Source organism: Natrix helvetica, assembly GCF_964273705.1.
Source record: "Natrix helvetica genome assembly, chromosome: 8".
Lineage (NCBI taxonomy): Eukaryota > Metazoa > Chordata > Lepidosauria > Squamata > Natricidae > Natrix > Natrix helvetica.
This window is the reverse complement of record NC_138559.1, coordinates 5,367,388-5,501,996: the sequence shown is the minus strand read 5'-3', so window position 1 is coordinate 5,501,996 and position 134,609 is coordinate 5,367,388. Positions and strand designations below refer to the sequence as shown.

The 134,609-nt window shown below is 43.2% G+C and overlaps 3 protein-coding genes and 1 long non-coding RNA gene across 4 annotated transcripts; 2 read left to right on the top strand and 2 right to left on the bottom strand.

Annotated features, from left to right (window-relative positions):
* Positions 1-15,384: 15,384 nt before the first annotated feature.
* LOC309396089 lies at positions 15,385-32,541 on the bottom strand. Its single transcript, XR_014176043.1, has 3 exons — positions 32,432-32,541; positions 18,626-18,709; positions 15,385-15,560 (listed from the first exon to the last, which is right to left on the bottom strand). It is a non-coding gene; the product is annotated as an uncharacterized lncRNA (long non-coding RNA).
* A 2,082-nt stretch (positions 32,542-34,623) lies between these two features.
* MAT2A (methionine adenosyltransferase 2A) lies at positions 34,624-47,510 on the top strand. Its single transcript, XM_081960724.1, has 10 exons — positions 34,624-34,848; positions 38,762-38,839; positions 38,954-39,076; positions 39,227-39,339; positions 40,149-40,292; positions 40,400-40,618; positions 42,430-42,612; positions 44,274-44,407; positions 45,988-46,043; positions 46,921-47,510. Exons 1-10 carry the CDS (start codon positions 34,770-34,772, stop codon positions 46,965-46,967), a joined length of 1,176 nt encoding a protein of 391 aa, XP_081816850.1. The 5' UTR covers positions 34,624-34,769; the 3' UTR covers positions 46,968-47,510.
* Positions 47,511-53,317: 5,807 nt separating this feature from the next.
* On the top strand, positions 53,318-69,586 carry VDAC3 (voltage dependent anion channel 3). The gene is made up of 10 exons (XM_081960819.1): positions 53,318-53,463; positions 59,794-59,909; positions 60,761-60,832; positions 61,420-61,469; positions 63,126-63,278; positions 64,242-64,294; positions 65,247-65,474; positions 66,264-66,414; positions 68,526-68,583; positions 69,032-69,586. Exons 2-10 carry the CDS (start codon positions 59,882-59,884, stop codon positions 69,121-69,123), a joined length of 885 nt encoding a protein of 294 aa, XP_081816945.1. The 5' UTR covers positions 53,318-53,463; positions 59,794-59,881; the 3' UTR covers positions 69,124-69,586.
* A 594-nt stretch (positions 69,587-70,180) lies between these two features.
* IKBKB (inhibitor of nuclear factor kappa B kinase subunit beta) lies at positions 70,181-116,297 on the bottom strand. The gene is made up of 21 exons (XM_081960758.1): positions 116,041-116,297; positions 103,628-103,722; positions 102,375-102,492; positions 98,473-98,542; positions 97,270-97,358; positions 95,775-95,864; positions 94,589-94,713; positions 92,514-92,621; positions 92,280-92,409; positions 90,045-90,239; positions 86,555-86,669; positions 83,402-83,525; positions 82,718-82,869; positions 82,082-82,143; positions 79,495-79,604; positions 77,929-77,978; positions 77,042-77,141; positions 76,039-76,186; positions 74,648-74,775; positions 71,576-71,666; positions 70,181-71,140 (listed from the first exon to the last, which is right to left on the bottom strand). The coding sequence occupies exons 1-21, from the start codon at positions 116,179-116,181 to the stop codon at positions 71,072-71,074; spliced, it is 2,310 nt and encodes a 769-aa protein (XP_081816884.1). The 5' UTR covers positions 116,182-116,297; the 3' UTR covers positions 70,181-71,071.
* Between the last annotated feature and the right edge of the window lie 18,312 nt (positions 116,298-134,609).

Here is a 134,609-nt window from a genome sequence, read left to right as displayed (position 1 = left end):
AGCTTGTGAAAGGACTAACTCTGTTTTAGAGCAGTACCTCCGGTGTTTCATCAATTATCAGCAGGATAATTGGACTGAACTGTTACCACATGCTGAAGTAACGTACAACAACTCTGTGCACAGCAGCACCGGTTTCACCCCTTTTAGACTTGTGTTTGGGCAGGACTTTGTGCCAATCCCAGAATTGCCCTGTGAAAAGCCATAAGTCTTGTCCCTCTCCGAGTGGAGTGACCAGCTCCAACAAGTCTGGCCCATAGCCCAAAAGACATTGGAAGCTGCTCATCGAGCACACAAGAAACAAGCTGACAAAAAGAGGGTGAAAGAAAGGGAGTACAAGATTGGAGATCAGGTTTTTCTGTCTACCAAATTTCTCCAAACTACCCAAAAGTCGAAGAAATTAGGGCCTAAGTATGTTGGTCCGTTTCCAATTGTGAAGATCATTAATCCTGTTTCTGTATGGTTGGAATTGCCAAAGTATCTCAACCGCATTTACCCCGTGTTTCTTGTTAACCTTTTGAAACCAGTGCACACTTCCTTTGTTCAGACACCGGTACCGCCGCCTCCTGCCCCTGTTCTCATTGAAGGAGAGCAGCATTTTGAGATCAAAGAGATTTTGGATTCCAGGAGACGTAGGAATCAGGTTCAATATCTGGTCTCCTGGAAACATTTTCCCCCATCCCAAGCTGAATGGGTTGATAAGTCCCATGTTAGAGCTTCTAGGCTTTTGTGGAAATTCTACTCTACCTATCCCGATAAACCCTGACTCATGTTGCCATATATATGTCTAGCCTGTCTTGTTCCTCTTTTTTTTTCTCTCTACGTTTTTTTTCCAGGGGTGATGTCCTTTCCTGACGGAGGGCCGGATGTCAGCCTCTGCTTTGTTGCTTGCTTTCGGCTGCCACTGAAACGGGGAGGGGGGGGGATAACATGGTATTTGGGAGGGGAAGTTTTCAGCACAGGAGTGAATGAAGAAGGGAGTGGTTTCCTCACCATCTACTGCGCATGCTGCAGATAATGGAATTGCCGCCAAGGCCAACCATCCGGCATACCAACCTGATGATGGGTTTTGAAGCTGCAGCCCACATGACACTTGTGGGGTGTGCGGATTGGACTGGGTGATGGGGTTACCAGGGGGAGGGAGTTGGGTCACATATTGATATCTATGATTATGCTCTTGATTACAATTAATGATCTTAACCTCAGCACCTATCTTTTTCGGGAGGGGGCACTTCCCAAAGAATGAATACCCAATACAACAAATCAAAATAAAGGTAAGCACACTTACTAAAACAAGAGATTAGAGACAGACTTAGACTTCTCAGGATACAGGAAGTGTTTATTTGGCAGCCAGATTCAGAAAGCTAGCCTATGGCTAGCATTGCAAATTCTGAACAAGCTTCATTATCGAAGCACGCATTCTTATACATTCTCAAAAGCAGCGCAACATGGAAACACTTAACTCATTTCTTATTGGCTACCTTGAGGAAAAAGCCTTATAAGGAGATGGGGGTCTTACTTCTCCTTTTGTCTTGGGCCATAGGCACTGACTATGTGTCTTTATGCAAACTTTAATTGAACCTTGTGGTTTTGGACTTTTGACATAGGGACGTTTGCTGGAACATGTTGTGGTTGAAGACTGATGACATTTCCCTGTCCCTTTAAGCAACCTTCTAACTCTCCCTTTTATGCCACATTTTCATTCTTATATTTTAATCCATATTTTATTCTACTTTATCTATGTAATAAACTGAAAGTAATAAGAAGAGAAAATGTGGAACAACTGAACAATGGTAGATTGAAATACGACCTAATATAAATGCGTAACATTATTAGAAATATATAAGTTGATTGAATGTAATAATTATGATTAACTTTATTAGTTTTATTTGTATTAGAATGTATGACACCCAGGTACCACACTCTCATGCATTGATTTGATACATTTATAAAAAAAAAAGAAATAAAACACTTGGGGGGGGGAAGAAAAATTTAAAAGTTGTTGGTTGTTTTTTTTGGTTGAAGTAGTAGTTCATTGTCTTAAAAGGAATATCAAAGCCGACATTAAGGAAACTTTTGGCTAGCACCATAAAAAAACAGAGAGAAAAGAGAGCAGTGAAGAAAGGCAGCCAACGGTCAGCCTGACATTTTTTTCTGCTTCCTGCCAATTCAAATAAAATACCAAGTTACAGCTTGGGTGAACAGATGCGCTCAGCCCAAATCATCCTCTTGGTAGCTGCAAGAGAGAGAGAGAAAAAGGAGATGGGACAAGACCTAGAAAAAGAAGAGCAGATGCCAGGGGTGAAATCCAGCAGGTTCTGACAGGTTCTGGAGAACAGCTAGCGGAAAGTTTGAGTAGTTTGGAGAATTGGCAAATGCCACATCTGGCTGGCCCCAGAATCGGGATTTTGCAGTATTCTTGCCCTGCCCTGCCACGCCCACGCGGTGTGCGCATGCACACTGCAATAAAAACTGCTCTCCACATGCGCAGAAGCAAATAACAAGATGGCGCCGCCCAGAGAACCAGTTTGGGGGCGTGGCAGGCCTGGGTTGCTGCCGGTTCCAGCAACCCAGACCGCCAAACCACTACCGGTTTGGCTGAACCAGTCCACACCACTGATAGAATAGAAGAGAAGAGAAGCTGGAAGGGACGTTGGAGGTCTTTTAGTCCAGCCCCCTGCTGAAGCAGATCCTATTCCACTTCAGATAAGCTACTGTCTAGCTCAGGGATGTCAAACCCAAGGCCCGGGGGCTGGATCCGGCCCATAGGGTACTTAGATTTTGTCTGTGGGGTTGCCCTAGAAACAGCGAAGGACCGCCCCGTGGTGCTTTTTCCAGCGAAAAGTTGCAGGAGCCGTGGCTAGCAGCTGAAAACGGAGCTCGGGAGCCCATTTTCGTTGGCAGAGTGCTCAGACCACCACAGGCATCCCTGACACAAGTGACATTGAGGTGGCCATGCCCCAGGTCACCCCCCCCTCCGTGGTCAAACACAAGCCTGATACAGCCCTCAATGAAATAGAGTTTGATAGCCTTGCTCCAGTCTCTTCTTAAAAAAAACCCACCACTACTGGAGGCAAGCTGTTTCACTGGTTAATTAGTTTCCAACCATTGTTCTCCTCCTCTGAACTCTTCTTCACTAGCTCCAGAAGAGTTGCAACAGTATAATGCACTTCCATTCTCAGAGGTTCTTGATCTTAGATGAGGTTAATCCATTGTAGCTTTGTTTTCATTGTTCACCTACCTTTCTCCTTCTTTTCAGGTGTGATTGTAATTTACTTTTGGCTGCAGATCAGACATAATAGTTATCACAATATAGAGTTCCTCAACCTTAGCCACTTTTAAGATATGTGGACTGAGAATCCCCCCCAGGCCAATGCTGTCAGGCCTGTAGTTCTGTTTCTTTTAGGATCTTTGGCCTGCCACACTTTCTATTATTTTCCTATGCTGTTTCTTTAGTGCAGTAGTTGGGAGGGGGGAATAGAAAGGAGTAGAATTGTGGAATGTGTTGTTGTCATTCTTTCTAGAAGCGCAAGGTCATCTTTTGTCTCCGTACCTCGACACCTGACCGGAAGCAGAGGGGTGTAGATGCCAGCATGGAAGAAAAGGATTGGACCAGGTGATGGATTATGTGTGTGGGGATAAGATCATGAACTTTCAACTGGGTGGAATCCCAGGAAGCAAATCAGATTTGGGATTTCATAGCACAATGCCAACATGTCTGTCTTATTAAATTGGAGTTTTAAGGATAACTTTGCCTTGGATTTTGATTTTTGAAAATCTTTTTTCCAATGTTGCGCAATCAACAACCTAGCTGCTGTGACCATATACAAGGCCAATTTTGTTTCCCCTTTGGTAAAATCCTTAGCTATACCCAATAAAAACATTTGCGGAGTGAATTGTATTCTTTTCTTAAATACATTGTAAAAAACATTTATCGCCTGTACAAATTGCCCAAGAGGATCATTTCAGACTGCGGGGTCCAGTTCACAGCCAAGTTCTGGAGAGAGGTCCTGAGATCCATTGAGTCCACACAAGAACTGAGCTCAGAGGTTCATCCCAGCATGAACTGCGCAGCAGAGAGAGCCAATGCGGTGGTGGAACAATACATTCGATGTTTTATGGACTATCAGCAAGACAACTGGTCGGACTTGCTACCCTTTGCCGAAGTGGCATACAACAATGCGGTCCACAGCAGCACAGGATTAACGGGGTTCCAGATTACCAGTGGCATGGAATTTGTTGCCATGCCTGAGTTGCCTACAGAACCTCCTTCCTCCATGTCTTTGAATGAATGGATGGGAGAATACGAAGAAGGCTCTAGCAGTTGAGGCAGAAACCTACAAGAAGCAAGCTGATAAACATCGCTCGCTCCAAAACCCCTTCCGTGTGGGGGACAAAGTTTTAGTATCTACCAAATACATGAGATTAAGAATGCCTAGCAAGGAATTTGGTCCAAAATTTCTAGGTCCATTCCCAATAGTGAAGATAGTAAACCCAGTTACAGTTCGACTCAATCTACCAAGAAGTCTAGGGAAAATTGACCCAGAATTTCATTGTAGCTTGTTGAAACCAGTAATTGGGACTAACATAAGAGCATCCACCCAAGCTTCCTCTCCTCCTGTAGTGATAGAAGGGGAAACACAATCTGAGGTGGAAAAAATCGTAGACTCCAGGCTGAATAGGGGTTGCTTACAGTACTTAGTGCACTGGAAGGGTTACCCTTGTCTGAAGCTACTTGGGTGAACAGTGGGAACCTAAAAGTGAAGAAGTTAGTAAAACAATTCCATGAGAAGTTTCCTGATAAGTCAAAGGGTCCCCCTGTGGGGAGAAGAGATGATTGATTGTGTTATGTTAACTTTTGTTATTCTCTTTACAGGAAACGTTTTTCTTCTGAGGAGAGGCTGCCTGTCAGGCCTGTAGTTATGTTTCTTTTAGGATCTTTGGCCTGCCACACTTTCTATTATTTTCCCATGCTGTTTCTTTAGTGCAGTAGTTGGGAGGGGGGAATAGAAAGGAGTAGAATTGTGGAATGTGTTGTTGTCATTCTTTCTAGAAGCTCAAGGTCATCTTTTGTTTCCGTACCTCGACACCTGACCGGAAGCAGAGGGGTGTAGATGCCAGCGTGGAAGAAAAGGATTGGACCATGTGATGGATTATGTGTGTGGGGATAAGATCATGAACTTTCAACTGGGTGGAATCCCAGGAAGCAAATCAGATTTGGGATTTCATAGCACAATGTCAACATGTCTGTCTTATTAAATTGGAGTTTTAAGGATAACTTTGCCTTGGACTTTGATTTAATTCTGCATGATATTTGGAACGCTGACAAATGCGAGGTAGGAAAACGGTGATAATTGTGGAATAACATCATCTAAGAACAAAAAAATATTTGACTGTGCCACTGAGCAGAATACATGTTCAGCATAGTGATACAACTCACTTGGAACTAATGAACAGGCGTTCAGGGAGGAATAACAGAATAACAAAGTTGGAAGGGACCTTGGAGGTCTTCTAGTCCAACCCCCTATTCAAACAGGAGACCTTACACCATTTCAGACGTGGCTGTCCAGTCTCTTTTTAAAAGCCTCCCAGTGATGGAGCACCCACAACTTCTGAAGGCAAGCCATTCCACTGGTTGATTGTCCTCACTGTGTATCCTTAGTTCTAGGTTGCTTCTCTCCTTGTTTAGTTTCCGCCCATTGCTTCTTGTTCTACCCTCAGCTGCGTTGGAGAATAGCTTGACTCCCTCTTCTTTGGGGCAGCCCCTGAGATATTGGAACACTGCTATCATGTTGCCCCATGTCCTTCTTTTCACTAGACTAAACAAACCCAGTTCCTGCAACTGTTCTTCGTATGTTTTAGCCCCCCTAATCATCTGTGTTTGAAGAACATCTGGGAGTTAAAGTCCACATATTTCATTATTTTGTGGGTCCACGTTTTAAAGTTGCTGAGCTTGAGAAACACCGACCCAGCACAAGAAAGATCAGCCATGAGGGTAACCATTTCATGCTTCTGAAGTGGGGGAATGCAATTTCTTGGAGCTGCAGCTGGCCTCCCTGCAGTTCAACATATGGCACTAAGGTGTACAACCACATAATGTAAAGGGGGGGAAACACCATCATTTTGTGGGGCAAAAAAGAAGAATACTTTAAAAAAAGAAAAGAAGCTTATTAGAAGGCAAATAAAGGATGGGGTGCAGGTGCAGTTTAATTCCATGCAGAGGAATCCCTGATGGAATAAGGAGAAAATGACATTCATCCCTTCCTTCCTCTAGCTTTTCTCCTTCCTTCCTTCTCCCTTCCTTTCCTCTCTCGCTTTTCTCCCTTCCTTCTCCCTGCCTTGCTCTCACTTTCCTCCTTCCTTCTCCTTTCGCTTTTCTCCTTCCTCCCTTCTATCTTCCTTCCCTCTCGCTTTCCTTTCTCTTCCTTCTTTTCTCCCTCCCTCTCTTCCTTTACTCCCTCCCTCCCATCCATCCATCCTTCCTTCCTTCAATTTTTAAAGCAAATCACCTGCTTTAATTAATATCTGATGGTTTTTTCTCCCCCCCTCTCCATTTCTTTCCCAAATAGAACTGCTTTCCTTTGGAGTAATCACAGCTTACGTATGTTGCTGATGAAAACACTGATATTCATGCTACAGCTTATACTGCTTAGCACATTAACCTACATTCTCAGCTGCTAGAAAATATCCTGCCCTGTAACATCACCCAAAGTTCTGGATCTTTGCAACAGATGAAGCGAAAGGGGGAAGACATGACATTTAAACGAAAAGAAATGTAATGGATTGTGCAAATGCTATGGCCACCTGCTTTGCATGTTGTGCACACCCAGTAAATCTCCAAGCCCAGTATCTAATTTTACAAAACCAATAAAAGCAAAGCTGGCTGAGGAATTCTGGGAGTTGAAGTCCACAAGTCTTAAAGTTGCCAAGGTTGGAGACCCCTGCTTTAACAGACCTCCTATGCAGGTGGCAGTACTTTCTCCTACACCCTGAGGCTGTGTGTGTCTAGAACATAGAATTGTGTGTGTGTAGAAGATAGGGATGCGGTAGCTCAGTGGCTAACACCCTGAGCTTCTCAATCAGAAAGGTCAGCAGATCAACAGTTTGAATCTCTAGCACCACATAACGGATTGAGCTCCTGTTACTTGTCCAGCTTATGCCAACCTAGCAGTTCAAAAGCACATAAAATGCAAGTAGAAAAACAGGAACCACCTTTGGTAGGAAGCTAACAGAGTTCCATGTGCCTTTTGGCATTTAGTCATGCCGTCCATATGAGACGTCTTCGGACCACACTGGCTCTTTGGCTTTGAAACGGAGATGAGTACCGCCCCCTAGAGTCAGGAACGACTAGCACATATATGTGAGGGGAACCTTTACCTTAACCTTAAAACACAGGATTGAAAGGGACTTTGGAGGTCTTCAAGTCCAACCTTCTGCTCGAGCAGGAGACTTGAAAAAATAAACCTGCTAAGCTCTAGTAGGCTTCTTCAAAGTAAATGAACTTGGAAAGGGGTGGAAATGGTTCTTCTACTTTTATATATTCCAACCTGCAACCAGATTGTTTGCAAGTCCTATAGACTAATGGCCCAACAGAGGCTTTTCTTAACTTCTGCACCAATTGTCACCAGAGGTCTGCAAAAGGAGAAAAGTCTTCCTTATTCAGATGACCTTAACAGGGAAGTTGTGTCCGCAGGCCAGGTTCTTCCTTGAAATAAGATGACCACGATTTACCCTCCAGCCCTCTTCCCTCAATAAAACCTCCATCTTTGCTTGGAAAATATGGTAGGTCAGAGTAGATGGAAGGGGCCAGAGAGGAGGGAAATTGTACAAATTATGACTCAGTACTAAAGGGCAGATTTCACTGTTAATCACAGGTTATGCTTCCAACCAGTGACGTGCGGTGAGGTTTATGGCTGGTGAGGCTGGTGACGTCATCAGGAAGGCAGGGAATGGGACGTGTGCTGGAGGCTGAGGCTGCTTCAGCTTCCAGCACACGTGATCCCATTCCCCACCTTCCTGAGCGCGCTCCGCTGGCTCGCACTCGGTGATCTCCAACAGCAGCTGCTTTTCAGTGCTTTTCTGTGCGTCTGGCGTACAGCTGCTGTTGGGAATCCTGCCTCCACCGGTTGCCCAGCTGGCACCGCCCCGTGCGCGCTCCTCCTCCTCCCTCCTCCTCCTCCTCTTATATATATGTGAAACTCCCTCGTGGACCCTCATGGATATTATTATTTTATATATATATATATATATTTTTTAAAAACAAAATTTTATTGGTTTTAAAAAAAAATAAACAAGGAAAGGGGTAGTGGAATAAGTTACAAATTTTGGCAGTTGCAATATGCAGGAGGTGGTCCCTCCCCCCGTACTCATACATTTCATTTATTAATACATTAGATTATTACAAATCGATGATATTTTGTCAGCATATAAACTTTTATCTTCAAATAATTTCAATCACTTTACATCAAACAGATTTTCTCGTTCATTTTTGTGATCTGAGTTTTCTCGATGTTGCCCCTTCTCCCCCCGCCAGCAGAGCTCCGGCCCCTCCCGTGTCTTGTGTATATGGTGTAATATCATCAGGCTTATCTAGGAGGGCTCTATTTTTTTCCATAAAGGCCTGAGCCTCTATGGTTGTATTAATTCTGACTCTTGTGTCCTGCCAGAAAATTAGCATACCTTCAGGCATCAGCCATCTGAACCACACCCCTTTCTGGTATAATTTCTTCGCTAATAGCGAATAGTTTTTTCTTCTCTCTCTCACTTTCTTAGGGATCTGTTTCAGAATGGCTATTTCTCTATCCTGGTATTTTAGTGCTTGCCCCTTTTGTGCACTCAGAATCTCATCTCTTGTAGTCTTTCTAAGGAATTTAATGTGTACCTCCCTTGAACATTATGTGTTCTAGCGTATGTTGAGATTACTCTATAAACCAGGTCCATGTCCTACCCCATCTGTTGTTTGTCTTTTTTAATGTATTCAGCCAAAAGGGTTGTCATAATGTCCCTTAAATCTTCATCATCTGCCTCAATCACATTTTGAAACCTAAGGAAAAAGGACATTCTTTCAAATTCCATTTTTATCTGGTGGTTCTCTAGCTCTTGGTTCCCTTTCTGCACCCCCCCACCTCCCCCCTCATCTCAGCCGTCTCCTCCTCCAAAAGATCCAGTCTCTGTGAATTATTAATTGCCCGGTCTTGGTTTTATATATTATTATTTCATGATGAGAGGTGAGGCTTTGCCTCCCCTGCCTCCCCTGACCGCACGTCCCTGCTTCCAACCCATTTCTCTTGCCTTTTTACTTTTGCAGTTCTGAGGTTAGATAGCTCCTTCTCCCCCACACCCGTGGCTAGTTCATTGGGGGGGGGTGAGTTAGAAGCCAGTTTGATGTCAGCAAAACATCCATCGGTCACTGGAAAGCTGTCCTTCCTTCTTCTTTTTTTTGAAAAAAAAAACCAATTTGTGGAAGGGTTTTTTTTTTGCATAAGGATAAACATGAAAGCATATGTAAAAGAAAGTTCAAAGTTAAAAAGAGAAAAGGGTAAAGGTGTGAGAAACAATAACACACACACCCAAGATGGCAGTCCAGTCTCTTCTTGAAACCCTCTAGTGATGAAGCTCCCATGATTTCTGAAGGCAAGTCGTTTCATTGAATATAGAATAAGAGTTGGAAGGGACCTTGGTGATCAGCTAGTCCAACCCCCAACCCTACACCATTCCTGACAGATGGCAGTCCAGTCTCTTCTTGAAAGCCTCCAGGGATGAAACTCCCACAACTTCCAAAGGAAATTTCTGTTCCATGGGTTGATTGTTCTCACTGTCAGAACATTATTCCTTATTTCCAGGTTGAATCTCTCCTTGATCAGTTTCCACCCATTATTCCTTGTCTGGACTTCTGTTGTTTTGGAAAATAGCTTGAGCCCCCTCCTTTCTGTGGCAGCCTCTCAAATATTGGAAGACTGCTATCCTGTCACCCCTGGTCCTTTTGTTCATTAGAGCCAGATTAACAGAGTTGGAAGGTTCCTTGTAGGTCATCTAGTCCAACCCCCCCCCACCCAAGCAGGAGACCCTACACCATTTCTGACAGATGGCAATCCAGTCTCTTCTTGAAAGCCTCCAGTGATGAAGCTCCCACAACTTCCGAAGGAAACTTCTGTTCCATGGGTTGATTGTTCTGTCTCCATATTTCTAAGTTGAATATCTTCTTGATCAGCTTCCATCCATTAATCCTTGTCTGGCCTTCAGGTACTTTGGAAAATAGTTTTCCTGTTATGGAAAACAATTTTATCAGTGGAATAGCTTTCCTCACAGAGTTGTGGGTGCTCCATTGCTGGAGCTTTCCAGAAAGAGATTGGAAAACCACTTGAATGGGCTCCTGCCTTGGACTTGGCTGAGAAGTCCCTTCAGGCCTGTGATTCTATGTTCTCTGGAGGCCTCACACACGCTTCCCCCCAAATTCTTCCTTTCTCGCTCTGGCTTCTATGCAATTCCAGATCATCCTTCACTTGCCATACCCCCGTCACCGCCTTCCTATTTTGAGATGGAGAGCTGAATGGGGAGTCCCATCCCACACACAGCACAGCTGCAAAGTTCAGCCGTGGGGCATGAGTGCCACAGCAAAGCACTCCCCTTTATGGTGGTTCTGAATTTGGAACGTTTCCCTATCACATTATGCTGAACAGGCAAATGAGGGGGTTTCAGCAGCCCCCGGTGTTAATGATGAACAGAAAGGCAGTTCTGGAATGAAAAAAGTCTCACTTGTTCTTCACAAGGGGTGAGAGCAAAGGTTTAAAACCATTCAACCGGTACTCTGCAGCTGATCTATTTAGCCCACTTTAAGTGGCACTTGTGATTCTGGTGGCAAGCTGTTCCACTGGTTAATTGTCCTCACTGTTAGGAAATTTCTCCTTAATTCTCTCCTGGATTAGTTTCCATCTGTTGTTTCTTGCCTTGCCTTCTAATGCTTTGGAAAATAAGTTGACCCCCTGTTCTTTATGGCAGCCCCTCAAATATTGGAACACTGCTATTGTGTCTCCTCTAGTCCTTCTTTTCTCTAACTAGCCATACCCAACCCCTTCAGCCGTTCTTCATATGTTTTTTAAGCTGCAGGCCTTTAATCATCTTAGTTGCTCTTCTTTGCACTTTTTCCAAAGTCCCAATATTTTTTTCCTAATGCGATGACCAAAACTGGATGTGGTATTCCAGGTGTGGTCCTAATTGTCCTCACTGTTAGGAAGTTTCTCCTTAATTTCAGGTTGCTTCTCTCATGGGTTAGTTTCCATCCATTGTTTTTTATCTTGTCTTCAGGTGCTCTGGAGAATAGCTTGACTCCCTCTTCTTTGTGGCAGCCACTCAAATACTGGAATACTGCTATCATATCCCCCCTAGTCATTCTTTCCTTTAGACTAGTCACTAGTCAAACCCAAAATCTGCAGCCATTCTTCATATGATTTAGTCTCCAGGCCTTTGATCATTTTAGTTGCTCTTCTCTGAACTTCTTCCAAAGTCTCAACATCTTTTTGGAAGTATGACCAAAATTGGTTGCAGTGTTCCAGTTGTGGTGGTCTTACTAGGGTTTTATAAAGGGGCGCTAAGACTTTAAGTGATCTTGATTCTGTGCCATCCCATATTGTATAGCTAAATGTCTGTAGAGATTCTCAGTCATCCAGGTCATTGGATGACTACAGGAACCATTTGCACCACTCAGGTGACCCTGAGGACACAGCAGTGGTGGGTTCCTGCCGGATCGCACCGGATCGCGCGCTCCCTTTCGGCGCTGAACCCGGAAGTACGTTCTTGCCCCGCCCCGGCGACGGGACGACACTTGCCTGCGCTCCACCAGCTCGGCTGGGACCGGAGATGTTTCCTCAGCGGAGCGGAGCGCCTGAAAGGGACGCAGGCTCAGCCTGCCAGGCTGCCACCGCTCCACTGAAGACATTGCTGAGCAGAGAAACGTCTGCGGTCCCAGCCGAGCTGGTGGAGCGCAGGCAAGCGTCGTCCCGTCGCCAGGGGCGGGGCAAGAACGTACTTCCGGGTTCAGCGCCGAAAGGGAGCGCGCAATCCGGTGCGATCCGGCAGGAACCCACCACTGGGACACAGGTAAACCTCCAAGTGCTTCAAGGACCCTCTAAAAGGATGCAAATGACCAGCTGTCTGCAAGGAGTATAAATCCTTCCATTCCCCACCATTCAGTCAGAGCTGAAAAAGCTTCTTGGATGGGAAGCGAAATGTCTTCAAAAGAAAAAAACAAGGAAGTCCAGTTGCCTCCTGAAAAAGCACCTTTGGGAGAACCATGATCTGGAGGACTGAGAATCTCCAGACTTGGCAACTTTAAGACTTCAACTCCCAGCATGGCTGGCTGGGGAATTCTGGGAGTTGATGTCCACAAGTCTTAAAGTTGCCAAGGTTGGAGATCCCTGCGTTAAAGTAAAGTAGAATAAAGTAGTAAAGTAGTCTTAAAAGTCTCCAAGGTGGGTCACCCCTGGATGTAAAAGAAGTCACATTTTAAAAAGCCCATGGTTGCTTCAGAATTTTGTCCTTCTTCTTCTACTTCTTTCCCTGTTGTTGCAGCAGTCACTGCCACGGGGAAAAAGTGAAAATCTCCCCCCCCCCCATGAAGAAGAGAAGCAGAAAAAAAAGACTCCAAGGCAAAGATTTCTTACACTGTGGGAGGCTTAGGTCTGTCTAGGTTACAAAGAAAATCCAACAGCAAGCGAGGCTTTTCCTCATCTTCCTAGTGTAATTTCTTTTGCAATTTCTAATAGGATTAAGTCCAGGCCATCTGCAGGAGATTTTTAAATGACCCAACTCTCCCTTCATAATGCAATCACAGAACAGGAAGGCAGGGAGGGCCAGGCCTCTTCTCTAAGCATCCTTCAAGAGGCTGGCTTAAATCACCCATCACCATGGCAACCTATTCAGCCTCGCTGGACTTTTGTGGTCTGAAGCCACTGCAACAGGTGGCCAAGAGGAAAGAGTCGGTTATCCAGGCAGGGACAAGAATTATTGATCTTAGCCATAAATCAAACTCAGGAAGAAGGAATCCGAGAAGCAGATGCCTTTTGAAAACATAACAGGAGTTGGGGGCAACCAGTTACAGGTAATCCTCGACTTAGAGCCGTTCATTTAGTGATCATTCCAAGTTACAGCACTGCTGAGAAAAGTGACTTTATGACCAATCCTTGCACGTAACAACTGTCACAGCATTATCATGGTCACAAAATCCGTTATTTATGACAGTTGTCACTTTCCGTGGTCATGAGATCTCCATTTGCAAACTTCCCATCTGGCTTCCTGTTCCTTTAACAATTGCAGTGATTCGCTTAACAACCACAGCAAAAAAAAAAAAAAAGTACGTACAATTGACTCATTTTATAACTGCTTTGCTTAGCAACCGCAATTCTGCTCCATTGTGGTTTGTTATGTGAAGAACTGCCTGTATTCTTACAAGTTCGGTTCTGGCTAATTTTTAAAAACGATCTGTACATCAATATCTAGCATACGCTCCAGAGGTTGTTATTATGGGACTATATTTATAAATACCATTTTGTGGAATGTGGAAATAAATACAGGTAGCCTCGACTTACAATTCATTTAGTGACCGTTTGAAGCGCATGCTCAGCGAACCGGTAGTAAACCGATTAGGAACTCACCACTGGCCTGAGATGATGACTGGTTGGAATTCTAAGCCAAGACAACTGGGATGGTGGATTCTGTCAAATAACTGACATAATATAGAAAGTGGTAAGGGCAGGGAGAGGAAGATGTACTTTTCTCCTGCAAAGCAGAAATTGCAGGCAGCTGTCTCACTTAGCAACAGACATTTTGAGATCAACTGTGGTCGCAAGTCAAGGATTTACCTGTACATATGTTCTAGATCCATTTTTGTGATTTTTTGCGTTTGTCCAGATTTGGGCCAATGGCAAATCTCACACAGCATCTCTAAGTATCAGGTCAATTACAAGTTATCATTCTGTCTCTATTTGCAGTTCCAGAGACAGCCTGTCTTACGCTCATTTGTTCTTCCATATCATTTGGGTCAAAGCTGTGCCTGAGCTAATTCTTCCTTCCACGTCTCTTATCTCTCTTTTTCCCTTGAACTCCTGGAGTAAAAACCGCCCTGTTGGCATAAAGGATGTACCGGATTTTTCGGAGTATAAGACGCACCAAGGTTTTGAAGAGGCAAATTTAAAAAAAAGTAGGCAGGTAGACAGAGGAATAGAGAGGGAGAGAAAGTAAAAGAAATACAGTAGGTAGGTAAATACAGAGTGTGTGTGTAGGTAGGCAGGGAGAGGGATAGAGAGAAATAGAAAGAGATAGAGAGAAATACAGTAGATAGGTAGGGAGAGAGAGAGTAGTAGGTAGGTAGATAGAGGGATAGAGAGAGAGAGAAATACAGTAGATAGGTAGGGGGAGAGAGTGTGTGTGTAGGTAGGTAGGTAGGTAGAGGGATAGAGAGAGAGAAATAGAAAGAGAGAGAAATACAGTAGATAGGTAGAGGGAGAGAGAGAGTGAGTAGGTAGGTAGGTAGGTAGGTAGGTAGAGGGATAGAGAAATACAGTAGGGAGGGAGGGAGGGAGAGAGTAGGTAAGTAGAAGTTTCCAGGTGTATTTATCCATGTGCTGGAGAAGGAAATTGCTGACAAACCTTAAGACTTTGTTTCTGCTGACACAGCATTGATCAAAGTAATTCTCATCAGTTAAAGAGCTTTCCAAAAGGAAAAAAAGTTTTTGAACTCTGCAAACCTCTGAAAAACGGTCCATTTTTCTTGAAAATGGGCCCATTTTTTTTCAAATAAAAGGCATGAATAGCCTTAGGGGGATTTGCAGAGTGCTCCTGGGGGAGTGGGGGGCCAAACAAAGAGCAAAAAACGGCCTGTTTCACAAAAACGGGCCTGTTTTTTGTCAAAAAACCTGCATGCATAGCCTTATGGAGGCTTATAGAGTGCTGCTGAGGGCTGGGGGCAAAAAACAGCCCATTTTTTGCTCATTTCTTCCCTCCCCAGCCCCCAGGAGCTCTCTGAAAGCCTCCTAAAAGCTATGCACAGCCATTTTGGTGAAGGGGTCAGGGCTTCGGGAGGCAAAAAATGCTGTATTTGGTGTATAAGACACACCCAGATTTTCAGCCTCTTTTTTGAGGAAAAAAGGTGTGTCTTATACTCCGAAAAATACGGGTAATTGGCCAGCGTTGTCAATTTAATTCTGATAAACTACTCTAACATAAAAATATCAGCAAAAACTTTTAATGGGACGGTTAGAAGTCAACCTCTGGCCTCAATCTACACATGTGTGAACCTCTTGGTGTTTTATGTGAAAAATGCCAGGTGGGTTGTGAAACATAAAACAATGAGGCAGTCATTATGAGAGAGGCTAATCGTCAGCTATAATTTAATACACTTAGTGGCAGCTATTCATTTAGAGATATTCTAAGTGGCGGCGACAACTAAATTAGCCCAGTCTTTTTCTTGTTGTGCAGTGCCAGGGATCATTTGCATCAGCTTCCTGGCCATTTCTGAAAAAGAGCATCTCCTCAAAGTGTTGCATCATGATGGCCTAGAGGAGGGAGAACTGAAAGGAGGAGGGGGAGAAGAGGGAGGGAGAGAGGGGTGAATGGGGCATGTTACTAAGACAACATGTAGGCATGGGGTGATAATTAGGACCGGCATTTCCACTGAAAGTCATTGTATTTGCAAGTGGAGCTGGACAACTTTACAACAATTTTTTTGCAATGGTCATTAAGCAATTCCCCCATAGTTGTTAAGTGAATCCAGCTTCCCTAATAGGTGTTTTTTTCTAGAAAAAAGGTAGCAAATGTGGTAACAGGACACCACAATATCATAAGCCAGCTGCCAAGCATCTGAAAGGTGATCATGGGAGTAGTGCTATGGTCGTAAGGGCGATACAAGTTGTTAAATTGAAGCCTACATTGCATCACTGGTCAAAAGGGCCCAGCAGAGATTATACTACCAGAGACGTCTCAGGAAAGAACACCTGAATGAAAATCGCTGACCACCTTCCAGCGCTGCACCATAGAGAGTATTTTAACTTACTGCACAGTGGTAGATAGGATAGCGCTCCAGAGGGTCGACGTCATTGCCCAGAGGATCATGGGTCTCCCCTCTTTGGAAGAGCTTTATAGCTCCTGCTGCCTTAAGAAAGTTCAAAACGTTCTTAAACATCCATCTTATCCTAGGCATCCTTTTTTTTTTAACTTTTACCATCTGGCAGCTGGTACAGGAGAATCAAAACAAGGACAAATAGGTGGAAAAACAGCTTCTATCCCTGGGCAGTAACCATATTGAATTCTACCGTATAGTGCAGCGATGGCGAACCTTTTTTGGCTCGCGTGCCATAGGTAAGTGGGGGGAGCGCAGGGGGGTAGTGTGCAGGTGTGCCGCACCCATAATGCAATGCGTGACTCCCCAGTGCGCATGCGCGCACTACAGGTGCAACCCATTTTTTGCATGCTTTTTTTGCCCTCCCCAGGCTCCAGAGGCTTTATAGGAGCCTGGGGAGGGCGAAAACAGCCTCCCCCACCCCCCCGGAAGTCCTCCGGAGGCTTCAGGGACCTTCAGGACGCTTCCCTGAAGCTTCCGGAGCAGTCAAAATGAACCTCCGAGCAAACCAGAAGTCTGTTCCTGAACTTCCGGTTTGCCCATAGGGCCGTTTTTTTGCACTCCGGAGGCTTCAGGGAAGCTCAGGAAGCCTCCGGAGGGCCTCCGGGGGGGGGGAAAGGCTCTTTTCGCCCTCCCCAAGCTCCTATAAAGCCTCTGGAGCCTGGGGAGGGCAGAAAATGGCTTTAAAAAAGGGTGAACTCAGCTGGCCAGCATGCACATGCGCGCTGGCCAGCTGACAGGGCAGCGCCTTGCGTGCCCTGACAGATGGCTCCGCGTGCCACCCGTGGCACGCGTGCCATAGGTTCGCCATCACTGGTATAGTGCAATATTGGGATTTCAATTTCAGTTATATAGAAAGTAAAGGACGTTTATACTTTTATTTTTATAGTTATAATATACACTGAAGACGGCATTTAATTTACCATGTGCTATGACAATAAAGTAAACTAACTAACTAACATTTATATGACGGAATAACCTTCCCTAAAGTAGCTTGTGGTCCATCTGGATTGAAAAGCAATCCTTGGTGTGTATACTTTGAAAGATAAAATCCTTGCCTGATGAACTTTGGTTATCTTGGACATGTGAATTTTGATTGTTACACAGTCAGGTCCAAGTCCAGAGATAACGCTATAATCTTCTAATCTACTGTACTAGACATCCTGGGGGATCCTAGAATGTGGCAACCTATATTTTTTTTAGGGGGGGGAAGCAATCACCAGGAGATGGCGCATTCCAATCCCATCTTAGGCTGGATGACTTTGGGCCAGTCCCACTCTCTCAGCCCAACTCACCTCACAGGGTTGTTGTTGTGGGGGAAAAGAGGAGAAAGGCGTGCTGGATATTTGCCAGCTGGAGCTATTTATAAAAATAATACAAGGTAGCACAAGGCCGCAGGAAAGATATTATCCAAATACCTCGACTTATGAACCACAATTGAGCCCAAAATTTCTGTTGCCTTGCGACATTTGCTAAATGAACTTTGCCATGTTTTACAACCTTTCTTGCCGAAGTTGTTAAGTGAATCTGTCCTCCCCGTTGACTTTGCTTGTCAAAAAGTCCCAAAAGGGGGATCACGACCCTAGGACCCTGCAACCATCATAAATATGAGTCAGTTGCCAAGCAGCTGAATTTTGATCACATGACCATGGGGATGATGCAACAAGAGCTAAGTGTAAAAAACGGTTATAAGTCACTTTTTTCAGTGCCGTTGTAACTTTGAATGGTCACTAAATAACCTGTTGTTAAGTCGAGGACTACCTGCGCCTGAATAGCTGCCACACAGAAGACAGAGGGCATAATTATTCAGACATGTTCCAGAAGATCAGACAAGGCACAAGGCAAGGAAAGAGATTGTGGCTGCACATGTTTAACAATGGAAGAAGTCATTTTAGTAGATGGCGAAGTTTCGTTTTCTGGAAGGGTTTAAAGAGGGGACTGGTTGGTCATCTGGTCAGCACAGCTTCTACCAGAGGAGAGGAGGTAGATTGGATGATCTTCAAGATCCCTTTCCTGGTTCTGTTAATAGGTTCACAGCAGGGGTGAAATCAATTTACCGCATTTTTCAGAGTATAAGATGCACCTTTCCCCCCCACTAAAAGGGCGTGGAAATGTTGGTGCGTCTTATACACCGAATACAGCCATTTTTGTCCTCCCGAAGCCCCACTCCAGTGTCCCATTTTTGTGAAAAACGGGCTGTTTTTCACAAAAACGGAGGCGTTTTTGCCTTCCTCCAGCTCCCAGAAGCGCTCTGCAAGTTACAGCGGGGCTGGGGGAAGGCAAAAATGCCTTTGATTTTGGAAAAAACAGCCCATGTTTTGCAAAAACTGGGGTGTTTTTGCCTTCCCCCAGCCCTGCAGAAGCCTGCAGAGTGCTTCTGGGGGCCGGGGAGGAAAAAAAATTTTTTTTCTTACTTACCTCTTCGAAATCTTGATGCGTCTTATACACCGGTACGTCTAATAGTCCAAAAAATACAGTACCATCGCTACCAGTTCACAAATGTGAGCGTGCACTTACATTTGCTCACAGGACCTTCTGCGCATAGCATCAAAAATGGGACGTGATGAACTCTGGGTGGGTGGAGCTTGCTACCAAGCACATCTGTAAAGGTAAGTAGAACAGTGAGGGGGGGGATCCGCTGTGCCACGCGATTTAGATTAGCTAGAAAGCAGGAAATCCAACGATTCTAGCTAATATAAATCGCACGTCACAGCTGGAACCGGTAGCATTTCATCCTTGGTTCACAGGACTTGGAAGGCCAGTCTTATGCCAACCATATCCTTAAAAGCGCAGAAATATGTTTGGCTGCTGCCTTTCATTTTTGCTGCTTTTCTAGACACCTTGGCTACGAAAGAGGGTAGCCTAGTTAAAATAAAATCTAACAGCCGAAGCTTTTCTTGTCACTTCAATTTCAGGCCAGAAAAATTGCTCTACTAATTATCTGCTACAAACACCCCCACCTCCACCCCAAAGAACAGATCCATTAAGGAAAGTTGGCAGTGCATTATCGCCAACCCTTTTCCACCATGCTATCCTGAATACCTTTGCCCTCTTGATTTCTGCTGTTGTTTTTATGCGCAGCCTTCATAAGGCAATAAATATTCCATCTTACATCAGCCCAACTTAAGTCGATAGTCCACTAATGTTCCCTGAAGGCGTGTGAGAGTTTAGCAAGCTTCTTTATGGCTGAGCAGGTCATTCTGCTTTTTTGAACTTCCTGCAAATGTACCAGGAAAACAACTCAATCAGAACCATCTAATTCGTCCGGTGACATATGGAACTGTGGAAGGATGCAACGATCTGAATATTTACAGAAAGTACAATTACTAAATCAGTTTTAAGAAAAATGTTGGGGGGCGGGGGGTGGAGGTTTGTGCCATAGTTTCAAACACTGCAGTAAGCCAACTTGTGAGAAAATATGGTGTATTGGCATGTTTTATATTTATAAGATAAGATAGATAATCTTTTAACGACCCCATAATCCCTTGCAGGGTGGAGTCTGGGCAACTGAATGGTGCTAGCAGTGTTTACTGGCTGGATGCCCTTCCTGTCTCCAATGCAGAGTTTTGTTTAGCAGATATTATTCTCATTGTGCCCAGAGAGATTTATAAGATAAGATAGATAACTTTTTTGTCATTTTTTTTACTACGAACCCACATTAAAAATGAAATTTTGTTGCCTGCTCTCAAGAGAAAGTTTATATCTACCCAAACACATATATAACACTCATATACACCTGTTATAAACATACATAAATATATAACTGCACCATACATATATATGCATATAGACATGCATTTATATTATAAATATAAAATTAGAAATTATAATCTTTATAAATCATGTTACAATTATAAATGATAAGGTGTAACCTAGTAGTTATACAAATCTAGAAATTAATTTATACAGTAAACCATAGTTAAACCAGAAGGCTGAGAGATCTTTATACAGCACTGTGCAGAACTACGTGCCAGGATTTGTGCATTTCTGTGTCTTAAATGCAGGCAATAGTATCCTGGCTTGTAAGATTTCTAGATGAGAAATCATAGTTTGTGCAGAATAACCACATGTATAGAGTAAACAAAACTTCAATTCAATACCAGGGAAATTGGGCTCAAATTTACCAACTGAAAAGAAAGATGTGTTGTAAGTGCAAGTGAGATTTTTAAGCCAGGGACAGGTACTTTCTGGATTAAAAAATGTCACTCATACTTAAAAATGTGCTGCCTATTACTAAAAACAGCAGGCAGGATTTTCCTTCCTTAAGCTGATGAGCTGAAGTCACACACAGCCGCGGACTTTTAATGCACAGCTTGTTTTCAGAGGTTCATGAGGACATTGTGCAGCTTTGGCAATTCAAACACTATCTGACATTTTTGATGATGAGAAATCCCTTCATCAACAAAAGTTCCAACTTACATACAAATTCAGTTAAAGAGTGGAACAGAACTCATTCTTATCACCTCAGCCAGTGGTGAAAATCAATTTTTTTTACTACTGGTTTTGTGGTGTGGCTTGGTGGGCGTGAGAGGGGAAGGATATTGCAAAATCTGCATTCCCTCCCCATTCCAAGGGAAGGATACGCAAAATCCCCATTCCCTCCCCACTCCAGGGGAAGGATACTGCAAAATCCCCATTCCCTCCCCACTCCAATCTGTAACGGATATTCTGAACGAATGCAATCCAGCTGCCTACTAGATGGGCAAAAGCAAGATTAGAGAGCAAGGCAATGTTACTTGTTTCTTTGGAAAACCCAAGGAGATCCACTTAAAAAAGGATTGTTTTGAACACGCAATTTAAATGTAGAATGAACACTCATCAAAAGTGTAAATATAAATAAAAAAAATAAGATGTATGGTGATTGGTCATGATAAAAGACTGAAACGAGAGCAAGTAGAAACATCTGGTGATGGGAGGGGGAGGAAATGAATGGAAGAATTTTAAGATGTGCAAATATTGGCACAAAGAGAGAGTAATGTGTGACCTATTGGGAAGAACGAATGTTTGTTGAAACAAACGTACGGGCTGGTCAAGCAGGTCTCTGTTTGGGCGTGGAGTAAGATTTGGGGACTGTTGCATCATGTAGGACTACATGACATGTCATTCAGGTTATAAAGGAACCCACAGTTCCTCTCCTGGTGTATTTCCTTCCCCATCACCTGCCATCTGCTTTATTAGTGCGCATGGAGTCATTTAAAAGAAGGTGACAGTTTAGGTTTGGGATCCCTTGCCAGAGGCAAATATCATGAAAGAGGAAGTAAATCTCATTATTCAGTTGTTAAATCAGTAAAGTGGTTGTTAAGTGAATCTTGCTTCCCCCTTGACTTTGCTTGTCAGAAGGTTGCAAAAGGGGATCATGTGGGCATTGCAACCGTCATAATTGTGAGTCAGTTGTCAAAGCATCTGAATGTGAGTCACGTGACCATGGGGATGCTGCCATGGTCATAAGTGTGAAAAATGGTTCATAAGTCACTTTTTTCAGTGCTGTTGTAGCTTCAAATGGTCACTAAGTGAACTGTTGTATGTCAAGGACTACCTGTATATATGCCAGGGAAGTGTACATATTTATTCATTGCTTTAGATATTTAGCCTTTGAAAATGTATTGTGTTTCCCCAAAAATAAGACAGGGTCTTATTTTCTTTTGACCCACAAAATATGGCTTGGGCCTTATTATCAGGGGAGGGCTTATTGTTTTGGGGTTGCCGGGTGGCTGCTCCCTTGCGAGCAGGCTTCCGAAGAGCCGGGCACAGCCTCAGGGATGAAGCAGCCATGAGGTGACCACGCTCATGAGCAGCTGCCCGGCAAACCCCCTCTCCAGCCGGGCAGAGCTCCATGCACTGACCTAGGGGGTATCCCGAATATACCAAGCCATGGGAGCTGTGGGGAGCTGTGGGGCGGGCAGAGCGCCACGTGGCTTGGCGCCTTATGAATACCCCCCAGGGGGCTCTGCCCGACTGGAGAGGGAGTTTGTCAGGTGGCTGCTTGTGAGCGTGGTCACCTCATGGCTGCTTCACCCCTGAGGCTCTGCCCAGCTCTTCGGAAGCCCGCTCGCAAGGGAGCAGTCACCCAGCAACTCCCAGAACGCCACTCCCCAACCTAGCGGTATCCCGAAGGCACCAAGCAACGTGAGCACCTTCCTGCTAGGTCGGTGAGCGGTGCTCTGCCTGGCTGGAGGGGGGGTTGTCCTGGAGAATTATTTTCAGGGAGGGGCTTATATTTTTGCCCACCCGAAAAATGTGGCAAGGCCTTAGTTTCAGGACAGGTCGTATTTTCGGGGAAACATGGTAGGTTTGTTTGTTTTGTTTGTTTGTTTGGATTGGATTTATATACAGCATTAAAAAATACATATTACAAAATTTAAAATAAAATTAGAAACAATCCAAGAAACAAACCGAATTAATATAACACTAACATTTTAAAAATTAGATAAAATTAACAGGCCAGACCGGCTTGCTGGAAAAGCCAACTTTTTAGGGCGCGTAGGAAGGTCCGGAGGTCGGGGATTATGCGAAGCTCCGGAGGCAGTCATTCCAGAGGGAAGGCGCTCCCACAGAGAAGGCTCTACCCCTGGGGGTCGCCAGGTGACACTGCCTGGCCGACGGCACCCTGAGGAGGCCAACCCTGTGGGATCGTACTGGACGGTGGGAGGCTACTGGTGGCAGGAGGTGGTCTCGCAGGTACCCTGGGCCTAAGCCATGGAGCGCTTTTAAGGTCATAATTAGTACCTTGAATCGCACCCGGAAAACAACCAGCAACCAGTGCAGGGTGCCTAAAAGTGGTGTAACTTGGGAGCACCTAGGTACCCCCATGATAACCCGCGCGGCCGCATTCTGGACCAGCTGAAGCCTCCGGGTGCTCTTCAAGGGCAGCCCCATGTAGAGAGCGTTACAGTAGTCCAAGCGAGAAAGGATGAAGGCATGAGTGATTGTGCATAGAGCATCCCGATCCAGGAAGGGGTGCAACTGACGTACCAGGCGAACCTGGTAAAAGGCCCCCCTGGTCACGGCCATCAGGTGTTCTTCTAAACTAAGCCGTGTGTCCAGAAGGACTCGCAGATTGTGGGCCCTCTCTGAGGGGGCTAAAATTTCTCCCCCTATCATCAAAGATGGAACAAAATGCACAAATCCGGATGACGGAAACCACAGCCACTCAGTCTTGGAGGGATTGAGCTTGAGCCTGTTCCTCCCCATCCAGATCCGCACAGCCTCCAGGCATCGGGACATCACGTCGAGGGCATCGTTTGGGTGGTTTGGGGTAGAGATGAAAAGTTGGGTATCATCAGCATATTGATGATACCGTACCCCAAAACCACGGATGATCTCGCCCAGCGGTTTCATATATATGTTGAACAGGAGGGGTGAGAGAACCGACCCCTGGGGCACCCCACAAGTGACGCGCCTCGGGGAGATCCCTGCCCTCCAGTCAACACGAACTGTGACCGATCCGACAGGTAGAACCACCATAAAACGGTGCCCCCCACTCCCAACCCTCCGAGTCGTCGCAGTAGGATACCATGGTCGATGGTATTGAAAGCCACCGAGAGGTCTAATAGGACCAGGACAGATGAGCAGCCCCTGTCCCGGGCCCTCCAGAGATCATCAACCAACACGACCAATGCCGTCTCCGTGCTGTACCCGGGCCTGAAATCTGGCTGAAACGGATCCAGGTAGACAGCTTCATCCAGGTACTGGGGAAGCTGACGTGCTACCACACTCTCAACAACCTTTGCTACAAAGCGAAGGTTGGAGACCGGGCGATAGTTAGCTAAAGAAGCTGGGTGCAGGGAAGGCTTCTTAAGGAGGGGCCTCACCACCGCCTCCTTCAAGGCGGTGGGAAAGAACCCCTCTCTCAATGAAGCGTTGGTAATCGCCTGGAGCCAGACTCGTGTCACCTCCTGGGAAGCCAAAACTAACCAAGAGGGACACGGGTCCAGCACACAAGTGGCAGCACTGAGTCTCCCCATAATCCTGTCCATGACCTCGGAGGTCACAGGGTCAAACTCATCCCAGATTGTCTTCACAAGATTCATTCCCGTCGACTCGCCCGAATCTACCCAGTCAGAGTCCAAGCCTGTCCGGATCTGAGCGATTTTATCCTGCAGATACTGAACAAATTCTTCAGCCCTACCCTGCAAGGGGTCTTTCCCAGTTCCTTGGTTAAGTAAGGAACGGGTCACCCTAAACAGGGCGGCTGGGCAGTTATCTGCGGACGTGATAAGAGCGGAAAAATGTTGCCGTTTTGCCGCTTTTATCGCCACTAAGTAGGATTTAATATGAATTCTTACTAGTGTTCGATCAGATTCGGACCGGCTGGCCCTCCAACCACTCTCTAGGCTTCTTTTCCGGCGTTTCATCTCCCGGAGCTCCTCGGTAAACCAGGGAGCCACCAGGGATCGACACTGAGTCAGAGGCCACAAAGGCACAACACGATCCAAGGCCCCAGTGGCCGCCCTATCCCAGGCTTCCACTAGGGCTTCGGTCGAGTTGTGAGCAAGGGATTCAGGAAAAGTCGCAAGTTCCATCAGGAACCTTTCAGGGTCCATCAGGTGCCTGGGGCGGAACCATCTAGTCGGTTCTGCCTCCCTGCGGCGAGGGGTAGTGGTATGGAAGTCAAGCCTGATGAGGAAATGATCAGACCATGACAAGGGTTGAATAGAAATATCCCCTAAATCTAGATCATTCATCCACTACCCAGAGACAAAAATCAGGTCGAGTATGTGTCCCCTATTATGGGTGGGGTCTTGAATTAACTGAGTTAGGTCCATAGCCGTCATGGAAGCCATGAACTCCCGAGCTGACTCGGATGTCTCGCCAATGGAAGGTGTTTCTTTGGGATAGTAAAGACAAAAAAAAAAAAGACCAACAGAAGGCCTCTATAGCAAAAAAAGTTTGTTTTTTACACAGTTATTTTTGCTTCTTGCCTAATCCCAATGAAATGATAAGTTTTATTCATGAGAGACATCATACATAAGCTTTTATCATTGGAGATGGATGCAGTGTTTGAAAAGTTTGTGCTAAACACACACCGTCTCTTTTGGCTCTTTTAATGATGTTTGGTTTTTGTTATTGTTCTTATTAACCTGCAATTTTACTGATTTAAATCTATTTGGAGTAAGATTTTGGGACTGTTGCATCATGTAGGACTATATGACACGTCCTTGAGGTCATAAAGAAACCCACAGTTCCTCTGGTATATTTCGTTCCCCATCACCTCCCAACTGCTTCATTAGTGGGCATGCAGTCATTTAAAAGAAGGTGGCAGTTTAGGTTTGGGATCCCTTGCCAGAGGCAAGTATCATGAAAGAGAGGAAAATTTTCATCATTCAGATATAATTTAAAAGCATTCCCTATTATCTTCTAAAGAACTCCTTGGCACCAGGCAGAGGCAAATAAGGCAAAACTGGCTGCAAACAAGAATCAAATTCTCCATACTTCGTTGGTAGAAAGGTGAGTTTTACCTGGTGCAATTCATATGTGTTTAACTGTATCATCAAAATTCTGAACTTCTGCAGGACTCAGATTAAATGCTAGGACGTTTATGTACATATATTTAATCTCATTTTTGCCTGATTAATATTTAAACAGAGGATAGGTTGTAACATAGTCATACTATTTAAGAAAAGTGAATCGTGTCCATGTAATTTCCTTTGCACTAAGATGGAAGCGTCTGTCACTGGCTTCTTCTGCTATTTTTTTTTTTTTTTGAATTCTCAATCTAGTCTCAGAAATTCCTAGAGATTTTCATCCAAGTAATAATCAACCCACTCCTGCTTAGCTTTTGAGGCCAAACAAGGTCAGTCATCCAATCTAATAGATTTAAATCAGCAAAATAGCAGCTCAATAAGAGCAATAACTAAACACCATTAAAAGAATCAAAAGAGAATGTGTATATTTCGTTGTTGCTAGTTACGAAGTCGTGTCTGACCCATCATGACGTCATGGACAACATTCCTCCAGGCCTTCCTGTCCTCTATCATCCTCTGGAGTCCATTTAAGTTCATGAAAACTTATTCAGTGACTCCATCCAGCCACCTCATTCTCTGTCGTCCCCTTCTTTTGCCCTCCATCTTTCCCAGCATGAAGCTCTTCCCCAGGGAGTCCTTCCTTCTCATTAGGTGGCCAAAGGATTTGAGTTTCACCTTCAGGATCTGGCCTTCTAAAGAGCAGTCAGGGTGGATCTCCTCTAGGACTGACCGGTTGGATCGCCATGCAGCCCAAGGGACTCGCAGGAGTCTTCTCCAGCACCAGTTCAAAGGCCTCCATTCTTTGGCGCTCAGCCTTCCTTATGGTCCAAATTTCACAGCCATACATTGCAACTGGGAAAACCATAGCCTTGACTAGACACACTTTTGTTGGTAGGGTGATGTTTCTGCTTTTTAATATGCTGTCTAGATTTGCCATAGCATGAAGGTTTTCAAACACTGCAGTATTGTTACCCATCCCCAATGATTAAAGTGTATGTATGACATCTCTCACAAATAAAATGTATTTCCCTGGGGTTAGAGCAAGGAGCAAAAATATCCGTATAAAAAACCAAACTTTCTTGATGCAGAGGCCATCTGTTTGTCTTTTCTTTTCCTTTACTATCCCAAAGAAACACCCACATTTCCAAAGGCTAAATACGGTATATCTAAAACAATGAATAAATATGTTAACTTCACTGTCATAAATACAGGTAGCCCTTGACTTACAACAATTCACTTAGCGACCATTTGAAGTTACAACGGCACTGAAAAAAAGTAACTTATGAACCGTTTATCACACTCCTGAGCATGGCAGCCATCCACATGTCACGTGATTTACATTCAGATGCTTGACAATGACTCACAGTTATGACGGTTGCAATGCCCACGTGATCCCCTTTTGCAACCTTCTGACAAGCAAAGTCAAGGGGGAAGCCAGATTCACTTAACAACCTTGTTACTAACTTAACGACTGCAGCGATTCACTTAACAAACGTGGCAAGAAAAGTCATGAAATGGGGCAAAACTCCGTTAAAAAATGTCTTACTTAGCAACATAAATTTTGGGCTCGATTGTGGCAGTAAGTTGAGGACTACCTGTACTTCCAAAGATATTCCTAAGAATGCCAATGTGCTTCTACATTCCAGACTAAAACTGCTAGGATAAAATCCACTGCAGGCGTAGTCATCTCTCAAGACTTGTTCCAGGAGTGACTCTCCACTCTTCATGGCTCACTCAGCCAAAGCAGGGGTTTGTGTAACAACATTGCTATTTTCGGCAAGCACAATCAACTTCTTCCCCAGGGATCACCAGTCCACAGTTTGAATGGTTCTTGCTTAGTGTATTATGTGAAACTGAATAGTTGTGGCTTATTTAGCAAACTTGCTTAGAAACTGAATTTGTCCAGCAAATAAACCACTTTGGGCACCTAATTTCTAACTGATAGCAGCTTTCAAGCAATTCTTTATTGGCTTTCCTTAAAAATATTGGAGACCAACTCAGGAAGACAAAACACACACTTTCCCCTTCATTTATGGCCTCTGCTGATGCTAAAAACTGAGCTGATGCTCAAACAGAACATGGAATTTTCACCACTGATTGCGACTCAGATAAGTATCACTTATCTGTAATATATGCATTTGAGACCACTTATTTCTACCAAAAATTAGATTTCTCATTCCCAAAATGCTCTCTTGTATCATTACAGCTTTTTATTGCTGCTTCCTGCCAGCTGCAACTGCTCTTGATTATAAAAGCTCTTCTTATCCTTGCTTCCCTTGATGTTATCTTGTTCTGAAGAATCTCAATCACTAATAATACATTAGAAGAGACTATTATATGGAAAGATTTCAGCCTGCCACACAATAAATATTTAGTCAAATGACTGTTGTATCCATTCTATTATTTAATGCTTTTTGATTAAGTAAAAAAGTATCCCACTGATCTCATCTGGCAAGACAAAGTTAATCAAGGCATGAGTCTGGATCAAACAATCTGTGGCCATTTTTTGTTGAACCTTGTTAATTGAATAATCAATAAACAAGGTTAATCAATGGTTCATACAGTACATAATAGACATAGGCTCCCTTCTTGCTAGTCGTTCCTGACTCTAGGGGGCAGTACTCAACTTGGTTTCAAAGCTGAAGAACCAGCGCTATCCGAAGGCGTCTCCGTGGTCATGTGGCCGGCATGACTAGATGCCAAAGGTGCACGGAACGCCGTTACCTTCCCACCAAAGGTGGTCCCTATTTTTCTACTTGCATTTTTATATGCTTTTGAACTGCTAGATTGGCAGAAGCTGGGACAAGTAACGGGAGCTCACTCCGTTACGCAGCGCTTAGGATTTGAACCACCAAGCTTTCTGATCGACAAGCTCAGCGTCTTAGCCAGAGCCACCTTTCATATACCATCGCATGATATAAAACATGAGTTACAAGCCACAAACCATACAACCTAGACTAGTAATCATAATTTACTCTCTGGGTGACCTAATAGGATAGGAGACCTTGCAGAGATTATGTGGAGTACTGAGGCTGTTTCTCCCCCCCCCCACTTCTCCCCAGTTTATCTTTTTATTTATTTATTGAGGAGTTAATAGGGAAATGTTTACCTTCCAGAAGTGTTCTGGTTTCATTCATATTTTTTTAAAAATAAGAGGGAGAAAATCATATTTGGAAAACGTGGCTCTTTTGTCACCAAGATTTGACAGTGTGTATGTAAAATACTGCAGCCACACATGGTTTGCAGCTTTCCAGAGTTCGCAACATTCTGCTAAGAGATGTATTGTGTTTGGTTTGGTTTTGGCTTAAGGTAAGGTGTTAAGCCAACCATGTGGAGCTAAATCCAAAATACGTAGGACCAAACAGAATCCTTTCCCACTTCACATTGCAGGGGGGAAATGTTACCGGTTTGGGCCAGTTCGACTGAACCGGTAGTAAAAAAATGCTTAACAAAAATTTAAAACGTTCCGATGATCAGCTGTGCTGCGTGATGGTAGGAACTTTCTTTTTACTTTTTTTTAGCATTTGGGGTCCGTTTTTGCTCCCAGGAGGCTTCCCTGAAGCCTGCTAGGCCAAAAACGGGGAATGGGGGGTGCTGCGAAAGAGAGAGAGAGAGAGAGAGAGAGAGAGAGAGAGAGAGGGAGGGGAAAAAGAAGAGGGAGGAAGAACCACAAACCTGGCAATAGATGCAGCTTCAGAGGATGCCTTGAAAAAGCACAGCAATCCAAGGCTGGAAGGGACCTCAGAGGTCATCTAGTCTAACCTCCTGCTCCAGCAGGAGATTGTTAAAGTGAGTTTCTGTCTTTTGACCCACTAGTCACATGACTACATAGTCACGCCCACCCAATCACATGACATATACCCCCCCACGAAGCCACGCCCACGGAAAAGCATTGGATTTCACCACTGGGCCAGTGTATGTATTGATTGTAATCTGTGTTTCTTGCAGTTCCATTTGTCATTTTTGTACTCATTTTCATACCTTTACTACCTCTCACTGATTTTATTTCCAACTCATATAAGATGTCAGAGAAGTTCCAAATTCATTCTTGCTTTCTGTTTAATAGGCTTGACATCCAAGGGAACATCTGGGACTACAGCAAGTTCTGTGAAGGTTTATCCAGTAATCAGATAACGCTGGTAGCTTGCACATCAATGGTCGTCACTGTGTTCAGTTCCAAAAATAGAAAAAAGGGCTAATATTGACATGTCCTCTCAATAGCTACCTTCCGGGTTCTCCCTCTAGTTTCCCCTAACCAAGAGACTCCATGCCAGTGGCATGTATGGAAAAGAGAAATCAAAATATATTGGTAGTGGGACTGCCGGTATATTGTTCTATCCAGTACTTTGATTTTCAACGCGTAGTGTCTTTCCAGGGGAAAGTCCTCCCAGCCATCAAACAACATATAGAGGGGTTATACCAGAGGTGGGGAATTCTGGGAATTGAAGTCCACAAGTCTTAAAGTTCCCAAGTTTGGACACCCCGGGGTTATACCATTCAATTAATCATAGTTAATCACCGCATACAGTATGTTCTATAAATCTAGTCAATTGGGTTAGTTAGTTAGGGGTGACGTGATAGCTGTGTTCCAATATCTAAGAGGCTGCCACAAAAAATATGGGGTCAACCTATTCTCCAAAGCACGTGAAGGCAGAACAAGAAGCAATGGATGAAAACTAATTAAAGAGGCCCAACCTAGAATTTTCCTGACAGAACAATTAATCAGTGGAACGGCTTGCCTTCAGAAATTGTAGGTGCTAAAATACTAGAGGCTTTCAAGAAGAGATTGGCAGTTGCGTGGATGATATCCTGACTAGAAGACCTACAAGTCCCCTTCCAAGTCTGTTATTTTTTGTGCTTTAGTTCAGAAAACTGAAATGAATAAACCATTATTAAGTGCATCATAAACACAGAATAATCTATATTGCTGGCGTTAATTGAGCTGAAATCAAAAGGCTAAAGTGCTCAAACAACTCATAAATATTTGTTGCATCATGCCAATTTATGTTATTGTGTCTATGGAAAACTCCAGAGTTAACTAAATTCACAACATACAAAGTCATAAGCTATGTTTAGAAGTTGTAAGGGGTGTACTGATACTTCACCAGAACCAAGTCATATCATGGCCAACAGTTGGCTCCTGCTTTCTACAAGTACAGGTTAATATTTATTTATTTATTTATTAAATCTGTATACTGCCCACATCACTATCCAAAGTGTTTTGGGGCAGTTTATTAATATAATACTGAAAGATGTGATGGTGTTTATATCTGCTATTCATTATCTTATTTATCATATGACAAGTTCACATCACATCTTATATCTGCTGACCAATGTTCCCTCTAATTTTTTTTCAGTGTGAACAGAAAAGTATAGAGTTTGAGCGGCACATTTTTATGCCTGAGCAGCACCTGAATTTTTTTCACAGGTGTCACCTAAGACAACAACAAAATCAGTATTATTTGAAACTCAAAGTTATGTTTATTCAAGGTACCCGCTTAATTAAAAGTGTTATATAGTATCACTTAACCACGGTCCTGCTTAGCAACCAAAATGTTGGGTCAGAAACTCTGGCATTTGAAGCATGCAAGTCTTAAAGCTGTCAAGTTGCAAGACCTTAGAAAAAAAATGCAGGGGTCTTCAAACCTGACAGCTTGAAGACTTGTGGACTTCAACTCCCAGAATTCCTCTTCGTCATGTTGGCTCAGGAACTCTGGCATTGAAGCATGCAAGTCTTAAAGCTGTCAAATTGCAAGACCCTTGCACCCCTAACCCTTTAGAAAAAAAAAACCCCAGGGTCTTCAAACCTGACAGCTTGAAGACTTGTGGACTTCAACTCCCAGAATTCCTCCTCCAGTCATGTTGCGGCGACGTCATCTGCGTGGATCTGCTCCATCTTCGGTTTTTTTCACAGGGGGCAGGGCTGCCGCTGAAGATGCCGACGACGAGCCCTTGCCGCCACCAGAATAACAGCTGCCACCTCCTCCTCCTCCAACAGCACCACCACATTTGGAGTGAAGCCGCCAAAGCTCCCGCTGGCGCCCCTGCCTGTGGCAGCGGCGCATCCCCCTCCACTCGGAGCACCTGAGCTGGGCACCGCGTTACCCCTGCTGCCCCCTCCCCCTCCGCCGTGCTTTTGAGAAGCCATGAGGCCCTTTTCCCCTGCTCCTGCCCCCCCCGCCACCTTCCTACTGGCTCCCGCGGCCTCATGGCTCCTCAAAAGCACAGCAGAGGAGGAGGGGGCAGGGGGAACTGAGCTGAGCTCAGGTGCTCCGAACAGAGGGGGAGGCGCCGCTGCCATGGGCAGGGGCACCGGCGGGAGCTTTGGCGGCTTCACCTCTGCCGCAGCGTCGGGCAGCAAATGTGGTGGTGCTGTTAGAGGAGGAGGAGGTGGCAGCAGATATTCCGGTAGCGGCAGGGGCTTTACTTTAGCTGCAGCGCCAGGCGCAAGCAGCTAGGATTGGCCGCCCACAAAGGACCTCCCGGGGCTTGCTTTCCTGAACTAGCGTCAGTCGCCCCGCGCTCACCAAAACAAGTCCGGGGAGGTCTTTTGCGGGCGGCCAGTTCTAGCCATCTGCAAAGGACCTCCCCAGCCTCCGGCGCCTGCGACAGTAGAAAACACTGCGCGGCAGTTGGAAACTGCTGCACGGTGTTTTCTTGCCACCTGCGCGGCCGCACAGCCGCGCACCTTAGAGGGAACAGTGCTGACCATCACGAAAAGAGCTAAAGGTGACTGTTCACACAGAGAAATACCATTTTAAGTTTTCATTCCCAAATGAATAGGATTCCCTACCTTTCTCACAATATTTGTTCTAGGAAACGTCCCTTTTTGATTTCGGGGAATTGTGTGTTTACTTACCTGACTCATTTCCAGCTTGTAGCCAGCTTACCCATTTCCTAGATGCCCAAGCTTTCCACAGGTCATTCTGATCCTGTACATATGATTGATAAATCCAGTGTCTTTATTATTGTTTACTAGAAACAAAAAAAAAGTCTTAGTCCATAAAATTAGCGTTCTCTGGGATGTAACTTTATATTCATTAACGTGAGTTTTACCTCTATGTTCATGTTTTTTGTTTATTTTGATTTCTGGCTTTATAAAACCTTAATAAGACTACACCTAGAATACTGCATCCAGTTTTGGTCACATTACAAAAACGATGTTGAGACCTTTTTGGAAAAAGTACAGAGAAGAGCAACTAAGACGATTAAAAGCCTGGAAGCTAAAACATATGAAGGAATTGGATATGGCTAGTCTAGAGAAAATGATCATAGAAGTGACATAATAGCAGCGTTTCAATGTTTGAGGTGCTGCAATAAAGAAGAGGGGGTCAACTTAGTTTCCAAAGCACCAGAAGGCAGGACAAGAAATAATGGATGGAAAGTAATCAAGGAGAGAAACAACCTAGAACTAAGGAGAAACTTCCTAACAATGAGAACAATTAACTAGTGGAACGATTTGCCTTCAGAAGTTGTGGCTGCTCCAAAATTGGAAACTTTAAAGAAGAGACTGGTATAGGTCTGAAATGGTATAGGTCGTCCTGCTACAGCAGGGGGCTGGGCTAGAAGACCTCCAAGGTCCCTTCCAACTCTATTTTGTAATAATCAGGTAATATCAGATGATGTTACCTAGTTTGGTAATAAAACATCTGACAGAAAAACCACCAAGCTCAGAAAGCAAAAAGGACCCCTCATTTCAGCTGAGGGGCTACCTTTGTATCTCTGGGCTGAAATGAAGGGGCCTTGGTAGTTAATTTGCAAGCTGTTCAGAGTTACCTTAATATGGATGATCATGTGATTTACATACAAATGCCTGACAACTGATTCATACTTATGACGGTTGCTGTGTCCCGGAATCATGTGTTCCTCTTTTGTGACCTTCTGACAAGCAAAGTCAATGGGGAAGCCAGATTTGCTTAACAACCATGTTACTAACACACACACACACACAAAGCCTTAACACTCAGAGCCTTCACTCACAGAGCCTTCACACATACACAGACACAGAGCCTTCACACAGAACCTTCACACGCACATAGACTCAAAGTCTTAACACACTCAGAGCCTTCACACACACACAGACACAAAAGCTTAACACACTCAGAGCCTTTACAGAGCTTTCACACACCCACACACAGCCTTCACAGAGACAAAGCCTTAACACACTCAGAGCTTTCACACACAGAGAGCCTTCACACACAGAGACACAAAGCCTTAACACACTCAGAGACTTCACACACAGAGCTTTCACACACACAGACACAAAACCTTAACACTCAGAGCCTTTACACAGAGCTTTCACACAGAGACACAAAGCTTTAACACACTCAGAGCCTTCACACACACAGACACAAAGCCCCCCCACACACAAAGCCTTAACACTCAGTCTTCACTCAGAGCCTTCACACATACAGACACAAAGCCTTAACACTCAGAACCTTCACACACAGCTTTTACACACACACACACACACACACAAAGCCTTCAAACACACTCAGAGCCTTCACACACACACATAGAACCTACACACACACACACTCACACACAGAGCCTTCACATTCACAGAGCCTTCACAGAGCTTTCTCACACAGACACACACACACAGCCTTCACACACAGATACACAAAGCCTTAATACACTCACAGAGCCTTCACACACAAAGCCTTGACACTCACAACAAACCCGGCGCGCCTAGACGCCGGCGCCCGCCAATAAGTCGCCTGGCTCGGGAAGAGGCGCGAGGCGGGAAAATTCCGCGCGTAGGCGGAGACCGGCCGGCCGGGCAGAGGCGGTGCCTCCCCCTCAGAGATGGGGGTCTGTGAGTCGGCTGAGGCGCCTAGCGGCGGAGGGGAACAATCGAATTACTCCCCTAGGACACCGGAAGCCGCGTGGGGAGCCGCCCCTCCTCACGCCTTTGCCGGGGGGGGGGGAGGAAAGCCGCTGCCCGCTCCTCCCGAAAAGGCGAGTGGGCGTGGTTTCGCCTGGGGGCGTGGCCTCCCGTATAAATATCGGCGGCGGGCGGCGGGCACCCTCATTCCTCGGGCGCTCCGCTCCTGCTTCTTTCCTGCCACTTGAGGGTGCTCGTCTATACGTTTTTTTTATTATTATTACTATTATCATTCCCGCTGACGGCTTTGACGTCTCCTCGCTTTGTCTTTTTTCCTTCTTCTTTCGGCCTCGCAGTGTTCGCCCACGCCATGAATGGTTACCGAGACAGCAGGATCGAGGAGGGCACCTTCCTCTTCACCTCAGAGTCGGTGGGGGAAGGGCATCCAGGTGAGACGGAGAGGGGGAGGGGAGCGCCCGAAGGACCCGGCTGTAGCAGGCGGGTGGGAGGGGGGGTGGGCGCGCAAGACTGAGGCAAAGATTAGAGGGAGGGCGGGCGCGCGCCGCCCGCTGCCTGATTGGCCAGCGTGCCGCGGCTGAATGACGCAACGGGGCGGCTGCGGAGAATGGGGGGTGCGTCTTGTGAGGGGAGGTTTGACACGACCCGCCACCCCTTTTTCCCGAATATTCGAGCCTCTCCGTCTTAAGGGGAGGGGGAGGAATCGCCTGCGGGACCCCTCTCCCTATTTCCTTGCCGTCTCGGAGCGGCCATGCGGGCCGACCGGCGAAGGAGACGCGGCGCGGGGGGGGGGAAGCGGGCCCCTCGCGCACGCGCACTCCCGATTTTTAAGCCTCGGCGGCGCGCCCCACGCCCCGCATTGCAGGCGACCACGTGGTGCCCGCATGGCGAGACCTTGGAAAGAGGATGGAAGATGGGGGGGGAGTGAGAAAGATGGAGGGGAATAAAAGAAAAAAAATCTGCGGGACCCCACCTCCCCATATTTCGCAGAATGCCTCTTGGAAAGACTGGGAGGAGAAGGGGGGTGGAAGATTTAAGGGTAAAACGGGATGGACTGGGAGGAGGAGTGGGGTTTTACAAGATTTAAGGTGTAAAACTGATGACAACCCTTTCTGATGAAGGAAACCAAATAAAAGAAGCATCGAAGGCTTAATTCAGTGGTTCCCAACCTTTTTTTTGTCCATGCCCCACCTAAGCATCTGTAAAACCCTGATGCCGCCCCCCCACATATAATTCTTATTTTACTCAAAAGTGAGCTGTACTCACACGGAGGAACCCTAAAAGGCCATTAACTTGGTTTAAACAAGGTTCACATTGCCCCCATTAACCCTCAAATTACCTCTCCCCCCCCCCCGTGGGGCGTGGACCCCACGATAGGAACCACTGGCTTAATAGGAAGGATAAAAATCCATTGACCCGAATGGAACACAAATTGCTCAAAAATAAACGGGCGAGTTTAAGAAAGGCACCTCCATCTTTTGAGCTCTTCTGCAACAAAGGAACTTTTAAGTAGAGGAGAGGAGAACACAGGTCGGGCTTAGAACCAGACTGGTGATCCTGGTTTGGATACCCAACAATCTTGAAAGCATCTTCCCGTTTCCATTGTCTTCCGCCATGATGTCTTGAGCTTTTTTGGGGTGGGGGATGGGGGTTGTACTTCAGCTTGAAAAGGACTCAGTTTTCAGCAGCAGGACAAAGCAAGCTTTGGTTGCCATGTTCGTCTAACGTTGGATGTGAAAGTGGGAGAGGTTAGTTAGTGCATCGCCCGAGCCTCTGCTACAAAAGAGCAGGAAGAACTGGTAGACCATCTTTTCCGCCATGGAGATGTAGCCACTGAGTGCCATGTGGTTCCTATTAAAAGGAGAACACTGTGTGATGTTTCCTGCAGGGTGGATCAGGTCTCTCTAGTCTCAATTTCTCTGCTTTTGGCAATAAAAAGGTTTGATAGTAGCGGACACATTTAATACATGTGCTTGATGAACGGAGACCTTGCCCCCTTCACTTAAGTGCTCATTACTGTTGTTCCTTTCATACCATAGTTAGGACTCGGACTTGTTTGGGGAGCCGTGCTGTAGAACAACACTTCAAAGGTCATCTAACTTACCTAATGCAGTTGCTAAAAGATACACAAGAGACAAGGCAATCTCCACTAAGTTTCTTTGGAGAAGGCTACAAGCTAGAAATTCCCTGAAATTTGTTCTGAATCCCCAGTTGTAATTTATTTTTTATTAAAATTATGTTTTACTATACAATATAACAGCAGTATGTACACAATCTTTCTGATATGACACCTACCAGAATATTGAATTGCATTCTAAAACAATGGGAGCGTATCTCTGCTGTTCACTCTTGAGGGGGATGTTTAAAATAGTGTGAGGTTTTTTTTTGAAAGCTATAGGAGCAAGGATTGTCTAGGTTTTAGTAGCATTGCTTGTGGTTGTTGCCTATTGCTTACTTTTACAGGCTTAGGTACTCCAAAGCCACATTAAAGCAATCTAGCATTTTATTCCATAGCAACCAGTCATTCCTACAAGAAACCCACAGACAGGGTATGAACCTCCAAGATTTCTAATCATCTTAGTGTTACACCATAGCTTAAGCCAAATCTTCCATGTTTCAGCTTTATTGATCAATAATTTTTATAATGTAGAATTCCAAACATGTTCTCTAAATGTTCATGTTTTTAAGGTTACCATTTCCGTGTAAAAGAATTATGACAAGCCTTGATTATTAGCTTGATCATACCACGTTTAACAATGCAGTATATTCATTTTTCTCTTGTCCTTAGTTTGCCTGTATCTGGGATTCTCCTCTAAAGATGCTTATTCTCCTTGTTGCCATCTTGTGTCCTCTAAAGAGCAGGGTAATAGGAGAGTGCAGATATAGTTTCTTATAATAGACCGTGTAAATCAGCCGGGGCTAAGCTCTAATTGACCGTAGGATATTCAAGTTTGGTGTTTTCAGAGGGGATGTAAAAGACCGGTATTTCCAGCTTTTCCATCCCATAAAGTGTTTAAATGCAGGTCTTAATAATTAATAATATACCTACCTAATAAACAGAGTGGGTTGAGTAAATTTAAACATCCATAATATTGGGAAGAGCCACTTTGGTATGTTTAATGGTGCCAGGCCAAGAGATTTGAATTGTAGTTCTATCTTAGACAGAAAAGCCAGCTGGGTGGCTTGGCCAGGCATTTTTTTCAGGCTTTAAGAAGAACGCTGTGGCAAACCATTTCCAAAAATATTGCCAAGAAAACTGCATGGACTTCTCCAAGCAGTCACCAGAAACAGGATTGACTCAGAAGTTCACACATTTCACATCCACACAATTGCAGCTTTGTTATTGCTTGAGTAACTCCTATGAAGCAGTAACTTAGCAGAAACCTAGTTTTATCATTGCCCCCAAGCCAAGCTATGAACTATATACGTAAATAATTATTGAATAAAATAACATTTGCAAATTTTTGCCAAGCTATTGTCCATGGTTTATTGGGCTTGTGCGTCATCAGCTTAAACCTAGCCCTTGTGGCCCTTTATCTAGGTTTTCCTAAGACAAACTATTTACAAGAATTAATGGCTGCTCCCAGTTCATGTGCTAACCATTGGGTTGGCCTGAAAGGTTACACCAGGACAGGGTCTTGTTTGCAATTGTAAACATGGTTTTGCCAGCAGGCCAGAGACCCCAGGGAACTATGGAGCCCACCAAGTGGTTGGTCTGATTGTTGTCGTCAGGGGTATCATTATGCTTTGTCAACCATGAAAGACAGGGAAGGGATTTGGACTATACAGGGAGTCCTCACTTAGTGACTTGTTCAGCAACCATTTGAAGTTACAACAGTGCTCAACAAGTCTTATGGCCAGTCCTTGAAGTTGTGGCTATCACTGTGTCCCCACCATCACAGGATCATGACTGGGACACTTAGCAACTGGCACACAGTTACAATGGCCACAGCTGCCCACAGTCACATCATCACCCTTTGTGACCTTCACTGCCAGCTTCCAATAAGTCAAATCAATGAGGAAACCACCCACCCCTTGACGTTGTGCTTAGTGACGGCACATTATTCCTTAATCCCCACAACCTGAACTGTCATTGTACACTAAAGATCACATTTAATTTCGTTGTACAAGGTGCAATGGCAATAAAGTAAACTAAACTAAGTCACCTTATTTTAAATGGTTTGTCAAAGAGATGGCCAGAACAAACTTGAGAAGGAAAGCCTGTTTTAATTGATCGCTGAAGTAACAGATGTCTTAAAATGTGGAACGGTTTCTCTTTAAAGCACAAAACACGAAAAAATATTCCTAGGAGCACAAAGAATGATAGACCCTTTTTGTTTTCAGATAAGATCTGCGATCAAATTAGTGATGCTGTTCTCGATGCGCACCTGAAGCAGGATCCAAATGCCAAAGTAGCATGCGGTGAGTGCACCTGGCTTTATAGGAGGGCTGGAACAGTATATTCAATATTTGTTCCCCATTGGAGATTCTGTTGCGCTTGGAAGTGACAAGCGTTTAATCTGTGTCCCAATGCAGAAACTGCTGCAAAGACTGGAATGATTCTCCTGGCTGGAGAGATCACCTCTACTGCCGCGGTTGACTATCAGAAAATTGTTCGTGAAACAATCAAGCACATCGGCTATGATGACTCTTCAAAAGGTGAGCAGATTGTGGATGCCTGCTAGGCTTAGCTACCATTTTGTTTTGTTTTTTTTGCAGTCCGGGTTTTGATCAGGAAGCTTTTTTGGTTTGGATGCTATTTCACTTCCTCATCCTAAAGTTAAAACTTTTGTGCGTTTTTTTTTTAAGGCTTTGACTTCAAAACGTGCAATGTGCTGGTTGCTCTGGAGCAGCAGTCCCCTGACATCGCACAAGGGGTGCATCTTGACAGGAAGGAGGAAGACATCGGTGCCGGGGATCAGGTTGGTATTAAGATCTTATTGATTTGTGATAAACTAGAACAGGGGTGCCAAACTCAAGGCCCCGTGGTGCTTCTGCCAGAGAAAACAGCCTCTCAAGCTCCATATTAGCTGGCAGAGGTTTGCAGGAACCTGTGGAAGCCGGAAACTGAGCTCGGGAGCCTGTTTTTGCTGGCAGAACACTTGGGCCACCACAGGCACCCCTGACAAGAATGACATCAAGCTGGCCATGGCCACCCTAGCCACGTGCACCTGCCCCCCCCCCCCCCCCGAGGTCAAACAGAACCCTGATGAAATCGAGTTTGATACTCCTGAACTAGAATGTGAAGTGAATTCTTAAGTCCTTGTGTCAGGGTTCCAAATAACATCCAAAATTAAATCAGAGTCCAAGGCAAAATACTGCTCAAAATTCCAATTTATTAAGAGAGCCATGTTGGCACATCTGTGAAAACCCGAATCTGAACTTCCTGGTTTTCCCCACCCAATTGAGAATTCATGATCTTGCCCCCACACCCACAAGTCCATCATATGGTCCAATCTCCCACTGCCACGCTGGCAGCTTCCACCCATCCAGTTCCTGTCATGTCCAGAGACAAAGGATGACCTTGGCTTCCTAGAAAGAATTTTGTTATGGCTACATCGCATCTAACTTTGTACAATTGCCCCCTCCCAATTCCCCACTAATGAAACATCATAGTAGAATAGAATATTAGTGTGGCAGGCAAAGATCCCAAACGGAACTGGCTGTAGGCCTGACACATTGACTGTTTTGAGTCCGGAATTTATTGTTCCACATGTCGTTCTTGCTTCAGGGTTTGATGTTTGGTTATGCTACCGATGAGACTGATGAGTGCATGCCCCTGACTCTCCTCCTGGCACACCAGCTGAATGCAAAACTGGCAGAACTCCGTCGGAATCATATTTTGACTTGGCTGCGACCAGATTCAAAGACCCAGGTAACGATGGTTGGCATCTTTCAAATAGGAAGGCCCCCGCTCTTGGCAGGCTAAAGGTTCCTTTTCGGCCATGGTACGAGACATGCTCCTTTTTGGCTCGGTTTCAGGTGACGGTTCAGTACAAGCAGGATCGCGGGGCCGTCATTCCCATTAGAGTCCACACGATTGTCATTTCCGTTCAGCACGACGACAGAATTGGACTGGATGAGATGAGAGATGCCCTGAAGGAGAAAGTGGTCAGAGCGGTTGTGCCTGCAAAATACTTGGATGATGATACTATTTATCATCTGCAACCTAGCGGCCGATTCGTGATTGGTGGCCCCCAGGTATGTCAACTGCTGCATTTTGTCATCTAATCTGGACATACAGAATATTGGCAGTTTTCTGAAATGACCACAGCCGGAAAGTTCAGAGGCACTTGGCAGTATTTTGTAACAAAGCCAGGAATTTGCTATCACACGAACTCGAGTGCCCACCCACATAACTTAATGCCCCCCCTCACCTTTGTGGACCGCGCATTTTTGCCCAAGGCTTCCTCGCCACTCCCTGCTCTGGCTGCTTCCCCTTGGCTAACACCCAGTGAGGGGAGAAGTTGCTCTGCCACAAACGGGCAGAGATCGGGGTGGGGGGGATGCTCAAGTGTGCTCCTGTGTCAAGAAACCTTCCCTTATCATTCTCCTGTGTAAAGATTGGGCCCTTCTTACTATGGCAGGAGTGAGTCCAGTTGTTAAATTCCCCCCTTCTATTAAAGAGGATCCTGGGCACTACAGTCAATAGACAAATGAGGAAGGGAGCTTCTGGCACAGGGGAAAGACAAGCGGCAAGGAAAGAAGAAAACAGCTTTTTCCCCTCAAGGTGGCTGCTCTGTTTCCCCCCCTCCCCCGTGCTAGCACAGAGGATCCTGCCTGGTCGCTGCAATCCAAAGGGAAATGAGGAAGAGAGCCATCTGCATGAGGGAAAGACAAGCAGCAAGGAAATAAGAAAAAGCAGCTTTTTCCCCTCAAGGTGGCTGCTCTGTTGCCCTTTTCTCCATTTCAGCACCACTCCATGGAGCCTGCCCCACCCACCGTCGCCCAGGTCCTCGCTTCTCCCAAGCATTTCTTTGCCTATTTAATTTCCCCTCTGTAGCATTTTTCTATTTGTGTTTCTTGCTGTTTTGGACAGAAAAACAAAGTGTGTGGGGCTAAAAAAAAACCCCTTCAATCAATCAATTCCAACTTTGCGAGATCTCTCCCCCCCCCCCCCAAAGTTGTAATTGATTGATTGAAGGGTTTTTTTTAGTCCCACAAACTTTGTTTCTCTGCACATGATGGCAAGAAACGCGATGGAGTTGGAAATCAGGTAGGCAAAGAAATGCTTGGGAGAAGCGAGGACCTGGGCGATGGTGGGTGGGGCAACCTCGATGGCATAGCCATGGCACTGAAATAGAGAAAAGGGCAACAGCAGCCACGTTAAGTGAAAGAAGCCTCTTTTCTTCTTGCCTTGCCTTGCCGCTTGTCTTTCCCTGTGCTGGCAGCTCTCTCCTCATTTCCCTTTGAATTCCAGTGATCAGGCAGGATCCTTTTTAGTAGCGGGGGGAGGAGGAGTGGGGAACAGAGCAGCCAGCACGAGTGAAAGAAGCCTCTTTCCTTGCCGCTTGTCTTTCCCCGTTCTGGCAGCTCTCTCCTTATTTCTGGTTTGCATTGGGCTGTTTTTCGCCCTTTGGAGGCTTCAGGGAATCCTCCGGAGATTTTAAAAAAACTATCGAAAATCAGCTGGCCAGCGGGCGCATGCGCACAAGCTGACAGGGCAATGCCTCGTGTGCCCTCAGAAATGGCTCCGTGTGCCATAGGTTCGCCATCACGGCCCTATGCCATTTTAGACAAATAGTTGTCACCTCCCTTCTTAAAGCCTCCAGGGTTGGAGCACTCACAACTTGTGCAGGCAAGTTGTTCCACTGGTTAATTGTCCTCACCCGCAGGAAATTTCTCCTTAGTTCTATGTTGCTTCTTTCTTTGTTCAGTTTCCATCCATTGCTTTTTGTCTTGCAGATCTTACCTAAGATTTGCAGCAGAATTGTGTAATATAACACAATTGTTTTAGGGAGATGCCGGTTTGACTGCCTGAGAGATCCTTGTTGACACAATTGTTGTTTTAGGGAGATGCTGGTTTGACTGGCCGGAAGATCATTGTGGACACTTACGGTGGTTGGGGAGCCCATGGAGGAGGAGCTTTCTCTGGGAAAGACTACACGAAAGTTGACCGTTCAGCTTCTTACGCTGCTCGCTGGGTTGCCAAATCCCTTGTGAAGTCTGGCCTGTGTCGAAGGGTGCTTGTTCAGGTAGGTTCAGACAGTTTTTTGGGAGGCAAAAGATGCTTGGGTCAGTTTTATTCCAACATATTCACCTTGCTCTTCCCTTTGGGGGGATAACCAGTGCAGAAAGATTACATTAATTAGCCTGAGGGATTAATGCCGTAAGATAGGGGAAAGGGAATATAGTTAAATACGTGATTTGCACTGTGCTATTTGTTATATGTCCATGCCTTTTATGGTTTTGTAAACAATGCTCATTTCCATCCTGCCCATATGCTGCATCTAGCCTTTTGCACTTGCTACTTCTGACCATGATGAAATGCATCAATGTTCTGACCTAGGCTTCCTGAGAAAACATAAATCACTCTGCCTCAAAACCCTCTTTTATTTAAAGGGCTGTGAATTATGATCATTCACAGCCCGTAATGATTCACAAACAGTCTGTGAAGGTTCCGACAGATGTCTGCTCGAGTTGCCGCAGTCTTTCAGGGGAATGTGGATAAGCACCCACCTTTATCTCCTTTGAAATGCTGCCAGAGACATAATTGCCAATTAGTTTTGCAAGGCCAAACATAGCACAGAGTGACACGTATCTTTTCTCAGAGCTTGAACCAACCAGATGAACTAATTGCTTCCTGAAAAGGCTCACCTCTGTTGGCTCCTCCTTATGGGACGGGCCAATCGTTGCCAAGCCTTACTCCCAAGTCGTCCCTTTTGTCTTAACTGTTCTTGCCTTCTGGCAGCTCTGCGCATGCACGCACTGGGAACAGGGTCCTGCTGTTCCTCTGCCTCACTGATGTCCGACTCTGGAGGCTCCGGAGGCAGCAAATAACTCCCAGACGGCTCCAACCCCCTCTCTGCCTCCGATGCAGAGCCTTCCCCAAACTCCAGGACTGGCCCAGGTTCCTCCTCAACCTCCTCACTGTCCGACTCTGCTGCCACCTCCACAGGCCATCAGCGGACAGCAGCAATCAATTCCAGCCATTTTCTTGGCCTCTCCCTTCCTCTCACCCTCTTATATTCATTGGGCATTTATTCACTCTTGACTGTTGCCTTGTTTTGTTAAACCTTTTAAAATATGTTGCACTGAGCTACTGTTTTTCTCCCTCCATATCCAACCTTTAATATCCCTTAGAAAAACTGAGCAAACATTTGGTTCCTCCATTTTCCCTTCAAAGGGCAATTACTTTTATGTAATTTTGAGGTTCACGTTCTGTGTCTCGTTGTGCAATCTTACGCAGTTTCGGCTACAGATGAGTTGGGTTTTCTGTCAGCAGACGTGACATTGCCTGTATTCCAAAATAACAGCATTTAGTTTTGAAATAATAGCACTGAAAGCATGATGAGTAAAAGGCAAGAGGTTTTCTTTTAAAAAACATGAAAAACGTGTTATGATTTTTGGAAGTTATAGCATGAAAGCGGGAGGATGTCTATGGAGATTCTCACTCATCAAGATCATAGTTGTCCCAAAGGTGTGTTTGTTTTTTCCTTTCAGAGGCAACTGGATTTTCTGGTTTTACTTTGAAGACATTTTGCTTCTCATCCAAGAAGCTTCTTCAGCTCTTCAAAAAAAAATCCAGAAAGTCCAGTTGCTTCTTGAAAGAAAGAAAAAAAAAACACTTGGAAAAGAGGGAGTTTCCTGTTCCTACTTGGTGACCAATTCCACCATGGTTCCTCTTTGCTTGCAGGTCTCTTATGCCATTGGAGTCGCCCATCCGATATCAGTCTCTATTTTCCACTATGGCACCTCTCAAAAAACTGAGCATGAACTGCTGGACATTGTGAAGAAGAACTTTGATCTTCGCCCGGGGGTCATTGTCAGGTAAAACATGGTAACGCATGTCTGTATACGAACATGGAAAATACATGGGGGCTGCTAGGAAGGAAGGGGATGAGGCATAAACGAGCAAATGGCCGTTGGGCAAATCTGCCCTCAGGGTGCCAACGTTTTGTCCTTCCTTCTGCTGTATGCCTCATATCCACTACGAAGAGAGGCAGGAAAGCAGCCTGCCGAGCACAGCGTGTCTTGGTTGTGTGGTCACAGGAGAAGGCTACAAGTATCAAGTCAGAGGTGATGTCCCTGCATTAGGGGGGAGGGGCGGAATGCGCACTTGAATGCCTTCTAGCTAGCAGCGCATGCTCTTTGATATGACTTGTCAAGGTAGATTAGATTAGGAAACAGGTGTTATCTAGGTTAATTACTACCTTATTGGAAAGCTGTAGGAAGAGAATCTTGCAAGTGTGAATGACCTTCCCCTCCTCCTTCCCTTTATCTTTGCAAGAACTAGGAGGGGGGGGGGCTGTCTGAGACGTTGACGTAATCTAATTCTTGCTCCAGACTTAGGCCTCTTTCTGACCTGTTGTCTTGATAAGCAGTTCTTCCTCCCGTCCCTCAAGGTCATTCCCTCTGACCTCTACAGGGATAGTTTTGATGGGATGCCCCGGAAGAACATGGAATAACTTTCCTGGAGGGGGGAAATGCCTGGGAAGCAAAACATCTTTGAGAGGCTGACCTTACATACTCAAAGATACTTTTAGGTGGTTGCTTGACACCTTCAAAATCATTTAATGGGGAAATTCACTTGCTGCATAACAACACCAGCTACATTCGCAATTGAAATCTTACTTTTTGAACAATGCCAGAACTGTAGAAGTAATTTATAAAAGGGTTTCACCGTATTTTTCGGACTATAAGACGCACCAGAGTATAAGACATACCAAGATTTTGAAGGAGAAAAGAAGAAGAAAAATATTTTTTGCCCTCCCAAACACTGCACTGTTTTTGACTCCGAAAAGTATGGTAATTTGTACACAGCAAGCATATAATAATATGCGGAAGTAAAATTTAAATTCGGAAAATACCGTTTTTTATGGGTTTCGTATTCTGATTGAGCTGAGGCAACAGAGTCGCTGATTAACTCCTTTTTAGAGACATAGAAAAACTGTTGATAGTTAAAGCTTAATTAACTTTTTTGTTTTGTTTGAGGCTAACCATCCCAGGTAGAAATTTGTTGTGACTTTGCGGGGGGGGGGGAAGCTTAGCTCCGCAGAGAGGTAGCGCAGACTTGTGTGCCTATTATCTGTCAGGGAAGTCTCTGCATTTTGAGGTGGGCTGATGCTTGAGATAGGAAGTGTCCCTTCTGAAGAGCTTCTGTGGTCTGCCTGGGAAGTAGACACTCCTAAGTCTAGAAGGTAAGTATTTCATTGCTCTCCGGCATGCATTGGCCATGCTGTTTGTGACTCTAAAATGGTAAACCTCACCTATTGTAGAAGGATGATGGTCTCTGGGGCCGAGAAGCATTGACCATCCCCACTAACTCGCTGGCCTCTTGGGGATGTAGGTGCTTTTTGCTTCGTTTGGGGTGACTGCTGTGTATTGAGTTATGGACTTGTATATTCCAGGGAGCTGGATCTGAAGAAGCCTATTTATCAGAAGACTGCAGCCTATGGTCACTTTGGTAGGAACAACTTCCCCTGGGAAGTCCCCAAAAAGCTTAAATACTGAATAATATGTTGGGCTTCTTTCCCCCAGACCTGTTGGTGTACATTACAGAGAAACCTCCAGGCTCCTTGGTGGGGAAAGAGCCCCCCTGTCCCTCAATTGGTCCTATCCTTCTCTGCTCTTAAAACTTGGCACACTGTTCACGACCATGAATATCAGTCCTCGGGGGGGGGGGGGGACCGCAAATTGCACTGTGCTTTCTCCTCCCCCTCTCCCCCCACCACCTGGTGAGTTTAATGTACGAGCCAGTTGAGCCTAGGCACCATACAAAAAAAAAATCAATCCATGAGAAGAAAGGCTGTCTTCAGCCTAATCTTTTTGCATTGCCCAAAGGCTTTAAACCTTCACCTTCAAAAAGAAAAAAGAATCCCAAGAAATTTCCCTTGTGATGCATATGCAGTCCGTGGTTTTCACCTCCTCTGCCCAGATGCTTAGAGCAGGGCGGTACCAGGCCAAGGCCGCCACCTCAATTGATTCCTTAGGAGCAGCGGCCTGTTGCCTAAGCCAGAGAGAGCTTGCATGTTACACAACCTCCGTTTGCAAGTCTTGTTTAAGTGCGGTTTTTAATAACAGAGGCAGCCCTGATTCCGTGCTTTTAAATCCGGCATCACATTGTGATCCTTTCCTACTGCTTTCTTTGAGGTTCATCTTACTTTATTTTTTAAACCTATGCAGTTTTAGCACTAGCCAGACCTCAACCCACTCCCCCACCCCCTTATCAAATGGGCACTTGGGGGGCAATCTTGGTATACTATTTAGAGAGGTCAGAAGATTGTACCCAGGACTTGTAGGCTGCACACATTTGGCACCTGGATTTTTTTTTTTTTTGTTAGAGCCAAGAATTTTCATATTGCACAAAATTCCCAGTTTACTTTCATAGTCGAGTCCAATGCATTCTGCATTCTGAAGCCCTGGTGTAGCTACAGAGATGCCAGGCCCTCAGAGCACATGTGCAATTGGGAAGGTTGTGGGAAGAGACCTACATACTTGAAGAAAAACTTTTTAATAATTGCTTATTTATTGTGTTTGGGATGGGGTGTGAGTACAGAGAAGCCCTTGTCCCAAATGGCAGCTTTTAAACTTTACTTTTTGACACCATGAAATTCCTTGAACAGTTCCCAGCATTCCCTGATAGGCCAAGGTGTCCTACAGAAAAGCCTTGGGTGTATCCTACAGGGGGTCTGGCTTGTGTAAAACAGGGGAGGGCAGTGCTGGGGGGGAGCTGACCATGAGAGGGGCTAACTTGGTTGGTGTTGTACAGAGAAGCCAGCTTGTTTACGTGCCCATCCCATGATCAGCATCCTAAACAGGAAGTGCCTTTTGCGTTCCACTTTTTTTTTCCTTCCTGGGCGTTTTATTACATATGTCTGGTTCTTGAAATTCCACATTAAAATCTTAATAAAGTGCTAGGTTCTATCTTAAACGATGGCACGTGTAATAGTTTGATTTTTTTTTTAAAAAAGGTGAATGTTTTCCTTCTCCAATCCTGTCTCACTTTAGAGGGTAGGGGAGTGTTCATCTCTGCTTTCTAGGTGGAAAGAGACAGCGTTGTCTGAAGATGGTTCCCTGGCCATGTGGCCACTACTACAAGGCCCATGGGAACGCCCGTTACCTTCCCACCAAAGTGGCACCTGCTTATCCGCTCAACATTGGCATGCTTTCAAACTGCTTGGTTGGCAGGAGCTGGGGCAAGAATGGCAACTCCCCTCGTCCCAGCAGTTGGGTCTTGAATGGCCAATCTTCCAGTCACTCCAACCCAACATCTAAAGTGCTGGGGGTGTGGCTTAAAAGAACAGCTTCCTCAACACTAAGTCTTCTCTTCCTGCTGCTGGATTGATTTCCATGAGCTATTAAAGAAGTGGAAGACATTAAGAATTCAGAGATCCCCAAACTTGGCAGCTTTAAGACTTGTGGACTTCAGCTCCTAGAATTGGTTGAAAAGAACAGCTTTTTCAACAGTAGGTCTTCCCTTCCTGCTGCTGGATTGATTTCCATCAGCTTTTAAAGAAATGGAAGACATATTAAGAGCTGGCTGGAGAATTCTGGGAGCTGAAGTCCACAAGTCTTAAAGCTGCCAAGTTTGAAGACCCCTGCATTAAATCAATACCTGGCTAAAACACATTCCCCAGGCAATCTCTCTCAAAACATTGTGTAGGTAGGAGATTGCCTCTCCTAGTTGGTAACATTGAATGAAATGCTCCCCTCTGTGCTACTGAATAGGACAAAAGGATAATGCCTTGAAGATTTGAGTTTGGTTTGTTCCCCAAAGCAATTCAAGGCCCATTTTCTGGCTGCCTGGACATAGAGACATGAGCCACTTACTCAGAGTGGCTTGTGTCCAATGTTACTAGATTATTATATCCTTTATGACAGTGAACATACCTAGTACTACTACTCCCTCCTGTTTTCCCCACAATAACAACCCAGTGAAGTGAGTGAGTGAGTTGGGTGGAGAGAAGAATTAGCCCAAAATTAACTGGCTTTCATGACTAATGTGGGGCTTGAACTCACGGTCTCCTGGTTTCTAGGCCAACACCTCAACTATGGCATCAAAATGGGGCTCTTAACATTTATAGCATCACAAGGTTGAAAGGCTGGCTTTTACAGCTTGTTTTGCATGAACCGCCTGATTGGGAAAGCATGCCTGGGGTGGCTCCAACCTAGGGTTCATTTTTGAATGGTGGCATATTTGGTGTCTTCCCTCATGGACTGCTCTCCAATCTTTTACCAGAATCTTGAATTCACAGGGGAGTTGAAAACTCTTTTTTTACTGGTTTTTAAATGGGAGCCTGGGACACCAAGATCCACTGATCCTCTGAAGAGAAGTGCTGTGAACATGATTTGGGACTGACTAGGGGATGATAAGCAGTAGCAGAAGTTAATGATAAACTGGTTTTAAAAAGCAGCAAGGAAAAGCTGTGCATGAGACCAATTGCCTTTGTGAGATTTTATTCTGGATTTAACTTGTTCAGGTAAGCACACCTGGATCAACTGCCACCAATATGCAAGTCGGAGCTGGATAATTTTTTTTGTGGGGGGGCAATGCCATTAAATTGGGGAAAGTCGTGTTCCTACAAGAGAAAATCACAAAAATACTGGGCAGTTACCTTCCAATGCTTAACCCACACCAATGTTCTTAAAACTAAAGAAAATTATCTTAATATACAATGTTTGCATGCCTTGCCGAGCAAACAGCTAAATAACTGAATGTAGGCAGCTATTTTGGCTTCAACATGCTTAAAGATAAGGGAAAAAACCAGAATAACACGTTACAAACTAATGATTTCCATTTTTAAACATTTCCTTAATAGCCGACAAAAGTAGCAGTCACTCTTGTGTGATCTCAAAAGCAGAGTTATTCCTATTTAACCACGAAAATTAAGAAATGGGGCACTATACTGCAGAAAAGCATGGCTAATTTGAGTTAGATGAGCTAATATCAAAAGCATCTTTACCTTTTAGTGCTGTTTTAGCAAAAAAAAAAAAAAAAAAAAAGATTCAAAATAATATTCCTGGCCCATATTTCTCAGTAATTGGAGAGAAACTTTTCAAGCACTGAAATTCTTTGAGAGTCTCATTATTCGGGGGAATAAATGCAGGTCATCTTCAATTTGCAACATTTCATTTAGTGACCATTTTGAAGTTCTGATGGCACTGAAAAGGAACATGACTTTTTCACAAGATCATGTGATTAAAATTCTGATGATTGGCAACTGACTCAACGGTTCCAGTGTTCTGGGATCTTATGGATCCCCTTTCCTGATCTGACAAGGAAAGTCAAGGGGGAAGCCAGATTCACTTAACCATGTTATTAACTTGTGATTCACTTAACTGGAAAGAAAAATAAAAAGTAGGCAAAGCTCAGTCAAATGTCTCACTTAGCGATAGAAAGGTTGGGGCTCAACTGGTTGTAAGTTGAGGCAAACCTGTATTGGGAGGCATTAAATCGGGTGTGCAAACTTGGGAACTTTTAAGACTTGTGGGGAATTCTGGGAGTTGAAGTCCACAAGTCTTAAAAGTTCCCAAGTTTGGACACCTGATTTAAATAGTTTGGCAGCATCTTTTCCAATTAAGACTTTATTAAACAATATAAGCCTTCTTGACTCCCGTTTTTGTTTGTTTTGGTCATCGTAAACTAATATGATTGTCTAACAATGACTTCAAAATCTGCATTTCTGCAAACATGAAAACGCCCAGTGAACAAAAGGATGGATTTTGCAATCACCTGTTGACGCATGAAAATCTTATGTACCCTACACAGGAAAAGGCTTATAAAGTCAGCAGCTTCTGAGCAGCTCCAAAGTTCAAAAATGACCTTTTGTAACACCTTTTTAAAAAAAATAAAAAGTCCAGGGGCACTTTGTTCTTAAGGGCTTGGTTCCATTGTAGAATTCAGGTGAAAGGTTGGATTGGATTGACTGACTATTCACATGAATCCACCGTAAGGCGATTCCATGTTCTCAAGTGCTTTTAAAGGTAAAGGTTCCCCTCGCACGTGTGCTAGCCGTTCCTGACTAGGGGATGGTGCTCATCTCCCTTTCAAAGCCAAAGAGCCAGCGCTGTCCGAAGACGTATCTGGTCATGTGGCCAGCATGACTCCATGCCAAAGGCCCGTGGAACGCTGTTGCTTTCCCACTAAAAAAAGTGGGCCCCTATTTTTCTACTTGCATTTTCATGTGCTTTTGAACTGCTAGGTTGGCAGAAGCTGGGACAAGAAACGAGAGAGCTCACTCCGTTATGTGGCACTAGGGATTTGAACTGCCGACCTTTCTGATCGCCTTAGCTACTGAGCCACTACGTCCCTCCAAGTGCTGTTAGAATGGCCCTGTCGGGTGCAAAACACCAGGTTGCCATGAGGGGGCCTCAGAGACACCATGTTTTTCCTGCCCTCTGGTGGCCTGAGGTTCTGCAGCCTGAATCTGAGCTAATAGAATAGAATAATGGAATAGAGTAAAAGAATGGAACAGGTATCAAATTTGCGGGATGGATGTGTCACACGCTGGCCAAGCCCACCCCAGTCTAGCGAAGGGGGGGAGAAGTCGCGATACATCACGATAATGTGACGCCACAAATTTGACACCCCTGGAATAGGAACTTTGTTGTCCCTTTGAATGTACACTAATCTGCATCCATTAAAATGAAATTTTGTTGCATACAGCTCTGAAAGGGTCACCACCTCCAATATACACTACATAAACATGACAAACCAAATAGAAAATTATGCATATAAATAGTGCAATAGACAGCCAAAGTCGGCAGTTGTTCCCCGCACGGAGTTGTTAGATCCCATCAGGGTGGGTCCCTGGAAACGGTGCTATCTTAATTTGGAGGCAGGTGGGGGCTCGTGATGCATCGCCACCATCAGGATGCCCGGTCAAAGCAGTGTGTCCATCACCCTCCGTAAAGAAGACATGTCACGTCACCTTGGGTGACTTTTGTCCTGTTGGTTCCAATGGAACGAAGCCGCATATTTTCCCTGCACCAGACCTCGTGACCACAAAGCCTATCGATCTGCTGAAGCCCCTGCAAGAGGGAAGATAATGCTGAAGAGCAAGATGTGGTGCATTAATTTACATTTGGTTTCTCAAGGGCAGGAGAAAATTGATTTCTTAAGAAATCTTCAATGCAAAATCAGACGCAAATCAATACCAAGTTGCTGGTGTCATGATTAATTACAAGATTTAATGCATTTATTAGAGGACAATTAACTCAGAATATCCCCACCTCTTCTGAAGTGTTTTTTCCCCTCTTCTAAAAACTATTCCTGAGTGGAAGTTTGCCAATCTTCTCAACTGCAATTTCCAAGCAATTATTGGAAGGGATTCAATCAAGATCAAGTGAGGTACTAATAAAGGTAAAGGTTCCCTTCACACATATGTGCTAGTCATTCCTGACTCTAGGGGGTGGTGCTCATCTCTGTTTCAAAGCTGAAGAGGCAGCGCTGTCTGAAGATGCCTCCATGGTCATGTGGCCAGCATGACTAAATGCCAAAGGAGCACAGAACGCTGTTCCCTTCCCACCAAAGGTGGTTCCTATTTTTCTACTTGCATTTTTATGTGCTTTCAAACTGCTAGGTTGGCAGAAGCTGAGACAAGTAACAGGAAGTCACTCCGTTACCTGACACTAGGGATTCGAACTGCTGACCTTTCTGATTGACAAGCTCAGTGTCTTAGCCACTGAGCCACCACACCTTGAGGTAGTCACTGGATGCAGTATTTTATAGTCTTATGCAGCTTTATAGCCTTAGTAAACCCACACCTAGAATCCTGCATCCAGTTTTGGTCACCACACTATAAAAAAGATGTTGAGACTCTAGAAAAAGAGCAGAGAAGAGCAACCAGGATGATTAGGAGACTGGAGGCTAAAACCTACGATGGACGGTTGTAGGAACTGGGCACGGCTAGTCTAGTAAACAGAAGGACCAGGGGAGACATGATAGCCGTCTTCCAATATTTGAGGGGCTGCCACAGAGAGGAGAAGGTCAAGCTGTTTTCCAAAGCACCTGATGGCCAGACAAGGAACAATGGATGGAAACTGACCAAGGAGAGATTCAACCTGGAAATGAGGAATTTCCTGACAGTGGAAACAATCAACCAGTAGAACAGAAGTTGCCTTCAGAAGTTATGGGAGCTTCATCCCTGGAGGGTTTCAAGAAGAGAGTGGAGTGCCATCTACTTCAGATTAACAGAGTTGGAAGGGACTTTGTAGGTCATCTAGTCCAACCCCCTGCCCAAGCAGGAGACCCTACACCATTTCTGACAAAAGGCAGCCCAGTCTCTTCTTGAAAGCTTCCAGCAATGAAGCTCCCACAACTTCTGAAGGCAACTTTGTTCCATCTGTCAGAAATGGTGTAGGGTCTCCTGCTTGGGCGGGGGTGGGGGGAGGTTGGACTAGATGACCTCCAAGGTCCCTTCCAACTCTGTTCATCTGAAGTAGACCAAACCATTATTGAGGACCCAGATTGTTGGGAGGCAATATGCTGCCTCTGTAAATCGCTTAGAGAGGGCTGTAAAGCACCGTGAAGCGGTATATAAATTTAAGGGCTATTGCTTAATTATGGTGAAATCATCGTAGGCGCCCATTAAAACAAGCCGGAGGAAAACACTCCATTCGGAGTTTGAAACCATAGAAGGCCTTAGCGCGCGTGCGCGGTTTATAAAAAAAAGGAAAAGAGAAAGGCTGCGCAAGAACCGGCGGGGATCGACGCGCCTGCGCCCTTCGCCAGCCGTGTTCGGCCAAAAGGGCGTGGCCTAAGCCAGGCCTCGAGCGTTGCGCCTGCGCGGTGCGCAGAAACGAAGGGAGAGAGACCTTCAGCTTTTGACACGGAGGGACGGTCAGGCGGCCGAGGCTGAGGCGGCGGAGGAGGCGCCCCTGAGGTGCGGCCGGTGGGCGAGGGAGGCGGCTTGCGGGCGGGGGGAGCTTGTTCCCTCACCTCTTTTTCCCCCCTTCACGGAGGGGCAGCCGGGGAGGCTCGAGGCCTCGGGGACTTCGGTGGGGCTGAGGTCTCTGGGAGGGGTTGTGGGGAGCACACTCCTCCCTTTTGGTTGTATTAGTTATATTCATTTATATTATAATGTAATACATTATATTAATCTCTATTAAGGCCGCGCTTGAGCATCCCGCACTCGTTTACTCGTTTTCTGTGGGGAAGGTCGGAGCTGTTGTGAGGGGATGAGGGGAGCATGAGGAAAGGCGGGGGCATGAGGGTGTGCAGGGAGCATGGAGGCACATGAGGACATGTGGGGGGGCATAGGGGTGTGGATGGGGGGCAATGAGGGCATGTGGGGGGGGGCATGAGAGGATGGGGGGCATGAGATGGGGGTACGTGGGGGGCATGAGGGCATGTGGAAGGAGATGTGAGGGGCATGAGGGCATATGGGGGGGCAAAGGGGTGGGGAAGGGGCATTTCTGGGATCCAGACATGCTCCCCTTCCTTAAACAAGCCTCCCCCTACGCTAAGCCTTACAGGCACCTGGTGCCTCTGCAGGTGAAGGGACGGGTTCCCAGTAAGCCTCCCCCCCCCCCCCCCAGTGAGTCCAGTTATACAGGATGCTGGCAAATTTGGTGGGAGGAAGGTGAGTGGGATATTATCTTCGCAGCCTTGAGTTATTTGTAAAAAATAACAAAATGGGATATAAATAAATAAAACAGAGCATGATAGGAAGGTGTCTTAGATAGGTTGGCTGCCTTGAGCTATTTGTAAAAATAAACAAGTGGGATATAAATAAATAAATAAAACTACTGCAGGAAGTTGTGTTGGATATCTTTGCTGCCTTGAGTTATTTGTAAAAATAAAGGGTACATACAAATATATAAATAAATAAAACAAAGCACAATAGGAAGGAATGTTGGATATGTTTGCAACCTTGAGTTATTTATAAAAATAATGTGGAATACAAATAAATAAAACAAAGCATGATACGAAGGTGTGTTAGATTGGCTGTCTTGAGTTATTTGTAAAAATAAAGTGGGATATAAATAAATAAAACAAGATATGATAGGAAGGTGTGTTAGATATCTTCGCCGCCTTGAGTTTTTTGTAAAAATAACAAAGTGGGATATAAATAAAACAAACCAGGATAGGAAGGTGTGTTGAGTTATTTGTAAAAATAAAATGGGATATATAAAATAAATAAAACAGAACAAATCCTGATGCTAAGCCAAACTCAACACATAAGACCTCACCTTGAGGGCTGGTGTGGAGACTGGTGTATCCCATGAGGTCACAATGCGCATTGTTTACTTTGGCTTGGTAGGAGCCATTTTGATTTATTAACCTTGGGATTTGGTTTAATATGCTGAGGGCAGAGGCTGCCATGGAGAGGCAGCAGGGTGGAAGCAAAGTCATCTTTGTGCAAGATGGGTAGGTTCCGAGCCTCCCAACCTTCAGGTGTGTTTGCTAGGAATTACGGTTCTGACATGTCTGGGAAAGGATTGGTTATAATATGGGCTTGGAATTGGAGATGCTTGGGCTGAAAATGAAACAGGAGATGGAGCGTGTGCATCATAATCAGATTGAGGTTCAGACCCTTGCATAGCCTTGAGCACCCTGCAGAAAGTGTCTTTGAATCCAGCCTTTCTGACAAGGATGGCTGTACAGATCAACATGGGAGGGACCAATATAGTGACTTGGCTCCTTGGCAAGAAAGGTAAGGTAGCAGAATAGAATAAATGCAGCTGTGGAAAGGATGTTTGACTGCCTCTTACGTTTTAAAATGTAGAATTGAAGAAGCGGAGTTAAACTAGGCCAGGTGTCTGTCCAGCCAACTTGGTTTTATGTAGAATTGCCCAACTTGGTACCATCTAGATGGGTTGGACTATGGCCCAGACTTCAACTAGCATGATTATTGGGCGGTGGTGCTTGTTTTATTTATTTTTTAATCTGAACGTTGAAACGGATAGGGTAAGATAAAAACATTTGAAGAATGTCTGTCCTCTGCTTCAAGCAGCTGGTGACCAGCATGCTTATATGTAAACTAGTTTATAGTCATCTTTATTAAAGAGGATGCTAGGACTTAGTGGGAAAGTGGTATAAATAACATTTGAATTATATCCTTCAAAATAGCTTTGAGTGGCATGTATTCATAACCTAAAGCAACCCAAATTGATTCATGACTCTGGTGGCATGTATCAAATAAAATCCCAAAGAAAATAATGCTGTCTTGCAATCAAAAGCCATATAACATCAAGAACATAAATGCAGAAACCTACATAAAGAACATACAACCAGGACTCTCCAATTATGCACTCCCCAAAAATTGTCTCATCCATCATTCTGGTGGTGGATGCCCACGACTAGAATGGCAAAACCACATTTTAAAATCTTGAAGGTTCACAAGGTTCAGGCCATAAAGAGCTTTTTGGTTGAATAGAGATCCTTATTTATTTATCATATGTCTTTTTATCAGAAACTCAAGAACTAAGTACTTCCCGATCTATCTTTCACCTTATGTCATTCTGGTCAAATGTTTAGTTCCGTTTCTCCCGCCCCCTCCCCCCAAATTGAAAATGAAGAATGAATTAGAGCATGCAATAATACCCTCTCCCTTCTCCCTAATTAGGTCACATATGGGGAATTACACATGCTGCGAAGTCAGCAATGATGTCACAATCCACAATTTTTTAAAAAAAAAAAACACCATCTGGCTACCTTGGTATTCTAATCTTTTAAAAACAAACTTAAAAAGTGGCTAAAAGGTGAAAAGTTGTATTCCCAACATATTCAAAAATGTGTTCTAGTCCTTTGTCTAGTTCACCTCTTGCAATATATTCTAAGGCTTCTATTAAGTCCTATGTGAGACTGTATTTGAGGATACATGTATTGTGCCATGTATATAAAGTGCTTCAGCTTTAATACCTGAGGCTGTTGTGAATCAGCCGATGGGTTGTATCTAGGAATACCGACACACATTCTTGTTTAGAGTCGTGTGAACATAAATCAAATATATACATGCATACATTTGTTTGCATTTTTGTACTTAACCTGTTGTGCAAACTTGTTGGTTTGGTTATACTACTTTATAGTTCATCTAAGTCGGGGGTGTCAAACTTACACCGTTACGTCATCACCCCTTGATGTATTGGGAACTTTTTTCTGCTTCGCTAAACCGTGGATGGCCGTGGTCAACATGTGACGCGGCCCTTGGCCTGTGAGTTTGAAACCCCTGATCTAGGTTATTAAAGCGATTCATTTATAGTGTTATAGGAAGATTGAGCTAAAACTCCTCCCATATTTGTTACATCAATTCAAAAGGAAATTTACTGGTGCCTCAAGGAAGCAGATTCTTTTATCCTAAGGGGAAAATAGGAAATAACTCAATTCCAGTGTTTATTTTCAAAACTATTGTATGATGAGTTGATACAGCTTAGTTTAAAAGTCCCTAGTAGTTACAGCTTGCAGTTGGCTGGATTACCATGCATCAACTTGGCTAGGTACATATTAATACAGATATGAATTTTGCAAGGGGTTTTATTTGAATTTTTGGTACGCTCATGTGGAAATGCTGTGCTGCAATACCAGTCTGAAAGAGCACTCCACTCTGAGCCCACCTTATAATGTTGTCATTCACAGAAGCACCTAAGCTTGTGGAAGGCACTGCTGTTGAAAATCAGTAAGGTGCTGATCTTGTAGTTCATACCATGAACCAACCTCTGGTAAGACTGAGCCACGTGGTATAGTTTCAGTTGAGCACAGCATCAGTGCAAGGGTGAATTTTGCTGTCTTACACAAAGCTCATGTTTCCCTATTAGCAAGCAATCTGAGTAGAAGCTATTCAGACAAAGTAGGCACGTGTAGGGGAAAAAATGGAATGGGCTATTATTTGAAATGCCCTTTGCAAAAACCTCATGAATGAGACAAATTGCATAAGTTGTATAAATTAGAAAGTGATGCTTTGAATTCAACATGGAGGGTGTTCTCCTCCAAACCTTCCCCCAAGATTATGAGTTTCCTGAATTGTGTCGTTGAAATAATAACTTACCAACAGTCTTTTTTATTAGAAAGTGATGCTTTTTTTTCACCTGAGAAATGATACAGATTGAATGGTAGTTGAAACTAGTGTATTTTTGTAATAGTGTAGATTCTAACTCTGGAAATTGCATTAGTAATTTGTTCCCCTCTCCTAAGTCAGATTTCTTGGCCAAGCCAAAAAACTAATAATGTTTATATTCTCCTAAACTAAACACAGGAAGTGATTGGGGGGGGGGGGAAGAAGAGAGAGAGAGATAATAACTTGTCCATACTTACACTCAGTCTGTACACAAGATACTCTTGGTCCTATCTTTTTTTCTGTAGTGAAGTGACTTTTATCTAAGCATCATTTGATATGAGCAAGGACAGGAGGAGCTTCATCACTGGAAGCTTTCAAGAAGAGACTGGACTGCCATCTGTCAGAAATGGTGTCTCCTGCTTGGATGGGGGTGGGGGTGGGGTGGACTAGATGATCTACAAGGTCCCTTCCAACGCTGTTATTCTATACTCTTAGAACTGAAAAAGGATTATAATGAAATAGCAGAAGATGTGCATGTCATGGACACTTACAAAAGTAGAATATTTCTACATACTTTTTGCTGAGCAATGTATATTTTTGGAAGAATCATTTATTGTGACAAGAATTAATGCAAAGAACGGAAAGGCTTAGTCTGAATCTGTTTTTTTAAAGACGTCTGTAAGTTTCGGGAATCATTAACTTGCAGAGAATAGTAAGCGGTAAGGTTAGGGATGGGATTACTGAATGCGAATGTGCTGTTTTTGCTGACATATCTGTTCTTCGTTGACACAGAGTTGTATCCTATCAATAGTCTGAGGTCAGTCCAAAAAAGCAGATTTCTTTGCTTACAAATTCTCAACAAATGTATTAAAACAAGTGCGACTTTTTATTATTTTTTTATAAAAACCTGCTCAAGAAATGTCACAGTAGCATCCATTACGCCAACATTCAGATGGAAGGAAGCAGGCATCTGTGATGCTTTTATATGTTTTGAATGCATTTTAGGAAAAATCCTCCCCCCCAACGTTGGAGTACTTACTTATTGTACATGCACATCCCTCAAATGCACACAATCCCGTGCTTAGAAATATGCAAATGTTTCTATCACACTGTTCTGACTCTGGAACAGATTGTTACATCAAAGCAAGCCCATTCCCAAGTGTCCAGTAATGTCTCACTGGACCTGCCTAGGTGTTCCAGAAGTAGAACACTTCAAGGTCACACTATTATTGGAACACTTAGAATGTCCCTTTAGATAGTCGGGTCAAGCTCTCAGAACATGGTTTCTTCAACAGGCCTGGGGATGCCTTAGACAGCAGGGAGACCGCACAACATGTAACATTCTGATTTTAAACCTCTCGTGCACTTGGTTTTAATAATTACTGTAATTATTTTAATTGGTTTTACACTATGGGTGAATCATTGGCCTTATTGTACGCTACACAGTCTCACTTTGGGTGAGAAAAGTGGGCATATATATTTGATTAAATAAACAAATGGCATATTTTGCATGACATGGCTATTCACATAGATTGTCCATGATGGCTTGCTATATATTTGGAGTGGGGTGCTTACTCTTTGGAATTTTATTTAAGATAAAGCCAGTAGTATTTGTTGCTTTTCACATCCAGAATCTTTCCGATAGAAAGAATGTAGGTTGGAATTAATAACCTAAATTTAGGTAAATATACATTTTTCAGAGAAACTGGAATACCTTGTCAACAACTTATGGTATAGTATGAGAATGTGTATCTAGCACTTAACAATATTCTGATTCTCATAGAAGTTGCTGAAAATAATATTTGGAATTAGTATGTTGCTGGCACACTCAAATGTGTTTTGAGGTTAATCAAAAATATTCATCAAGAAATCCGTTCAACTTATTGGGACCTAAAAGTTAGGGATGCCAAAAGAATTATGTGAAATATGTTTAGACTGAGAAATGGAAACTGATTTAGTGTCATACCGGAATATTGTCTAAAATAAAACTGTGATTTGAATTTCCTTGGTATTAAATAGAATGCTGTATCAGGTATATCGTCCTGGCCTAGGAATGTATTAGATCCTCTTTATTGGAGTAGTATTCTAAGTGTACATCAAATTCAGGATTAGGGGTTCAGAATTTTGGGAATATTAAACATACAGTATGTTATGTGTTAGTTATTATATTCTAATGATATCATAATGACTCTTTTTCCTCTCTTCCATACTGGACAGGTATACTTAAAACAGGCGAGTCCTTCTGTAGATTCACAGTGAGGTAAATGATTTAGGAGCTAAGCTGTGAAATACAGAGTCTGCAACCATGTACTCCTGTCCCCCTAGAGTGTCAGGTAGGTCTTTTCCTCACTCTTGCTCTATAAATGTCTGCATAAATATATGTGTTCTTAGAGATGTTCAAACGTTTCAAGTAAATAATTAGAAACCAAGAGTCCTGGGATGGTGTATGTTAATAAGAAAGTTACTGCTTTGATCTTGTGTTTTGTTGAACATTTGCAAGGAGTTCTTGCTTGTTTTCTGAGGGGCCATATTAGAAACCATGTCTGGCAAGATTAAAATTCTTGTTGAGCAAATTTCAGGGGGAAAAAAACTATTACATTTTTTGAGAAGCCGGAAAACATGCTTAGTAGCAATAAGGTTGTTAGTGAACAGTATTTCATTTTTGTGAGTGGAACAACACAGCAAGAAATCCACACGACAAAGCCAGCAGCCGATTATTAATATAAAGAGAGAGGTCCCAGGGTCCAAAATCAGGAAGAAAACAACATTTCCTCTCAAAGAAATAAGATACCCTGTTGAACTTCAACTCGCTTTCCAACTTCTGGCTTCCCACAGGCCTGGAAATTTCTTGTAGAGGAGTCAAGAAATTTGGGATCAAAAATCTGTGCAGGATGGGCAGGAATGAAGAATTCTTGAAATGAGTCATAATGTTATTGTTGGAAGGATGTACAAGGGAGGGCGGTGCCTTGGAAGAAATGTATTGCTGGAGTCTAATTTAATTGTTGGGTGTTGTGTTTTTCAACATACAGTATTTTTCACAAATTTTCTATCCCTGAAGGTTTGTGAATAGACTGTCAGGACTTCATCACTTGTGACATACAAAGAGTTGTGAACCGCTAGTGAGGTTGTGTCCATGTATATGCTTGAGTTATCTCTAAATCTGTTGCAATTCTGCTTTTTATAGACCCCAAGAATATTCCACCAGCTTATTGTGACTTGGGGAAATCTGCTAGGGATGTATTCAACAAAGGATATGGTGAGTAACGTAATGCCCACAAACCCAGTTTTGTTCTTTTCACCTCAGCCTTAGACTAGCCATCTAGAAAAATGATACTCTGGTACTACTTATCTCTTAGGGAAATCCTCTTTTCAGGTCACTATAAAAATGTTGATTTTTATCAATTGGATAACATTAAACTTGCAAGATTTTTTTTTGCAGTGCTCAGGACTCAAACATTTTAAAAATGTATTTTTCTAGACTTCACTAATTGTGGAACATAAAGGGAGTGTAATAACAGGTCATGATTAATAAATAATCTTGATATTTTTTCACGACATAATTTTGGAAAAATCTATTTTTTCTATTCCAAAAAATCAATTATTATTAATTCAGTTTCTGAGAATGGTAACTTTTACTTATTCCAAGGGTTTCTGTGGGGATAGATAAACCTTTAGATTTTTCCTGAGCGTGGTAAGAACTTCAGAAGAGCATGACAGGACCAGGCAAACAACTGGAATTCCTGTTATTAAGTGACATGCTCATGTTGCCTTTGTCTGTAACTATTTCAGACAAATAAATGTGGTTTATCACATCATTTATTTTGCTTTGTATTTTAATTTTAGGGTTTGGAATGGTCAAGTTAGATTTGAAGACCAAGTCCTCCAGCGGAGTGGTAAGCAGTGACCTTACTAAATAATTCCTGTAACAGAAGGCTTTGTGAAACATCTAGGAAAATCTCTGTAATACTAAAGACGTAGCCCCTACAAATATTCCTTTTTAGAATCCCCAAATCTTACCTCCCTATCAGTGTTTTCTGATAACTTTTCCACAGTTTAATAATTTGGAGTGTGGATTTAGTAACTGGCAAAGAAAGACTTTGATTGATGGCAATTTTATCATGCATTTGTCTGGCATATTGGAACAATTATACCAAGAGAGATAAATAACTGCAGGAATATATAATGATTGATATAATTGGAAATCCAGGTATAAGTGGTAATATGTAGGATTAATCAAATTTTACTGATGGATTAACAGTGCTAATGTAATTTTTCCCCCTTTTTTCATGCAACACTGTTTTTGGATGTGTAATTAGCTGGTAAGAATACACTATATTCTCTTCTATATGCTTTTTGTTAAGATTTATTTATTTAGACCGTGATCCAGTCTGTCTCAAAGCCATTCCGATGGTTAAAAAAATGTGATAAAGAGGCTCTAAGTGTTGCATTATTAAGAAAAACCATTTATATTGGAACTGTCCAAAGAATGAGAAATTGGCATAAAACATTTGCCCATTCTTTATCACATGCACCCTTTCCAGCCCATTCTTCACCTGCTTAGAAATTCTCACTAATTCTAAAATTGTGCTTGACTATTAAAAGCAGTCTAAGGGCCTAAACCCTGATCAGATTAATTGTAAATGTTGCATACTTACTTTCTTTTTTTATTGGCATCTATATCAGTGTGGAATTTCTAGTGGGGACTTTAGTTTTTGAAATTTGTCTCGGGGGGAGGTGGGGGAATGAAAGATTATTTCTCCCACTAGCTTTTTGGCCAACCACCAGAAGGGCTGAACACCCTCTACATCTTTGCAAAATATATATTAACCTGGAATAATGGGATTTATTTCTTCTGTCTCATGTTTGATTTTAAAATATCTGTCTTGTATTACATGATCTAATGTATGATAGCTTTAAGCACATTCTGTTTTATTAAAGTAAGTAGGGAGGGGCAGCATTTTTCCTGTTCCCCTCTGTTGAGGGCTGCCTGTGGGGCATGACTGAAACAAGAAGTAGGGCACTTGACAGAAATGGATGAAGAATATTGGTCTCTTTCTGATGCCCTCTCATATTCTTCCAAAAGGCTACTAAGGAAGATACAGAGCAAAAATCAACACTGATTTTCTTGCACGGGAGTTTTGAAACTTAAGTCCAAGACTCCAGAATGAAAAGAATCAAGAAAGCTTGATGCTGAATTAATAGACTATCAATATTAATAGATCAATAGTAGTATGGAATGATATAATTTTCTCGGTGTCATGGCACACCCTGAATGATAAGACCTTGGACAGGGGAAATATATCTTGATATGGTCCTGAAATTCAGTAGACTACATTTATAACGCTGCTAACCCCTGTTGTAGATCAGGGCTGTCCAATCTTGGCAAGGGTTAGCATGGCTGGTTGGGGAATTCCGAGAGCTGAAGTCACAAGTCTTAAAGTTGGCAAGATTGGACACCCCTGTTGTAGATGGAAATTGTATAATTTGTTAACATTACATGTTAAAGGCCCAAATCTTTGCAACTTAAGATAAATGTAATTTGTTTACAGGAATTTACTACTAGTGGCTCTTCCAATACAGACACAGGCAAAGCCTCAGGCAACCTTGAGACTAAGTATAAATTTAAGGATTATGGACTTACATTCACTCAGAAATGGAACACTGACAACACCTTAGGCACAGAGCTCACCATGGAAGATAAGGTAAGAATGGGGAATTTACGCTAAGACACCTCTTGTATTAGTACAGGTAGTACAATGAATTGTGCTTAATTTATTCTGTGCAGTCCAGAATAAAATAGATTTTGGGCATTATAAAGGAAATGTTTTTAAAAAATCATTTCCCCCCACATTTTTCCTAGATCAGATCTTCATCCTGATCTGTACAAATTTAAAATAACTAGAGTAACATTATGCTATGTAATATACTGTTAGTGTATTTTCCTATTTTGTCAGCAGCAGGGTGTAAATTTGATTAGTAAATAAATAATAAATGAGCATGGGTAGCACTAGATCTATGGAAATCCTTGGAGAATTAAAATCTGAGGATGGGCATTGGGTGGATTGGTCTCCTAGTAGCAAAAGATTAGGAGGAGGAATTCTGAGTGAGAAAATCGTGAATTCCATGAGTCCTAATTTTGGGGAGATTTTAAGATGTTCTGCATTCTTCTGACTTGCAGTTAACCTTCTGGTAATTGAAGGACTACCTCATTTCATGTATGTACATAGCAATGCTGCTTGGATACTGCTTAGATCAGGGGTGTCCAAACTTGGGGAATTTAAGACTTGTGCACTTCAACTCCCAGAATTCCCCAGCTGGCATGGCTGGCTGGGGAATTCTGGGAGTTGAAGTCAACAAGTCTTAAAGTTCCCAAGTTTGGACACCCCTGGCTTAGGTGATTGAAGGGCAAATTCTCAGTTTCCAATAATCCAGGAGCTTCATGCTATAATGGTAAATGAGAACTGTGCCTTGTTTGTAAAATTAAAACACCACTTGTAGGACACCATTACAGCAGCTCTTTCATTTGTTGGTGTTACAATTCTGCTGTGATTTATGGAGAGAACAAGAAGTGTTAAGTAGGGGATCCTAAAACAGGACCCCAAAAAATGTAACCCATACTGTGGGGAGAAAGAATCAATGTATTCCTTTCCTTTTTTCACTTGCAGTTGGCTGAGGGAATGAAGTTGAGTCTTGAAACCATGTTTGTACCAAATACAGGGTAAGTATTCCTCTAAAAGGCCTCTTTCGTTACATCCCTTCCCTTGTAGGATGTGGTATAACATTTATATATATACAGCTGTTCTAAATCCATGACACCCCCTCTCTCCTGGAACTCCACTTTTGGAAAATTACCAGGCTATGGGAGATTAGTTGTTACCGTGTTCCCAGAAAATGAGGTGGCTCTTATTTTCTTTTGACCCCCGAAATAAGTACTGAGCCTTATTTTCGGGGCGGTTTTATTACTGTATTTTTTGGAGTATAAGACGCACCTTTTTCCCTCAAAAAAGAGGCTGAAAATCTGGGTGCTTCTTATACACTGAATACAGCCTCTTTTTGCCTCCTGAAACCCTTCACCAAAATGGCCGTGCATAGCCTTTAGGAGGCTTTCAGAGTGCTTCTGAAGGCTGGAGAGGGCAGAAATCAATTTTGCCCCCCCCCCCAGCGCTCAGGAGCACTCTACAAGCCTCCTAAAGGCTATTCATGCCTTTTTTGGGGGGGAAAAGGGCCAATTTTTGCAAAAAGCGGCCATTTTTGGGAGAAACTTTTTAAAAATTTGCCTCTTCGAAATCTTGATACGTCTTATACTCCGGTGCGTCTTATACTCCGAAAAATACGTTATTTTTGAGATGCAGGAGGTGGTGAGCATGATCATCTCATGGCTGCTGCCATATATCCGGAGGGGTCTTATTTTCAGGGGAACAGGGTAATAGAAAATGTCCTTCTACGTGTGTGTAACATATCTTTAACATGTCAACAAAATACAGTTTGGGGATCCCATCGATGCCTTCTAACTATTGCAGGGACTTTGTTGCTGACTGTTTTCATAACATTGAGTTGGAGAAAGCTTTGATCCTTAACATGTAGTAGAAAATGTCAATAAAACATGGTCTATATATGCTAGACAGCCTGACTCCATTTTCTCTTCTTCTTCTTTACCTCCCGTTTGCCAGGAAGAAAAGTGGGAAGTTGAAGACATCTTACAAACGAGAATATATAAATTTAGGTTGTAACGTTGACATCGATCTTTCAGGGCCGACCATTCATGGCTGGGCTGTTTTGGGCTATGATGGTTGGCTGGCTGGCTATCAGATGGCTTTTGACACCGCTAAATCCAAACTTTCACAGAATAATTTTGCCTTGGGTTACAAGGCAACAGATTTCCAGCTGCATACAAATGTGTAAGTACCGATGGAAGACAAGAGGTGGGCGGGGGCTGAATGTGAGCAAGTGGGAGCGGGAGGGAGTGCAGACTTCAGACTAAATGAAGCCTTGCTGTACCTAAAACAGAAGGTTTCTTTCCTAATTGTCTTATCAGTTGAGATTTTGGTAGAGAAGCAGCTGATAAACCTTTTATTTTGTGGTTTGAAAAAGGCCCTAAGTTTTGAGAATACTGACCGGGTCAGAGTGTGCAGACACAGCTAATTGGCTGGTTGTAGTAATCCTGAAAAATTTGAACTCCTTGTTTATATTTCTTCCCAGTTCTTCTTTCCTGTATCTACACTGATTGTAGGGAAAAGGCTGTGGCAACTTTTTTTAAAAAAATCAGGAATTTGGAAGGATCTAATGAAAGCTCAGGTCTTTGAATAAAGCATGTTATTTAGAAAAAGTGTAACCACGTTTCTGATTTCGAGAATTGGTACATGATTTTTAACTTTACTTGTGTGTGCCTGCTCCATCCCTTGGTACAGCTGGAGAAATTCATATTTTTGTAACCTTTTGGATTCCAACTGTTCTTGAGGAATGTTTGTAAATCACTCGCTCTCAAATGTTGGGTACATTAAAAGAATGCCAAGGCCAGGGGGAAATTATTCAATTGGATTATTCAGACACGTCAGTCTGTTTACTCAAGGAGAACAGGGGAAGCAAAAGATGTGATTGTGTGTGTGGTGGCGGGGCGGGGGGGGGTTGAATTGAGGCAGAATTATTTTAAGGGCAGAAATGGGATTTCTTCTGATTTTTACCAACAGGAATGATGGCACTGAATTTGGTGGCTCAATCTACCAGAAGGTTAATGACAAGGTGGAAACAGCTGTAAGTCTTGCTTGGACTGCCGGTAGTAATAACACTCGGTTTGGCATTGCCTCCAAATACCAGCTGGATGATAAAGCCTCTGTCTCGGTAAGAATTTTGCCTGTTTTCTAGAATATTAGAACTGCGTTGGTTAATGGAGTTGTTTGAATGTCATATTCTCCTTCTTTCCTCCTCCTATTTACTTAGAAGTTTGGAAACTCCTTGTTGATTAATGATTTTTCTGAATCTGCCATAACTGTGGTTCATTTCAGTTTAAGCCAGCTTTAGGCTGATTTGAGGTTGGCTTGTTAGCCATTGGCAAGTTTGGGTGATGTGACATTGCACAGCAGAATTGGGGGCAAGCACGGACTATTCGCATCTCACTAAACCATCATTTAGCAAAATTTCTGAACCTCCTCTCTGAATGTGCCACACCTGTTTTTGCTGCTACTTAGTTTAGACCATGGGTCGTCAACCTGGTCCCTACCGCCCACTAGTGGGTGTTTTGGGATTCCAGGTGGGCGGTGGGGATTTCGGAGGTTAAAACCTCCTTTTGAACTAACGCGCGTGAGAAGCGCCGTCCCGTCGCCAGGGAAACAGTGAGTGAGGTGAATCACCTGGTTGCTCAGATCACACGGGCGCAGCCCGAGAAGACATTTCTGAGAAGAGAAACTTCTCTGGTCGGGCTGCGCCCGTGTGATCTGAGCAACCACGTGATTCACCTCACTCACTGTTTCCCTGGCGATGGGACGGCGCTTGCCTGTGCTTCACCAGCTCAGGCGCGACCGGAGAAGTTTCCTCAGCTCCTCACCGCTCCACTGAAGACATTTCTGAGAAGAGAAACTGCTCCGGTCGTGCCTGAGCTGGTGAAGTGCTAGAGGGGGGGGGGGGGGGGGGAAGGAGCAGAAAAGACAAAAGGGAGAATGAAAGGGAGAAAGAGGAGGTGGGGGATAGTGGGATCCTTGCTGCTTTCTGAGCTTGGGGGGGGGAGCAGAAAAGACAAAAGGGAGAATGAAAGGGAGAACGAGGAGGTGGGGGATAGGGGATCCTTGCTGCTTTCCGAGTTTGGTGGTTTTCTTACAGACATTTCATTACCAAACTAGGTAACATCATCAGTGCTAGAAGGGGGTGGGGTGGGGAAGGAGCAAAAAAGACAAAAAGGAGAATGAAAGGGAGAAAGAGGAGGTGGGGGATAGGGATCCTTGCTGCTTTCTGAGCTTGGTGGTTTTCTTACAGACATTTCATTACCAAACTAGGTAACATCATCACTGCTAAAAGGGAGTGGGGTTGTGGGGAAAGGAGGAGGAGGAGAAGTCGAGTAGAAACTGATAGCAGGGACAGGCAGAAGCGGAGCAGAGCAGTTGCAAAATAGGAGAAAGAAAAGGCAGGAGAGAATTGTTGTTGGGTAATAATAATAAGTGGGCTAACTAGCTCAGCCTTACTTTTGTACATAGCCCTAAGGAAGATTAAAAAAAAGAGATAAAAAGGAAAAGCACCGAAAGAGGAGACCTTAGTTTGTTCCTTACGAAAATCGAACCAGATATCAAATATTTAGTCTCACAGCATCAGCCTCAAAGATCTCATTAATCACTAGTAAAGCTAATTTCAATTTACTTTATTGTTTTCTAATTAAACTTTATAAAGTTAAAAACATTATAAACATGCATAAAGTAGAAATAAAAAGATAAATGTAGGTACATTTCTTTTTTTAAAAAACACCCTCCTTTCTAAAAAATATTCTGCACTTGCGCAAAAACTGGTGGGCGGTAAGGAAATTTTTCCATCAAGAAAGATCCATTAGTGGGCGGTAGGTAGAAAAAGGTTGACTACCACTGATCTAGAGACTTAAATAGGAAAAAAATTGCAATTTTATTATCTCTAATTTCTAACAGAACTTTAGCTATTTATTTACTAATGAATGTGGACGATCAAATAATTTATGGCCTCTAGACTGGAAAAAAAAGTTATTTCCCAGTAATTTTAGATAGAAGAACAGCAAGATTTATATCTAGGGTTGTAGGAACTATTTATCCAAGGTCAGTGAAGGAGAATCCTTGCACAGCAAGTTTTTTTTGTTTTTTTTTACGGGCAATTGTTACTAGCTTTTCCTTATCTGTAAGTTGTTAGCTTTAGTTCAGCATTCAAGATATATGCATAAATGCTTATCCTAGGAAGGAGCCCACGTGTTATTTATGTGCTGCACTTCTATTTCTTTTTAGGCCAAAGTGAATAATGCCAGCCTCATTGGACTTGGTTACACTCAGACTCTCCGACCTGGTACGTTAATCATTTGCTTTTCATTTTAATAATAGTTGTAACAAAGCTTCTGGCGATTGTGATCATTGGCTTGGAAGCATGCAGGCAATGACAGCTGTAATTCAGAATAGCTCAGGGAGATTCCATGTGAATCACAGGAGTCGAGTATACGAATCTGGCCAAGAATAGTACGTGTTCTAACATTCATGCCAAGAGAGAGTCCTGTCCCAAGAACTGAAGGGCAAATGAAGGGAAGGCAGCTAGATTAAACCAAGCTAGTCTGGGGATTTCTCACGTTGAAACTCTCCAGCAAACGGATAGTAGTTCGAACAAAAACTTAAGACTCTTGAGACCTGGCATTCTGTGCTTCAGATTTCCCAGCCTTTCTCCTCCTGTGTGTTATTATTTCCCCCCCTTATTCTCTAATTCTGCTGTTTCTCATTCTCTCACAATGTCCTCTTTCTACCAGGTGTGAAGTTGACTCTCTCAACTTTGATTGATGGCAAAAATTTCAGCACCGGCGGCCATAAAATCGGTCTGGGATTTGAGCTGGAAGCTTAACGTAGGTATTGATGAAGTATTAGATCTTTATTTGGAAGATGAAGGAGAAAATAAAACCCCACATGTTCTGGCCTTAAACTCTTTTGTGAAACTTCAAAAAGCGTGAACTCAATATTCTTCCAAAGAATTGTTGTAACCCCCAACACTGAAGTCTGGAGAGTGCAACCTAATGAAGGGCAATACTTGAAGGAATGCATGGAAGTTGTAATGGTTGTATGTTACATGGAAGTTGTAATGCTACATTTCAGTTCAGTTCTTCAGTTATTTTAAAAGTGTTCCTTGGAAGACAGCATAGCATCTGGTTAAAAGGAAGAATCTCCCACTTCCCATCCTTCTGTGTCACTTCATCACATCGTGCATGTCCGACATTTCACGACCTTTTGTAAAACTGGTCTCTGTGCTGTAGTGAAAGCTTTGGTTTTGCATCAAAATGGAAATAAATGAAATCACATTTGGAACCCAATCCTTTGTTTGATTAATGCTACTTTCCAAACCTAAATGCTCCCCGTTTGGGACCAAACCGGCCAAGCTAGGAAAATAATTGTTGGAGGGGGAATTGCATGACATTTTCTGTAACTCACACGGTTTTGCTGCCAAAGGAAATTCTTTAAAAGTACTGCTCTCTCTGCAGTAGAAAAACTAATTCTTTTATATAGCACTTGATAGAGAATAAATATAGTAGCAAGTTAAATGACCTTTTCTTCACCACTGGAGGAAAGAACATGCTGAATAGCAACACTCACCATTTGGCATATGTTATTATTTTTTTGCTATTTCCCTCTCGCGGAATAGCATGATGACAATGTGTGCCTTTCAGATACTATCAATTAATACTGCTTAACAAATAAATCAATAAAATAGCCACTGTGTTAAGTCTATTTCTGTATTGAAATTGGTAATTTATAGCCTTTTTTACAACAATACATATTTTTCCATCATGGGTCTACTGTAAAAAAATAATGAGATCCTTTTTTTGCAGTTGGAGGACAGTTAATTTTTTTAAACTGATCTGAGACCTGCAAAACATTTGACTTGGGAAAAAGATTCAGGCAAAGACTTTAAGGCACAAAGTGTTATCTTTTAATAATGTATTTTAAAATGTAAGCTTAATGTATCCACTTATTCCTCTTTTTAGAAAAAAATGTATCACTGGGAATAATTGAACCATGGAATATTGGTGGTTTCTCAAATCCTAGGAATTTTGAAATTCACCGCTTTCAATATTTTTAACCATAACTCAATACAAAACCTGGCTAGAGGGGACCAAAACCTTTTTGCCCATTCACAATTGAAGAAGTCTGGTAAATTTACCACTTACCAAAGCCTTATTTTGGTTACTGTATCTTTTTATTTCTTTGATGAGATTTTTACTTCTCTCCAAAAACTGTTGACACCAATGTCCATTGAGAAAGCTGTAAAAGTAGATGCTGGGAGTGTTGTAGTTAGCCCCTGCAAATGCCGTTCAAACTTTTCAATGACTTCAGGAGGAAAGATTGTGTGTAGAGAGACTGATGTGTTGGCCTCTGTCCCTACATCAATGAAGTTCCCAGCTCTGGTGGAAATAAATGCAGCTTCTGTCCCACAAATACATCCAGAGCAATATTAACAGAATTGTATATGTGGAAGCCTCATGTTAAGAATGCTCCACATTCTTGCTGGAAATGGAGATATTTTTTTCTTGTGTACTTCCGAGTAACAAAATGTATGCCAACTGTTTTCAGTATCTGCAATTAAGCAGTAATATGGAAACAGGCACTATCAGGTGAACAATGAAAACCGTACAGAAAAACACAGTTTATATTACAGTAGAGTAAGAATCAAATACAAGACTTAGGATCACCCAGTAGGCTTCAAGTATAGATTTCTTAACAAGAACAGCACTTACACTAAGGTGAGGTCATCAACATGATGGAAAGTTAATTATTATGTGATTAAATTAAGATTATATTCACATCTGAGTTTGTTCTAGTCTTTTTCTTTCTTCCGCTGGAAGTTCCAGCCAACTCCAGTCCAAAGTCTAAATAGAAAGAAAATGCACGTTCCTATTAATGTACTCTGCATTAGTTAACATATATAGACCAGAGGTGAATTTTCCCACATGAGAAACCAAGGGTTACTTTTCCCACATGAGAAACCAAGTCTGTTGGGGAAGGCTGACGCCCTGTCTCCCACTTACTCCCACCCACAAAGACTATGCCTGCTACCCCAGGCCAGAGCGGAACAGCCCATGGGCTGGATGTGGCCTCCATGCCTTAAAACGCTCGGTTGTGAGATAGACCAATAGATATGTGAATTAAGTAAATTCTCCCCCTCCTCTTTTTAATTTTTCTTTTCTATTTTCTATCTCTGTTTAAGCAGTATTCTATATAACTAGTTGGCTGAAAAGTGAGAATGGCTCTTATTACTTTTCTCCCAACCCATCACCCATCTGCTAGAGAGGACCAGAACTTACCATAAAGCTGTGCTCTTGATCCTTCATTGTATCCACCATGACATTCTCCAGCTGACTGCAGAGGCTGTGAGTTTCCACCAGAAGATCCTCACTAAGAGACAAAATTATAAAAGGAAGCTTTATAAAGACATTTCACAGGCAAAATATTGGGGAAAAGAGAGGCCACCCTCCTAACTCACTGCTTACTTTTGTCAAGAGCAAGCAAAGTTTTCAACTGTAAGAAGTCTGTACTAGCCCAATTAAAATAGTACTTATTTTCCATAATGTTATTATTTTTCCCCTCTGGCAGAATATTAAAAAATATACATAAAAAGATATCGAGAACCAGTAATTCACTCCTGTGTTGCATAAACAGTGAAACATTTTTTTTGGTTAATGTACTCATAATGAAACTAAGTATTCCCTTCATGAGCTGCAGCCAAAATCTGCTACTCTTTACATATGATTTACTAGCTTTCCCCCCTTACGTGAGTATGTATTACCTAAGCCCCAAAGGACCTGTTGGTACCGTGAATCTATAATCAGACATTTAAATACATTTTCAACCGAATAAAATGGCTGAATTGTGTTCCGTGTATTTTGGCATCTTGAAGCACATAAGTTTGGTTTTAGAGATCTTTAAGGAAAAGGTTCCCCTCGAACATATGTGCTAGTCGTTCCTGACTCTAGGAGGCGGTGCTCATCCCCGTTTCAAAGCCAAAGAGCCAGCGCTGTCTGAAGATGTCTCCGTGGTCATGTGGCCGGCATGACTCAATGCCAAAGGCGCACCGAACACTGTTACCTTCCCACCAAAGGTGGTTCCTATTTTTCTACTTGCATTTTTTATGTGCTTTCAAATTGCTAGGTTGGCAGAAGCTGGGATAAGTAACGGGAGCTCGCTCCGTTACGTGGCACTAGGGATTTGAACCGCTGAACTGCAATCGACAAGCTCAGCATCTTAGCCACTGAGCCACCGCGTCCCTTTAGAGATCTCCATTGATGTCTAAATATAAATCACAGTTAGATATCAATCCGATTCACTGTGTCACGCATCACGTTACTCATCCAAGTGCCCCTTATCTCTTTTTCAAAAAAGGGGAAAGAAGTTTCTTTATGAACTGAAAGTATTTCAGTAATGCTGCCCTGCTACATATCTGGCAGCCTGGTTTCCAACAGCTGCTTCTATTTTGAGGGTGTTTTGTGTGTGTGTGTGTGTGCGCGCACGTGCAAAGTGCATTGAATGGACCATGTGCCAAAATGGGATTGCTGTCCTGTGTATCAGAACTTGGAGATACACATTTTAAGCAGGTTCTAAACAGGAGCTGAAAAGGAGCTGCTGCAGTTGATTTTAGGCCAACCATCTGGGTTCAAGAGACAATGACATCTGCAGATGTTTAAGAGCAAAAGCATAATACGTACTAAAAGGGAATAAAACCTTTTATTTGAGGCCGGTAATCTGTGAGATTGAAAATGGGCAAGCAGTAGCACTTCCCACTCAAATTTGTTTTCATTTCTGCTTTACAAAGCCAGGCAGAAATCTAACTTCAATTTCCCAGCTATTAAGATTGTTGGCCGAGCAGGTACAAAGATAGTCAGGGAAATGATTGAAGCCTGGGAAACATGCTCCTTCTTGTCAGTCGACAGTGCTGATTTACCACCAGCTTATCAAGTACTTAGGAGCCAAGGAAAAACAGCCAATTACCGCCCATCAACCCAACAATCGTCCAGTAGGAGGGCACTGCATAAAAACGAAGCATAGTGTAGCCCACATTCCAGTAGAGAGAAGTTCCCTGGAGATGGGCTCCAACGTAAGTGAAAGCTCGGAAGAGTAAACCTCTGGTCCCGGTGCCCGACCCAGATTGGATCCTGGGACACGAATATTTGCCTTCATGCATGAGAAATATAACTGAATAATGTGCTCAGGAAGGCTCTTATCTCCTGGACGAAGCGTTAAAAGACTGAGATATTTCTATATTGCATTATATGATCCTGCACTGCTGCCTTTGACTTGTCCCCCTTCTGCAAACAGGATCAACTGCTTTTGATTGGAGCTTCAAGTCGAAAGAACACTAATTCTTAATGCAAAACAGAACAGACGCAATAACTCTGGAAGCCAGGTGGCAGCCCCTGGTTGACCTTGGTTCTCCAGTGTGGTCGTGGGAGGGTCCAAGAATGGGTTGTCATGTCCTTTTCTCCCCAGGGACAGAGTCATCAAATTGTTGCCACACCTCCGTGCCTCTCTGCCTGGCCCCAGTTTCGATTCAGTCTTGCCCAGGAGAGTGCACACTACATCCTGAACTCTGGACCAGTCAGTTCCCCGTCCTTAGGACTGCTGCTTTGGTATGTCCCATTCTTGGACCTTTCCACAACCACACTGGAGAATAAACGTTGGTCCTACCTGATACGTTGCTTCTCAGGGGTTGCGGGAGGGTCCAAACCCACCATGTAGATGGGAGATCCGTAGTCCAAGGGCGCAGCAGGGTTAGAGAACAGGCCATTTATCCACAGCTGTGTCTTTGTCAAAACGAGCCAGGCAGAGAGGGCACGGAGGCATGGCTACAATTTGATGACTCAGTCTCTGAGCAGAAAAGGGCATGACAACCCATTCTTGGACCCTCCCTCAACCCACTGAGAAGCGACATATCAGGTAGGGCCTACGTTTCACCTCAAACAGCAAAATGAGACTGGATCAGATGACTTTTTGGACAGAAGGCTAATTTCAAGGTAAACTGGAAAGAAAGAATGGAAAAGGAAAAGGAGGGAGGGAGGGAGGGAGGGAGGGAGGGAGGAAGGAAGGAAGGAAGGAAGGAAGGAAGGAAGGAAGGAAGGAAGGAAGGAAGGAAGGAAGGAAGGAAAGAAAGAAAAAGAAATCCCAGAAGGCAGCAATGGAAACTATTTCTAAACTGTAAAGTTCAACTCAAAGAAGACCCAATTTGGAATAGGATACCAAAGCTCTTTTTCTCAAAAAGATTAATGGAAGCAGTTGGGAGTTGAAACGATGTAAATGGCAGCTAAATACCAGTTGGACAACTTCAGTTGACCAACTGCAGGGCCAGATATTCCAATTTGGAAGCTAACTATTTTCACCATTACCTTTTAACCCCAGAGTCCACTGAATGATTCTGTGGAGTTGTAACCTGGAGTGACAGCTGACCAGGGTTATTAGGACGCGATATGTTGATACCATCTGGACTTCCACTGACTGGACCACGGACTTTGCTCTGCGGAAGGGGAAAGGGAAACAAAAGGTGTTTTTACATGCCAACTGGAAATTGGGTAGGCTAATGGGATGCCTTAAATCAACATGGCGCTTCTTAATTGTTTCTTTGCCAATGCTATGGAATTGAAGCATTTCCCATCAAGTAGATTTAGATATAGGTAGTCCTTGGCTTGTGACCACAACTGAGTCCAAAATGTCTGCTGCCATGCAAAACATGTGAGCTTTGCCTCAGTCTATGAACTTTCTTGCCACGGTTGTTAAGTGAATCTGGCTTCCTGGTTGGTTTTGCTTGTCAGAAGGTGACGACGTAACCCTGGGACACTACAACCTTTATAAATATCAACCAGATGCCAAGCATCCAAATTCTGATCACATGACCATGGAGATGCTGCAATGGTTGTGTGAAGAACTGCCATAAGTCACTTTTTGCCATGGTGGCGCAGTGGTTGAGAATGCAGTATTGCAGGCTAATTCACTGTTCACTGCCAGCAGTTCAATCCTAACTGCCTCCAGATTAACTCAACCTTCCATCCTTCCGAAAATGAGGACCCAGATTATTGGGGGACAATAGGCTGACTCTGCAAACCGCTTAGAAAGGGCTGGAAAGCTCTGTGAAGCAGTATATAAATCTAAATACTATTGCTATTCCTTCCTTCCTTCTTTCCTCTCTCCCTCCTTTCTTCCTTTCTCCTTCCTTCCTTCCTCCCTTTCTCCTTCCTCATGGTTAGAATGCATGGCTAACTCTGCCCACAGCCAGGAAGATTGATCCTGACCGGCTCAAGGTTGACTCAGCCTTCCATCCTTCCGAGGTGGGCAAAATGAGGACCCAGATTGTTGCGGGACAATAGGCTGATTCTGCAAATCGCTTAGAAAGGGCTGGAAAGCTCTGTGAAGCGGTATATAAATCTAAGTACTATTGTTTATTGCTATTTTTCTGTGCCATTATAACTCTGAATGGTTACTGAACTAACGTCTATGGAGATTCTCAGTCATCCAGGTTGTCCCAAAGGTGCTTTTTCAAGAGGCCACTGGGCTTTCTGGTTTTTCTTTGAAGACATTTTACTCCTCATCCAAGAAGCTTCTTCAACTCTGCATAGCTAAATATCTATGAAGATTCTCTGTCATGCGGGTCATGGTTGTCCCAAAGGTGCTTTTTCAAGAGGCCACTGGGCTTTCTGGAAAGTCCAGTTGCCTCTTCAAAAAGTATCTTTGGATCACTGAACAAATGTAAGTTGAGGATTACCTGTAGTGAGATTTTACTCACACATGCAATTTTCAGGAGGTTCCAGAGCTCCTTCTGTCGTTTCTCCTGAAGCCGAACAACTGTTTTCTCATCTTCGTGCATAAGAGTCATCACCTCATCCACCTTAGGAAATAGTTCCAGGGCCTTCTGCTTGCAAACCACTGTATTACTGCAAAAATGACAATCAAATCAACTACCATGTTTCCCCGAAAATAAGACAGGGTCTTATTTTCGTTTGACCCACAAAATATGGCTTGGGCTTTATTATCAAGGGAGGGCCTATTGTTTTGGGGTTGCCGGGCAGCTGCTCCCTTGAGAGCGGGCTCCCACAGCCTCAGGGGTGAAGCAGCCATGAGGCGACCACACTCACGAGCAGCTGCCCGGCAAACCCCTTCTTCAGCTGGGCAGAGCACCATTCACCGAACTAGGGGGTAGCCCTAAGGTGCCAAGCCACGTGGTGCTTTGCCCGCCCCCCAGCTCCCGCCGCTTGGCACATTCGGGATACCCCCTAGGTCAGTGCATGGAGCTCTGCCCGGCTGGAGAGGGTGGTTGCGCAAGCGCCTGTTCTGCCCCCAGCTCGCATGCCTCTCAGCCTCCCCATGCCCTGACCCAGCTGTTTCTGCAGGGCCAGGGCACTGCTGCTGCCACGCTCCGAGCATAACTTCTTCTCTGGCTTCCAAACTCCGGAACTTGGCTTCCGATTCTTCCAGCAGCGGCTGCTCTAGGAGTGCGCTCTATGGTTGGGGGCTGGCTGCGCTCTATGGTTGTGGGCCGGGGGGGGGTTGTCCAGGGGGCTTATTTTCAGGGGGGGCTTATATTTTTGCCCATGCGAAAAATGTGGCAAGGTCTTAGTTTCAGGACAGGCCGTATTTTCAGGGAAACACGGCATTAGCAGCTGCATCCCAGGAGGCCAGAAGGTTACGGTTACTTTTAGCTCTCTGTGTATTGACACTATTCCCCCACACACTCCCTGCTGCTGTACACTATGTTCCAAATTCCCAGCCAACAATTTTGAGAGTCTTACCTGAGCTGAACATAAAGGAGGTGGATCTTCTTTTCAAAGGTCTGGATTGCCTGTAGGAGCAATCGAACTACTTCTTGGCTGTCCCCGCTAGTCCTTTGATCTGGAGAACAATGAGAAGCGTGCAAAACACCATGAACTATTTTAGAGAGGAGAAGAGATGAAAGAGAGATTGCTAAATTCTGCCATTGCTAGAGGGCCAAAGAGCAGTTGTGCTACCCTGGTAGCTTTCAATGCTTTTTGCCCACCAGCTTCAATAATTCCCAAGCGTTAAGTCTTGGGTTGTCACACAAAAGGAAATAAATGCAACAGTCAAGTTAAGTTCAGTAGTTTGATGATGCTGTGTTTTCTATTCTAAAAGGTTTTTTGTGGAGCATGCAAAAGAAGAACTTGTCTGTAGCTGCTTAAAACAACTTGCACATGCCTTACTCTTTGAGTTCAGGAACAAAAAAAAAATTATACCCTTAATTTGTATTAGTCACCTGTCACCAAACTCTGAGGGAAGACTCCTATTTGCCTCAAACATGGCATAATTACGTTTTGTTACATATCTTAGGGCCGATGACATTTATTTGTATTTTCTAAAACTATTTAGAAATCAGTTCTATTTTGGTGAAAACAGTGACAAAAATCTAGATTTGTACCATCCTTTTCACAAAAAAAGAAGTGAGTTACGTCAAATGGTCTGCCTAGGAGAACAGCAATACTTTATGTTTTGTAAAATAAAATCCAGATTAAGAAATTTGGGGGTAAGGGGGAGTTTGGAATGAGTTAAAATGACAGAAGATTTATGCTTGAAAATTGCATCTGGATATTTCTCTCTGGTTTTATAAAGTGGTCTTTGGAATAAACTACGGAGCAAGATTCCAATGCTGTTAAAAAAATATTACCTCTTGGTTTTTCTCTCAATTTCCGGTACAACTCTCTTGCCTGGTTCTCCCTATTGAAAATAAAAATTGAAGAATAAAATTTCGAATATTGTTTGAAATCAGTTGCAATGCGCTTTCGATGTCCCAAAAGTTTCTACGGTTCTGTTCAGATAATATATTAACTATAGTGTGCAATAGATATGGTTTCTACCTCTGGTCGGCAGGAAGTGAGTCAGTTTTAGTCAAAATCAACCTGGGGCTGCAGACTTAATCCACTTCCCCAATGAACAGAAACAAAAGGGTTAATAAAAGGGTTACCGTGTGATCTAGTGGCCAACACTGAACAAAGTTGCTATAAAAATCCTTCTAAAACAGTGGTGCTTTGGGATTCCATCTGGATACTCGTGTTTCAGTCCTAACTTTTATCCACGGTGATTTTAATCATAGTAAGGCTATTGCAGATCTATATAACCCTTGGGCTAGTCCCTCGCAGCTCACCTCACAGGGTTGTTGTTGTGGGGAAAAAATAGAAGGAGGAAGAAAGTGTGTTGGACATGTTTGAGCAAATAAATAAAATAATTATCTTCTTTTACTCTTCTCTTCCCTGACCATTTTTGTGGTGGCTAGGATCTCATCTAAGAAAGCTGCCTTTCCTAGGAGACAATTTGACTAGGGCCCTTATAATCATAGGTGCAGAAAGTGAAGAGGAACTAAAGAGCCTCTTGATGCGGGTGAAGGCCCTCTCAATTCCTGGCAAATAGATGGGGAAGAAATGGAGGCAGTGATGGATTTTATTGTCCTGGGCTCCAAGATCACCACAGATAGGGACTGCAGCCAAGAAATTAAAAGAGGCTTGCTCTTGGGGAGGAAAGCACTGGCAAATTTGACAGCAGACTAAAAAACAGAGACATCCCCCTGCCAACAAAAGTGCATTTAGTCAAGGCTATGGTTTTCCCAGTTGCAATGTATGGCTGTGAAGGTTGGACCATAAGGAAGGCTGAGGGCCAAAGGACGGAGGCCTCTGAACTCTGGTGCTGGAGAAGACTCCTGGGAGTCCCTTGGACTGCAAGGCGATCCAACCGGTCAATCCTAGAGGAGATCAACCCTGACTGCTCTTTACAAGGCCAGATCCTGAAGAGGAAACTCAAATACTTTGGCCACCTGATGAGAAGGAAGGAGGACTCCCTGGAGAAGAGCCTCATGCTGGGAAAGATGGAGGGCAAAAGAAGAAGAAGGGGACGACAGAGAAGGAGGGAGCTGGATGGAGTCACTGAAACAGTTGGCGAGAGCTTGAATGGACTCCAGAGGATGATAGAGGACAGGAAGGCCTGGAGGAATGTTGTCCATGGGGCCGCAATGGGTCGGACATGACTTTGTCACTCACAACAACAAACGGTGCCCAGACATATTTGCCTTAATGGAACAGCGGAATCAGGTATATTATATGAACACAACTTATTCGTTATACAGAATGTTTGGGGGGGGGGGAGGCCTTTGTTGCTCCCAACTAATGGCTATTGGAACAGATCCTTGTTTTAAGCAGAGTTATGACTGCTAGATAAGGAGTACCATGAAGCCACAACTTACAGATCATCCAAGGAGCTCCCTTGTTTTCGGCCCTGTGGGATTCTCTGTAGTTCCACAATGTCTGTCTGCAGGGCCATCGTCTTCTTCACCAGCTGCTCCACGTCTTCCTCCTTTCAGAGGCAAAGAAAGAACAGCAGAAAAAGCCCTTTGGCCTTAGTGAGTCCTATGCTTCTAACTGTACTTTAACAAACTGGTAAGGTTCTCCTCGCACATCTGTGCTAGTCTTCTAGGGGGCGATGGTGCTCATCTCCGTATCAAAGCCGAAGAGCCAGCGCTGTCCGAAGACGTCTCCGTGGTCATGTGGCCGGCATGACTCAACGCCAAAGGCGCACCGAACGCTGTTACCTTCCCACCAAAGGTGGTTCCTATTTTTCTACTTGCATTTTTTGCATGCTTTCGAACTGCTAGGTTGGCAGAAGCTGGGACAAGCTCACTCCATTACGCAGCGCTAGGGATTCGAACCACTGACCTTTCTGATCAACAAGCTCAGAGTCTTAGCCACTGAACCACCGCGTCCCTCAAACTTGTAGCCACTTCTTTTTAGATCCAGAATTATCTGGTCTGAGGACCAAATGGCTGGTTCACCCAATATGCTATGTCAACACTGGCTGAATATTTACAGCTTGTTGAGTCACAAATTATCCAACGTCCTCTTGGTTTGACATGGCATGATGCATGAAGCCAAGTTGTATGTGAATCTATCCGACTTGCCAAAAGTGGATATATATATATATATTAAAAAAATACAAATATATATATAAAAAAAGGCAACATTAAAAATAAAAATATGGTTTTCTGCCTGCATGGTCTTCTGTGATGAGCCGAAGGACAGAAAGAGGGAGTAGTGACCTTCCTCCCATATTTAGGCATACCAGGGGTTGTAACACAAATACATACCTATTTCCCTGGCTCAACTGATAAGGAGGCGAGCCTGTGGCTTAGTGGCTAAGACTTCTGCCTAAGATATAATACAGCCCAGGTTCAAATCCCAGTAAGGGTATGGCTAGCTGATGAGAGCTAATTAGCTCGAAATAGATCTATACTAGTCTCCCTTTATTTATTTATCAGTACAAATACAACACAAATATATATTAAAAAAAAGGCAACATTAAAAATGAAAATATGGTTTTCTGCCTGCATGGTCTTCTGTGATGAGCCGAAGGACAGAAAGAGGGAGTAGTGACCTTCCTCCCATATTTAGGCATACCAGGGGTTGTAACACAAATACACACACACACACACACACACACATATATATATATATGTATTTGTGTTACATGTATGTATTTGTATACATTTTATATATATATAAAAGCCTAAATTTTATTTGAGTTAATGTTTATCTCTAGGTAAAAATTTAGAGCAAAAACCATCCTTCTTAGGTTCTAAAGCCAAAGACCAGCCTAAGTAAAGTTTTAAAAGATTTTCACTGATACATTGTAAAAGATGGCTCCATGCATAAATCAATTTAACATGTTACAAGCTTTTGAGGGACAGCAATACTTGCCGCTTACAAATTCTGAACGAGAACACAAACAATGGTGTTAGTGTAACAGACTACCAAAGAGCCAAGAATCTCCAGAATCAAAAAAGAAGAATATAAATTACAAGCATTTGTGGATGATTTGGTGTTTATTATGGAGGATCCAGTAGAAAAAGGGCCAAAACTAGTTGAAATAATAGAAGAATGTGGAGAAGTAGTGGGTTTGAAGATTAATAAAGATAAAACAAAAATTTTGGTGAAAAATATGACAGAAAAACAGAAAACAGAGTTGATGGGAAACTGGACATACAGGTAGTGAAAAAAGTGAAATATTTGGGGATTTAATTGACATCAAGGTGTGTAATGCTAAAGGAGGATAACTTACAAGGTGAGAAAACTAATAGAAATAGATCTGGAAAGATGGAAAAACCTACAATTATCATTGATGGGAAGAATAGGTTGAAAAATTTTGAGGGATAGCAATACTTGCCACTTACAAATTCTGAACGAGAACGCAAACAATGGTGTTGGTGTAACAGACTACCAAAGAGCCAAGAAGCTCCAGAATCAGATGTCACTGTGAACATTACATTTCACTAGGCAGCTTTGGTTAAGGCTGTCTTTCTGTCTCAGCCAGGTGTGGTTTTCACTTACCTTCCTTACCAGTTCACAAAAGTTTGCATGCACGTTGCACAAATGTGCACTCACTTCGCTCGCATGAGCCCCTTCCGCGCATGCGCACGGCCACAAAAATGTGCTCAAATAGGACGACATAGAGCCAGGGTGGGTGGGTGGCCCACACACGATTTCCACTAGGGGTTCGAGCGAACCGGTCTGAACCGACTAAATACCCCCTCTGGTCTCAGCCTATTTGCCACAGAAGCAGAGGAATACAGAACTCTTGTACGGAACAATGACACGGTTCACACACCGAACTCAGCAATATTGTGGTTTGTTCATTAATGTTATATGCAGGCCCACTCATCTTGACGTGTTCAACAAACCAGGGTTCTTCCTTTAGTGACCTCAGCCAGCCAATACAGGAGCAGGGGAAAACATTTGTTCTATGGTAGCAAATCTGATTTTAAGTGAATTACAACTTACTCTTCCACGAAGCTCAACGGTCTGCTCCATCTCCTTCCAAGCAAGTAGCAGTTTCTCAGAAGCTGTAAAAAGAAACACTGCTATGATTTTCAGTTTGATTTCAAAAGAAACATGTGCCCGTTTCTAAATTAATAAAATCCCTATTTGGGCTGTTTCATTTGGGTATCATAAAAAACTTTAAAATGTCGATACCCTGATGGGGAATACATAGATTTCATTTAGGCAATCTGAGATCATGTGCCCAGCTAGACATTTGGACATGAGAAGATAGTTTGTATTTAGAAGGGAATCAAACCAGTAGAAATACCATTCAAAAAGTACTGTAGATTTTGTACCTGCTACGGCAGGTCCAGGATGCAAATTCTAAGAGGCTTGTTTCCCTCCTTTGAAACTTGCTTTTTTGGCAAGAATAGCTTATTCTAACTTCCAATCCCACCAGAAATAACCAGGATAAATAAACAGACAGACAGACAGATACCTTAACCCAGCTCATGCTGCTTCTTGTTGCATTGTTGTTGTTGTTGTTGTTGTTGTTGTTGTTGTTATTGCTATTATTTGGCCCTGAAACAAATCAGAACTAAAGAAAAAAACTCCAAACTCCACTGCTGACATCTTATCAAAGAGAAAGAAACTCACTGATTCCAAATTCAATTTGCTCGTTGTATTTCTCCAGATCAATCTGGATGCTGGTTTTGAAGAAGTCCAACTTTGCCTTCAGCTGCTGGGAGAGCGAGGCCATCGCATTCTTCATCCTGGAAAGAGTGCTGTTGTGACGCAGCAGGTTCCGCCTATGAAGCCGGGGGGTGGTAAGGGGGAGGAGGGAGAAAGAGAGTCACCCTCTGCAGAGACTCAACAGACCCTGCCCTGCACTGGGGGGGGGAGGGAGGAACCTTTTTAAAATTATTATTATTAACAGAGACATTCAAACTATAAGTAAAATGCAATGCAGCTGTGTGTGTGTGTGTGTGTGTGTGTGTGTGTGTGTGTGTAATAGTTCCATGCCATTGGCGGGCACATGTGCATGTTAAGCTACATTTGCATGAGCTGCAGGCACATGCAACCGCCACTCACGCAAATGGAGCACACACACGCACACACTTGCCCACTGCTCACGCAAGCCGGGATGCACTCAGCCGCCACTTCCACGGCTCGGTTCCGAATCGCTCCAGGCCCAGTAGTGGGCCACAGTCCGGGAGTTGGGCACTCCTGACTTACATAGCCCAAGTTTTTAAGGCGGCACAGTGGATAAGGAATTGGGGGGATGGGGTTAGCTATAGGATGGTGCTGAGTTCAGAATGGCCCCTTTTCTGTGATACGTACATTGCTGCTCGCTGACCCTTCTGAAGCTGATTGAAGTCCTCGTTCAGGCTTCGGATGGCATGCCACACCTGACCCCAGACTTTGCGCAGCTGCAAGAAGCTGAAGTTCCTTTTGGGGTCTTGAACTGAGGAAGAAATAGCTCATCGCTAAGAATGACCCGACGGAGAGATGGGGATTGGCAGGCACAAAAACAATCAACAGTTGATCAACAAGCTCACACTAGTTCCTAGGAAAAGACCTGTGATATATTAGAGGTTTAGATCGCCTAATTAACTGGACACTGTGTCAAATTCTATCCAACCAAAGCCTCAACTGAGAATGTCTCTACTACAAAGCGATGTCGCCCGACTTGCCAACTGGCGTACAGCTCAGTGCAGCAATTGGAATTGTGGTAACTCTACTACCTATCTGAAAAGGTCAAGGTTTCCCCTGCCCAGTCGTGTCCGACTCCAGGAGGCGGTACTCATTTTCGCTTCGAGGGAGCCAGTGTTGTCCGAAGATGCTTCCGTGGTCATGTGGCCATCATGATTATATGCCAGTGCACTGAATGCTGTGACTTTCCCACTGAATGGATACTTATTTATCCAGTCATATTTGCATGCTTTCGAACTTTGAGGTGAGTAGGAGGTGGAGCAATTAGCGGGAGCTCACCCGTTGCAAAGCACTTGGGTTTCAAACCTGGGCTGTCAGCTTTCCAGCTGACAAGCTCAGCGTCTTTAACCACTAAGCCAACTTTCTGAAGCAAACTACTAACTGTTGTGACTGCACAGACGAACCCCTGCGTCTGGGCAATGTTTTGTCACGCTCTCACAAACCTGGGGAAGAAAGCTTGAATATTCCTAGCCGGATTCCATTTGCGGGTAAAATATTTTGTCCCTTCTCACGATGAGCAAAAGCCAAATAAATCATGTCAAGTAAAGAATACTAGAAAACTAGTGGCTTGACCTGTACATCAGTGGTGAAATTCAAATGTTTTTACCACCGGTTCTGTGGGCGTGGCATGGCAGGGGAAGGATACTGCAAAATCCCCATTCCCAACCTGCTCTGGGGCCAGCCAGAGGTGGTATTTGCTGGTTTTCTGAAGTACTCAAAATTTCTGCTACCGGTTCTCCAGAACCTGTCAGAACCTGCTGAATTTCACCCCTGCTATAGATGTTACAAAACCAACTTGTTCATGATGCAAAAGGAAACATCGTTCTTACTACGAAGGTTAATTCTTTTGCTGGTCTGAGTACACCATGCAAGTCACAGTTGCCCTAACCAAGTGTGAGAAGCTATGGTCACGTGACTGCCTTTGGCTCTTCCTATACCTTTTTAAACTGAAGCAATCTATACATTTTTATATAATGAAGATGAGGTATCAGGAGTTTGGTTTAGCTCTAGGCTTGGGAAAGTGGAATCCCATTGCAGACATAAACACTGGTACCTAATTCTAAAGACAGCTTAAAATTGCACAAAGAGTAAAAAGAATCTGTAAAACAGCTAAGGTAATTTGTACTATTTAAACAGAACTGAAAGAGCAGCCACAGGTAAAAATTTACTGGGGGCGGGGGGGGGGGAGCTGGTTTTGGCAGCTAAAAATCAGGAATTTGGGAGTATCTTTTCAGACTACAGGTAGTCCTCAACTTAATAACCATTCATTTAATGACCATTTGAAATTTCAACGGCAGTGAAAAAAAGTGGCTTAGGACTGTTTTACAACCATTGCAGCACCCCCACAGTCACAGGATCAAAATTTGGATGCTCGGCAACTGGCATGTACTTATGACAGTTGCAATGTCCCGGGGTCATGTGATCACTTTTTTGCAACAAGCAAAGTCAGTGGGGAAGGCAGATTCACTTCCTAACTGTGTTATTAACTTAACTGCAATGATTCACTTAAGTCTGGCATGAAAGGTGGTAAAGTGGGACAAAACTCACTTAACACATTTCTCACTTAGCCACAGGAATGTTGGGCTCAATTACGGTTGTAAGTCGAGGACTACTATATATCTAGCAGGGACGTGCGGTCAGGGGAGGCAGGGGAGGCAGAGCCTCACCTCTCTTCATGAAATCATAGTATATAATAATAATATATATTTCGTCCCATCCCTTTTACACGGCTCTTGCTAAGTTCCGGTAAGGAGAAGAGCTTTTGGGGAGTGAAGAGGAAGAGGAGGGAGGAGGAGGTGCGCGCGGAGGGAGGTGCCAGCTGGGCAACCGGCGGAGGCAGGAGGGTTCTCGGAAGCGCCAATAACGTTCCTGCCTCTGCTGTACTTTGCGCGCTCCTCGCGACTGCAATAGACGTCCAGAAGTGGCAGGGGCTGTTGGACTGGAAGCCTAAACCCCATTAGCCACAAAAGCCGCTTCTGGACCTATATTGCAGTCGCGAGGAGCGCGCGAAGTCCAGCAGAGGCAGGAAGGTTCTCGTCGTTCCCCGGTCGCTTTCGTGGCTTCGTCATCCGGGAGCGCCGACAACATTTCTGCCTCCGCAGCTCCCGGGCGCGGATGGACGGAGGTAGCCAGAGCGACGCCGAGGCGGTCTGGGCGGACGAAAGAGCGAGCGAGCGAGCAATGGAGGATCACACAGCCTGATCCTCGGTCGCTTGCCCGCCGGACTGCCTTGGCGCCACTCTGGCTACCTCCGTCTGTCCGCGCCCGGGAGCTGCGGAGGCAGAAATGTTGTTGGCGCTCCCGGATGACGAAGCCACGAAAGCGACCGGGGAACGACGAGAACCTTCCTGCCTCTGCTGGACTTCGCGCGCTCCTCGCGACTGCAATATACGTCCAGAAGCGGCTTTTGTGGCTAATGGGGTTTAGGCTTCCAGTCCAACAGCCCCTGCCACTTCTGGACGTCTATTGCAGTCGCGAGGAGCGCGCAAAGTCCAGCAGAGGCAGGAAGGTTCTCGTCGTTCCCCAGTTCCTTTTGAGGACTGCGGAGCGCGAGCCGGCGGAGCACGCTCAGGAAGGCGGGGAATGGGATCACGTGTGCTGGAGACTGAGGCAGCCTCAGCCTCCAGAACACGTGGTCCCATTCCCCACCTTCCTGATGACGTCACCAGCCTCACCAGCCATAACCTCACCGCACGTCACTGATATCTAGCTACAAAAGCTCTTTCCTGCAGCCTCTCATGCAAAGAAATAAGAAAGTTTCTTCCCATTCCAGATTCTTACGGATGTAGTTTATGCTTTCTGGATGGGGCCGTGGGGAGATCTGAGACTCATAGGCGACTTTTCGGCCATCAAACAGGAAGAAAATGTTGGTGTCAGCAACAGTGGCGTCATTAAGCTGGAAGAAAAAAAATCATTTCATTTGAATGATGCTGACAACGTTCTGACTGACGAACCCAACTAAAGCAAGCACAGCCGAGACGATCCAATCTTGGAATGCAAAACTTTATTTATTTAAATTTATTTTTTAGTATTTTTTTAAAATTAGACATTCATATTGTATGCGAACAGTTGGTTCTGGGTATAATTCATATTAATCCACAATAACGATATTAATAATCTCTATCACATTTCTCAAACATAAGTAATCCTTATTATATTGTTCATATATATTCAAAAAATCCTCATCTTTATCTCCACCTTCATCTATATCTTTCTTGTTCTATCTAAACATTTCTCTATTATGTATGAACAAATTTAACTTTCCATTTATATTGATCCAGTTTACGCTAACATTGTTAATACCGTATTTTTCGCCCTATAAGACGCTCCGGAATATAAGACGCACCCAATTTTAAAGGAGGAAAATCTAGAAAAAAAAGATTCTGAACCAAATACTGTAGTAAAATATTTTATATCAACTGTATAAAGTTAACAGCAGTTTAAGAACAATTTTATGTCCCCCATTTTTAGATGATCCAGGCAATGTTCCCTCTAATTTTTTTCAGTGTGAGCAGAAAAGTATATTATTTGAGCGTCACATTTTTATGCCTGAGCAGCACCTGAATTTTTTTCACAGATGTCACCTAAGACAACAACAAAATCAGTATTATTTGAAACTCAAAAGTTATGTTTATTCAAGGTACCCGCTTAATTAAAAGTGTTATATAGTATCACTTAACAATGCTCCTGCTTAGTAACCAAAATGTTGGGTCAGGAACTCTGGCATTGAAGCATGCAGGAAAACAAAGTTTGTGGGACTAAAAAAACCTCCTTTCAATCAATCAATTCCAATTCCAAGTTGTAATTGATTGAAGTTTTTTTTTAGTCCCACAAACTTTGTTTCTCTGCACACGATGGCAAGAAACGCGATGGAGCTGGAAATCAGGTAGGCAAAGAAATGTTTGGGAGAAGCGAGGACCTGGGCGATGGTGGGTGGGGCAACCTCGATGCCCTAGCACTGAAATGGAGAAAAGGGCAACAGCAGCCACGTTGAATGAAAGAAGCCTCTTTTCTTCTTTCCTTGCCGCTTGTCCCCCCCCCCCTCCCCTTGCTGGCAGCTCTCTCATTTCCCTGTGGATTCTACGATCGGGCAGGATCCTTTTTAGTAGCAGGGGGAGGGGGGAACAGAGCAGCCAGCACGAGTGAAAGAAGCCTCTTTCCTTGCCGCTTGTCTTCCCCCCCCCCCCTTCTGGGAGCTCTCTCATTTCCCTGTGGATTCTACGATCGGGCAGGATCCTTTTTAGTAGCAGGGGGGAGTGGGGAACAGAGCAGCCAGCACGAGTGAAAGAAGCCTCTTTCCTTGCCGCTTGTCTTTCCCCGTTCCGGCAGCTCTCTTTGCATTGGGCTGTTTTTCGCCCTTTGGAGGCTTCAGGGAATCATCCGGAGATTTTAAAAAAACTATCCAAAATCAGCTGGCCAGCGGGTGCATGCGCACTGGAGCTGACAGGGCAATGCCTCGCGTGCCCTCAGAAATGCCTCTGTGTGCTGCTTGTTCGCCATCACGGCCTTAGAGGGAAGAGTGGACCCAGGTGGCTACATTCGGCTAATAAGACGCACTCAGATTTTTACCCTCTTTTTTGGAGTAAAAAAGTGCGTCTTATAGGGCGAAAAATACGGTAATCTCTATCACATTTCTCAAACATAAGTAATCCTTATTATGTTGTTCAAACATATATATTCCAAAAATGCCTAATTCCTCATCTTTATCTCTACCTTCATTTATACCTTTCTTGTTCTATCTGAACATTTCTGTTATATATGAACAAATTTAACTAGGTTTCCATTTATATTAATCCAGTTTACGCTAACCTTGTTAATAATCTCTATCACATTTATCAAGTTTATGTAATCCTCATTATATTATACATCTCCTCTTTAGTGTTTCAATTCTTACCCATTTTCCATTTTAATCCACAATAACAGTAGGAACAAAATTAACTAGCTATCATTCATGTTACTCCAATTCACATTTTTGAAATGCAAAACTTTATTGAGTACATCATTTCGGCACAGATGAGGGTAAAACCAGATCTAACTAATTCCTGCGTAATCCCACTTAATTAAAGTATAGATTCTCCCTCTCCCTATTAGACCAGGTCACCATTCATTGTATTGTTATGAGAAAAAGTCTTTGGCTCCGGCAAACACCTGCCAAAGTGTCCTTGGTTCTCATGGCTGACTTTTTGGATGTCTGGAGCCTACATTCCATCTCCCCCTTCCCTACCCCCTGGTTTGTTGGCAAGCTGAGAAGCGATAATGTTTGCAACAGCAAAAGTGCACTTCAAAACTTGGCAGATGTAACTTGATATCAATGAAAAGTTTCCCTGATCATATCCAAGATCCTGCCTTGAGAGTCAAGGGAGACACAGATAATTTCTTCAGTAGTCATCTTCCATCCCAATTTTTCCTATTTTATGCAATTGAAAATTATTGATAATTTTCAAGTATTTCCTTTAGCGGAATCTTTCCCCAGCAATCTCTTCCCCAGCTTTAAACATCAATACTTTTGAAAGGCAGAATTATATGTTACATTGGCTTTGCTACTATACTTTTAGCTGCCGTATGGTTCAGAAGCATGTCTCAGTAGAGCTGATGTTAGGATACAGTCTTTTATAACAATTTCCCCTTCAATGGGCCAACTGATTAGCCTAAGGACATAGAATCTAAATTAAATTTTGTGAAATTACAGCAAGGCTGCTTTATCACTAAACAACTGTCACTAAACAACTGTAAGAATACTCTCTTTTCCACTTCAGAAAATGAATTAAGAAATGTAGAAAATGATTTAGTTTGAAGAATACATCCATCTACTAATTAAGGTAAAGGTAAGGGTTCCCTCACACATATGTGCTAGTCATTCCCAACTCTAGGGGGCGGTGCTCATCTCCGTTTCAAAGCCGAAGAGCCAGGGCTGTCCAAAGACATCTCCATTGTAAAGTGGCTGACTAAACGCCGAAGGTGCACAGAACACTGTTACCTTCCCACCAAAGGTGGTCCCTGTTTTTCTACTTGCATTTTTTACGTGCTTTCAAACTGCTAGGTTAGCAGAAGCTGGGACAAGTAACGGGAGCTCACTCCATTACACGGCGTTAGGGATTCGAACCGCCGAACTGCCAACCTTTCTGATCAACAAGCTGTGTCTTAGCCACTGAGCCACTGTGTCTCTACCTACTAATTAAAGGCTTTTAATCAGAAGAAATGATACTTGAAATTGTCTCTGCATCAGCCATAATGCACTGAGTGCCACTTAGTGAAAATATTACAGACTCACCTTTATGTCAGTCAGATACTGAACATCAAGTTTCTCAGGAAATAACACTAATCCTCCTTCCTGTAACAATTCTTGATTCTGCTCTGGAATACCAGTGTCTGCCTCGATTTTAATCTTTATGCTCTGCAAAGTCTCTCCCTCTGCTAGAGGATACACATGCGTTGAACCCGTTACCATGTTTAGGATATGGACTAGCTGGAAAAAAGAAATAGCCATAATAAAGCAACAGAAATGCAAATAAACAAAGCAACAAAGATGCTGTTGCTAAAAGGTCTTTCCCTCTTCTGGCCATTGAGTCTCACATTAAAGTAGGTAGTCCTTATACAATAATATACAATAGCAGAGTTGGAAGGGACCTTGGAGGTCTTCTAGTCCAACCCCCTGCCTAGGCAGAAAGCCCTATACTCGGCATGGTGAACCTATGGCATGCGTGCCACAGGTGGCACGCAGAGCCATTTGTCAGGGCACGTTTTTAAAGCCATTTTTCACCCTCCCCAGGCTCCGGAAGCTTTATAGGAGCCTGGGTAGGGTGAAAAGAGCCTCCCCCCAACCCAGAAGCCCTCTGGAGGCTTCAGGAGCTTCCCTGAAGCCTCCGGAGCACAAAAAACGGCCCTATGGGCAAACCGGAGGTTCGGGAATGGACTTCCAGTTTGCTCGTAGGATGAGTTTAAGCCCTCCGGAAGCTTCAGGGAAGCCTCCTGAAGGTCCCTGAAGCCTCCGGAGGGCCTCGGGGGGGGGGGGGGGCTGTTTGGGCAGCCCCTGGGATACTGGAAGACTGCTATCATGTCTCCCCTGGTCCTTCTTTCCATTAAAATAGACCTACCCAGTTTCTGCCACCGTTCTTCCTATGTTTTAGCCTCTAGTCTCCTAATTATGACCACAATTGAGCCCAAAATGTATGTTGCCAAGCATAACAATTGTCAAGTGACTGTTGCCCCATTTGATGACCTTTCTTGACACAGTGGTTAAGTGAATCACTGCAGTTGTTAACATAGTAACAGGGTTGTTCACTGAATCTGGCTTGTCAAAAGGTCGTAAAAGGGGATCACATGACTCTGGCACACTGTGATTGTCATAAACACAGTTGCCAAGTGTCTGAATTTTGATCACATGACCACCCAGATGCTGCAATGGTCATAAGTGTGAAATACAGTCCTAAGTCACTTTTTTCAGGGCCGTTGGAACTTTGAATGGTCACTAAATGAACTGTTATAAGTTATGAACTACCTGTAATCACATCAATAATCAGGAGTCAAAAAACTTCCTTTAAAAAAAGAAAAAAAACCTGGCTCAATTAAATGAAAATAACACTTTCCTTGTTCTGTTTTTTATCTGGTTAATATGTTAAATATACTTTGGACACCTATTCCAACACTATATTGTTTGAAGACCTTAAATAGCATCTAACATTTTTAAACTTAAAAAAAAAATCCTTTCCCAATTGTAGATATTTGTGAACTACAATATCCATAACCCTAGACAAAGGTCCTCTGAGATTTTGCAATCTAAGTGACCAGGAGAGCATTAGGATAGAATAGAATAACAAGAGTGGGAAGGGACCTTGGAGGTCTTCAAGTCCAACCCCCTGCTCAGGCAGGAAACCCTACACCACTTCAGACAAACAGTTATTCAATCTCTTCTTAAAAACTTCCAGTGTTGGCGCATTCACAACTTCTGGAGGCAAGCTGTTCCACTGATTAATGGGTCTAACTGTCAGGAAGTTTCTCCTTAGTTCTAAGTTCCTTCTCTCCTTGATTAGTTTCCACCCATTGCTTCTCATTTTGCCCTCAGTTGCTTTGGAGAATATCTTGACCCTCCTCCTCTCTGGGGCAGCCCCTCAAATACTGGAACACTGCTATCATGTCTCCCCTGGTCCTTCTCTTCACTAGACTAGCCCTGTCCAGTTCCTGCAACCATTCTTCATGTTTTAGCCTCCAGTCCTCTAATCCTCTTTGTTGCTCTTCTCTGCACTCTTTCTAGAGTCTCCACATCTTTTTATATTATGTAACATCTTTTTATATTATGTAACTTTGCATTATACCCTCTCAGTGCTCCACAACGTCATTTCCACATCATTTCTATTTATGAAACAATATGCCAAAAGAATCTCAACAAAGTAGGATGTCCAATAAAATACATTAAATCACACAGACTTCCAAAACTGCTCCAGTGTTATACTGTTATCACACCCCTTCCTAAATGTCACCCTACCTCTTTCACCTGGGCAGAACCTACCTTTACATTCAGGATATCATCCAAAGCCTTGAAACAGCCATTGGTGCCATACATGGGATGAGTACCTCTCTGACGTGGGTGCCATTTCAGCATCATCTGTAGCCATTTCTCCAGCCTATCAGCCAAAACACTATGAACACGGATTAGCAAAAGTGGGAAGGAAGATCACTACTGAAGAGGCTGAGGGGTAGGGGGAATTGAACTGAATTCTTTGATCCTCATATAACTCCTTACCTATTTAGATTGTTAGGATAGGGCAGTTTGTTAGAAAATTTCACTTCTCCAGACAAATCTTCAAAAACAACAATATCCAGCTCACTCTTCTGTCGGACCTTTGCATGCCTAAGAGAATAGAGGGAGCTCTGTATGTTAAGGGATTTTAGTCCAGCATAGGTCTGCTCCTTTAATAAAAGCTAAGAAATTTATTGTGTCAAAAACTTTTTATGAACTCGAATCTATTCTACTTGATATCAACAGCATTCATCTCAATGGCTGTGTGCACGTTGCTAGTTTCTGGGCAAGGTTTATTTAACTTGTACACATTTCCATCTTGTATTTTATATTTTAAATTTTCCATCATATAATGTGCTTTATTTTAATCATGATGCTTCTGACATGAATAAACAAGCAAACAAACTGCAAACGAGTCTGGGCAGCTTACCGTAATTTCGCAGTATAAGACGCACCGGAATAAAAGACGCACCAAGATTGTGAAGAGGCAAATTGAAAAAAAAAGTTTTTGCACTGTGCAGACCTTCTCAAAACAGCCCGTTTTTCACAAAAACGGGCCCGTCCCCCCCCCCCTGAAAAAAGGACGTGAATAGCTTTTAGGTGGCTTGTAGGGTGCTTCTGAGAGCCCATTTCTTGCTCATTTCTGCCCTCCCCAGCCCCCAGGAGCTCTCTGAAAGCCTCCTAAAAGCTATGCACAGCCATTTTGGTGAAGGGGGCGGGGTTTCTGGAGGCACAAAATGCTGTATTCAGTGTATAAGACACACCCAGATTTTCAGCCTCTTTTTTGATGGAAAAAGGTGCGTCTTATATTCTGAAAAATACAGTTACTTGTACACATTTCAATCTTGTATTTTATATTTTAAATTTTACATCATATAATGTGATTTATTTTAATCATGATGCTTCTGACATTAATAAGCAAGCAAACAAACTGCAAATGATTCTGGGCAACTTATATTTTAAGAGCTAGAATAAAAGATACCAATCTCGGACACCTAGAAGGAAACAGCCAAAACAGGCAAGAAATGACCTATCAAAGGCTCAGCAGCAACTCCAAATCAAGGCGTGGGGAAAGAGTTGGGTTTTCAAAGGTATTCAGAACACCATTTATATCCTACTTTCCTCCCAAGAGCAAATATTTAACATCCCTGCTCCCAATTTCTTTGCAGAACAGTCCGTCTGTGCAATAGCTGGGATGAAAGGGAGCCACTGAGCCAAAGTGGTCAGATTTCAACCTGATTCTAATCTAGCACCATTGCAACCATTGTACCATACCACTCTCTTACACAGTCCTCAACCTACGACCATTATAACGATGCAGCTTCCAGTCACAAGTGATGGTCGTAAGTCGAGGAACCCGTGTGACTGGACACAATTTTAAATCTTTGGTGGCAATTGTTACCATATTTTTGGAGTATAAGACACACTTTTTTCTCTCAAAAAAGAGGCTGAAAATCTGGGCGCATCTTATACACTGAATGCAGCATTTTTTTGCCTCCTGAAACCCCGCCCCCTTCACCAAAATGGCCATGCAGAGCCTTATGGAGGCTTTCAGGGACCACCTGGGGGCTGGGGAGGGCAGAAATGAGCAAAAAGGGGGCTGTTTTTTGCTCAATTTTGCCCACCCAGCCCCTAGGAGCACTCTATAAGCCTCCTAAAGGCTATCCACGCCCTTTTTTTTTGACAAAAAACGGGCCCATTTTTGGGAAGTCTGCAGGGTGCAAAAACAGTTTTTTAAAATTTGCTCTTCAAAACCTTGGTGCGTCTTATATTCCGGAAAAGACAGAAACCCATTCTTCCGAATAGGTGTTTTTTGTCAGAAAGTTTATTTTGTCAGAAAGACCAGGGGACACTGCAACCAGACATACAGGTGAGTCGGTTGCCAAGCGTCCAAAACGCGATCATGGGATGGTCTGCCTCTGTGTATGGCATGACCTTCCACAATAGCCAGAAGTGCTTCACGGGCCATAAAACATTTGTTTTTGGTCCATTGTAATTTAAAATGGCTGTTAAGCAAGTGATCGTAAATCCAGAGCTATCTGAAATAGCTTCTCCAAGTTACAAGATGTCTGAATTACCATTGTACTGGTTGCCAGCTGGGAAGGAAAGGTCGGAAACCGGTTATGCACTCAAAAGCCAGCGTACCAAAACTCCAGTAATCCACCGTGACTGTGTATTTCTGTTGTTCTAGCAGCTCTGGAGCCTAGAACAGTAAAAACAGAAAGCTGTCTACCAATGCAACCCCACACTTGTCTACACATAAAACAGAATCAAGTATTTGAATAGGACTTATTTTCAATTAGGGTACATTCCTCTATCCACCGAATCTTCTTTAAAAGGGAGAACTCTTGAAACTGTCACTTCCTTCCCCTACAAAGCCCAAACAATGGATGGGTGAGAACTCACCAAAGGAAATAATCTTTGATACAACAGTCACAGAATTTACCACTATAAGGTACCGTGATGTTTATTAGATTAGAATGAATTGGAAAAATGGTAAGATAAATCTACAGAGGAAGAGGAGGTGGAGTTGGGAGAGCTCTGTTCATGTTTATTACCTATGAGACAAACTCACTACAGACCAGACAGTACTGTATACAGTGAAAAATTAGACTGGTCTCTGTCAGGAAGACGGACATGTTATAACTGAGATGCTTTCCCACAATATCATCCTGGCAACCTGTTCATCTCAAATTCAATATGCTTCTTATGTTCTTCAGGGCAGGGCAGTAGCTCAGCAGCTAAGACACTGGGCTTGTCGGCTGGAAAGCCTGCAGCCTAGGTCCAAGACCCGTACACCATGAGATAGGATGAGCTCCTGTACTCGCCCCAGCTCCTGCCAATCTCATTCAAAAGCAAGCAAATGCAAGTAGATAAATAGATACCAACAATGCTCCGTGACCTCATGCTGGTCATATGACCGGGAAAACATCTTTACACAGCTCTAGCTCAATGGCCTTGAAATGGGGATGAGCAGCGCCCCCTACAGACAGCAACGACTAGCGGAGCAAAATCAGGGACTCCTTTACTTCTAGCACTAGGCCTTAGACTTTTCATTTGACTGACCTAAGAAGGATGGAAGGCTGAGCCAACCTTGAACCAGTCAGAATCAAACTATCAAACTACTTGCAGTCAGCAGAAGTAGCCTGCAGTACCGCATTCTAACCACTGCACCCCAACGCTCTTTTACCTTCTGTTCTTAATATGTGAAATCTCATCGTACAATTCCGAAAGCCCCACGGCTTACTCGAAAAGAATGCTTACCAAATACTGCAAAGTCCCAACGAAGGATGTGCAAAGGCTGCCTTGATCCAGCTCTTTGGCATAGCCCAAGTCAATGATCTTATGTATTAACTAAAAAAAAGCACAATGATGACACATATGAGCATGCTAAGAATGCTGGGGGAGAGAAATGCAATTGATTGTCTTGGGTTCACTCAACCTTCTAAGCCCAAAGATGCTAGATTATTATTTAACATGTGTAAAATCAGCTAGTATGATTGGTAAACCATGTTTTATAATTCAGAATAGACACAGACAATTGTAGTTCAATAAATTAGAACCAATATCTTCTATAAATACAACTGTGTTTTACTGTAAATTCTAAATGGGAAGTGGTGTGTCAATTATTTAAAACAACCATTTCCTGGAAAGATACAATTAAATGACCCTGGCAAGATCACAGATTTGTCTAAAATCCTAGGCTTTTCCTGCTACAGGAGGGGGGGGGGGAACGACACAGGGACACAGAAGTGATGCACAGCATGGTTGAATTTGGGGGGGGAAATCTGCAAAAAAACAGCATGCCTACTAACACTGAAAAGCAGGCTCTCCATCCAGTATATCTTCCAAAGGCTTTCTGTTTCAGTGCCTCACCATAAAGCACTATGCACCATGCACCATGCAAAAGACACTGTGCAACAAGCCAAGAATTGAATAAGTGGAAAAGGACTCCTAAGCCCTTTGTACACAACTCAAAGACAGCATCCCTGAAAATATTTATGTTTAAATGTTTATGGTACCCAGATACATGGGCTTCAACTCCCAAATTCCCCAGCCATCCAGAAATGTGTGGACTTCAACTCCCAAATTCCCCAGCCAGCAACCCTGACTGGGGAATTTTGGGAGTCGAAGTCCACCTATCTTAAACTTGTTTGAGGTTGAGAAACTGTGAATTACCGTATTTTTCGGAGTATAAGACATATCCCCCCCCCCAAAAAAAGAGGCTGAAAATTTGGGTACATCTTATATTCCGAATGTAGCTTTTTCGAAGCTGTTTTTCAGCCCTAATGAGGCGCTAGCGAGTGAAACGATCTTCCGTGCTTTGCCTCCTTTTCTCATTGCTTCTCTCTCCAACAATCAGCTGTGCTTTAGAAGCTGTTTTTTATCCCCAAGCAGGGAATAAAAAGCATGTGCATGCTCAAAACCAGCAAACTTATGTGCTGAAGCTGACCAGACTAAGAAGGCTAGCTAGATGAATACCCAGTAGGCAGAATTTCTTTTCCCTATTCCTCTCCCCAAAAACTAAGGTGCGTCTTATACTCTGAAAAATATGGTAGTTAATTAAGCAACGAAGCGAACGTAACTACCTCTATTTCCTTCTTCTTTTTAATTAAATATGTGAGGTCAATCTCTGAGAGTGAATGAAAGCCATCCCCAGCCTTCTCCCTATATGGCATACATTTGACAGAAGAGAAGAACTAGGTCTAACCTGCACCTTATGAGGAATGAGGAAACGTACCAGAGGAATCCTACTCACCCTCTCTTCACCTTGTTGCAAAACTATGTTTTCTGGTTTCAGGTCTCGGTGAATGATTCTGTTCTCATGAAGGTAACGCAGGGCTGAAGCTAATATTGAGGGGGGGGGGGAAATCACAATCAACGCAGTCCATCATATTAAACAAACACTCCACTGTGTTTCCCAATGAACTGAAATGGGTTCAGAAAAGGTGAGTCAGAGGAATGAAAACTATGCCTTCCATGGAAAATCTGAAGTATCTGGGTATGCTTAGGTTTTTGAGGAAAGACGGCTATGGGGAAGCATGATTCCAGGACCTAATCTAGGTCGTTCACTGGGGACAGAGGTTTAGATTTCCCAGGACGAATCATGCATTGCAAAGATCGCTTGGAGGAGGGAGATACTTCCAATGTAATCTACCAGATCCCCTACATGGATCGCCCCTGGAACTATGTAGGACAGATGAAGAACACAAGCGTGCAGTCAGACAAGGAGAGCCAAACTCCTTGGTAACCTCACATTGCAATGAACAAGGACACATATTCCATTTTGCAGCTGCTGAGATTGTTGGTCTGAGCAGGGACAAAGATAGCTAGAGAAATGATTGATGCCTGGGAAACGAGCCCCTTATCAGTCAACAGGAGGGCTGATTTACCACCAGCTTAACAGGTACTTAGGAGCCGAGGACTTGGCAGCACAAGGAAACAACAGTCAATAGCCAACCATCAACATCAATATACCAAAACATCAACCAATAGGAAGCCACACTCAACCAGGCACTACATAAAAACATACACCACATAAAGGCATAGAATAGCAGAAAGCACACATTCCAGTAGAGATGGGCTCCAGTCCTAGAGCTCGGAAGACTAAACCTCTGGCCCCAGTGAGTGACCTAGATTGGATCCTGCAACATAATTCTGGGACAAATATATTTGCCTTCATTTTTAAGCATGATTCCAACTGTGAGCTTGGATCCTAATAAACTGAAAAGGAAGCACAAAAAACAGATTTCAAATTTGCTCAACTGATGGTGTTGAACTGACAGCATAAAAGCAATTGTAATAAATACTTAATGCACGTGGTTGCCTCCAGAGGCTCATCTAGCAGGCCTTTACTGGAATATGGCCAAACCTGGAACTGTTTCAGCCTCATTCTGCTATCTTTAATCCATTTCTTGGGATTCCTTACCTTTAGATTTGGCCCACAATATCCGATACTTACCAATGTCTGATAATAAAATGAGAATTTCTTTCTCACGCAGGCCACAGCAATTCTCAAACTGGTTCAGATGCTATGGATTACAAGGAAGAACGAGAAAATAGTTTATTTTTACACGAGTTTTCCATGAATCTATCATTTAGTTCTACAAGGGGAGACTGTCAGCTAACAGATAACACTTCCAGAACTGACTTTCAGAGCTATATCAAGTCTAAATGTCTGTAGAGATTCTCAACCATCCAGGCCATGGTTGTCCCAAAGGTGCTTTAAAATGCAGTTGTCTTTTGGAAAAACAACTTTGGGTACACCAGGCCCAGCAGTACAGCTCTTCTACACTGTAAAGATTCTCAAAGCAGGATATATTTGTGGTCTTCTATACCTAAAATCATAGATATCTTAAAGATGAAATAAGTATTGGATTCCAGAGAAGAATGGGGTAGAACAGACTTTATAAAACAATATAATAGAGGGAGGGATTTTGATGTCATCAGTCTGGCAGGTAGCAATGTGTATGGAACTGCGATGATACAACAGGATATCCCTGATTTACAACCACAATTAGGACTGAGGCTTCTCTCACTAAGGGATAGCAATAGCACTTAGACATATACCGCTTCACAGTGCTTTGCAGCCCTCTCTAAGCGGTTTACGGAGTCAGCCTCTTTCCCCCAACAATCTGGATCCTCATTTTACCCATCTTGGAAGGATGGAAGGCTGCGTCAACCTTGAGCCTAGTGAGATTCGAACTGCTAAATTGCAGGCAGACGGCAGTCAGCAGATGTAGCCTGCAGTACTGCACTCTAACCAGTGTGCCACCTCAGATGAGGTCATTAAGTGAGACGTGCCTGGTTTTATGACCTTTTTTGCCATGGTTGTTAAGCAAATCGAGCGGTTGTTACGCAAAACTGGCTTCCCCCGTTGACTGTGTTTATCAGGAGCTTGGCTGGGAAGGTTGCAAACGGCAATCACATGATCCCAGGATGCTGTATTCACTGTCGTAAATACACATTGTCAAGTGCTCAAATTGTGATCATGTAACCAGCTATGGTCATAAACGTGTGGACCAGTCGTAAGTCACTTTTTTCAGCACCGTCATAACTTTGAACAGCCGTTAAACAAATGGTTTCAAGTCAAGAACTATCTGTAAAAGTAGGAACTGAATGCTATATAACAGAGGTCCCCAACCTCTGATCTGTGAACTAGCATCAGGATGTTACATTCCAGCAACTGGGTCACGCAGAGAAGTCCCATCCGTGGGATGCAGGGAGCACGCAAAATCCCGCTTCTTCCGGTCCACAGAAAAATCTTTCTCCATGGAACCAGTTCCTGGTGCCCCAAAGGTTGGAAGGGTCGCTGCTGTAACAGAAGCCTCGTTTTGCAACAACTGAAGTTTAGTTCTCAGCCCTGCTTTAATGAAGCAAATATGGATTTCTCTTATTTGACACCTGGAAAATCATATTCTGTAACACTTTCCACAAACCTCCTTAGAGAAGGATGATTTTTTTTTAAAAAAAAAAGATTGTTCATCACCCTTCAATCTCTGGTCATTTTGTTTTGCAGATTAGAACATTATCTATTATAAAGGGTTTATTATTTTTTCTATAAGGGAACAGAATGTACAAAAGTCTCCATGGGAAAAGTTTTGGAATGATGAGTTCACTCGGCGGAAAGTTGAACCCTCCAAGTTTCTGAGAGATAAGATAGTCTCCATAGAAATAAAATACTGAAACATTTTACATTTCTCACAGTATTTATTTTCCACTTCAGAGAGGGGAAAATGGTCTGGCACAATTAATCTACCAACCTACTGCAATGCAGCCAAATCATACCAACATGAGATATTCTGAATTTATTTACAGTTGGAGAGGAACATTGTGATTGACCTACTGCACACTATCGTCAGATTGTTGGTCTAAATGCTGGCACAACTAACTGATATTCCAGTTCTGACCTAATAAACAAATAGAGATGCTTCCCCCCACCCCTGAATCTCATTCTTTACTTCAAAAGGAAGAGCATGTTTGTAGTCAACACAATCTTCTCTAGTTACTTGCGGGATCGTATTCTGCCCCATACATCCCTGCGACCAATTCGCTCGCACAGAGAGGGGCTCCTCCAGGTGCCGTCCGCTAGACAATGTCGTGGGGCGGCGCCTAGGAGTAGAGCCTTCTCTGTGGCGGGCCCAGCCCTGTGGAATGACCTCCCTCCGGATATTAGGAATACCTCTGACCTCCGCTCCTTCCGTATTAAGCTTAAGACCCACCTATTCCAAGCATCTGGCCTGGCTCAACTTTGATCTACCATATCGCTCCTGACGGGTTTTTAACTGGGTATTTTAATTATATTTAATTTCTAGGGGGTTTTAAATACTGTATTTTAATTGTTTTTTTATCAGCCGACCTCCTCCTTATGTATGTTTCAGTGTATGTCTTTGTTATATGTTTGTTTTGTTCACATATTTATTTCGTATGTTTCATTGTACGCCGCCCCGAGTCCTTCGGGAGAGGGTGCGGCTAAGAAATAAATATATTATTATTATTATTATTATTTCTCAATTTCATTTGTTTCTTAACAGATTAACAGAGTTGGAAGGGACCTTATAGGTCATCTAGTCCAACCCCCTGCTCAAGCAGGAGATCCTACACTATTTCTAACAAATGGCAGTCCAATCTCTTCTTGAAAGCCTCCAGGGATGAAACTCCCACAACTTCTGTTCCATGGGTTGATTGTTCTCACTGTCAGAAAATTCCTCCAGGTTGAATCTCTCCTTAATCAGTTTCCATCCATTATTCCTTGTCTGGCCTTCGGGTGCCTTGGAAAATAGCTTGATACCCCCCCTCCCACTCCTCTCTGTGGCAGCCCCTCAAATATTGGAAGACTGCTATCCTGTCTCCCCTGGTCCTTCTCTTCACTAGACTAGCCAGGCCCAGTTCCTGCAACCGTCCATCGCATGTTTTAGCCTCCAGTCCCCTAATCATCCTGGTTGCTCTTCTCTGCATCTTTTTTATAGTGTGGTGACCAAAACTGGATGCAGGATTCTAGATGTTGTCTTGCTAAGGCTTAGTGTTTATTTTTCCATCCTGATTAAATCTTTTGTCTGAGTGACGTAAAAAGTGAACTGAAACTGAAGAAAGAAAAAGTGTTCTAGAGATGCCCTGCCTTTTGAAGATGGAACTTTGAAAAGGACTTTCTTGGATGCTGCTTTGCTAAAGTTTTGCTTACCAAAACAGAAAGTAACACATTCTTTGACACTTGCTTTCATTTTAAGAAATAGCCAAAACAACAAAAACAAAGTTATATGCTATGCACGATGATGAAATTGATTTTAACTCCTTCAAGCCACTACCAGTTTTCAGACTGATTTCATTATATTGGCCCTGCTTATAAAGAATTAGAAAAGTTTTTTTTTAAAGTTATGAAGATGAAACTCAAATACTTTGGCCACCTAAAAAGAGAAGGAAGGACTCCATGGAGAAGAGCCCAATGCTGGGAACAATTGAGGGCAAAAGAAAAAGGGGATGACAGAGAATGAGGGGGCTGGATGGAGTCACTGAAGCAGTCGGCGTGAGCTTAAATAGACTCCAGGGGATGGTAGAGGACAGGAAGGCCTGGAGGAACGTTGTCCATGGGATCACGATGGGACGGACACGACTTCGCAATTAATAACAACAAATGATTTCTGATAATTTAATTTCCCCTTTGCACAAAGCCATCGTGCTAGGAAGAAGCCAAAGTGGAATATGTCTACTTCTTTTTCTAACAAAGATCTTAAAGTTGAAAAGGTTGAGAAATATAATTCAAGATCCATTCCAGAGTTTCAGCCACGACCCTAAGTGTACACTAGAAAGTTCAAAGTATTTTTATTTCTTTCTGACATGTGACAACGTAGCTGCCAAAAGACTCACCCTCCTAAGATCTCCTCCTTGGCAATATTCCATAGCCAGCAGGGGCAGGTCATTGGGTGCAACATTTTGCATCCCTTCCGGAACATCCCGGGCAGCCACCACATTGGGGTGATTTAGACTATAAGAAATAAAAGGACACATAGAAAATACACAAAAGCTTGGGAAAACCTGGCACTCAACTTTAAAGCAAAGGCTTTCTTGAATGCCTGTATGTTAAGTGTCTAACACAAAATACTTGGATGTGTAACTTTGCAAAGGATTGTGAGACACATTCAAGAACATGCTCTTTATCATTTTAATCCTCTGCTCACATCCTTAGCCTATGCAAGCAGCACTCTTGTTCCAAATCCTTTCTGTTATCATACAGATTAAAGAGAATATTTTAAGCACACTTTGTTATACTTTCATTTCCATGTATTCCTAAAATACATATATTAAAAAATACGACTCTGCAAATCATACAATGCAAGATTAAAATAATTAAAGATGAATTACCAAAAATGAATCAGCAACAAATGTATATATACAGAAATGTATATATACAGAAATGTATATATACAGAAATACAGGTAATAGTATGTTAATTAAAGCTACCATCATTTTGAAGGGAAAAAAACCACTGTAGAATTAGTTATTAAATTCCACCACACAATAAGCAACAAGACCTCACACTGTATTTTATAGACGATCTAAAGATAAATAGCAAAAGAAAGATTTTCCAAAGACAAATATGAAGGGATCTAACTTCAAACAGATTGATACTCAGGCAACCCTCTAATCCCTTTTTTTAATATATAAAAATTGGAATTTACTTCAGAATAAACATACTTGGAATGATGCTGTATGTATTTCTATCTGACATATGATTAATTTCTTGGCCTACAGAATATACTGCTTTGTTTTGGTACACCCTTAAGCTTTCTGATGATCCTGAGCTTGCTTGTTATTTTAAGATCACCCAGGATTCATGTAGGGACCTTGCCAGCTCAGAAAGTTTTCCTCTTTCAACTGATACATGCATGTATTTAATGCCTTACATATATCTGAAAGGTTAGATTTTAAGATAATAATTCATTTTCAAGTGACGCACAAGAGTGCTCCAGACTACGGATCATGTTAGCTGTGCCATCTGGCATTGTACAAGTCTAAATAAACATTTGTGCAACAGGATTATGATCTTTGTGATAATTGCTATATCAAATGACTATTTTTTATAATGTTTGTGGAAAGTTGTGTTTTACAGTGTTACTCACCGTTTCATGATCTGTATTTCCAAACACCATCTTTCTCGGTTGCGGGGGCTGAGTTCCTGACGACACTGTTTGATTGCAATTTGCTCTCCAGTTTCCTATAAAAAGAGGAATTTTTGAGGGTTCTTTCTTCAACACGTAAAATAAGGTTGACAACTCTGAATGCCTTTTTGGCAGTGTTGTTACAGTGAGCTCTGGAGCTTAGATCTTTCGAAATGAGTACTCCTAGGTCTTTGACAGAGTGTGGGTCATCTTTTAGATTGTTTCCGCCCAGCTTGTATTTGATGTTCTGATTTTTATTGCCAATGGGTAGAACTGAGCATTTGTTAGCAGAGATTTGGAGTTGCCAATTGTTTGACCATTCAGATACATAATCTAGGTCGTTTTGTAGAGTAGCATAATTGACTGTGGTGTTATATAGTTTTACATCCTAGGCAAAGAGGACACAGCTGCTTATAATATGATCACAAAGGTTGTTTATGTAAAGTAGAAAGAGTGTTGGTCCTAGAATGCTGCCAAATGTTTTTGATGAGTTGCATATTACAGGACAATTTTTCCTGAAACCAAATTGCGTATTAGAGAGTAGGTTGCTTGTCTCTAAGTGGAGGGTTGGTTTATGATGGATTCCATGACTTTACAGGTGACACAGCAAAGGGAGATTGGTCTGTAATTCTCAGCAAGGCCGGGGTCTCCTTCTTTGAAGAAAGGTATGACTGTTGCTAATGACCCAAGGTCAGACAAGGAGCTTGTTCTAAAACAGTGTTTCTCAAACTTGGCGACTTTAAGTCCTGTGGACTTCAACTCCCAGAATTCCCCAGCCAGCTATGCTGGCTGGGGGATTCTGGGAGTTGAAGTCCACAGGACTTAAAGTCGCCAAGTTTGAGAAACACTGTTCTAAAAGATACTTCATAGATGATGCTTAGAGGTTCAGCTAAGGCAGTGGAGAGCTTTTTTAGAAAGTAGGCACATATTCCGTCGGAGCCAATAGAAAGAGATGGCTTTAGGTGTAGTGCCCTATCTTGTCTCGTAAAATCAATGTGGATTAGATCATTGCAATTGATTGTGGTACAACTAGGAAATGAGGGTGAGATAATGCTGGTCATCTAAGCACTTTTTTATGGCAATGTAGACAATATTGCAAATTATTCACAGATTCTTGGATGCCAATTGCACAAGCAATGCCATTAAAAAAAACAACCTTGCATTTGGTCGAGACCATAGATTTTAATCTGCTATTATGTCATGGAGCTGATGGCCATGTCCATCACACAAAATTTCCAACTTGAGGTTCAATTCCTTAGAAGACATTCACTTTCATTCAAATCAGGCTCTTCAACCATGATATGTCTACTGCAGATGGATCTCAGAAATCGCTTTGGTGGGACATGACAAAGTCCTTGCAAAGTTAAGTCTTCTATGTTTTGTTCTCTTTGTTCATTATAATAAAAGAATGTAGACATCACTTATGGGATACAACTAAGGCATTTATAAGAGGGGTCACAATATCAGCCACAGCCAGGAAGAAAAAAATTGAGAATCTAAAAATAAGAGAGCTGAAAGAAAGGTATAGAAATTTAGAGATTGAACTTCAAAAGAAACCGCAGAACAGAAGTATAAAAGGAAATATGGAATTGATTAAACATGAATTGGCTATATTTGAAAAAGAAAAATTGGCATAATCTATAAAAAAGCAAAACAAAACTTCTTTCAGAATGCAAACAAACCGGGGCGATGGCTATCCAATAGGTTGAGGAAGCAGAAGCAGGAGAATTGGATCAATAAACTACAAGATGAAAAAGGTGAGATCTGCTACCAACTGGAGGAAAAGAAAAGGATTACCCAAGAGTTCTATGAACAATTATATAGAGAAAACTGAGACCATACAAAGGAAGGAATATTACAGTACTTGGAAAAGTCAGATCTGCCAAAGGTACCAGAGGAGATTAAGGATATGCTCAATGAGGACATTAAAACATCAGAGATAATCGAGGCCATACAAAGACAGAATAATGAAGCTGCAGGGCCGGATGGGTTGCCAGCGGAAATATATAAAGAATTCCAGGATATGCTTGCTCCAACATTGTTGGAAGTCTATAACGCTGTGTTGAAAGAGGCGAAGACACCGTTATCATGGATGGAGGCTAATATTGTACTATTACCTAAGGCGGACGCAGACCAGGTGTTTATACAAAACTACAGACCAATCTCACTGCTAAATGCAGATTACAAAATTTTTGCTTCAATAATAGCAGAATGGTTGAAAAAATTCCTTACATCATTCATCCATACAGATCAAAACGGATTCCTCCCCAGAAGACAAATTAAAAACAATATGAGAATTATGCTGAATATTCTTGAATATTATGAAGTGCACAATGAAAAACAGGTTGCACTAATCTTTCTCGATGCTCAAAAGGCATTTGACAATGTCAACTGGGAATTTTTGCACCAGCAATTAGAATACATGGATTGTGGGGATAAATTTATAAACACGATTAGAGCAATTTATACAAATCAAAAAGCCAAAGTAATAATCAATGATGAATTAACACAAAGTATTGTAATCCAGAAAGGTACAAGACAAGGTTGTCCCCTATCCCCCCTGCTGTTTATATTAACCCTAGAAGTATTAGCTAGGAATGTACGTAAAGAGGTACAGATAAGGGACAAAAATCAAAAAGGAGCAATTTAAGTTACAGGCCTTCGCGGACGATCTAGTGTTTGTGTTAGAAGATCCTATAAAGTCTGGTACGAAACTCATTGAGGAATTGACAGAGTATGGGAAAATAGCGGGTTTAAAGATAAATATGACGAAGACCAAAATGCTGACCAAAAATATGACATCAAAAGAGAAAGAGGAGTTAACGAAGAAATTGGGTATCCAAATTGTCAAAAAAGTTAAATATCTTGGTATACATCTATCTGCGAGGTGTGTGACCATCAAAGAAGATAATTATATTAATTTGATTAATAAAACTAAGAAAGATCTAGAAAGGTGGAAAAACCTACAACTGTCCCTGATCGGTAGGATCACAGTTATAAAAATGAATATATTACCAAAATTTCTTTTTCTATTTCAGAATATTCCCATTAAATTAGAAAAAGGTGTCTTCAAGGATTTGAATCAATTGGTTTCGAAATTTATTTGGCAGGGAAGAAAACCAAGAATAAAACTTAAGGCTATGCAAGACACTAAGGAAAAAGGAGGATTTGGCGTACGAGATTGGGAACTCTATTATACTGCGGCAATACTAACATGGCTAAGGGAATGCATAATGCTGAGAAATAAAATATTACTCAAATTGGAAGGCCATGACCTCCAAGCAGGCTGGCATGCCTTTCTCTGGTATGAAAAAGGATCTGCACACAAATATTTTAGTAGACATTACATCAGACAATCTCTGTTACTAATATGGAACAAAATTAAACATGACCACTATACCAAAATACCTATTTGGCTATCTACGATGGAAGCATACATACACCCAAATTTAATCAATATGGAAAATATCGTCACATATAAAGAATTATTGAACAGACAGGGGGAGCTCAAAACTAGATCAGAATTGACATCACTAGGAGTACAAGTAGAATGGTGGTCTTATTTACAGATACAATCAAGGTATGCACAGGATAGGAAGAACGAAGGTATTGCCAAAGACTACACAATATTAGATAAACTTTTGATACAGTCAGAAAATAGACTGATCAAAGTGCTGTATAGATTCTTGTTGGAATATAAGCTAGAGGAGGAACATGTCAAAGAAACTATGGTCGCCTGGGCGAAAAATTTCGGTTACAATGTGGAATTGGCTAAGTGGGAAAAACTTTGGATACTTAATCAGAAACTAACATTGGCTACGGCGTATAAAGAAAATCTTTATAAGATGTTCTACAGATGGCATCTCCCCCCAGCACAGCTTTCCAAAATGTTCAAAAATCTGGCCCCAAACTGTTGGAAGTGTAAAAAAACACCAGACACTTTCTATCATATGTGGTGGACGTGCAATGAGGCAAAAAAATATTGGAAAATGAGTCAATCGTGGTTAGAACAAATGGTGGGAGAACAAATTATGTTTAAACTAGAAACTTTTCTTCTAGGCATAATACCGGAGGGGTTTAAGAAAGATACACTTTATCTAATTATACATATACTAACTGCAGCGCGCATAACCTATGCACAGTATTGGAAAAAAGAAAATACACCATCAGAGCTAGATATAATCAGAAAAGTGTTGGCCTGTGCAGAAGCAGATAGGCTCACTCTTGAACTTAAAAATAAAGGGGAATCGGAATATTTTGAAGTATGGAATAGATTTTATGATTGGTATAAGACAAGATGACAAGACTGGAACAAATGTATATATTGTGATTGGACAGAAGGATAGATCAAGTAGTTTAACTGTTAATGGTTGAAATTAGCTGTATATAATGTGAATGTATGGTCATTCTGACTCCGCGGTATAGCATTGTTTTTAAATGTAAAAATAATAAAAATATATTTAAAAAAAAAGAATGTAGACATCTTTCTTACTTTCAACAACTGAGGGGCTGCTGAGTGATGAAGTAACATTTAGAGGGACACGTGCTTGATAAAAGTCAGTGATAGTCCCTATGTCTGGAAAAGGGTGTTGGTATCTTACCTGATACGCCTCTTCTAATAAGGTGGAGATAGCATCCATGATGGGTTGACACTGTCCGTGCTTTGGTTGGACTGAGTCTGATTACTAATTAATTAGGCACTATATAACCCCTTCCATTAGTGGTACTGCCCAGTTTTCCGGTGAAGAGAAAAAAAGACAAGACTCCTCATATTATCCTAACAAATAATAAGTTTAGTGATTCCAAGAAAAAGTCCAAGATCAACAAACCACTACAAACATGTGCACTCCGCCGCAGCAGAAAACAATTACAGGAATACAGAGAACAGTTGAAGAAAGGGCCGGGGCTGGATGCTATCTCCACCTTATTAGAAGAGGTGTATCAGGTAAGATACCATCGCCCTTTCTCAATAAGGTTGGAGATAGCATCCATGCATGGAGCATACTCAAGCCATGCATTTCTCAAGGGTGGGCAATAGACTGTTCTTGGATTGATACAACCGATTGAACTGCCTGCAGTACCCTCCTGCCAAAAGCAGCATCGGCTGAGGCAAACTTGTCAAGTTTGTGATTATGAATGAAAGGGGACGGAGAAGTCCAGAGAAGCTTGTGTTGCCCATGCCGTAGTCGTGGCAGCGCTCCTTGTAGAATGGGCCGTTACCCCAACTGGTCTCGGTTCTTGGCGCGAGTCATACGCTGCAGCAATGCATCGCCTGACCCATCGCCCAATGGTCGCTGCTGCAACTCTCTGCCCCAGAGAAGATGAATGGAACGAAATAAAAAGGGCCTCGGAATGTCTATGGCCCGCCGTGCAATCAATATAAATGCTCAGCGCCCAGCGCACGTCCAACCTGTGCCAGCGATGCTCCAATTTGTGACAAGGAGAAGGGCAAAAATTCGGAAGCACTACCTCCTGTGTGCGATGAAACCAGGATCCTACCTTTGGTATAAAGGAAGGGTCCAGTCTGAGGACTACTCTATCCTCATGAAATCTGCAGAGATCCTCCCGCATCGACAAGGCATGTAGTTCAGATATGCGCCTTGCAGATGTTACAGCCACCAGGAAGACAGTTTTCCAGGAAGGCATCTGTAATGACACTTCCTGAAGTGGCTCAAATGGTGGATCGATCAGGGCCTCCGGGACCTTGGCCAGATCCCAGGTCGGGTATCGATGTACCGCAGGGGGTTTCAAGTTAACCGCCTGCTTCAATAAAACCCGGACGTTGGGATGATGTGCTAACGACTGACCCCCACCCCAGGTAAGTACACTGCTAAGGGTGGCCACCTGTCTTCTAAGGGTATTGGGAGACAGCCCCTTTTCTAAACCATCCTTCAGGAAATCCAGAACCTAGGCAATGGTGGCCTAAGCCGGTACGATCCGCTTGGTCACCACCAACAGGAGAAAATTTTCCAGGTAGCATTGTAAATGTGGACCGTTGACGGTCTCCTTGAGGCCTGTATGGTGGAGATGACCCTATCAGAGAGATCGCCCTCCCTCAGTGTGAGCCGCTCAACCACCAGATGGTCAGTTGTAACCACTGAGGTTCCGGATGTTCCAGGACCCCTGGGTGAGGACCACCCAGTCTGGCGGGATCCTCCAAGGTCGCTCGACTGATAGTGACCAAAGGTCGGCAAACCAGGGGCGTCGAGACCAATAAGGAGTCAGAAGGATGACCTCCACTCCCGTGCTGATGATCCTGCGGATGACCCTGGGGAGAAGAGGGATCGGGGGAACGCATAAAGCAAGCCCCTGGGCCACAGACAGTGAAGGGCATCCACTGCTTCCGCCCCTGGTGTGTGGAACCGGGAGAAAAACCTCAGCAGCTGGGTGTTGTCCGCAGTGGCAAACAAATCGACGATCGGAAGGCCGAACAGCTGTGTTATTTCCTGAAAAAGATAAGGTTGGAGACGCCATTCGGCTTGGTCAACCCTAGTTCTACTAAGCCAATCAGCTGTGATGTTAGTGATGCCCTATATATGCTCTGCGGAAATGGACCAGAGATTCTGTTCGGCCCAGGCAAGCAAGACGCTCGCCTCTGCCATGAGGTCTCCCGACCTAGTACCCCGCTGCCTGTTAATGTGGGCCTTGGCGGCCGTATTATCAGTAAGAACAAATACATGGTGTCCGGAGATGGATTCCTGGAAACTCAACAGGGCTAGTCATAGTTCCAACCAGTTAATGCTTCTCTCCGCCTCCTCCCTTGACCATTGTCCTTGCGCCATTTGCGTCCCCATATGCCCCCCCCAGCCATACAGGCTGGCATCTGTTACCCCGTCGACTGGTCTAAATTCGCATCCTCTCTCTGTATGGCCGGGGACCTCCACCAGCTGAGGGACTGGTGGACCTCCGCGGGTAACAACACCCTATCTAAGGTGACACTGCAATTGGCCTTCTGGTAGGGGAGGAGGAACCATTGCAATTCTCTGGTGTGCAACCTAGCCGAGGGAACTATGGAAAAGGTAGAAACCATCTTTCCCAACAGCTTGGATACAGAGGCCAGGGATACCCTGCGACTGCGTAACACCTCTGTCACCAACTGCCTAATGCTCTTGACCGTTCCTCGGAGAGGAACACCTGATCTGCCACTGTGTCTATCCAAGTCCCTAAGTGTAGAATACGAGTTGTCGGAACAAAATGGCTTTTGGTTTTGTTGATGGAGAACCCATGCTCCCTCAAGACCCCCAGTGTGAGGTGGAGATCTGACACCACTCTGTCCCTGGAACTAGACTGAATCAAGATATCATCGAGATATAGTTGCACCCTGATGGGGATTGAGCGCAGATAGGCCGCCAAGACCTTGGTGAAAACCGGGGTGCGGAGGAAAGGCCAAAAGGCAATGTACTGGTAATGATGTGACCTGTAACAGAAACGCAAGAATTGCCGATATCTCTCTGGACAGGCACATGCAGGTAGGCCTCCGTGAGGTCAATGGAGGAGAGAAAATCGCCCTCTTGAATGCCTTCCAGGATAGTGGCCAAGGAATGCATCTTAAACCGTCTGTATTTGACAAACTTGTTTAATCTTTTCAAATCAAGTATAGTCCTCCACCCTCCAGAGGCTTTAGGTATGACAAACAGAACAGAATAGAAACCACAGCCGGTTTGAGCGGTTGGAACCTCCTCTATAGCCCTAACTTCGAGTAAATGTTGTATAGCAGACTGCATAAGGTACCTCCTTTGGGGATTGTTAGAAACTGGGCAACGAAGAAAAAACTTTTTTGGGGGGGGACAAACTCCAAGGCCAGGCCGAACCTGACTGTGGCCCTAACCCAGGCATCAGTGGTTGTGGTCTCCCATTGGTTAGCGAAAAAAACGCAACCTGCCTCCAATGGGAAACTGCTCCTGGGAAGGGTTAAGGTCTGCGGTAGTATCGGTTACCGCCTCCCCGAAAGGGGCAATTAGACTGGTTACCCCTCTGCTGCCGATACTGCTGTTGTCGGGGCCTCTGAAAGAACCGCCCTTGTGGATGATACCCTGAAGGGGAATAATCCTGCTGCCTGTTTGAAACCCCCATATTCTTGATTGCGAAAGGGTTGCCTCCTAGGGTAAGGGGCTGAGCGCGCGAACCCTTTCTTGGGATTGGAGGGGAGGATTTTGCATTTATCCTTACCCTCAATCAATAGGGGGGTGAGAGAGTCCCCAAAGAGCGTACCCCCCGTGTACGGCTCAGAAGCCAAGCGCCATTTGTGTTTGACCTCCGTCTGCCACTGTTGCAGCCACAAAAGTCTGTGTGATGCCACCGAGGACGCCATTGCCCTAGAGGCGAACTGGGTAGCGGTCAAAGTGGCGTCCGCGGTGAACTGCACAGCGGCTATAATTTAAGTCCTGATGGGCTCTTGAATCCCTGGCCAGGATCCGCCCCTGCAACTGCTGCAGCCAGCTGATGCAGGAACGGGAGAAGAATGACGCAGCTGTCGAGGCCCGCACTGCCCAGGCAGCCGCCTGGTGGCCTCGCTGGATGACCTGGTCAGCTCGTCGATCTTCAGATTTGAGGATGTCCTCCTGCGCCACTGGCATTGTGGTGTTGGTATACAGGGCTGCAACAGGCGGGTCAATTGTTGGCCATAACAATGCCTTGTTAAGGCCATCTGCCACATTGTAGAACCGCTTGTTGGCCAACGGGGCCGGACCGGACGTAGGTGTGGACCACTGACATTGTACAGCGTCGACAAACAGCTGTGGAGCCGGGATGGTGTGGGTTTCCATCTTGTGTTCGGTGAACCAAACACTGGTTGACTGGGGCTGAGGCGTGGACTCTTTCACTGCTTGGTCCCCCAGCTCCGAGGCTGCCTTGGCTTTGCACAGCAAGGATGTGAATAGGCTGGATGGAAATAAACCCGTGTAGGAGGGCTTTTCTGTAGTTGGCCCTTCCTCGTCTGACAGATCGACATCTCTGATCTCGCCCTCTTCTGAGATGGGGGAGGAGCAGCAGTCGGGCTCCGGCAGCTGGCGGGGGGGGGGTCTGAAGGCAGTGGGAACCCCCCCGCATGGGTCGAGCCCTGCGAAGCCATGGCCTGTGACGCCTTTTCCTTCAGGCCAGCTGCAATCCCATTTTATAGCTTCCGCTATGTGGTCCTGACAAACAGTGGGCATGGCATGCATGGCAGCAGGTGCACACAGGAGCATGGGGGAATCCCCCGAGTGGAGCCCCGCCACAGTAGGGGTGAAGGTGGCCTCTGCGATCCTGCTTTGGCTCCGAGAGCCAGAGGTGCCCCAAAGCCCCGATGTGTTAATTGGCAACATCGGGCTAAATGGGCCTTGAGTCAAATTTAACTGCAGTGGGGGCAATGGGCTTGGCTGTGTCAATGCCCGTGGTTCCTTATCAGGTTGGTGCAGGGAGGAAACTGATAACTCCGAGTGCTCAATTTTAGAAGAGGCCTTAGATGTCTTCTTTGACTTAGAGCCTTTGCTGTCAGAGGAGCTTTTGTGAGGGGCCTTAGGCTGTGATGAGGTTCCAGTGGTGGGCGGTGGGGTCGCTGCCACAGCCAGGAGGCCAGGCTCAGTCAGCACTACTTCCTTGCCAGCGCTGGAGGACGACTCAGGCATGCTGCTGTCGGCCATGTCACAGTAATGCAACTCAAAATGGCATCCTCTGGATCCGCCCCCTCTCAAAATGGCGTTCTCGCCTCGGAAAACTGGGCGGTACCTCTAATGGAAGGGGTTACATAGAGCCTAATTAATTAGTAATTAGACTCAGTCCAATAAGAGCACGGACAGTGTCAACCCATGCATGGATGCTATCTCCACCCTTATTGAGAAAGAAAACCTCCATACAGTCAGTCCATCCCTGCTTTGTTTGCTTGCAAACATTTTGTTAGCAAATTAACATTTTCTTTGCTCTGTTTATATACAGTAGCTTGTCTGGCCAGTGTTGGTGGAGATGTTGTTTTCTCCTTCATAGTTCCTTGATTATGCTGTTGTTTACTTCTTGTTTGTCTGAGGATAGTTGTTTCATTAGGGTACTTTTTATTACTTTTGTCAGGTGTTAATCCCTTGTTATCTGTGTGTTGATTGCTGGCCGGGAGGTGTTATCTTTATATTTCCTTTTTAGCTTTTTTTACTGTCTCTTTTGAATAGTGTATAAATGTTGATATTTATGGGCCTGATGATGGCTGATCTGTTTGAGTGCCAGACTTACAGGAATTCCCTAGCATTTTTCAATTTAGCTTGGTTTAGGATGCCTCCAGTTTGCCAGCTGAAACTATCTTTAAGTCTGTCCCTTGTGAAGTTAAGGAGTTTTTAATCTGTCTTTTGACGGCTAGTTTGCATTCATAGATGTGCTCTGCTAATCTTCCTGTCTCTCCTACGTAGTGTCTGTTACAGTCCTTATATTTCATATTGTAGATGACTCCTATTTTTATTTTTTATTTTTTTAGTTTATTTATGTTTTTAAGGGCTTTGGTTGGTTTGGGTGTCAATATGCTGCTGCACAGCTGTAATTGTCTTATTTCGGAGATGTTTTTTATATGTACCTTTTCATAGCTTGTATTGGCTGCGATGTAGCGAGTTCAGTTGTCAGGCATTTTTTTTGCTAAGATTGCATGGATATTCATTTTGTTGAAATATAATTTATAGGCAATCTATTTCCTTTTTCAGATATACTGGATTGCTGCAATACATTTGTGGTTGTCTGAATAATGTTCTCACACAGCTCTTGCAAGAAGTTGGGTTGTTACTTCAACAGGGAAACAGTGTTAGCTGGTGTAATTTTTTCAATAGACTTGTTTCTAATTTCTGCCATGTCCTCTGCTCACTTCCACTTTCTCCTCCACTTCCCACTATATTTCCAGTTCCTGTTTATTATTTGTAAGATGCTCAGTGTCTTTGGAAAATGAGCAACCTATTTATTAGTTTAATTAATAATGCCCAACTCCAGACTGAAGGAAGAGAGGAGGTTGTGAGTTCCTAAGCTACGAATATTCTATCGAGAGGAAGTTGCACATAAATCAGCCAGAAAAGAAAGTACTGCAGGAAAAGCTGCTTGAAAACAAAACCACAGAGGGCCTCAGATCTGTAAAGCTACTTTTATGTCATATATATCACATTATATATGTATGTATGTATGTATGTATGTATTATACAGACTCCCTCTGTCTCTGCCTGTCTGTCTCTATATAGAGGGGGGCTGATAGATGAATGATGGATATAGATAATAGGTTGACAGATAATATATAAATAGATAATAGATATATATAATACAAGATGGATGGATGGATGGAGAGACGATAGAAAATAGATAATTGATAATGATAAATGGATAAGGATGATAGATGATTGATAGAGATAGAGGTATGATAAGATAGATGATAGAGAGATAGGTGTTAGAGAGATAGGTAGGTAGGTAGATAAATGATAGATGATTGATAGACAGATAGATATGATAGATGATTAATGGATAAGGATGATAGATGACTGATAGAGATAGAGATAGATATAGATATGATAAAATAGATGATAGAGAGGTATTAGAGATAAGTATATAGGAAGATAGATAATTGATGGATAAGACAGATGATAGATGATTGATAGACAGATAGATATGATAGATAATTGATAGATGATTGATGGATATTAGATGATAGATGTTAGAGAGATAGGTAGGTATATAGCTAAGATTGATGATTGATAGATAAGATAGAATAGATGATAGACAGATACGATAGATACAGATAGATATAGAGATATAGATGATTGATAGATAGATAAGATAGACAGATACGATAGATAAGATAGATGATACAGAGATACAATTGATAGATAAGATACAGACAGATATAGAGTTATAGATGATAGATGATTGATGGATAAGATAGATGATAGATAGACAGACAGACAGATAGATACGATAGATACAGATATAGAGATAGATGATTGATAGATAAGATAGACAGATAGATCACACACAGAGAGGGATTTTTAAATTGTATTTTGATCTGGCTGATTTTTAAAATATTTTATTTCCTCCCAGAGGCGAAGAAAGGAAGGAAACCCCAGATCCATAATTAAGAAAGAGGAAGAGGAAGAGGAAAGTCTGCCAGGAAGGGGGGGGGGGAGAAAAACTGGAAAAGGCGGGACCCCCCCCCCACAGCCCCCTCTCTGACGTCCTCTCTCCTTGGAGGAGGGGGTGGAAAGAAAGGAGGGGCGGGGGAGGAGCCTCATTGTGGTTCGAGGGCGCTCGCGGGCAAAAGCCTCCCCTCTCTCCCCCCCCCCCTACCCTCGGGCCCGGCCTTTTCCCGCCAATTCCTGTCAGGCGTTCGCCAGACCAACCCCCTCCCCCCTGGCCCTTTCCCGCCATTTCCTGTCAGACCCGCTCACCTTGTGCTGCCAGCGGAGGACGTTGCCGAAGCCGCCGGTGCCCAGCCGCTCGCGCATCTCCCACGGGCCGCAGCTGCTCAGGGGCTGCAGAGGCGCCGGCGGCGAGGGAGAGGGGGAAGGCGAGGGCAGCGGCGGGGGCATGGGAGGAGGCCGGCGATAGCAGCCTGAGGTGAGGTCGTTTGCCGCCTCAGCAGCAGCCGCGCTAGGCCCGGCAGCGGCCACTTCCGCGTAGTGAGGAGGAAAGAGGGCGGCGGCGGAGGCCGGGTCTTAAAGGAACAGCTCCGGAGGAGGCGGTGAGGCCGCCGAGCTGCCGATGAGGAAAGGCCCGCGGAGGCTCCGGGGTGCAGCGCCCTGGCCGGCGGCTAGAGGGCGGCGAAGAGCAGAGTCCTCCAGAGGCTGTGCTGCCCCCTGTTGGCCGCCCGAGGCTTTGCAGAGCCGCCTGTCGGGCCCCCTCAGAACGTAGTCCTTGGCTTACAGAAATTCATTTAGTGACCGTTCAAAGTGGCAATGGCGCTGAAAAAGAGTGACTTATGACCGATTTTTCCACACTTATGGCCAGTTTTTCACACTTACAGCCTGTGCAGCATCTCCTTAATCACGTCATCAAAATCCAGACACTTGGCAACGGATTCATATTTATGATGGTTCCAAGGTCATTGCAATCCCTTTTTGAAACTTACTTTTGCCAGCAAAGTCAACGGGGAAGCCGGATTCACTTAATGACCGCATTACTGCCTTAAAACAACAGCAGTGGTTCCTTTTAACGGTGGTAAGAAAGATCCTGAAATGGGGCAAGACTCACTTGACACATGTCTCACTTAGCAATAGGCCAGGGGTGTCCAAACTTGGGGACTTTAAGACTTGCGGACTTCAACTCCCATAATCCCCCAGCCAGCTTAAAGTTCCCAAGTCTGGACACCCCTGCAATAGGCCTACACTTAGAATAGCTTTATTGTCATTCTGACTGTACACTAATTGGCATACATTAAAATGAAATTTAGTTGCTTACAGCTTTTAAAGGGTCACTATCTCCAATTTTATACTACCTAAACATGAGAAGGTAAATAAATTTTGTTGCAGACAGCTCTCAAAGTGTCACCACCTCCAATATGCACTCTGTAACCATGACAAGATAAATAAATACAAAATTATGCATATACCCACCTAGAAATTTGGACTGCATTGTGGTCGTTAAGTCGAGGACTGCAGACCTTGGTTGGCTTTGCCCTGCTTTTAGTGCAATGGGTGTCTGAGTGGAGGGACCTGCAATTAACTGCAGTTGGAAATAATTTTATTGTCATAAGTTCACACAGCATGCTGAATTCTAAACCCAGTTTATGTAATATACCAGTAGTGGCTTCCGGATCCCGTTCCAACCGGTACGGTTGGAACGGGCTCAGCGTCGTCCACATGGATGCGCGCAGCGCGCACATGCGTCTTACCATTCAGCTACGCTTCCGTTAGCCTCCGTGATGCTCCAGCTGCTCGGTGGAGTGTCACGCAGGGGCTATACGCGCCGTGCCCGGAAGCGCCAAAGACTTTAAACACCAGTAAGGAGTGTGGGCGGGCGGGTGTGCCCTCCGGAGCACTGTACCGGAGCGGTACCCGGTGCTCCAGCCAGGCTCCGGTACAGCTGTACTGGGGCATACCGCCTGCAACCCACCACTGTAATACTCCAACCAACAAACCATATTTAATCTGCTCCTGATTCATTTTGGAGGTTAAGACAAACCTTGGGATTTCAGAACACATTGACTCAAAAATTACTCAATTTTGTTTTAACCTAGAATAGCAGCATGTTTAAATGCAGCCACTGACTCAATATTATCTGCTAGCTACATTGCATCAATCTAGCCATAGGACCACCTTAATGAATCAATTGGGCAAACCCATAAGTCATGATTCATGGAATGATGGGTGACCTTGTCAGGTTAAGCAGTGCAGAAGGATACTTTTAAAGTGGGTAAGTCAGCCAGTTAGTGTAATGTAATGCAGTCTTTGGTAATAACAAATGATTTCGGCTCTGACCTTAGTCCTACATCAACATAAGCCTCCAATTATTTAATTATAGTGATTATATATTGAATAAACCAAAATGCTGAGTTTTAATATGACTAGCCACAAAGCATAAGAGCCCAGACAAAAGCAGTCATAACAATTAAAAACACAACAGGGGCTCCACTTACACAATAATCCCAAGCCTGAGAACAAAGCGAAGTCTTAAGGACCTTCTGGAACTCCAGGAGATGGATGCCATTTGCATTCCTGAAGGGATGCAGTTCCAGAGAAGACACACTCCCCACAACTGTTTGATTGATTAAACTGGCAGTTTAATTGGGGTCCAAGGCACACTAGTCTGCCTGAATGTATTAAGTGGGCAGAAATGACTGAAGACTGGTAATTCCGCAACTAATCAGGCCCTGTGACATAAAAGGACTTTATAGGTGACAGCCAGCACCTTGAATTGCACAATGAGCAGTGCATGAGCATGATCTCTTCCCTTCTTTTAACACTGAAAATAACCATTTAGGAAAAAAGGCAGAATAGTACGACACAATGCTCCCACTTTCAACCTGCCCAGTTGGTGCAGAAGAATACCATTGGTAGGTAATATCAAAATCCACTAAGAGATTAAAGACCATCTTTGTAGGAGCCCCTCAAATATTGGAATAGTTCTATCATGTCTCCCCTAGTCCTTATTTTCATTAAACTACACATACCTAATTCCTGTAACCATATTTCATATCAGTGGTGGGTTCTGACCGGTTCAGCCAAACCAGTAGTGGTTTGGCAGCCTGGGTCACTGGAACCGGCAGCAACCCAGGCCCACCACACCCCCGAACCGGTTCTCCGTGTGGCGCCACCATCTTGCTTTTGGCTTCTATGCATGGAAGAAATGTCCTTCTGGGTTCAGTTCCAAGTGGGGTAAAAGACACTGGAAACATGGAGGCTGCTTGGAAAGATGGTTTAATGGTGGACAGGACCACATGACTTGAGCTCCTGAACAGAAAAAGGGGGGGGTCACATGCTTCCAGGTGTTGGGTGAAGAACAAAAGAGAATAGATGCTGAAAGTCCCTGGTTTTATTCCCTCTCTGAGCTTTGATCTTGATCTTGTATTCTGATTAGTTGATGGGGCCACGCAGGGGCAACTCTGTAGGCTGTGCTTTGAGTCCATATTTGGTTGCCTTGCTGGGTGATGTAATTTTCCCAGGTGCCTTGTGGATGAGTTTCTGTAGAAGGCTAATCCTACCTTCGTTATGTAGAATAGACTGGCCCAGACTTTAATGGCTCATTGACAAAGGTGGGGGCTATTAAGAGTGAATCTGTTTCCTGCCTAAAAACATGTTTTTCCATTTCTTATCCAGAGAAATATTATATTCTGCCTTTTCAATATTTCCCAGGATATTTCATTTTCCTAGGAGAGAGTGGGTCTTAACTTTCTATATTAGCCACTAAACTAAGCTTGCCTCTCCTCACTTGGCCTTCTCTTGGCACTTTTGTTCTATTTCCAGTAAGTTTCACAATTCAGTTCTACAGAATCCAATCTATTCAGTTCCATGATTTTTTCTACTTGAATTAACATACACTGCCCAAAGAAAACTGGCCTGCTTAATGTCTACTTATCCTTTGCATGGGCTGTCTCCTAGCAGCAGCCTTTGAGTAAAGTGACAAGTATTGTAACTTGGAACACACTGTAGTCAGCAAAGCAATGAAGCCAAGGCTGCCTAAAGTCTTTGTCATAAAAGCAAGCAGGCAAAAAGGCAATTTCTGAGAAAAACAAATAGTGCCAGGAAATGCCAGATGGACCTGTGCAGTGTATTCTAACAGTGAGGCAATTGTCATATTGGTGGGATATGCTGCCAGCCTAGCAGTGGTATCCATAGGCTTCTCATTGCAAAGAACTCTGGAATTCCATTGTTTAGTTTAACCTATGAATCAAAAGCCTGATATTCCAAAGGAAGTTTTAAGCCACAAGAAGTGCTGAGCACAGCTAGAGAGCTTCATTGGGAAACACGTGGTGGTTGTTCTGTGTCATTTCTATGTCATTCCTATCTCTCTCCCCCTTCCCCAAGCATTCTGACTTAAATGTGACCCTCTTTCTCTAGGAATCCGGAAGTAGAGGTAGCAACCCTGCAGATTCCAATCAGCACATATCTTCTGCAGTTGTCTGCCTTGATTCTTTTTAATTTTAATAATTTTCCATTCTACTCATGAATTTAATGCCATTCTGAATAATTTCTTAATTAGGGTAAGCAGGAACCACCCATCCCATTGTTCTGCCTCATCCTCTCAAATTGCTTCTGATGTCATTGTGTTGCTGCAGAGGTTATTCAGCCCTCTTATCATCTGCAGTGTGGATGCTCGTCCACCAGCTGGCACTCTTGCACCCTATCAGGGGCTCCAAATTAAACACACTAAGGATTTTGATCTTTTTAAGCTCTTCCCAATTCTACTAATTTAATCATAAATGGCCTCCCTGCAAAATGCATTGAAATAGGAAGGAAAAGAGAACATATAAAAACAAAGCACTTTCTCAAATGCCAGTTTCTAAAACTTGCTCAAATGTCAGTTAAAAGCAGTTTTAACACACAGCCATACAGAAGACCGTTTCTAAGACCATTTCTGTAAAGACATTTTTGGAAATAAATGTAGACCAAAGAATTGGAAGATCTTTATTTATCAAGAAGGACTGAGGGATTTTTTAAAATAAAGTAAAGACCCAGAATTATATAAATACGAGCTTGTTTCATAAATGATTCTAAAGTTTATAGTTTAATTTTGGCTTAGTATGTTGCATGAATCCAGCCACTGTGGTTTGTAAACTATAATCTATGGTTTAATAAGTTGTGCTAAGAAATACACTGATGGTCTAACGACATTTCAGTATTTTTGTGAAATTCTAAAGACTGGATGAGCCGCTCTGTGAGGAAGATGAGCCCTTGAGTAACAAAGTAGCAGAATAACAAAATCGGAAGGGATGTTGGAGGTCTTCTAGTCCAACCCACTTCTCAAGCCGCCTACACCATTTCAGACAAATGGTTGTCCCATCTTTTCTTAAAAGCCTCCAATAATGAAGCACTCACAACTTCTGGAGGCAAGTCATTCCACTGATTAACCATCAGGAAATTTCTCCTTAATTCCAGGCTGCTTCTCTCTTTGATTAGTTTCCATCCGTTGTTTCTTGACCTGCCTTCAGGTGCTTTATAGTTTGTCCCCCTCTTCTCTGTGATAGCCCCTCAAGTATTGGAAAACTGCTATCATGTCACTCCAGTCTTTCTCTTCACTAGACTAGAATTTTATTCAGTTCCTGCTTTTTAAATCCACTAAATAAATAAAATACCGAATGGCTAGAGGAGGGCAAATGTTTCTAATTCCAAAAGGGGACATTCTAGAAAAAAATTTCCTGCAAAATAATTACATTCGTCATAAATTAATCCATTGACTTGATTTCTAATGCAGTACATAAAACAGTGCTATTGTTGTGAAAAAACATCACAGAGCTGGTGGGAAGACGTCTTCTCAGCTGCATATTTAAAACAAATGCTTTCCTGGTCTGAAAATGACAATACTTGAAAATGAAAAGTAAACTATTCACAGTATATTCCCCCTATATATGTATTTCCTATTATTCATATACCAGTTTGTGCCCAATCTGAGCAATTAGTGCAACCAGAATGAGGTTGAGAAAATATATCCCAATTCTATTGGTCAACATTCAAAAATCAAACATGGTAGATTTTCATCTCACATTTTCCCCTCTTTAACCCCTTTCCTTTCTCCTGAACTCTGAATCCAGACATTTCTTTAAGTCCTCAACTTACAATCATAATTGAACTCAAAAGTTATGTTGGTAAGTGAGACATTTGTTGAGTTTTGCCCCATTTTACAACCTTTCTTCCCACAGTTGTTAAGTTAGTAACATAGTTGTTAAGTGAATCAGACTTCCCCATTGGCTTGTCAGAAGGTCACAAAAGGTAATCACATGATCTGGGATACCGCAACTGTCATAAAAGTGAACCAGTTGCCAATGGTCTAAATTTTGATCATGTGACTATGGGGATGCTGCAATGGTCATCAGTGTGAAAAATGGTCATAAGTGACTTTTTCAGTGGTACTGTAACTTTGAGGAGTCACTAAATGAAGTTGTAAATCGAGGACTACCTGTACCAGAATAGCATGCAGCTTATTGTCCAGTGTGACCCTCCAGGTATTGGCTATGATCTTTCAGCGCAAGCTATGTCAGCCAGCAATGACAGGCACTGACATTCAGCCCTATCTGTAGCATCACCCTGTCACAATTTTGTCACCAGAGAATTTTACTAGCGAGTGGAAGTGTATTTTTATTGGCAATATTAAATTATTCCTGCCTCTACTGCAAATGGAATTATCATCAAATCACTTGGTAGATTCAGTTGTATCTTTTGCCCATCCCTAGTCTTGAGGAACAATATGGGCCCTTTTTAAGACTTTAAGAGGCTCTGTAGTTGAATATTTATTTGATTTTCTCCACTTCTCCGTATATTGGTCAATGCCTGTTTTTCTTTTTCTTTTTGTCTTTTGAATTCAGTGGCCAAATGAATGGAAGCCTGACATACGAAAACTCAATATTGAAACAATTTGTGGGGTTATATTTTAACTGAGCAGAGAAAAATTGTCCCATAGGCCCTTCATCTCAGGCTTTGAATTTATGATGTGCAATTTCTAGTGTTTTACCTGCCTTTTTTTCTTGTTTGTGTTGTTCCTAGAAATTAGCTAGTGGTCCCAAACGCAGCATCTGAAACTACAGTGCTCCATTGTCCTTAGTTTCAAAGGTTTTATTTTACACCCCTGATTGATTGATTAATTCATTAATTAACTGTGAACTGAATGACTCAGTCCTAGCACAGAAGCACTGCGATAAACGAAGAAAACTGACACTGAGGAAAAGCATAACTTTGGATCCCATCAGTGGCACGTCATTAATCTAATTACAGAGTGAGTAGTCACCAAGGGACCAGAACTTATTGCGTTAATTATTGGATAAGTTCCTGAACTTGGGAAACGCTGGCTGGATCAAAGAATTCCTTGGAATGTAGGAAGTGAAATAGGAAAATAGGAAGCTTTTTTTCTTTCTGTATCAGAAATGTTAACCTGATAATGAGAGCATTAGTGTTTTAAAATCCCAAGAGTAGATTTCTCCATCATCCTGTACAGGTAGTCCTTGACTTACGACCATAACTGAGCCCCAAATTTCTGTTGCTAAGGGAGACATTTATTGTGAATTTTGTCCCATTTTATTACCTTTCTTGCCACTGCTGAGTGAATCACTGCAAGTTAGTAACATGGTTGTTAAGTGAATCTGGTTTCTTCACTGACTTTGCTTGGTCAGAAGTTCGCCAAAGGTAATCACTTGATCCTGGGACACTGCAACCTTCATAAGTATGAACCAGTTGCCAAGCGTCTGAAATTTGTTCATGTGATCATGGGGATGCTGCAATCGTGTGAAAAATGGTCATGTCACTTTTTTCATTGCCGTTCTAACTTTGAACAATCACTAGACAAACTTGTTAAATCAAGGACTACATTCTGCAGGGATCTCATCTCCCACAATCCCATTATGAGATGAGATAAAGCAAAATTGCACAATGGAAGGGGGTGAGATATGTTGTTGTTCAGTCGCCAAGTCATATCCAACTCTTCATGACTCCAGGGACCACAGCAGAACCTCCACCTGTCTTCCACTGCCTCCTGAAGTCTGGCCGAAGTCATGCCTACTGCATCAATGATGCTATCTAACCATCTCGTCCTCTGCCTTCCCCACCTCCTTTCACCTTCCATCTTCTGCAAATTCAGGGTCTTTTCTAAGGAGTCCTCTTTTCTCATTTGGTGGCCAAAGTATTTGAGCTTCGGCTTCAAGATCTGTCTTTCCAAAGGACAGCACCACAATTCCAAAGCAGGGTGACATATAGAACAATATAATTCTATTATGCAAGGCTTTTCTCTGTAAGCATCTATATCAGTGGGTCTCAACCTTCCTAATGCCGTGACACTTTAATACAGTTCCTCATGTTGTGGTGACCCCCAACCATAAAATTATTTTATGTTTTCCGTATTTTTTCAAAAATATGTGTTTTCCGATGATCTTAGGAGACCCCTGTGAAAGGGTCGTTCGACCCCCAAAGGGGTCTTGACCCACAGGTTGAGAACCACTGATCTATATAGAGCTTGGCTTTCAAACTCGTGGCCCGCGGGCCAGATGTGTCACGTGCTGGCCATGCCCACCCTCATTTTAGCGAAGGGGGGAAAGTTGCGATACGTCACATGATGACAATGTGACAACATGAGTTTGACACCCCTGATATAGCGCAACAAACTGTACAGAAGCAGAGAATGGGATCCGAATGACCAGCTGTTGTGGATCCTTTACTATATTTCTGCAGTAAACAAGGTTTGCACTGGATGTGCTATAGATTCCTTTTAACTCAACCATTCTATGAGTCTATAATTGACAGAAATCTATGGATCTTGTTTAGGAGGTCAAGGTCAGAAGATCACATGTCACGTGATGGGAAACTCCCCTAACTTCAAGAGCTGGTTCCAATTAAATATCAGGAACGGGAACTGTATCCCATCAGATGTTGTTCAACTACACTTGTCAGAATCTTTCCCTATTAATGATACTGTCTGAGTCTGCAATGCATTTGACTCAGGAATGCTCCCTCATTCTGGAGAAGAAAACCTTAGATTTGTCATAGAGTAGTTTATCTGGAATAATGTGTCAGAATAATGTCCCATAATGTTTTCCAAAAGATGACAGGACTTTCTTTGGTTTTTTTCCCTGGAAAAGATTTTGCTTCTTATTCAAGAAGTTTCTTCAGTTCAATTTTCAAGGGAAAAAAACCAAGAAAGTCCAGTTGCCTTATGGAAAAAAATACCTTTGGAACAACCTTGACCTAGATGATTGAGAATCTCCATAGACATTTGTGCCAGATGATATTAGTTAAAAAACAATATGAGGATAATTATAAATACCCTAGAATACTATGAAGAGAATCCGGGAAAACATGTTGCACTGGTCTTTTTAGATGCCCAGAAGACCTTTGATAACTTGAATTGGCATTTCATTATCACACAGTTAAAAATGAGATTTGGAGAAAAATTTATAAAAATGATAGAATCAATTTATTCAACCCAGAGAGCAAAAATAATAATAAATAGTGACACTACAGAAGAAGTTAAGATATGGAAAGGAGTGAGACGGGGTTGTCCATTATCACTTTTATTATTTATACTATCACTGGAAGTTCTACTAATAGAAATTAGAAACAATCAAGAAATAAAGGGATTAAAAATTTAAAAAGAGGAATATAAAACAGGTATTTGCGGACGATATGGTATTCATATTAGAGGATCCATTAAAATCAGAAATTAAATTAATTAAAAAATAGAGGAATTCGGTAAGGTAGCGGGACTTAAAATTAATAAGAACAAAACAAAGATCATTAAAAGAATTTTACTAAAAACAAGAGCAAGAATTAGAGGAAAACAAGGGAATGCAAATAGCAAAAAAAGTAAAGTATCTAGGAATTTGGCTGACAGGGAAATACTCAACAATTAAAGAAGTTAATTATGTTAAAACAATTCAGAAAATTAAGAAAGATCTGGAAAATTGGAGGAGACTACAAATATCCTTAATGGGAAGAATTGCCATCATTAAAATGAATATATTACCAAAAAATATTTTTATTTCAAGTGGTGCTGATTAGCCTAGGCCCGTGATGGCGAACCTTTTTCGCCTCGGGTGCCAAAAGCACATACGTGCGCGCTATCACACGAACTCGAGTGCCGACCCACATAACGTAATGTCCCCGCTCACCTGTGTGGACCGTGCATTTTTGCACAAGGCTTCCTCGCCACTCCCTGCTCTGGCTGCTTCCCCTTGGATAACACCCAGTGAGGGGAGAAGTTGCTCTGCCACTAACGGGCAGAGATTGGGGTGGGAGTGGGGGGATGCTCAAGTGTGCTCCTGTGTCAAAAAACCTTCCATTATCATTCTCCTGTGTAAAGATTGGGCCCTTTTTACAATGGCAGGTGTGAGTCCAGTTGCTAAATTCTCCCCTTCTATTAAAGAGGATCCTGGGCACTACAGTCAATAGACAAATGATGAAAAGAGCTGCTGGCATAGGGGAAAGAAAAGCAGCAAGAAAAGAAGAAAAAGCAGCTTTTCCCCCTCAAGGTGGCTGCTCTGTTTCCCCCCCCCCCCTGTGCTAGCATAGAGGATCCTGCCTGGTTGCTGCAATCCAAAGAGAAATGAGGAAGAGCTATCTGCATGAGGGAAAGACAAGCAGCAAGGAAATAAGGAAAAGCAGCTTTCCCCCCCTCAAGGTGGCTGCTCTGTTGCCCTTTTCTCCATTTCAGCACCACTCCATGGAGCCTGTCCCACCCCCATCGCCCAGGTCCTCGCTTCTCCCAAGCATTTCTTTGCCTATTTAATTTCCCCTCCGTAGCATTTTTCCATCGTGTTTCTTGCCGTTTTGGACAGGAAAACAAAGTTTGTGGGACTAAAAAAAACTCCTTTCAATCAATCAATTCCAACTTTGTTTCTCTGCACACGATGGCAAGAAACGCGATGGAGCTGGAAATCAGGTAGGCAAAGAAATGTTTGGGAGAAGCAAGGACCTGGGCGATGGTGGGTGGGGCAACCTCAATGCCCTAGCACTGAAATGGAGAAAAGGGCAACAGCAGCCACGTTGAGTGAAAGAAGCCTCTTTTCTTCTTTCCTTACTGCTTGTCTTTCCCCCCTGCTGGTAGCTCTCCTCATTTCCCTGTGGATTCAAGCAATCGGGCAGGATCCTTTTTAGTAGCAGGGGGGAGGGGGGGAACAGAGCAGCCAGCACGGGGGAAAGACAAGCGGCAAGAAAAGAGGCTTCTTTCTCTCGTGCTGGCAGCTCTCTCATTTCCCTGTGGATTCAAGCGATCGGGCAGGATCCTTTTTAGTAGCAGGGAGGAGGGGTGGAACAGAGCAGCCAGCACGAGTGAAAGAAGCCTCTTTCCTTGCCGCTTGTCTTTCCCCGTTCCGGAAGCTCTCTCCTCATTTCTGGTTTGCATTGGGCTGTTTTTCGCCCTTTGGGGGCTTCAGGGAATCCTCCGGAGATTAAAAAAAACTATCGAAAATCAGCTGGCCAGCGGGTGCATGCGCACTGGAGCTGACAGGGCAATGCCTCGCGTGCCCTCAGAAATGGCTCCGCGTGCCGCCTGTGGCACGCGTGCCATAGGTTCGCCATCACGGGGCTAGAGGAAAGGAGGGGAAAAGCAGGAAAGCAAAAAAGAAAGGAAGAAAGATCAACAAAACAACAATTACAAAACCGGAAAAGGATTAAAAGTTTGAAATATGAGATAGACCCCTGATGGCGAACCTATGGCACGAAATCATAGTTATAAAAGATTAAATATATGTTATACAAAATGACATAAATGTAGTAAAAACTGCTATACATAGAACATATAGAATATTATGTATAGAATAAAAAAAGTGTATGAAAATGTAAATGCACAAATATATGAAGTCATAGTTATAAAATATTTATTGGTATAGATAAAACTAAAAAAAATAAAAAAAATAAAATTTTATTTTGTTTGTACAAACTTCACATCTTTGCAACACATTACATTTTTTTACCTATCTGTTGTGTCTAACAGATAGGTAAAAAAATGTAATGTGTTGCAAAGATGTGAAGTTTGTACAAACAAAATAAAATTTATAAAAAATAAAATAAAATAAAAAAGATATCAGATAAAGTGGTGTTTATCTTGCTTTTGTTTGTTTCTATACTTAGTTGTTCACTTAGTTATTGGCGGCATTGACACTTTTTAACCTGGTTACTGATTTAACTCATTGGCTGGCTGGCTTGCACAAAGCACTGAACGGTCTGAATTCACAAACTATGCTAAGCTATGAATAAAAGAAAACCACAGTAAAGAAAACCCCTCTGTGCTTAAAATTAATCCAGCCTGGCATATTTAGGCATGCAGTTCCAGATTCTTTAACTGATCTGATTAAGCATGTTAACACTTCAGTCAATATCCCGCTTTTCATTTCACATTGGACACTCAGGGCAGCTTAGAGGCTAAAACAAAAACTTAGATCTGATCAAGAAGCTTATTTCATCCAGGACTTTGCACATACAGAGCTATAGAACCAGAATGGGGAAATGCTAACCTGAAGGCAAGATCCACTTCATAGTGTCCCTTTCTTATATTCCCCAACATAGCAGATTGCCTTAAGAATAAATACTAGGGGGAAAATGTACAAATACACTTTCAGAAAACCTGTTTGCTATGTTGGAGTTTTTGAGGGCCATTGCATTGTTCCTCTGCCTCCAAATTTCTCATGGAATAATAATCATTTTTTATTCTAAATTATTTTGAATGTTTTTTAAAATAGACACAGTACAGGTAATCCTCAAATTTTGAGTCCAAATTTCATTCCTAAGCAAGACAGTTAAGTGAGTTTTGCCCAATTTTGTGATTTTTCTTGCCACAGTTATTAAGGAAATCAAGTTGTTAAGGGTTGCTAAGTGAATTTGGCTTCAAGCATTGATTCTGCTTGGCAGAAGGTAACAAAAGGGGATCACATGTACCCGGGACACTGTGACCATCATAAATATGAGTCAGTTGCCAAGCATCAAGAGTTTTGATCATATGATCATGGGGATGCTGCAATGGTCCTAAATGTGAAAAGTGGTCAGATTTTCCAGTGCCATTATAACTTCAAACTGTCACTAAATGAATGGTTGTAATTCAGTGAACACTTGTATACAAATGAAAGGAAAAGAGAAGAGAAAAGTGGGACGAGGAAACAGAAAGTATGGTGTGAGTGGATGGCAGATTAATGAAGTGTGTGAATGGGATGTGTGTATAAGAAAAAGGTGGCTCAGTGGCTAAGACGCTGAGCTTGTCAATTAGAAAAGCCGGCAGTTTGGTGGTTCAAATCCCTAGTGTCGCCTAACGGAGTGAGCTCCCATTGTCCCAGCTTCTGCCAAACTAGCAGTTTGAAAGCATGTAAAAATGCAAGTAGAAAAATAGGAACCACCTTTGGTGGGAAGGTAACAGTGTTCCCGTGCACCTTCGACGTTGAGTCATGCCGCATGACCATGGAGACGTCTTTGGACAGTGCTTGCTCTTCAGCTTTGAAATGGAGATGAGCACCGCCCCCTAGAGTCAGGAACAACTAGCACATATGTGTGAGGGGAACCTTTACCTTTATCTTATAAGAAAAAGAGTGCAGGGAGGGCCCCATTCCATCACACCGTTGGTATGTAGCCTCCAACTGGTTAACCCCCCTGAAAGGAATGCAGTTCCTCGGGTGAGAAGGACGAGGAATTTTCTTACCCCTCCAATGGACTTTGGAATAATTCTAGTTTTTCTGCCTCCTAGTAACTGCTACCATCCTGGGGTAGGATAATGGCATGGTTACCTTTGTCAATAATTCCAAAAGCATGTGCTGGCATGGAGAAACCTACAGCTTGGTTCCTGCCTGCCAGAAATTGCAGGAATGTCTCTAATTAGCTGGTTGATGGGGGTGGGTGCTGGGTGGGAGGTTGATCCTTGGCTTTGGCTGCTATGGGAAGGAGTTGTTGAAATAAGAAAATGTGAGAGAGGTACAGAAGAAAGAAGCCGAGAATATAAATGTCAACTCCCCAACTCAAACTTGGCAGAAGTCTCAACACTGGCAGCTAAATAAGAATCCTTAATCCTTTCTCAGAAGCGGTTTCATTGATAAGAGAACATAGTTATTTCTTATACTTACTCTGGGAGAAATTGGGTGTTTAAGTCTGTTTCCAATGGCTTAGTGAACACCTTGTGATGTGCTTTCTAAGGCTTAGTAGAACATTGAATCATAGGACTGGAAGGAAGTCATCTAGACATCCTCTGCCCATGGCAGCTGACCTTATAACATCCAGGTCAAGTGGCTGTCCAGTGTCTTCTTGAATTTGCCTCCACAATTCCAGGAGGCAAATTATGCTATTGATTAATTGTCCTCACTGTCAGGGTATTTCTCCTTAGTTCAGGGCTGGATTACAAATCTGAGAATCGCTAGCTAGCAAAGCCAATGGTGATAGTGCATAATATTTATGGGAATTCAAATCCAATAGAGCTGGAGATACAGGCACTTGTTTGAGAAGTAGCATCTTGGTACGTCTTTCAGTAAAACTGCATGTCTCATACAGTTAGTGCCTATGACATGACTAGTCCTGTTGGCAACAATTGAGAACATCGTAACATTCCAGTGCAATCACTACTAAAGTACAAAAAGTTAACACAGTGCCACAGCTTCAGGAAACTCTTCATGTACCCCTTCCTAACTCTGCTTCTGCTTTTTAGACTATTCACTGTGCTGATGTGTCACTCTGAGCACACCTACAATGTCAAGTCATATCTCTAAATTTTGGGGGTGTAGCTGTACAACATGTCAGGGTTCCAAGTAACACCCCTAACGAAAGAAGACTCTGAGTTTGAGTTTACTCAAAGTTCCATTTTATTAGAGATGTTTTCTAATAGGTTTTCCTCACCCAAAAGAAAATTCAAGGCTCTGCCCAGCACCCACATGTCCCATCACATGATCCAATCAGGTACTATCCAAACCATGATATGTCTCCCAGTCACCTCATCGCAGCTGCAGGGCCAGTTGACCTTGCTTTCTGAGAAAGAACGTTATTATGGCTACATATCACCCATACATATCCCCCTCCCATTTTCCCACAGTAGAAAATGTGGCAGGCCTGAAGTCCAAAAGGTAAAAGATGGCTTCCAGGTCTGACACCTTGACTTTCTGAGAAAGAATGTTATTATGGCTATATATCACCTACATTTTGTAAAATTCCCCCTCCCATTTTCCCACAGTAGAAAACATGAAAGTCCAAAAGGTAAAAACATGGCTTCCAGGTCTGATACAATATCTAAATTTCATTTTAATGTATTCCGATTAGTGTACATTCAAAGGGACAATAAAGTTATTCTATTTTATTCTGTTTTTTTTTTCATTTTATATTAATTAGAAACATAAAAATAAGTGTGAATAAACTGAAAGTTGAGTGGATCATCCAGTGATGAAACATTTGTTATATCTCCTCTTCCCAGAATGGACATTGACAAGGAACAAATAACAAAGTGGGTGTATGTGGTAAGAACATTTCTTCATTTGTTTCTGTCTGTATCTGCCCGAGAAATGCCCTATTAGATGCTGTGTGGCAGAGATAAAAGTGTTTGATATCATCCAACTTCATTATGGAAAGAGAACTTCTGAAAATATCACAGATTACGTAGTTCTAAATTATGTGTTTCTTTAATATCTCTTCTGAATTGGGAACAGGGTCATGGAAATTTTATAGCACTTGATAGTGATGAAACTGATTAGAATAAAGTACATTTGTGGGCAACTAACAATTTCCTTGGTTCTGTTTTTACAAAAAGCAGATCGGAAATAAGCAATAAAATCCAACAATATCGCCAAGTGTTTCAGCCATAAACTCTAGTTTAAAATACGCCTTTTCTGGAACAGTATACCATTCCAGATTGCTGCCCTGTTTTTGATCCTCTGACACATTACAGGGTGACTTAGACATTGCCTGTGCAATTGGAATGGGACTTCTTACGTTCTTATGTAAAATAGCTGATACGGAGGATTGGCCAATTTCACTGCCTATTTTCTCCTTCACCCAAGTACTGTATGTGCTTCAATCAACATAACTCTATCCTGGACCTTTGTCTAGATCTTAAATCAACATGGCCATTGGGATGAGGAGTGCAGTCCAAAACATCTGGAAGCCATCACTTTGGAGATTATTGAGCTGCAATGTGAATTCATACTGAATTTCCAGGGGAATGCCTATGCTCTTTTGTTGCAGCAAATGTAAAAGGGACCTAAAAGATAAAGGATAACATGCCCTGTCATGTCCAACTCTAGAGAGAGATACTCCTCTCCATCGCACCTGACAGACCCTTCTCCCAATTAATGAGACAAATATAGAATAGAGTAACAGATTTGGAAGGGACCTTGTAGGTTATCTAGTCCAACACCTCACTCCCCAAGCAGGAGACCTTAAACCATTTAAAAGTAAAAGTGAGGGTGGGAAAATTCATACTTTCAAACTTGCAAGATTCTTCAATGAGCCTTAGATAAAATAGAATTAGCTCATCTGGTTATGTTTCCTGTTTGGTCTACCTGGAAAGGCTTTCAGTGCTGGACTCTTCCGTGTGAAGTTGGGTGACCACACATTAGGGATGCTGACAGGGGTATCCACAGGGAGAAGTTAAAGAATGGCAGCTACAGTTATGCCATCAAAGCCCCGCCCCTTTTAAAAATGTGTATTGACACACGTTGCAACAATGGATTTCCTGCATCAATATGGTCTCAGAGTAGCTATGTGAAGCACTATTTTGACTATGATTTTGTCCTGCAGTATTTAGGAAATGATCCTTGAGTCTTAGTAAATAACACTTTAATTGTGGGCATGAAATACCTACCTTATTCTTTGTATTATCAACATCTGCCAGCCACAGGGTCTCTTATTTCTCTTGAAAATGCCGTAATTCTAATATTTTAAAATCTGCTTTACTATTCCTTGTATGCTGACCTTTTTCATAAGTAGTATTGAAAACATTTGTGGGAAGTGGGGTATCTCTCTTGCTTATTCTACAGTTTTAAGTCAGCAATGTTTCAGTGAGCCAAACAATTTATCTTCAAATCTCAGCTAACCGCAAACAGATGTGCAATCTCTGCCCATTAGATGCACCAACAACATTTGGCAACATTGTGTGTCTTTCTAGAAAGCATTGCTTTGTGACTTCTATCACAAGAAGATACAAGAGAAATCCAAAGAGTGACGTGGGCAAAGCTTTAGGAGAGTAGATATGAAAGGTTTGCCCTTTTTAGAGATTCACCAGGATTTCCTTCTAGCAGATGCTGGTGTGCGAAGTTGCCAATGTAGGATGTTTCAGTTTTTCCTGATGGCAAGACCCTTTTTTGCCTGGACTTCCTTGGATGAACAACTAAATTATACTTTTGGCATATATAAGATACAAATTGTGGTCTAGGCTGAATCAGGTTTCCTGTCATACTGATGAGGTTACCGTTATAATAATGATCTCATCAGCAAAAATGTAGATTAAAAAACAAGGGCTAAACAAGGAATTTTTTTATATAGTTCTAGACACAATACCGGAATAGTTGCCCAAGAAAATTTAGATGAAAATCACAGCTTTCTTGTACACTTATTTCTGTATTTTCATTACGTAGGAAAAATAATTTCAGAATTTTCCCATATTCCCAATAAAATATCATTAAAGACTTTTTATCTTTGTGATTGAGCTTGGCAATAGATGGGTCTCAAGGTTAAAACATATGAAGAACGGTTGCAGGAGTTGGATGTGTCTAGTCTAATGAAAAGAAGGACCAGGGGTGACATGATAACAGTATTCCAATATTTGAAGGCTGCCACCAAGAAGTGGGGTTCAATCTATTCTCCAAAGCACCTAAGGGTAGGACAGTCACAAGAAGCAATGGATGGAAACTCATTAAGGAGAGAAGCAATCTGGAATTAAGGAAACTGGTGGAATGGCTTGCCTCCAGAAGTTGTGGGTGCTCCATCATTGGAAGCTTTTAAGAAGAGACTGGACAGCCACTTGTCTGAAATGATAGATTTGAGCAGGGAATTAGATTACATGACCTCTGAGATCCCTTCCAACTCTGTTCTGTTCTGTCGGTGTCAGGATTAATATAAATCACCAAAATGAATTAAAGTATTAATCAATTTTTAAATGGTTGAAGTCTGACAAGATCCCATACAAAAGAGCATATTTACACACACACACACACCTGATGATTCCTCATCTTTGACTTAGGACAGGGTGACATTTCCCTAGACCAAGCTGGTGCACAATTTGGGGATCTTCTTTGAAGCACAATTCTTGCTCAAGGAACATCTGTGGCTGAGGAGGGGGCTTTGCATCAGGTGCAACAATTGTGCCCTACTTGGTGTCAGGGACTGAGAGTCCTTGCTCATGCTCGCTCATGCCTTGATCACCTCCCTTCTGGATTACTGCAAGACTCTCCATAGGGGGCTGCCCTTGAAGACCACTTGGAAACCTCAGCTGGTCCAGAATTCAGCAGCACACACAATAATGCAGGGGCCTAGGTTTGCCCATGTCACACTTCTAGCATGAGCTACAATGCCTTCCAGGATTCGCCCCCCCCCCCCCGAGGTGCACTTGAAGATGTTGGTCATCACCTTGAGAGCCCTACAGGGCATAAGGCCAGACTATCTGTGGGACCGCTTTCCCCAAAGGATATCTTCCCTATGGAACACCCTTCCTCCCTGAAGTTTAGCAAACCTCCCCTTTTTAGCCTTCCATAAGGCCTTAAAGATCTGACTTTTAGCTTTCGGTATGGCTTTGAAGACTTGGCTTTGCCACCAAGGAGAAGATTCGAATATTGTATGTTAGAACTGATTGTTAATTAGTTTTTTTTAAAATAATTTTATTGGTTGACTTTCATAGTTCTAAAAATGATTTTATATGCCTTTTAATG

What these genes read in the sequence shown, in the direction of transcription:
- MAT2A (XM_081960724.1), top strand. Translation starts at nt 34,770, where the DNA reads ATGAATGGTTACCGAGACAGCAGGATCGAGGAGGGCACCTTCCTCTTC. An exon ending in GGTGGGGGAAGGGCATCCAG is followed by an intron (nt 34,849 to 38,761) that starts GTGAGACGGAGA and finishes TTTTGTTTTCAG; the next exon opens with ATAAGATCTGCGATCAAATT. An exon ending in GTCGAAGGGTGCTTGTTCAG is followed by an intron (nt 42,613 to 44,273) that starts GTAGGTTCAGAC and finishes CTTTGCTTGCAG; the next exon opens with GTCTCTTATGCCATTGGAGT.
- VDAC3 (XM_081960819.1), top strand. Translation starts at nt 59,882, where the DNA reads ATGTACTCCTGTCCCCCTAGAGTGTCAG. An exon ending in AGCTCACCATGGAAGATAAG is followed by an intron (nt 63,279 to 64,241) that starts GTAAGAATGGGG and finishes TTTCACTTGCAG; the next exon opens with TTGGCTGAGGGAATGAAGTT. An exon ending in TTCCAGCTGCATACAAATGT is followed by an intron (nt 65,475 to 66,263) that starts GTAAGTACCGAT and finishes TTTTACCAACAG; the next exon opens with GAATGATGGCACTGAATTTG.
- IKBKB (XM_081960758.1), bottom strand. Translation starts at nt 116,181, where the DNA reads ATGCCCCCGCCGCTGCCCTCGCCTTCCCCCTCTCCCTCGCCGCCGGCG. An exon ending in CATTTTATTATCAGACATTG is followed by an intron (nt 97,359 to 98,472) that starts GTAAGTATCGGA and finishes CCTCAATATTAG; the next exon opens with CTTCAGCCCTGCGTTACCTT. An exon ending in TGCAACAAGGTGAAGAGAGG is followed by an intron (nt 95,865 to 97,269) that starts GTGAGTAGGATT and finishes GCTTTTTTTTAG; the next exon opens with TTAATACATAAGATCATTGA.